The sequence below is a fragment of the Gavia stellata genome, chromosome 2 (genome assembly GCF_030936135.1).
Source record: "Gavia stellata isolate bGavSte3 chromosome 2, bGavSte3.hap2, whole genome shotgun sequence".
Taxonomy (NCBI): Eukaryota; Metazoa; Chordata; class Aves; order Gaviiformes; family Gaviidae; genus Gavia; species Gavia stellata.
The window spans coordinates 62,610,716-62,737,150 of record NC_082595.1 but is presented as its reverse complement, the minus strand read 5'-3'; the positions used below and the strand labels follow the sequence as shown (position 1 = coordinate 62,737,150).

General features: G+C 42.1%; 3 protein-coding genes across 5 annotated transcripts in view; 1 reads left to right on the top strand and 2 right to left on the bottom strand.

Moving 5' to 3' along the window:
* Window positions 1-11,643: 11,643 nt before the first annotated feature.
* On the bottom strand, window positions 11,644-76,228 carry SEC63 (SEC63 homolog, protein translocation regulator). Of its 3 annotated transcripts, XM_059832510.1 has the most exons (22): window positions 76,091-76,228; window positions 56,612-56,711; window positions 55,639-55,753; window positions 51,810-51,922; window positions 49,144-49,205; window positions 45,487-45,545; window positions 44,687-44,737; window positions 42,075-42,183; window positions 39,448-39,542; window positions 36,664-36,796; window positions 35,406-35,498; window positions 26,730-26,884; window positions 24,768-24,915; window positions 22,950-23,032; window positions 21,195-21,254; window positions 20,805-20,966; window positions 20,154-20,162; window positions 19,915-20,073; window positions 18,865-18,966; window positions 13,589-13,687; window positions 12,636-12,740; window positions 11,644-12,074 (listed from the first exon to the last, which is right to left on the bottom strand). In XM_059832510.1, the coding sequence occupies exons 1-22, from the start codon at window positions 76,212-76,214 to the stop codon at window positions 11,931-11,933; spliced, it is 2,280 nt and encodes a 759-aa protein (XP_059688493.1). In that variant the 5' UTR covers window positions 76,215-76,228; the 3' UTR covers window positions 11,644-11,930. The 3 variants fall into 3 exon arrangements, with proteins under 3 accessions (XP_059688493.1, XP_059688486.1, XP_059688479.1); XM_059832503.1 differs by lacking the exon at window positions 20,154-20,162 and having other exon boundaries at window positions 19,915-20,058; window positions 20,781-20,966; XM_059832496.1 differs by lacking the exon at window positions 20,154-20,162 and having other exon boundaries at window positions 20,808-20,966.
* Window positions 76,229-105,477: 29,249 nt separating this feature from the next.
* On the bottom strand, window positions 105,478-115,096 carry OSTM1 (osteoclastogenesis associated transmembrane protein 1). Its single transcript, XM_059835622.1, has 6 exons — window positions 114,767-115,096; window positions 110,241-110,355; window positions 108,653-108,750; window positions 107,193-107,357; window positions 106,220-106,385; window positions 105,478-105,912 (listed from the first exon to the last, which is right to left on the bottom strand). Exons 1-6 carry the CDS (start codon window positions 115,094-115,096, stop codon window positions 105,857-105,859), a joined length of 930 nt encoding a protein of 309 aa, XP_059691605.1. The 3' UTR covers window positions 105,478-105,856.
* Window positions 115,095-126,435, top strand: part of NR2E1 (nuclear receptor subfamily 2 group E member 1) — a 24,073-nt gene continuing 12,732 nt past the window's right edge. Inside the window, exon 1 of the mRNA XM_059831641.1 lies at window positions 115,095-115,227. Within this exon, the coding sequence (XP_059687624.1) occupies window positions 115,095-115,227 (133 nt within the window). The remainder of the gene's footprint in view (window positions 115,228-126,435) is intronic.

Genomic DNA, 126,435 nt, shown 5'->3' with positions numbered 1-126,435 from the left:
AGCCACCCTGCAACCCCTTTTGCCCCCAGGATGGGCTCCAGACCGGCTCTGCCTCCTCCGTCCCCCCGCGCAGCAGCCCCTGCGAAGTCACCCAGATGCCTCCCCGCCCCGACTCACTGCTCGCTTGAGGACACGATTATTTCCCAAATCACTAAACATGAGGAGCGGCTTTGTAATTTGCTTGGTTCTTTATTACATTTATTGATTTTAAAATATTTTAACGGCTCGTTTATTGCTGCGTTAAAGAGCTCAGAAAGGCAATAAAGTCACATGGCATCCTTAGTGATAAAAGAAATAATCCTTTGAGCTGCAGAAATCATGCCTTCTCCCTTCCCCTCTGAGCTTCTTTCAAGCAAAAAACCAAGAGCGACTGCACCCAAAAGGCCAAGTGCCTGGCCAAAATCCCCGCACCCAAAGCGGGCAGGTAGAATAAGGTGTAATAAGCCGTAGCCAAAACTCTGCAGCACCAAAGCAACCTGCTGCAGCAAAGAAACAAAGACACATTATTCATCCTCCTAGGTTAAGGTGCTTGATACACATGGTAATTTTTCGTATGTTTGTTTATAAGACTGAGGTGACTGGCCATGGACCATCTCTGTCTGTCCACTGTCAGCAGTGATGCTAAAAAAGTGATGCGCCTCCAAGTCAAGCACAAGGAGGTCGCATGGATGCCAGCTGGGGTGTATCACACTAACTTGCTTATCTGCAAATATTTTCTAATGAGACTCCTTTGAGACCCAGCGTACGGCAATCTGCTGGGGCAGAGCCAAAGTGGCCGGGCTGCCGGGCTCCTGCCCTCCGCATGCACCCGGTGCCTGCTGCAGACGCGTGGTGCTGCCCCATCCGCATCCCTCGGAGAGGCGGCTCTGCTGCTGGCATAGGGAAAAGCTGCGGGGTACAGGGGAAGGAGCCCCACTCTCCCCTCTGGCCCCTGGTCCCACTTCCAGCCTTGTGCATGTCACCCTGTGGGGTCACAGCCTCACTGGTCAGCACCCGGGTGCAGCTGAAAACTTCACCCGTGGTGTCAGCAACCCGGCAAACCCTCCCATGAAGGGGGAGAAGCGGCAGAGAGACAGCCCCGCAGGGATGCCGTGCCAGCCTTAGGACTCTGCATTGGCAAACATTGCTGTACGGCTGACGGAGGTCCCGCTGGCTCCCAAATCGGCGTCTCTGGAGGCTGTTCCCAGAGCAGACACACCGCCACAGCATGGCACAGCCCAGAATCTTCATTCAGCACTACCTCAGCAGATGCTGGGCGGAGGGACTTGGTACAGGAACGCTGAGACGGATGGCAATTGCCACATCTCACTCCATGGAAAGAAGAAGGAAGAGTCAGGATTAGTTTTTTGCATGACTTTCTGCTGCTACTTACACGAGAAGCTCCTGACAAGGATAAGGCATTGAAAGGCTGAATTCGCAGCTCTTCACTTAGTATGCACCAGAACTGTTATTTGGGAGGCAATGCACTGAAACATTAGCTTTTTCTTGTAAGAACCGCAATAATACATAGACAGAGGGTTTTCATGCAGCCAATATATTTTCCCCCCCCCGCAGATACTGTAACTGCCACCAGGCATAACCAGCACCATGCTCCCCTTGGGCCGGCCGGGGCAGACCCAGGAGTGACCTTGCAGCGGATGCAGCCCTTTTCCCTCCCATGCCCGGAGCACAGGGCATGGCACAAAAGGTGCTTGTCCTCGCAGCGATGCTCGTGGGACGGAGCAGGGAGCTTGTGTGTAACTTGTGTGAGGGCCTTAGAGCAGCTGGTATCGTGTACCTTGCAGAGTCCCAGAGGCTTGCACGCTGCTTTTACAGGGAAAATTCAATCATCCTTTTACCATTGTGGAAACCAAAATGGTTTAAACAGCATCAGGGTTTATCCTAAAAGAGCATCTTTCCTAAATGGGTTTTTCCAGGAGTTCATTAACCAGCATCTTAGCTCTAAGTCTTGGCTTTTGTATAGTGAAGGATTGTGAGCTGGGAAGTGTTATCATCTGACAAATAAAAGCAATCTATTTTAACAAATATAATATCATAGTACAATAATAAATCCAACTAATAGCTCAATGAAATGAAAACAGAAGCAGCGATCTAAACATTTCCTATTTTGAGCATCTTTCTCAAATAACTTGGCTCAAATAGCCTAACTTTCTGCAGAACAGATAACTGGGTCTGAGCAGTAATTTTAAAAAAAAAAAAAAAATCCTCCAGATGAGGATTTTTGTTCCTTGGATTACTCTGCTGGTTTTACAGTCATTTCCATCCCAGGGCCCCTCCAGGCACTTAACCAATTGAACACCTACAGCCTAGCACAGCCGGCAGCTCCCCTCTGGGCAGCGAGGGACCCCGGCCAGCAAACCCCGTTCCTGCATGAGGTACCACCGGGTTTTGTTAATCGGCTCCCATTCAGCACACGGGCGGCGCAGATGCCAACACTCTGCTTCTCTGTGTGCCTGGCCCTGCCTTACAGGCGCAAAGCCTGAGCTGCTGGACTTGCTGCGTGGATGCGATTAAAAGAGAAGCAACAGCGAACCATTTTTTGGCAGAGAGGGGTATCAAACAGGGTATCATCCGCCACAGTGCATGCCATGCCCTTTTGTGGGCCCTTCCCCCCTGGACCAGGGCAGGATCACACCCTCCCTGGCTTCCCCCTCTCCTCCCTTGGGCTTGGAAAACTGCTTTGGCACTAGGAAAACAGATGCTATTCCCATCCTGAAAAATACGGCACTCCTGAGAGCACGTTAGTACAGAAATCATGGGGGAAATAGCGCTGAAGATGGCAGGCAGGGTGGTGACAACCGCTGATGCATGTCACACCTGAGGGGGGTGAAGGCCAACAAAGCCATTCCCAGCCAAGGGTTCAGTCCCAAAATTTTGGTCTCCAAACATTAATGACTGCAGCAGGGAGAAAACTACACTCCCACCGCAGGTCCTCCCCAGCAGCCACTGCACGGCCATGTCACACAGAAAGCCTCTCTTCCCCGGACTGAACGCTTGCTCACACACCAGAAAGAGAGGGAAGAGGAGGTGCGATGGTGCCATCTCCTGACTCCTGCTTGGAGGAGCGCTGCCTCTCACCAGCCTGGGGCAGGCTCAGTTGCCACCCTCAAGAAAAACTTGTCAGACAGAAAGCCATTAACAGCAATTTCATAAAATAAATTTTTATACAAATGTCCAAGTCCAGTAGATTTGATTTTTCTCCATAGCTAAAAGAGCAGTAGAGATATATGTCTCTATATAAGTTATGTTTGCATACTTCTTTTCCTTAATTCAATAGAAAAAATAAAATCAGTTGCTATCCAAATTCACTGTAATTATCTCTTTTTCCTCTTGGCAAGTGCATGCATAGTCATACTATAGCATAGCTATTTTTTAAATTACATATGCCAGCATAATTTATAGATTTTAATTAGCCAGGGAGTTGGATAGCCATCAGCAGTCAGGAGCTGTATGTTGTTTGCATACAAACTCAGTCGAGAAACTTCCACACACAGCATCTGCTTGTACGACCAAGGAGAGGCAGACCCTCTCTGGCAGCCAAACCCCAGCACGCTCGGGTTAGAGCCTGTTGAATGGTAATCATGATCCAAGAGCTGAAATGCCATGGCTCTTCACTTGGAGGAGAGACGGGGGGCCTGGGTGGAAGGGGGTGCTTCAGTGATGAGCATGGGTTCAGGAACATAAATGCAGTATACTCCACTTCCCAAAAACCTGATGGACGGGCACATGGGACAGGCGTCCCTCCTCTGTCAGTATATCAAAATGCCACGTCCAACGCTGGTCGTAGAGGCCAGTTTCTGCCCAGAGCACGCCATGCATACCTCCAAGCTGGAGCCAATACACAGATGCCTCTCCATAAACACATCAGAGATCGGGGATGGCTGTGAGAGACACAGTGAGCCCCCGGCACGCTGCCGACGGGTGCGATACCTGTCAGTAGAGCCCTGGAGCAGTGCTGTCCTGCCACTGGAGTGAAATGCAGCTGTGCAGCTACCCAGGCAGCTGTGGCACCTATGCACACATTTGCCTTGCTAACAGACACCAGCTACATCTCTTGGCCATACACCACTTTTCTTTAAAAAAAATACTGTCAGAGATCAGAAATACATCAAAGTGTTATCATTTGTTTAGCTTCTGAGGATGAACTGTATCTGGATTTTATTTTACGGGGGGCGGGGGGGGGCAAGTACTTTACTGTAGTTTAGCCCCAAAGTACCCCAAAGTCGTGTGAAATTCAGAATCCCAGGACAGGCTCTGTTGTCCTTCATCCACACGTAATTCTGCAATGACTTGTTGGATCCTGTCACAGGCGAGCAATTAGTTGACCTAGCAAAGGAGGTTTAAACTTCAGAAGTGGCCTCTGCTCTATGCCAGAGATAGGACAAATTTTCTTTTCTGTGGAATAGCTGCCAACAGAAAAAAGGAAAAAAAAAAATCTCAGAACCAAAACATACTTCCCAGTCATTATCTGAGCTAGCTGATTAATTGCTCACATGCTAAACTTCAGACATCATATTGTGGTTATAATAAAACTAACCTAATCTTAGTGGTGATTTATTTTAAATAAAAGGCTTGATTTTAGGGTTTTCCTTATGTTTTCCCTCTTCTTCTATTTTGACACTTCCATCATTTTTGAGGCTGGCATGATGTGCATACCAAAAAGCCTTGCCTGTGTCTAACAAGCTGAATTATTTTATTATTGCCTAGCCTGCAACCTCGCATCTACAGAGACCTGGATTACAAAGGCTGGTGTCAGGCTCCGCGTTGGTGCCGTTGTAATATTTAACACTGAGTACTTACATAAAGATTCAAAGCAGCGTGGCGATTAATTGCTGTCATTCCCGTGAGCCTCCAGGCTCACATTTGACCCAGAGGGCCACGTTTCCCTTTTAAGAGACACCAGGGTTTGAACAATAACGCTCTATTTTTTGTTTTAATTGGCTTTTAGCGGTGAGCGCGGAAGATGCGGTGCTGGGCAGGGCTGGCCGGGCAGCGGGCGGGCAGCTCGCGCTGACCTGCGGCTGCTGCCTGGCACTGACACCCCAGCGACATCTCACAGGCACCGCTCAAGGCATTTCCATCAGCGGCCTTTTGGAGGAAAAGGTTAGAGACACACCAGGCAGGGCGGGCTTCGGCGCTGATGCTGCAAGGAGGCAATGGACTGGACAAACTAAGTTGCTTTTGTCCTGACTAATTCTCTTTTAAGCCCTCTGCTTCTGTTGAGCTTATAATGCAGGTGGTCTCCCTGGCCTCGCGACCCCCTCTCTTGCTTTTAATGCTTGGCTCGTCTCATTGCTTCCGAAGTGCTCAATGCAGTGCCCTGCCTGGTGCTGTCTGCCCGGCAGAGCCAGCTCTGGTGTCACTGCAGGGGGACGTCGTCGTCAGGCGAGGAGCAGCAGCACCCAGACATCCCCCACGGACACCCTCTTTCCGAAAGCCCTTTAGGTGGTGGGGGCCCATCGTCCTGACATCCACAGCTACCAGGCAAAAACCCCGACGGGAGAAGAGGTTCTTCATTCATCTGAAACAGCCCGACCCCCCGTGCTGGGACCCAGGGGCAGAGGGTCTCTGGGGGGGACAGGGCGGGGGACAAGCGGGTGACATGGGCCACTTGCACCCCACTGCGAGGTCCGGCCCCAGCTGTCCTGCCTGATCTTATAAGCTTGCTGAGAGGTGGGCCAGGCATTTTAAAGGCAGTTTTTGCCAAGAAGTGAAGAGCCTGTGTATAGAAGTGTCCATATTTTAAAACCCCAGTAACTTAGCATACGTACTATATATTAAATGTGAATTTGAATGTAAAATATAATGGGGCAGCTTTTCATCATCTGAATGAACTATTCAGCCCTGACTGCAATGAAGGAGGGGAAAAAAAAAAGGAATCAAATACACCTAACAAATCTACATCAGGAAGGAACGATAAAAAGATACAACCAAGATAAAAACTTATGTGAGGAAGGTAACTGTGCAGAGTAAATCCTCATAGCTTAAGGAAGAAGTACCTGTAGGTAGCAGTGCCTTCTGCCACATGACATTTCAAGAGAAGCTAATGATGTAAATGAGGTTGCTCAAATTGTCTCACGATGGGAAGCTGCCAGCCGTATGCTGTACACGGGACCAAAAGAGCAACAGGCTCTCCTGCATCTGAATTGGAGGGACTTGCACAGCTGGGCGGCTTGGGCAGACCAAATGCCCAGTGCAAAATGAAGCAAGAACTATCACGTTTCATCTGTTCATTTCAAGCAACCGAAGTGACTGTCACCTGGGCCTCCGAATCTCACCACCCTGTCATGGACAGTGTATATTTTACAGCCATTATAACCTAATCTCAGCTAATGTGATTTACACATAGTAATTAATGGAGCTTCAGCTGTAAGGAAATTGGTCATTCAATTTGAGTTTAATTTACTGCACACGCATACATTAGAAAGCACAAATTCCATAGCTATGATCTGGGCACAGAGAAAGGGTTGTGTGCCAGGAAGGAAAAAATAAAACACCCAATAAACAATACACCACTGGCCTCCCACAGCTCCTGCTCTCCTGAAGGGTCTCCTTGAGGGGAGGATGGCAAGCAAATAAGTTCAGGCATCTCAGTACGGATGCTTGAAGGTATGAAGGCAAAGTCCCCACTGTCACTACTATCCCATTTCCCAGCTGTGGGAAACATCAGCCTGGTGTATTGGTGAGTATGGCCTCATTCTGATCCCTGCATATGTTTGGGCTGTGTATCCATGGGAGAGAGCAGGGTGGGTTGATAGGGTAAAATGGTTCGGGGTATAATGGTACAGGATATAAAGGCTACAAAAGATGCTGTATCTGTGGCATACACGTGAACAACCCCAGTGATGGAAAACCATGTCTAAAAGCCAGGAGAACCTTTCACAGCAAGAACAGCATTTCATTTTCAGCCACCTTAAGTTAAAGGTGGCCTCATACCAGCCTGGTCTTCGGAGCATCTAATAACTGTGCCCAAGCAAAGCCAAAAGCAATGCCTGGGCAATCCTCACTGGCCTGTGTGGGACCAGGAATGCCCCGGCGGCATCAGGGCTCTCCCGGCTCAGGGACCGCCCTGCAGGAGATACCCGCAAGATGTCCAGCTTTTCTAGGGTTTCTCCCCAGAATGCCTCCAGCTTTGTGCCATGAAGCATCTAACTGTGTTGCTTGCAGAAAAAGGAAAGCGCTCACACCTTATTTTAAAGTAAAGGTGGACAAATTAAAAACAATTGCTTGAGGTGGTCCATGCAGGCTCCTTTGTGCTATTGAATTCCACACTTGCAATGTAACTGTAACATCTTCCCTGTTTGATTATTACAGCATATACATGGAAGGCTTATACACAGTGAAAGGTTGACAATGCTTCCCAATTCAACACGCATTTGAAATTAAATTCTAGGTAGAGTATATGCAATTTGGCTTAAAAATACTATCATTAGCTTTACAATCTATTGTGCTAATTAGATTTATTAATATGTTTCATTGCCAGTAACAATTCTGTTATTTAACTGAATGATAAATATAAACCATTTTGGCAGAAAATTATTTCTACCAACTAAATAGTGTCTGTGTGGGCTCAAACTGCATCTTAAAACGAAATATTGACATGAAAGAAATGAAGTGCAAGCTATGAACATCACCCAGATGTAGAGTGTGTACAAAACTGGTATCCCATCTAGAGTTCAATACTGAACATGAGTCACCCAAAGTTATCTCTTCTATTTGTTCCCCAACTTGCAAAGGCCCCAGTACAGCACAGCCAACAAAGCATTTGCTTACCTTACTAAAGAGAAATGAGTTTAAGCACACACTCAACCTCTAATCCAGCACTCAGGTGCTCTGCCAAGTCTTCAACAAACCCTAAGAAAAAAGAGTGCCATTGCCCTGCACAGATTTCAAAGACAATACTGCCAGGGGCATTTTTAAATGTGTCTCTGCACGGTCTGTAAAACTCAAGTGACCACAGCACGCTGCGGACGCCCACAAGACACCCCAGGTACCCCGTAAATCAGCTCTTTGGGGTACGGGCATCCTCACGGTAGAGCCACCTAACGTATCTCACTTTGCAGAGCTTAAAATACAGCTGAATTGGAGATACCTTCACCACATCCACCTTGCATGAATACTTTTCCAAAAACTAATGCAAAGCAACGTTTAAGGCTCAAAATGGGCACATTAATACCCCAATTCCTGCTACAAAAGGAAGCTCTGCCTTTCTTTCTCTGCCAGATTTTTATTTTTCAATAATAAAATAATTCAAATAATTGCAATCTTAAAATGGGTTTCCTTCAGCAGTTTTTAAATGGTCAGCAAGGAGTTTGGGGGAAAAAAACCCACAGATAAACAAAAATAGGGAGAATGCATAGGTAACAATAGAGTTTCTTTAAAAGAAATGAAATAGATAAAAGAAACCTCCACCTACGCCTTCCCCCTCCAGAAAGGGGGAAAACAAAACCAAACCTAAAGCTCAAAATACGCTAGGTATCCCCTGGAAGAATCCCAGGGTTTCCTGAAGAAATCCGTGCCCCTGCCTCCCTCTGCTGGAGCACGGCCTGGAACTGCACCCGCTCATTTGGAAAAGCACCTTCTCTTCCTCTGTAGCTTAAGGGTTTTCCTACTCACAAGACATTTGCGATTTAGAGAGGGTTTATCAGTTTTGTGCTCAAGTGTAACTTTCTAGTTATCCAGCATCAGACCAGAAAAAAGTGAAGCTTCCTTTAGTATTAATCAACCAGTCAACGTTTTGGGGGGCAGAAGGGTTAAATAGTTTTACACAAACAAACACAAAAATCCCACTTTTCTAACTTGTTCCTTTTTCCTTTTACATGTATCTACTTCAAATTTATCCTGTATTTCAACAAGCAGCGTTAACCTGTCCCAAATCTAATTCGTGGTACTTACATCTGGCAACTGGAAGTCACGACACCCCATATCCACACACAAGTGGGGCCAGAAGGAACAGAGCCAGTTGCACTGCGTCACTCTCCTGCCTATTCTAGCCAAGTCCAATTTTTAACCCTTGGAAGTGGCTTCTGCAAGCCCTGAAGGTATTTGCAGCGTCTCTGCTTGGGTGGACAGTCCAGCTGTGCACATGCCTACTGTGATCTAGAAGAGTTGTCTACGAAAATGAACGTGACAGCAGAAGGGCAGAAATAAATCTATTCACACTGAAACAATACTAGATGCTCCCAAATTGTGCTTGGGCCACTATTGCACAGGGGGTGCAGCAGCAAAGCAGATTTTATTTCTAGAACTTTTTTACTCTTCAGTTACTAGTCCAGAGTTTCAGAAGAGTCAGGTGTAAAACTGGTTGAATTCATTCCTAAACCGTATCAAAAAGCAAGACATACACAACAGCGAGCGCAAAACGCTGCTTCTTCCTGTGAAGTTTTACCCATCCTGGTAACCGTCAATCAAGTATTCAAGAGAGAACTAGTCAATCTTTGAATGACAACTTGAATTGTTATTAAAAAATGCTTATTAATGGACACACCACACAACAGACCAACCAACAATTCAATGATGTAGTAACACTTGTAAGAGTTGTGCATCTGCATTTGGTGGTTATAATTGTGTGAAGTTCTTAAAATACTTCCTCAGCCCTATTTTTGCATCTGTCTCAGCAGGTGTTGTAAAATGATGCACAACTATATAGCTGATATTTTTAGGAGAGAAAGTATCAGCATGTCTTCTTCACATTACAAAGAATTTCAATACCACTGCAATTCTTTTCCTCACACCTTCTATTAAGTTACCTTGACTACACAGACAACCCACATTTGAAGAAGTATTAGATTTAGCCTTTGTTAGCTCAATAGAATTATCCTTGGTTTGCAGACTTTCAGTGTAATCCCAGCTGTCAGCTTCAATCTTTAAGAAAATACTTCAGTGTTTAGACCAGGGACATGATTCTTTTCTTTTTTTTAAATCACTTCAATGCATTCACATCTTGCAAGTATGTACCTTGAGTTTTAATAGTAAAATTTAGGGATCAGTAGTCAGAGCACTCCCTGCCCCACGCTCGTATTATCAATTATATCTCCTAACTATAATCACTTCCGAACTTTTAACAACCGCAGAAGTTCACTATGAGCTGTTCTGGAACAACAATATAAGTTTAGCATTCATTTTGCCTATTTGATAATAAGGAGTCCGGTGACTCTTCCTCAAGCATTTCTCTCATCAGTGCAGTATTTGGCTTGAAAGCCTCTGCCATGCTTTTTTATTGTTATATACAATATTGTATATTATTGTTATTTCTCTACTGTGTTTTGCAAATAGAAACTGGAGTTAAAGGGCATGAAGAGTACAAGCCATTTAATTCAAACCTAGTCTTCATTCTTGAGTTTGAACATCTGACACTGCTTATGCTTAAGAAGAGTTTCTCCTGCACCATATGCAATTCAGAGGTACTTTGAAAGATACCATAATCTCATTTAGAACAAATTCAAATTTTATTTGCAACTATTGCAATTACAAAGAATATAACAATGTAAATTTGCATTTAAAGTGACAACCCTTTCTAATAAACAAGGTCACAAATTACTGTGCACCTATTCTGGCTTTGGGCAATTTTGATAGGATGGAAGTTTTCCTGCATGACAATTAGTCATGTTTTACAGCATTGCATTTTCATAGTTCAATACTCAGGAACAGAAATACATCTGTTCCTACCTGCAGAACACTCATATGTATTTCTGAAATATAGAAATACAACTTTTAATTAAAAACTTCCATTTGTTTTATTGAGAGGAAGAAAAGGAAGAATCCATCCGTGGCTTTTGTCAAGTCATGCAATACACTAACAGCCCTGAGTCTCTCCTCCCTGAATTTATCCTCTAATTAGACTTGTTTGGTTTTTTTAAAACAGGGATAGAATCACTGTCTTGTCTACAGCTCTGCAGGAGACTGAAGTAAAAAAAAACCTCAGAGATGCACACTATTATAACTGCAAACAGCCATCAAATTGTCCAATTTATTGATGGGAATTCAAAATTGATACAAAACATGCCCTCTTTGCATGCTGTATTTTACCCTCAAAATGTTTCTGACAGTGTCAGGTAGATTCCCAGTTAAGAATATACTTCAGCTTTCAGCATGTACCTTTCATAAAGGTATTACACAAAAGCCACCAACTTACATAGCATGTGGTCCCAAAATTGCTTTCAGACATTTTGTTTATCAAAAGACTCAGATGTTCTGCTGATCTGGTGAAATAAAGGCTTAAAAATGTTTTAAGCCATTAATAAGTATCCTATGGCAAGGTCAAGGAAGTTTATGATTGCCATTATCATCTTGGGCATAAAAAGGCAACAGTCCTAGAAAAGCAGCCCTCCAGAATACATGGAATGTGGCAACGGGTATGATGCCAATTTATAATGATCTAGTTAAGTAAAACAGATTTTTAAAGCTATGAATGACGGGAGCAGTATTACAGCAAAGTATTTAATGAATACCACAGAACCAATCAAGTTTGAAAGTTGAGCAGATGTTGTTTCAATCAACAGAGATTTGTAATGTCAAATATACCAAAATGTTTTCTAAAATAAATTCCTAATGCAGAAAAAATGATTTAAAGTTTTCTCCTAGCTAATAGTACCTTTTATTTAAATTAGACCCTAAACTGATCAGACAATACATAGCCCACACTTTTGGACATTTATAATAAAAAAGCTTTTATTTTCAGTTGAAACAAATGCACCATCCTGCACTTGAAGGCTATAATGAGCCATAAGCATATTCCAAGGTCTATCAATGGCAACAGATTTGTTTCACCTCCACTGAGAAGTTACATAATGCACTCTTAATTGGTAAAGAAAAATTAAACTCAGCCTTCTCAAAGCTTCTGTACTGTGTTTCTTGGTTATTGTACAGTTCCACAGTCAGACCAAGAGTTTGCAGTGTGTGCAGATATTGTAGTCAATCAATAGTATTGTTTAATCATCATCTTCCTCCTCTTCCTCTTCCTCGTCAAAACTGTCTTCAAAGCCCTCGCTGTCTTCCTGGTCCTCATCACCTTCTATTGCTGTATCCCATTGTGGATGATTTTCTGGCACTGGTTTTGCTTCATGAACTTCCAGCTGTAATTGGATAAAGAAAAAAAAAAAAAGAGGGGGGAAAAGGGTTACAGAAAATACTCACCAATTTGGGTAAACAAAAAAAACAACCAAAACAAATGACACATCACACCACAGAAAATTGACAGTTTTAAAAAAAACCCAAAACAAAACAAAAAACCACACATAAAAAACCAAAACAAAACCAACAACTGCTTCCAGAAATAAAGCATGCCAGATTTTTCTCATTAACTGGATGTATCTAGGACTAAGGGCAGGGAAATGGCATGGCAGACCTCAAGGTATAAAGCCAGAGCCAACCATATGCAGAAATTGAATAAATATGAGAAAACGTGTATTAAAATATGCAGGCACTGGAAAGCATCGCAAACTTTAGTCCCATTTAATCAATCATAAAATTGCCGCTACTGGCATCAGGCAGAAACCACTTCTAAGTCCCTCCTTGCCGCTGTTTTAAAATTAGGACAGCTTGAATTCTTAAAGATAACAGGACTTCTGGGGTTTTAATAGCCATATGAAGTAGCTTTCAATATAATACAAATATGTAACACAATTAAACATCACCTTCAATGGCTTAATCTGGTCCAATCCCATATATGAATCCGATCTTAAATAAACTGTGTACTGATAGTTTCCAGGCTTGCCTGGTGCTGGGAACTTCAGCTCTACCTACAAAACAGAATTCACACCGTAAGTTCTTACTGCTGTCAAGTGACACATTAGAACAAGTACCTGAGTACTCTAATCAGAAATAAATACTACTACAGAACAATACTTTATCTTAAAAAGTTTTCATTTCTTACAACTGACACTTCTTTGAAAATCTCCACATAATAAAATACCAGCAGAAGAGACAGAATACTCAAGCACAATACCTTACATGAAAACTGAATAATCAGAGTCACATTTTTTTCTGAATTAGACCAAGTAACTGCACATTAAATACACAATTTCACTCTGTTGTATGCTTCCTAAATCTCAAAACTCCAAGCAGGTTAAAATATTTAGACTGCTGAAAGTATTAGCTTAACTCTACTGTTATTTGAAATTGAACATAAAATCTAGTTTGAAAGAATAAAATATGTCAAATCTCCATTTTTCAGAAAAGCAAGGAACACAGCCAAAGGTTACAGTCTCAGAAAGGTTCCTATGAGCCGATGGTAATTAATTTGTCACAGCCCCTGCTTTACAGAGAAAGAACATATAGTATTTCTCACATATCTGAATAACTTTAAGAATTATCATTGTGTACAAATACTGGTTCTCATCAGCTTTTGATATGAGGGAAAAAAAAACATTCTGCAAAGAAACTTGAAAGTCGTCTTAAATTATTTTTTCTTTCTCCATTATCAATTTTCACAGTTAAAAGGCTCTTCTCTACTTTTACCAGGAGAGTAACATTTGTTTTCCATCTTAAGAGATAAGTATGAAACAATTAAAATCTAAATGTATTTGCATACCATAAGACACTTCAGTACAGTTTTGTAATACCCCAAAAGAAAATTCAAGTATTTTACCTCTTCTTTATCTTTTAGTGTACAAACGTGATATGGCATACATATTAGCATCTGCTCCTTCCGATCTGCAATATATAGCCACCACCATTCTTGTTTTTCCTTTCATAAAAGAATAAAAACAACAGGATTATTGAAGCCATGTAAAATGATGCCCCTACACTTTATAACGGGTAATTATGATTCACTGGTCCTTATAATACAGATAGAAAGGAGGTGGTTTGTATTTGGTGGGTTGGTTTTTTTAAACTCTTGGATGTGTATGAATAAAATAAATAGCATATACTGCACATTGAAAGCAAACAGGTTATCGCAAGGAACTGTTGGTCTCCAAAGGCTTCATTCCATATATTCAGCCTAAGCTACCATGTGAGACATGGAACCGTTCTGAAGAATTGTGTCCACTGAAGATTAACAAGCAACTTCATGCAATATAATACTACCTTAGGTCTTTCAACAGAAATCCAGCATGGATAAAAAGGTCAGCACATAAAGGAAAGCATGCCAAGACAGATAAAGTACTTTTCCCAGTAAACGATCTTTTTCAGGAAAGTATGTTTTGCCTTGCTTCTCCTCTCCCCCTCCAAAAAGTGGGAATCTGCTGAAAGTTGGAATTTGGACATACTGAGATTTTACTTCAAGGAAGCATGAACCGCAGACAATATTGACACTTGTAAAGGATACCCAACAACTGCTGCCTATCAGACAGAGCTTTCCAAATAGCTATAGGTCTTCAAAGATCTTGGCACTGCAGGCACTAAAGCAGTGTTCCTAAACTAACTGAAATTAAATGAGTGCAGTCCTTCATAGAAGACAGCAACACTGTACAAAAATAATAGTTTATCCTCCAATTGGAATCAGATTTTTAAGACTGTGATGCAGTTCAGCAGCATAGACACAACCATTCTCAAATGGGAAAGACTATAGCTCTTCAACATCCAACTGTTCTTCATTTAACCACTACTCCTTTTTGGCTAACCCTCTGGCACACATTTTGGGCAAAATCCACTTTGTTTTAATAGAAGCTGAAGCCTTTCTGTTACAAATAAGTTAGTTTAGTGCTGCAAAGCAAGTTTCCATTCCTTCACCTCTTTAGGTCTTTTCTTAAAAAAAAAAAAAGTGAGAATAGTGGGGGACAAGGGGGGAAGACTTCTTCGTATTTATGAAGTATTTTAGTAGACAGGTAATACAGTCATAACAGCATACTCTTGCCCTTAGGGAAAAAAGGGGAAAACCCCACACCTTTTAGAAAACCCAAATGTTAGACCACTGAACTGTGTTCCCAAACAATTTTTACACATACACACACCCCCCCCCCGATGGTCTGGTCACATTTATAATGGACTGGAGCCCTAAAGAGTGCATCTTAAAACATTTACAAGTCAAGCTCCAAACCAGGAGGCCAATTTTTATGTATTTACACCAACAACAATCAGGTAGCTGCTTCGGTGCCACATGAAAGTGGTTGTTTTGTTGTGTTTCAGTTTTAATCTAACAGCTTTAGAAGGACTGAATGAAAAGATACAGTGGACTTAAACACCACCACTGAGCCCCTTTCCAAATTCCACAGGTGGGAAGCAAATGCTGTTAATAGGTAGAATTTGAAGAATTTTTGTCTCTACTGAAAGAGTCAAAAGTTCAGTAGTTTTAGTGTGTTGTTTTGTTTGGTTGGTTGTGTTGTTTTTTGGTTTGTTTTTTTTTTTTAACACTTCAGAAGCCAATGATTGGTGATCTGAAATTTAAATAATGCAGGCTGAAAAATTACAATAGCTACATTAACTCCTTTCTCTTTTGAAGTGACTAATTGTTATGCTAGTAATAATTATCACCATCTCACTGAAATATTCAACTAGCAAACTAGATATTTACAATGGCAAGACACTCACACCAGCAACCAAAACAGCCTAATTAGCACTGTTGAGTCCCAGAGTAGAGGACTGTAAAATTAACTCAATATGTTAATGCCCATTTTACAGTGTATAAAAGTAAAAGCAACTGCATCACAGTAAAGCAACTGCATTCCTTCACATGTTTAGAACAACAGGCACTGAGAACAGGACAAAAACCTATTCATGTACTATTTAAGACCAGAATCTGTAGAATTATAAGTCTTTTTTACAACTATTCCAAGTGATTTTCTTTATGAAAAAACATCCCATGTGATTACAAAGCATAAGTTATTTTCTCTGTAAGTTTCAACAATAAATATATTGTCAATCTGCTTGACAGCTGTAGCAAAGAAGAATCTTATGCAGTCGAAGTGTTTATTTCCTAGCCAAGGAGCCTCTAGGAATAGAAGGATAAATAGTACAGTATAAATAGTACAGATGAACAAGAACTACAGAAGCTAGATCCATTAAAGAAATGGCTACTCGCCATTTTGGGCCTATAAGGACTCTGACAATAGAAGAAAGGATCTGCATTTGTATCAATGTTATTTTTTATGTTACCAAAACACTGTGCTGACTTACTACACATCGTGTATGCTAACATCACTCTCAGTGTCAAGGAATAATTTTTTTTAGAACAAAGATCAAAACTGTCAACTGGATTTTCACAAAAACTGATAAAAATAACCACCAAGGGGGGAAAGAAATACCAAAACAAACAACATTCATTGATCTAATGCTCAAAGGAATCTATAGAGTAAACTCTTTGGAAGTAAAGCTCCTGACCCCAAAATACTACTGCTTTTTTATAGAAAGGACAACTGTGCAGGAGTGTCATTTCCCTCTCTCTTATTGGGTGGAATTTAAAGTTTATGCCTGCGAGAATCTGGCAAGCTAACAGGCAAGCAGGCAAAATGCCCTTTAACAGATGGGTGCGAGGTTCGGCATGCCAGGGAACCAGTATGTTCATGAAATTGGAACACCAGGACCAGTTTCTACCTAAAAATGTCAAAACTACAATCTGTGCAGTTTCTGGATCCATGGATGCAGGAGCAGAAGATAATTATTTAGGAACCTGCATAGATTAAACGATGCATCTCTGGCAGAGTAATCAACTGCCCCAAAACTTAGATGAAACAGTGTTAAGGCTACCTCCCGAGGACAAGTATGTTAGGCTCGGCTACACTCCAACATCCATAAATTCTGGAAATACAGAGATTCACACAACTACAGCATTTCATCCTTTACTCTACATCTCTGAACTGGCCGTGACCACAATACACATAATACTCTAAATCACAGATGAAAAAACCACCCAGAGAGTACGATGGATTTTGTTCTTCAGACTTTGCAAATCAACTCTACCTGAACATGCTCCAACTGCAGCTACAGCACTAAGTACAGCTGCATTCAACTTTCAGGAAATCAGTGAAGAGTGGTTGGAAAATTTACAACTGCATACCATGAGATAATACGTGTGTATCTTTCAAGTATTCAGTTCAGACCTAAAGGGTTTTTTTTAGCATAGTACTGTATTTAAGTTTTATCATAAAACCCATCAGCAGCTTGGTTACACACAGCTGAAGCTTAAGCAGCTTTGTACAGAGTAAGTATAAACAAAGTCTCTGAAGGAACCCTCAGTGCAGTAAAAAAGAAATAGGAATAGTTAGCGCCCCTGTGGCACTGGGCATAGCACATACTCAAGTGAGCTTAGACTGATGACCAAAACCAGCTGCCTTCACAGCAAGGAGGTATTAAGACTCTGCTGCATATTTGACATGATTTAAGGCAGCCAGAAGAGCAGAATGCCAGTACACCTTTTCCTGTTATGCTGGTGTACTGCCGGAATCTGTATTGAGAAATGGGAGGGTACCTAACAGTGTCAGGAAAATACAGCATTAAGATCAGCCATTACAAAACTAGATGTCATGAGGCTACACAACTGTCAGCTAAGGCCTGCAGGAAAACAATTACTTTGGTTTATTTGTATATCTTGTCTGGCTCCTCAGCAACCGGTCTTGCTTCCCACACTTTGCTTTTAATGATGGCAGAACTAGGTAAAAACAGCAGGAACAGTATGATCACAAGCATGGGGACAACAGAGTATGTTTTGCACACGCAACAAGCTGTACAGGGTATAGACATAAAGAGCCTTGGGGACTGAAAAGAGGAAGCAAATATACACAGTGTCTTCCTTTTTACTCATGTTTTCCTGTTCTTCCCCGTATCAGTTGTCTCCTTTAAAACACAAGAGGAAGCAAAAGCTTTGCATCCCGCCTCCCTTTTATTGGAGACAGCACAATAAGAGAGAATAGATCCTAAATTAGTTCCCTAGTCAGACAACAGGGAAGCAAAGGAAACCCTCTGAACCACTGACCTGGAAAGAAAGTGTGGCCAAATACTCCTTCCTCCTGGTTCCAATCTGGTCACCTCCCAAAGACCTAACTTATTTGCTCAGAACACAAAACTCATGCTTTGAAAAATCCTATCCTTGTCAAGGTTTCATTGCTGTAATGGGTTTTCAGACCCATTTTGAGTGGTTAGCTGTTTGTGTAAGTAACAACTGATACATACTTTCAACACCAAAGGCTGCTGTAGAAACACCTCAGCCTATCTACTACACTGAGTCATCACTCTCAAATACATCCCTTTCTCTGATACCCATCCACACCTGATCTTGTATTTTTGAGCTCTATGAAGAGAGGTTGTTCCACAATTGGCTTCCGTCACTTCCAGACTATGCTGCGGTGGAAAGACACAGCTTTGCCGACCCTCTCCGTCTTCCACAGCTGCACGCTGTGTTGCCACCACACTGTTGCGTTGAGACTTGAAGTCAAGCAAAAAGCCAAAACAATCTGCTGATCCAAATGACCCCCAAACTCTCCTGTCATTACTGTTAACACAGGAGGGGTCAGGACCTCCCCCACTCACAGATGCTTGCAGTTAGATGAAGAGAAAGTAATACTCTACCCTTAACTCTAATATAGAGCCACTGCTGTGCTTTCACATTCCATAGCAAAAAAAGAGAAAGAAAGGACTATAAATTAGATTCAGAATGAAACCTTTCAGATATAAAGGGATCTATATGTAGCAGATCAGCAGAAAAAAACCTTTAGTACTATTGCCCTCAAAAAGGAAGCTTAAATTCTATACAAGTTTGCAAGTCTCTGGGAAGTGTTTAGAAAGAATAATACATTAAAAGTTTTTAGGAAAGTATCTGAAGGAGTTTAAGAGGATTTTATAAATTAAGACTTTTTTAAAATTAAGATTAGCAATTTTTTCAAGTATTAGACTTTAAAAGCCCAATATTTACAGAAAATATAAAAAAACAATTAATTTGTATTACATTAATTCTCATGTTTCACAACTGTAACGTTTTCTACTACTGACCTCAGGAAAAAAAAGACTGTAAACGGGATGCGTTATCTTTGACTTCGTTTCAAGAAGGGCTCTTTCCTTTCTCTGTATACTTTGCTGTAATTCTTGCCACTCCTGTCAAAGACAAGTTTAAAGAGTTACTCTGCACTAGCCATCTTTTGCATTAAAAAGAGAAAGAAATTTTAGCCCATGGAAATGATACATATGACAAGTTCTTGTGCTACACTACACATTGTAAAAGGGAAAGGCACGTAGAGATTAAGTTATACAGTATGATTAAAAGCAAAAAACAAAAAAAACCCCAGTAAAACTAAAGAGACTATTCACATGAATATTAAAAAAAAGCACCAAAAACCCCAAAACACAGATCTGCAGGGCTTGCACACATTTTTCAAAACTCAATTCTACAGCACTGCCTATAAACACTCGCTACCTGAGCTGTAAGAGTCCTGATTACAAGCTTGATCATTCTTTTCCCATCAGAAGCTTATTCTCACCCTGTATGGGACTTCCAGCTGTCTCTCAAGTCTTCCACTGTAAGACCTGTGGTGCAGAAATCATCTACCACCACAATGCCTCATTCTTAATTACAATTACAGTTTCGAACAACTAACTTAATTATTAACAGTTACTAGAGTTTAGTAAGTACATGTACAAGTTCAATCAACTACTTCATGCTTACAGTATGCATTATACAGTATGCAACAGCCACTCATGTAAAGAGCAAAGTTCAAAGGAGAGACTTTATCTCACAGGATCTGCTGCAGCTAGTAATCAAATTAAGCCAAAAGAAACATCACAATCTTTCCCTGAACTTAGGCTATTCTTCTCATGTCATTTTTAAGTTTTCTGTCTATGCTGCAAAGACCCTTCACTACTCTCTCTGAAACAGACTTGCAATGACAAAGCTCTTATGCTGGAATGAGGTCCGAAAACCTCTGGAGAACTGATATTATTCCTTCATCCTAGCATTGCCTAGCCTGAGGGGATGCTAGAGGATTAAAATGCATTTTCTCTCAACCCCAGAGGCAACATTACCCTTCAAGAAAAAGTAAGGCTTACAGCTTCATCATCTTTGCTTTGCTTCTCATCTTGTTCTCTGTCAGAGTCTCTGTCACTTCCATCATCTTTTTCACTTTGAGAGTCCCTGTTTGTTTCTTCTTCTTCAGATTCGCTTCCTTTATCAGAGATGTCCTCTTCTTCTTCCTTCGCAACTACTTCCTAGTGGGAAAGAAAAAAAAAAAACACAACAAAAACATCTAACTTAATTAGTCTGCATTATTGTAGTATGCAGCATTCACAGCACCTGTCTTAATGTCATAGCCCTTATTTCCCATTTTAATCTACATGCTTTTGTGTCACAGAGTACGTCTACAGTGAAGATTAATCCTTTTCGTCTCATGTGCTAAGAGGAGCAGGGAAGCAATCTTGCTTCTCAATATAGCACCCACAACACAAATAGGAGAAAACTGTATTTGCTTCCGGGGTTGCATTTCAGAAAGTCGTAAGAAAATTAGAGAGAATATAAGAAAGTACCTACAACATAGCCCATGAGGTGGAGAAAACACCATGCAGTGGGAGCATAAAGGTACTAAAGCCACTTAATGAGACTTTCTTCTGGTAAATTCAGTTTTTTTCCTTTAAAGGAAAAGTAGAAGGTACAGAACAATTCAGCTCCCAGAAGGTAGCATAACAAGAACTAATAAGAAGGGACTATGAAACGAGACTTCTGAAGTAGCTGGGCACAACTTTCAGCAGGCCACGGAAAACACTACTGTGGAGGTTCCTCCATTATTTTACCAGTAATTTTTAGATGTAAAGAAAAAATTGCGATTTTAGGAGATATACTTTACAAAAGCATAGAATGAAATGTAACAGACAGATACAAAACCCCCATCAGATTAGGAGTGATAAGCTGAACAAAATACTAAAATATCAATGAATCTATGAGCTACCCCATTAGCTTGTTTTTGCTTCTGCTGTTTCGGTGGCTGCAATGAAGGTGGCACAGGTTTCTTTTTCAATGGCTTCTTTTTCTTTGATTTTGAAGCTTTCTTGGTTCCTTTATTCTTTTGCTGCCATCCTTTGCTCTTAACTTTGTTGACATCTCCTTGCTGTAGGAAAGCAGTATTTAAAATATTTATTCTGTTCATTAAATTTCAGGCATTCACTGTACTTTAAGCATTTTAAGCTGAGAACCAAAGTTAGAAAGCATAGCTCAAGAGACACTTCAGTAGGCATTTCTAAAAAAAAAAAATGCTTGAGAAGTGCACAATTAGGAACTCAAAATCTGAAAGAAAGTTCTCTTTAGCTAGCAAGAGGAACACGCATTCTTCACTTACCCCATCTTCTGCTGGTTGCTCTTCCGCTGCACATATAGACTGTTCCTTTTCAAACACCTCCTGGTTAGATAAAGATGTGAAAACTATTAATGCTTCTCTGTACCACAAGAGAAAATTATTGTTTTATATTTGAACTTAAACTAAATCACCTTAATCAGGTCTGAAGGTTTTACTCATTATGGCAAATTCTTTTATCAGTGACAAACACAACAGGGGATTAACAGATCAAAATTAAACAACATTTCAAACATTTGGTCTAGGATTTTTCCATCACTAGCATTATAAAGAAATTTAGTAACAACACGTCATCTTGTTCCAAAGAATATTCTTGTTTTATAAAGCATAGAAATCCTGTATCACAAAAGCAAGCAGTAGCAAAATGCAAATTCTGCTCCAGTTGCCAGAGCATTAAAAACTTCAACAGCTGCACTGCTACTCAGGGACACAGGACAACAAATCAAACCAGAAATATGAAACATTAAGACAAAACACAATGTTAGTATTACATAGACTAGAATATCTCTCTACAAACTGAATTTTTCCATGCATTTCTTTCCTCAAAATATACTATATGCTATTTAAAAAAAAAAAAAAAAAAAAAATCAGTCAAAGAGCTGTTTTATATAAAGATGGCAAATATGAGATACCACCACAAAAAAAGCATCATATAATAGGCTAGCTCTAGTTTTTAGGTCATGTATCTTAATGCCAGACTGCCTAGTGGAGTTCACACAGACAACATCTTAAATGAGTTTTCTATATGCTATCAGACATTTTAATGAATTTTAAGTACAGTTCAATATGCTCACTATTTTCAGTTTCCTTCACTTTTAAGATCCAGCATAGTTATACAGTGCTTTTACTTTCTACCTACTGCATCCTCAGTTATCATTGAGATGATGCATTCTGAAATTCCATAGCATGAACACATGGTACTTATATATACAGACTGCTTTCTGCTGAACTGGCTTCAACAGCTAGTCTGATCTTCAACTGTAATACTCATGTTTGTATGCCTTACCTCAGAGGCATAACTCAGACTTTGTGTTTACGTAGGCAATTATGTGAACAGTACAGAGGCAAAAATTCACACTGTAGGCTTTGTTAGGTAAAAGTCCATTTAGTTTCTGTGCATTAAGTTTTTTGTTCAAAGAAAATCATTACTGCATTTTAAGCTTACAAAATAAGCGCATGTTAGAAGTTTAACTACTAGGGTGTAGTATTATTTTGGTTATGCCACACCGCTACCCATTGAGCAGTCCACTTTCTTCATGTGGCACTGGTGTACCTCCTTTATACTAAGTTATGTATATTCTGCATTCTGCTGGACTGAATTTCTTTCTTAAAAGTATCTAAAACACCCATGAAATTTGTAGCATTATGAACCCACACAAAGTGAAATCAAACACTGTCCTAAGGGCTTGAGTGAATACTTTATTCTAGTTCAAGAACTAAGTTTCTGAATGTCCCTTTTCCTGTTATTTACGAACCTCAGGGCAGTATCACTTGCCATATTCTTTTACTGTTCCCTAGACAACTGCAACAGGTCAGACTGAACTTTGGTTTGATTCCAGGAAAACTTTCTCATTCAGAAACAAAAACATAAGGGAGGATTAAGAGGACAAGTTCTCAATTTCAAGTCTTAATTTTACAGTTATATTTACAAAACATTATGTTAGCTTTCAAAGAAGAAATGCCTGTTTATTAGCGTATACTTGCAGTTACCCTGAAAGAATAAGTATTCTTAATACTTACTGCCATGGTCTGTCTTGTTAGTGTGACCAGAACAGTGACAAGAGAACCTACTGTAATATTGTTGCTGTCTTCATCATCCAAAACTAGTATAAAAAGAAAAGCAACACCTCTATTAAACTTCTTTAAAGCCTTTTTTTTCCATTAAGCATTGTTTCTGCTATGTCTAAATATAAGCATACAAATTCCAGAACTTTTAAAAAAAATTTCAAAATACAATTAAATAAGTCTCTTGCAACCTCAAATATACTATCAGGATGAGGGCTGGTAATTCAGCAAACTACAGAACAGCAACATTAAGTTTGAAATTTTACTTGCATGGAAGTTAGAAAATTCAAAGTTATAGCTGCTGTGGGAACCATAACTCTGTAATATTATGCATTATATATTAAAGCATAAAACTTCAGAAACATGAAATACCACACATGACCAAAGGGACCCTGTTATATTTGTTCTGGGAATCATAACTTTGATTTTCCTGACTTTCATATGATTAACAACTCAATTTCAATGCCACATTAACAATCATGCATTTAATTCCTTTTTTAAAGTAGAAGGCAAAGGAAAATAAAAGAACAGCAAAGATTATTGTAACTAAAACATCAAACATAAAACCCATGGGAAAGCCATTGAGGAGTTCATCTCTCCAATCTACAAACTGGAGAATGTCCCAGGTTGGGAAGGAATAGACTTACATCCCAGTGTAGAATTTATTTTTTTACCCGCGAGAAAGCAGTTTTATTATTCACTAGTTTTACATATATATATATATTATATATAATGGTACTACTGAGCTAAACAGAAAAGCATACGCATTTTTTAATCCTCCATTCCACACCTGAGTACAGTTGTGTGACAAATGAAGACCACAGGCCGAAAAAAGTTGCTTGCCAAAATATGGGAAGGTACTCCAAGACTGAATTTTAAGCAGATTAACAGGACTGTGTACAATCCTGTGCTACAATAAGTCCTTTGTTTGTTTTTTTTAAAAAACACACATAAACAACATTTAGAAATACCAAGATTAACAGACATTTGCTTCTCACAGAGGAATATGCATAAACCAAATTACAAATCAGGCTACCCAAACAAAATGTACCGCATTTTGAATTTGATCATCGCAACTACGGTAACAATATAAATTAGAAACAACTATTGGAACAACCTTTCAAATATCTCACATTTACTAGCACTGATCTTCTACAAATGAAATGAGATTACAGAACCAATTCACTTTCCACTGAAAGGCTGTCTAACAAGAACTGCTTAACAATATACCTAATCTTCAGAGAGGAAGACCATTATACATTCATTGAAACAGTGTGCACAGAAAAGGTAGCTAAAGCTAGCATGGACAAATTCTGCCAGATATAAAAACTACACAAGAATTATCACAAAGGAACCCGTGAATATTTAGTCATCAGGGTCTCCAACTCAAAAATCTCAAAGGACTCGCCATGATGGAGTAAGCTGAGCAAAAATTCTGGAATAAGCACAACTTTAAGATAACTAATAAAAGCAATATTTCAAACAGAATTCCACATTGCTCATGAAAAATTAAATCAACAGATGAAATATCAGATAAGCTCCTGTAGGAGAAACTACTGCTAGCTTGGGAATCTGTGAAATGTTTTAATGTACTTTATCTCCTCAGACTATAAATCTCATGTACAAGAGGCCACCACTCAAAGTAGTATGTCACTTCCAGGCCACATAAGTAACAGTGAGTTCTGTTTCAGCATCCTCCAAAAGCTTACTGCCAACAGACTATCAAGATGTCAGAAGAGCGACATATACAGAACACAAGGACCTCCCACTCACCCTGTGGTTTTATATCCATAGTGACATACGGAAAGCTGCCAAGGACAGCCATAACTTCATCATATTTCTTATCTTCCAGGAAGTGCAGTAAATTGCGACGATCAGAACCTTTCAAACTCACCAAATCCTGAATACTTTTGATTTTATACTGAATTAAAAAAAAAGAAAGGAAGTCATATGGTAGCAGAAAACAGAGTCCACACATAAACTCTTTATAATGCATCACTTGTGTCCCCCACGTTACTAATATATACACACCATTTGATTTGTTCTTATTAAAAAATGCATACTTTAGGAAACTAGCAAGCATATGTTTTCAGAAATAATAAAACAAAAGAGGTTGCATTCAAACCTACTCAATAGCACTGCTTTGAACTCTGGTGCATTCTTTAGTATGTCACCCCTTAGAAACTGGATACATTTCTCATAAAACTATTCTTTCAGCCAGCTTTTTCAGAAAGCTGAGCCAAGAAACCTTACTAATCAGGTTCTTTATTTAGATAGAGTACTTCTGTGCTTTGAGATTTTTATTAGCAGGAACAACTAAGTACAAGTTACTTTTTTTTTCATATTGAACTGCAAACAAATCTCACATTTACTAGCACTGATCTTCTAAAACCATTCCTTTTAAGATTTGCGAAGCAGAGCAAAAAGGATAAAACAAACACAAATTTGTCTGAACACTTGATTACCTCACCATTATAAATGTACATATTTTAATAAAAACAACTTCATGCATCCAGGTAGACTGATCACACCTCCAATCTAGGGGACTGAATTTTTTAAAAGCTCAATGCATGGGAATCCTGTACAAACAAGCCTAATAAATTGGTTTCTTCCCTCTTTCAGAGGAAGGACAGGTGGGATTATGAGATAACCAAATTCTTGATTTTTTTTTTATTTTTTTTTTTTACTTAGCTACACTGCACATGTCAAAAAATATATCTAAAACTGCATACTTTTTTGTATGCTCCCTTTAGTTTAGGGCTGAATTAAGAAAAGTAAGTGTTTGATGATACCTGTAGGAGAATCATTCTTTTACTTCATCCAAAGGAAAAGACTACTTGACTATTTGATGAACAAGCATCTTAAAAGGTGATTAAAAAAATGCAGTACTTAAGAATTCTTTATCTTCACACTAATACAGAATCATTTAAACACCACCTAAGACTGTAGTTAAAGCTAAACAAAACTTCCATTAGATAAAAATACTATTTTCAAGATTGATCCAAATTAACCATCATAATAAGACTATCCAAAAAGTCAACAGCTTCTACTAGAAGGTAACTGCTTGTTTCTAACCAGGCATTCCTAGAATGCTACTACAGTCAAACAAACAAGCAGGTTTGAATACAGAGGCAGTCAGTGAAACAGAGTGAAGAAATATATGCACGTAGTCAGACAAGGCTATTCTTTTGTCCCTAAATTCTACAAATACCAACACTTATTCAACTACAACTACATAGCAAGAGCTTTAAAGCATCCTCTTTCATACATAAAGGATCACAAAACCTGAAATACCTCCCACAGTAACTGGTAATTTTTTTTCCTTTTATGAACTCCTCTGTGCTACCTTCCAAATGTATCCTCTATCAAACTAGACTAAGAATGATGTAAAGTCGAGCAAGCCAAAAAAAACCCAGAAAGTCCCAGTAGGATATTCCAGCCACGTTCTGGAAAAAATACTAAATACAAAATAATCCTCTGTTTGTGAAGTCAACGTAGACTGATCTTTTACACTTCTCAGATCTCGGATCTTAATTCCCATCTCCTGAGATAGACTTTAAAGAAACAAAAAGCACGCAGAACATCTAGGAAGTATTGTACTGAATTCCTAAAAAAAAGAAATATATTTTTATTCTCCTAGTTAATTCATGGCCTTGCTCCCTTACAGGCAAATAGGTAAAAAAAGTAACAGAAAGTGTTTTAAGAAGTTACCAAGTATCATTTTTAGTTTTATACCTTTTTATGATTGGAGACTCGCCTAAGATTGTCCTCTTCAATGTGAGGCAGCTGCAAAAGGGGAGATTTGAACTGTTGAAGTCCCTGGACAGTCATCTGGGAAAGCTTCATGCAATTTTCCAAAGATCCCAAAGATGGAGCACGGAACTCCCTTTCTTGGGGACAATGAAACAGACGACATCAATTTTAGGGTTTTTTTCCTTCTTACACTTTTACAATGTATACTTGTATTAGAGACTACAAAAACCTTGTTTTCAGTCAGCCAAGCAGAAGAAAGAGGCATCTTAAAATGTTCAGCATAATTAACCAGGCAGCCTTTTTTCTCTCACCGCAGTCACATAGCTCAGCAGACATTTTCTTCCCTCTATTTAGGCTATCACAGCTGAACACTAAGAAAGGGAAAGACTTCCATCTAACATTGTCTCAGGGAACGACAGCACAATGTATCTATGCGATTATTATAGAGAAGAACTTCACCACTTAAGTTTAAAAAAAGAAAAGCAGCAGCAAAACCAACTTGTTTAATTTGTATATTTTTTATATATGTGTGTATAATATGTTTAGCTCTACTTTGTAAGCGTATCATTAAATATAGTTTATCATTTAACATTAATCTTTTACAATACAATACATTAAGATTTTCATCTTGCGATATGAACGTAAAGGTAGCAGCCTATTACATACAAGAAAAAATTGTGGGCATAACTGAAGCTAAGCAGAGCATATTATATTATGTTAGAATGCAGTTAGAATAGCTGTAAAAATATCAAAGGCATAGCTTTTGTAGGTACACCTAAAGGTTAAAAGGAGTGTCTGAGCAAACATCTATTTGACTTTTCTTTTAGGAATTACCTATTACCTTTAATATTTTAACATACAAAAAGGTATACACTCTACATAATTAAAATGATTGAAGGTAGATAAGGAGAAAGTCTTAATCAGAACAGAGCAAAGGAAAAAAATAGTCATTTAATACTTTTCATCACATCTGCAAAGAAATGAAAAAGCAAAGCAGACAAGATGTCCACATACTGCTATTTAACTTTGTTAGACAACTATCCGTTCATAAGTAAGACTTCTCAAAACCCTGTTTAGAAAACTCATTTCAGAATTCTCCCACAGCTCAAGAGCTGCTGCAAGTCCAGAATTGGCAATGTTCAGGTTGCTCTATGTATATATTTCACCATGAAACAGAAAAATAAGTTAGATCCTCTTCAGAGAGCCAAGAGGAATTTCAGCTATTTAAATCTTTTTCTGAACTCGTATGTGGCATATGAAAGAACTGAAGGCAATTTTAAATATGTATTATAGAAAGCACCTGTAATTTATGATGGCTGTCATTCTATTTAAGAATTGGTGTATGTATTTTTCTATACTTTAAAACCTTTTCTGAGAAACAATCAAGCTTTGATTACCTTGACTGTTACAGGTGTATTCTGCATATAAACATATAAAAATAAGTATGAATAAAAATATCTGTGTACGGACATACACAAATATACTCATAAGTATACAAATACGTATGTTTGGTATGGACATATTTGGCTGGAATATTTGGGACACTACAAAAGGGGCATAGAGGCGTCTTTCAATAGATTGATTAGACAGAGGGTCAGAAGGAATATACCCACTCTGCTAGGGATGTGTGATCGAGCTGACACTATCAAGGCGATTAGAGATGTGGACAAAACCAGGTTTACTTACACCTGGGTGAGAAGGCAGACCAGCTATAACATGCACCTAACCAAAAGGGTACCAAAGCCAAAATTGCTAAATGTTTATTTTAAGTGCCAATAGCCATTGGCACTTGATAAAAAGCAAGTTTAAATTAATTTTAAAACATTTTACAGAGGAAGTATGAAACGGTAATAAATCTGACCAAGAAAACCCAAATTTGGTGTCTTCAGTATGTTTTCTCCTTCCATTACACCACTACCTTGCCGCAAATTTATAAGTGGCTACTAGGGCATATTAAATGCACATGAAAGACCCCTCCATCACCTCTGCTCCATCTGCCCCTCTCCCTTCAAATGGCCTGTTTCTTCATTAACTACACCAAGCTATAATCAGCTATCAAATCAAATTACATGGCAGGACTTTTTCTTTTTAACCCAGTATATTAATAAATACTATGAAGATTATACACAATGCAAAGAGAAAAATAACACATGAATGGAACTATGTGGCTTGACATACTGGTAAGTAACAAAGATATAACTTCTCCCTTAAAAAAAAAACAGCAATGGGAAGACTAAGCTCCCAACTAAATAGCACAAAACTTACTTTCCATCTTACCTATCTTCCACCTCCCCTGTAATTTTTTTGGCTGCTGCTAAGAAAAGTCACAGGATTTTTTTAAATTTAAAAAAACCCCACACTGCAAACCAAGTTAATAAAAGAATCCTAAATATTCTCTGACAAACTGCAGGGAATTCACACAGAGCTTTGAGACCACAGAGCACTAGTCAGAGTAGAAATTCTTCTCTTTCTTAAAGCTTTGACTCATCATCCATATGACAGCAGAAAAATATTTTAAACAAGTTGGACATTATTATTTCTGTTTTCTGAAAATAACACAGGACTTATATTCCCTAAAAGTGGATTCGAGGACAGCATAGATTTTAACATCCAACTGCCCCACCATAAAATGAATGCCATTACTGCACGTATTTTGACGGCTTCCACTTGTCAAAGTGCACAAGACATGATGACTTTTAATCTAAGGTCATAAAGTCATCCAAAACATATGACATAAAAGTAGTCAATCACAAATTTAAATGCAAATCATAGTTGCTTGTGAAAGAATGGTATACACCTGGGTCAAACCACAACCTCTACATTACACTGCAGCTTCCAACCCAAATTAAGAAATGCACTTTGACTGGACAGCTGAACTAACGCCTAACCTTTCTGCAGACAGTTACTAGAGCACATTCCATGTTTTTGGCAGCAAACACCTCACTTGGCAGGGCAGCTCTCTATTTATGATACTTAAGGATGATCTCAAAGAAGCCATCAAGATAATTTAGACCCGCTGATTATCAACTACCAGTTAATCATCACAAAACAATGGATGCAAGCAAGGGATGCCACAGAGCAAAGCATATTTTCAGAGAGCTGCATATAAAAAGAAAGTCCCACAGACTACATGGAAATCAGGCAAGAAAGTAAAAGGTATTTTATCAAAGGTAACTCACAAAGGTAGCTCACAATCGCCACATTTTCCACCAAGCTGGAAAAAGCTTAGCAGTAGCTAAAAACTGACTGGACTGAAATGAAAATACTATCAATGTTGCTTTTATGAAAGCAAATTAAAACTGTTCCTTGGAAATAACAAATCCAAATAATAACAAATCCAAACTCATCTGCAAAGAATGATAGCTCTGTTAAAAATTAAGACGTAACCATGATTAAACAATTTCTATGCCAAGCCTTTCTTTCAGGACAGAGTGTTTCTAATGGGGTCTGATAAGAAAGGCAGTGTCCATGGCTTTTATGGGGATGCAAAAGCAGCCTGAAGTACCGCTTTTTGCTATCTGCGGAGGCAGGATGCTTGTCCCTGTGAAGGGCTCAGAGAGCAGAACTTCATAAATCTCATTCTGTGACGTGCTGTCCTTAGTGTTTCTCAGTCTTTCGTGCACCTCCTTCAAGAACAGCTGATACTGGACCAACAGTTGAATGCTACATGGACATTTTTAAAATTAACTAGGAAAACGAAGTGCCAATATTCTGAAGATTCACCCAAGATGCTTTTCCTCAAAAGACCCGATTACAAAGTATGCATAAATGGTTACAGGTATTTAAGCCAGTAATAAGAATTCAGGATATTTGAAAGACATTAATGAATGAAGCGCAAAATGAGACTCCTCATCCCACCATCAATTTAGGTTTCACAAAATAAGATTTGTCCCCAAAATACTACTTTAGATAATATTAACACATGCCATCACCTCTGTATTTTCCACAGATCAGGACTGCTGAACATCTATGGCTAATTATAGCATGTGATAATTTTATGTACCGTGTAAAGGCTGATTTAAGTGAAAATTAGAACTAAACCCAGAAACATCTGTAGTTAAGTTTTAAGCTACTTAAAATTATGTTAATATGACAAATACACAAACTTAAACAAAACAGTCTCTCAAAAAACTTCAATATCTAACTTTCACTCATACCTTAAAAAACAAAAAAAGACGACACCTTTTCAATTTCTAGTTGTTTCCCAACAATAGTCAGCAGGGGGGCAAAATTGTCTCTACATGTACCGTCATCAAAAGTAGGGTCAACATTTTAAATTTGCTAAGTAATAAGCAGCAAAAATGGTGATTTTCCCTTAGATCAAAGACCAAAATTCTGAAATGGTTTCCTTTCAAGTCCTCAGATTCATTACTGTTGGCCTGATGGGCAACTGTTCAGTACCACCTTCCCTTTAATGCTTTGTGCTGACAGCACTGGCACTGAAGTCAGAGGGAATCATAGAATGGTTTGGGTTGGAAGGGACCTTAAAGATCACCTAGTTCCAGCCCCCCTGTCGTGGGCAGGGACACCTTCCACTAGGCCAGGTTGCTCAAAGCCCCGTCCAACCTGGCCTTGAACACTTCCAGGGATGGGGCATCCACAGCTTCTCTGGGCAACCTGTTCCAGTGCCTCACCACCCTCATGGTGAAGAATTTCTTCCTTACAGCTAATCTAAACCCACCCTCTTTCAGTTCAAAGCCACTACCCCTTGTTGTATCACTACATGCCCTTGTAAAAAGTCCCTCTCCAGCTTTCCTGTAGGCCCCCTTCAGGTACTGGAAGGCTGCTAGAAGGTCTCCCTGGAGCCTGCTCTTCTCCAGGCTGAACAGCCCCAACTCTCTCAGCCTGTCCTCATAGGAGAGGTGCTCCAGCCCTCTGATCATCTTCATGGCCCTCCTCTGGACTCGGTCCAACAGGTCCATGACCTTCTTATGTTGGGGGCCCCAGAGCTGGACGCAGTACTCCAGGTGGGGTCTCACGAGAGCAGAGCAGAGGGGGAGAATCACCTCCCTCGACCTGCTGGTCACGCTTCTTTTGATGCGGCCCAGGATACAGTTGGCTTTCCAGGCTGCAAGCGCACACTGACGGCTCATGTTGAGCTTCTCATCAACTAACAACCCAACCAACACCCAATTTGGTACAAATTTCTGAATACTGCCATTTTAAAACTTTGGAAATAATTTTGAGAAAACCTGCTAAAGAAATACCAAACAAATCCTCAACTACACCTATGATACACTTCTACTTTCAGTTTTTCCAAATATATGGAAGTAACTTCTACCATACATAATGACAACTACAACTTCTCACGCACTTTCGCAGACTCATTGAGGTTGGCAGGGATCATGAAAATATCTAGAAATTGTTAATAGTAGAGGTTGTTTAGGTTTGGTTTTTTTAATAACCATCACTTCCATTTCACATGCAAATGGAAAATTAGTTTACACTACTGTCTTCCAAAATACTGTTGGATTTTTTTAATTTTTATTTAAGCTAAATCCTAAATTTTCTGGAACTTCAAAGCTGTTTATTAAATGCACTGCATGTATAAGTAATCATTTTACTGTCAAATTAGAAAGGTATCTCCATGTACATACAGAACTAGAGGAGAAGAATACAGCTACTTGGAGGTCATTCAAGTTGAAAAGTGTATCATGTACTCTGTTAAGTATCTTATTTCAGCTTCTACAAGAAGAGATATAGGTATTTTTCATTTTCCAAAGACTTCCAGTTCTGTTGCATAAAAAAAGGTTCTGGCTGTACTATTTTGGTTTCATTTTGCACAAGCAAAAACAAGTTATTTGCTAGCTGACTAATATATACACAGGCCATCTTAAAAGACATCTTCTAGAGGTCTGAAGTATTTTTATAAAAAAAACTATCGAGATCAAAAAAACCCATACCTATATTTGGCATATGCAAGGGCTTATAAACAAGTAAAAAGATGTCTTCACTCAAGCGCTTTTCATAATTAGCTATAATACGTGGACTTGGTCCTGCTGAGCTAGCAAAACTTAAAAAAACAAAAAAAACCCAGCGCTTTCAAAACAGCTACTTAGCTTTTTATGTTATAAATGATTAAGCTCATAAAGCTTCACAGCATTAGTTTCCTCATCTTAAATCTGTACTGGCGATATCTTTGCAATTTAGTTACAGCGCTAGTTTGGAGAATATTCACAAAAACATATCCAATATCTATCCACAGCTGAGCTCTTAATATGATACTCATTGATAAATATAATCTAATGTTAGGTGAAGATTACTTCTACAATGAAAAATATGGCTACTGTTTCCTTCTAGGTTTCAAGTTTTCTCCCCAGCAGACTCACAGACTAGTAAAGATAGGGTTTAAAAGAGAAATAGAAATACACTTAATCAATACTTCTTTCTAAAATAGGACACAGAATCAGAATCACAGAATCACTAAGGTTGGAAAAGACATGTAAGATCATCAAGTCAAACAAAAAAAAAAAACCCACAACAAAAAAAAAAAACACACCACACAACAACAACAAACCACAACACACAAAAAACCAACCCACCCAACACCACACAGCTCCATGCCCATCAAGCTACATCCCACAATGCCACATCCACACGCTCCTTGAATACCTCCAGGGAGGGTGACTCTACCACCTCCCTGGGCAGCCTATTCCAATGTTTCACCACTCTCTCAGTAAAGAACTTTTTCCTAATATCTAGCCTGAACCTCCCCTGGCACAACTTGAGGCCATTTCCTCTAGTCCTGTCACTTGTCACTTGGGAGAAGAGACCAACACCCACCTCTCTGCAACCCCCTTTCAGGTAGTTGTAGAGAGCGATAAGGTCACCCCTCAGCCTCCTCTTCTCCAGGCTGAACAACCCCAGTTCCCTCAGCCGCTCCTCATAAGACTTGTGCTCCAGACCCCTCACCAGCTTCGTCGCCCTTCTCTGGACACGCTCCAGCACCTCAATGTCCTTCTTGTAGTGAGGGGCCCAAAACTGAACACAGGATTCGAGGTGCGGCCTTACCAGAGCCGAGTACAGGGGCACGATCACCTCCCTGCTCCTGCTGGCCACACCATTTCTGATACAAGCCAGGATGCCATTGGCCTTCTTGGCCACCTGGGCACACTGCTGGCTCATCTTCAGCCGGCTGTCGATCAACACCCCCAGGTCCTTTTCTGCAGGGCAGCTTTCCAGCCACTCGTCCCCAAGCCTGTAGCGTTGCATGGGGTTGTTGTGACCCAAGTGCAGGACCCGGCATTTGGCCTTGTTGAACCTCATACAATTGGCCTCAGCCCATCGATCCAGCCTGTCCAGATCCCTCTGCAGAGCCTTCCTACCCTCAAGCAGATCAACACTCCCTCCCAACTTGGTGTCGTCTGCAAACTTGCTGAGGGTGCACTCTATCCCCTCATCCAGATCATCAATAAAGACATTAAACAAGACCGGTCCCAAAACTGAGCCCTGGGGGACTCCGCTTGTGACCGGCCGCCAGCTGGATTTCACCCCATTCACCACAACCCTCTGGGCTCGGCCATCCAGCCAGTTTTTCACCCAGCGAAGAGTGTACTTGTCTAAACCACGGGCCGCCAGCTTCTCTAGGAGAATACTGTGGGGAACAGTGTCAAAGGCTTTGCTGAAGTCCAGGTAGACAACATCAACAGCCTTTCCCTCATCCACTAGGCGGGTCACCTGGTCATAGAAGGAGATCAGGTTGGTCAAGCAGGACCTGCCTTTCATGAACCCGTGCTGGCTTGGCCTGATCCCTTGGTTATCCTGCATGCGAACAGCCTTATCCGCTCATGTCCCCTCTCTTGTACTTTATTTGGTTATGGAGCACAATTTCCAGCACCACTTGCAATAGTGCTGGGAACGATCTTCCCCAAAACCATTCTTGTTAGGAGGCTATCAATGCTTGTTAAAGGAGTTTTGGTCTAGTAAAGATCAACCAATGAGTATTATTTGATGGCAAGCAAAACGGACCCCAGTTTGGCATAAAAAAAATGCCTTGCTTATGTTGCAATAACAGAATGAGATCAAAGTCTTTGTTTCTTTACACTGCAAGCAGCCATCTTCAGCATAATTGCCTCTTTACAATAAAATTTTAAAAGCTTAAATATTACATTTCAATTAAATTGTAATTTCTATGGCAAAGCACCTGCCACTACAAGTTCAGAAAAACAAACAACTATGTAGCAGGCTCAACAGCATAGGAACCAGAATTGGAGAAATACGAGCAACATAAAGAAATTATGGCAAAGAAATGAGCCAAAACACAAGTGACACTCATAACAGAAGAGGAAGAACTGTGAAAGTGCAAATTAAAACACGGATGAACGCAAGGTTCAACATGTCTTATACTAAGTGCTTTGCTACCAAAAATGGACCAGATCTTTAAGAAAATATTTTCAATTGCATTTAAGGAGAAACTTTTAATTGCAAAAATTACAAGGTGAACGCAGATACTCAAGATTTCAGAGTAGGACCTGGCAGCAGCAGAAGCATTTAAATCTTCAAAACGGAGAGCTCTCTCATTACAGTGAAAAAAGCAAAAGCACATTTAGGCATTTCTAAATACCACAGGTTAAGTTTCCCACAAGAACCAAACACTTATGAAATACTGCAATAAAGTATCATATTTACTAGTTTTAATTATACAGTTTCCTTTCTTACCTTCCCGGCTTCGAGCCATTATTATTAGTTGGCAGATCACATTAATCATTTCTTGAAGTAGTGCAGGACTCTTTTTCAGGATAAACTGCTGATCTGCAAGACATAACTGGCTGCAATTACACTGCACTTCTATTAGGAGAAAAGGGGACAGTTTACATGAACTGGACATTTAATGGTGCATTCTTCATTTCTATTCATTCCTGTATTATTGAAAATACCACCTTATTCACATTGACACATCCATCCGTAACATTCCCTAACAAAACAGGAAAGAACAAGTGCTAAGAGGGAACACAAACTATGTGTACCAGACAAGCAGCTTCCACACCAAATGAAGTAGTTATTAGACCAATCTAAAAAAGCAACAGGATGACACAAACAATTTACTAGTCGTATTAAAATAGCATTAATTCTTCAGGTAATCACAGGTTAAAAAAAGGATTTCTAATTTTAAGTGAAACACCAATTCTGTGAAAAACATTATTTGTAAAGTACTAACTACTTTTGAATACAGATCTGTGAAGTTCTAAGTACAAACAGTAATTAAGTGGCAAGGAAGAGGAGGTATTTTTAGTGGCTATTTAAAACTGATCATTTTTCTTTTGAAAGAAACTGAAAAATTTGAACCAAAGTATTTTCATTGTTTGTTTGGTTTGAGTTTTTCTTTATTTGCATTAAAACAGAGAACATCAAGTTTGCTGGTCAGCCTAAGAAACCATGAGTTTCATGGTTGAAAGTTAAGAACTGCATTTAGAAACATTTCAGTTTGTGTATTTACAAGTATGAAAAATTGCAAAACGCAAAACTGAATTCATATGTAACTGATATTTTCAAGTTCTAATCTTGTCACCCTTGCTTTACATAGTCAGGGGAAAAAACTCCAAAAATAACCATGAATGGAAATGTTAGAGAGCAATATTATACTTCTCTTGTATTTGCTTTTCAGAGTAAAGAATCAACTTCCCATGTTTAACTTTTTCTTCTATTACAAAGAAGAAAAATTTAAAGTCACATTTACAGCCAAAAAGCATTAGAAACCTAGGATATTAGTATTACAGGGCTGTCAAGAGAATGAGAAAATGCTACGTAAATGTTTTAGAGAGTCATTAAAGTTGAAAAATTAAGTACACTGAATAGAGATTATTGAGCAGAGATCCATATAACTCCTTAATGGACAAAAAGTACGTTTATAAATACTGGAGCATGCAATGTGTTGCTCTGTTTCCAACAATATCCAATTAGGGGAAAAAACCATTACCTTCTTCAAGGACTTCAGGAACTTTCATCCTAGCAAGATGAGTCAACAGCAGAACTCTGGCTTTCAGGCTGTAAGGGCAGGTGAGTGGAGGTTCGTTCTTCTTTAAATTTATGCCACCAATTTCTCTGATTAGCTAAAAAAAAAATAGTTAAATACAAATAGCTGTTTTGGTGCTAAAGAGAAACCAATACAGGAGGAGAACAGTTTACAAGGAAAAAAGTTGCAGTCACAAAAGCAAGCCTTCAAGTAACTTTTCCCTGGTAAGTTCTGTAGAGATGAACATCAGTCATTTATTTATAACCCAGCTCCAAAAAGTATCTTTAAATGCCTTGTTTCAATGTGGGGTGAGGGGGGGAAGTAAAGATTTGCACAAGAAACTTGCCTTGAATAGTATTGAGTAAATTTGTAGTAATGGATAAATATTTTTAAAATCTGATTTTATTGCCAAGGTTTACTAGATTCAACCATATTTCTATGGTATTTATATTAAACTCAATATGCACAAGCAACAGTATCATCTTGAGACCTTTCACCCATCTAAGACCTAGCCAACTTCCTCAGAAATAGTCTCACGTATCACAGGAAGGAGGGTTATAAGCCTGAACTCCCTGGTAGGCTGAAGATCAAGTATTTTACCTTATTTATAAACAGCACCAACTTGAAAAAAGTGTGGTATTCTTTATTCAAGATGACCTATCTTGATCCTGACTAGACCAAGTTGCATAGTTCAAACAGGTGTCTCACCTGAATTTCTTGAAGATCCTGAAGGGAGAGGCTACAAAGCTGAGTAACAGAAGCTCATGGTTTATAAGAATCAATACATAGCCCAGAAGCTTCACTTTTTAGGTCAACAAGTCACCCGGTGAGAGACTGAGGTTCCAAAATCTCCAGCCACAAAAGGAAATTAGGACATCAACAGCCAGGCTACAGTGACCTTTGACCAGTCTTTCCCTACACTAACAAGAAGTTCCTTATAAGCACATCCTGGTGTAACACCAGACCAAGACAACTAAAACTTTGATAAGAAAACTTTTTATAAGAAGTATTGATACTGGTTTTATGATAAAACAGTGAAATAAAAATGGGAACAGTGATCATGGCCCAAAAAGCAGGATACACTAACAAAAATGATTAGCAATACCCTTCTGTATTGATGCTTTGGAGACTTGTACTGCCATACACCAAGGAAAAAAAGAACACTGATGACTGCAGCTTTAGAAATGGAACAAAATCCAATAATATATAAAATGCAAGGTCATGAACTTGTATACTAACAAGAACTGCAGCTTGAAGATGGGAGCTTGTTAGCTGGAAAACAGGGGTCAAGACAAGAGAAATCTGGAAAACAGCAATCCCACACTAGTTGTATTAAACTACCATGTGAAACAGCTGTGGAAAACAGTATGCTGAAAGTTATTCCCTGCAGAAATACAGGAATAGCAGTGCTACCAACTAAGGCACTGCTAAGACTTAACATGGAATACTGCGGACAATTCTGAGCAGACAAAATAAAAATAATGTAAAATTTAGAAATACATCAACTGGGGACAGTACCCTATTCAGCATGTAGGAGGATGAGGAAATTAAGAGCCTTTTGGGAAAGAGGATATTAAAAGACAGCAGCTTTTCTAGTTTAGCAAAATGAAGACCAACAAACAGGCTATTGCTTCTGTCTATAAATGCATTAAGGATACACACAGCAAGAATCATTTAGACTCAAGAATAATGATGACAAAAAACATGGATATAAATTGGTCACAAGACTCCTAACCACCAGAACAGCAAGTTCTGGAATAGCTTCTCAGTAGGATATGGTTACAGGAGGCTTGACTGCCTTTTAAATAAAGGATGATTAAATGTAAAGGGCTTGCACAATGCCAATGCTTGCAACAGCACAGGAGAAGAACTGACAATCAAGGTGATCTTTCCCAGTCATGTGCTCCCAAGCACAATGCCTGCTGAAAAACCTCACCTAACCACAATTCCAGGTCCTTCTCTTAAAGTCCACAAAATGATAAAGAATTTGTAAAAGAGACAAGGACAAGTAAAGAGGTATCTCAGTCTATTTTCTTTATGTTTAGGACATGAAAGTATGTTTACGACTTGAAAATTCAATTGTGTACATGCAAAGGTTAAATCTGTGAGACTATGCCCCCTCATTTTGCAAACTCAAGACATTTTAATTGGAGCATTTTGTATACTGTACTTTAAACTTCTTAAAGCCAAAGTGTTAGTTTCTCATAAATAAGACTTCCTAAAACTCTGCTAGCAATCATTACTTGCCACAGTATGCATTATGGCATCTCTGTTGGGAAGACTGAGTGGAAATTAAAATAAAAGGCAACCAGAAGGGAACTGACATTCATGGAGGAATCTTTATAATATTTAAAGAGATTATTAATTCAGACGTCAGATAATAATTTTATTTCACTATTAACATATTTAACCAGATCTGTGTTAATGATTTAAAAGAACTTTATCAAATGGCAATCACCTCCTTATTATCAATAATCAAAATTTATAAGGACTGACACCCAACCCAGCAGTCTATATACTAAATTGACTCCATTAAAGCTAAGCATTATCACCAATTAATGTTATCTTTAATTTTTTAAAAATGAAATCAAGTCTAGCTTCTAATTTCTATTTCCGAAGAGCTACAGTTGCATCTCAACAAAATTAATGCTTTGAGAACTTGAATTCTGTCATATGGTCAGCTAGAAGCGCCATCTCCCTCCCTCAAAGGGGTCAGTTATTCATAAAACATCTCTTGATATAACTAACCTGTGGTATCTGAATGTTGTCTGCTGGTCTGCTCGTAGCATCTTTATTGTACTGAGGATCAAATTCAGATGCCCCTGCTAAAACCATGATAAGCCCTGCAAAGATAATTGGAGGCAGACAGATAAAACGTCAGCAATATCCTATGCCACTGAGCGATTTCTTCAGAACCCTCAGCAATAAAACTTAGTCCCGCTCTTCGCCCAACAACCATGAATATCCATGTTCTCCATTTAGTGGATCAGTTACTACTGCCACAGGGCAAAAGGGGCAAGAACCAATACCTGGCACAAGACAAAAAGAGATCCCTCAAGGCTCCATTTTGCATGGCATGAAGTCCAGCATTTGATTCTAAAGAAGTTAGACTTCTTTAGGACTGGCAGATATCATTGCGCAGCAGTTTGACTACTTCTGCTCACAGAACCATTCCTCTCAGCAATTCACATGTCTGCAGCTGCACCACAATGTATGTACTGGAGGGGGAGGCGGGAAGGATAAAATTTCAACTCAATTTTCTCTTCTGTCAGCATCAGAAATCCACCAAAATTTCATCATTTAATTATTCGAAAAGCAGTTCAATAAACACCCCTGTAAACAAATCCCACGAAGATGACGGACTGCTCTTCTCCTAATGTGGTTAGGGAAATCCATACTACCTCAAAATATTCTGTTGTGTAATTAAGATGAAAGACCTACAAAATGGAGTATTTTCACCCCATTATGAGCTTTCTATGCATGAACATATTAGACACCTCAGCCATAGACAATGAGAGAAAGCTCACCCTATCATTTGCTCCAGTTAAAATAACTTTTTCAGCAATAGAATCACAGAATCGCAAAGGTTGGAAAAGACCTGTAAGATCATCAAGTCCAACCATCAACCAACAAAAACCACCATACCCATTAAACCGTGTCCCACAATGCTTCGTCCACATGTTCCTTGAACACCTCCAGGGATGGTGACTCCACCTCTTCCCTGGGCAGTTTATTCCAGTGTTTCACCATTCTCTCAGTAAAGAAATTTTTCCTAATATCGAGTCTAAACCTCCCCTGGCACAACTTGAGGCCATTTCCTCTTGTCCTGTCACTAGTCACTTGGGACAAGAGACCAACACCCACCTCTCTGCAACCCCCTTTCAGGTAGTTGTAGAGAGCGATGAGGTCTCCCCTCAGCCTCCTCTTCTCCACACTGAACAACCCCAGCTCCCTCAGCCGCTCCTCCTAAGACTTGTGCTCCAGACCCCTCACCAGCTTCATCGCCCTTCTCTGGACACGCTCCAGCACCTCTAAGTCCTTCTTGTAGTGAGGGGCCCAAAACTGAACACAGTATTCGAGGTGCGGCCTCACCAGCGCCGAGTACAGGAACTTAAATACAGTCCTTAAATAAGGCCACTTAAACTTATGGTTAACTTTTTAACCAATCTGTAGGAGAGACAAGGCAAGCCTCAAAGCTATGGTTCTTAGCAAGGTTCAACATGAAATAATCTACTGCTGCCAACAAGTTTGGAGAAAGAACAGGTTTGCAGTGATGTCCCTAAACTTCAAGGTGTCTCACCTGCTCTCCTGTTCCTCCTTTTACACCTAGCTGTTTGCAGAGGGAAAAAGCAGAGTATGACAAGGTGGAGCGCATAAACTCGTCTAAAATAACCCCACACACAAATCCATTTGTGCTGTGACTAGAAAGCTAATGTATTTCCGTACTCTTATCTCATAGACCTCTCAGATTATCTGTGAAGCATTTCTGATCAGCAGGAAAGGCATGCATCAAGAGTGGATGCTTCCAGCAATCTTCCAGCAAATCTAAAGCCAAACAATAGTGTAATTCAAAGGAGTACAAGAATGTACTTATGACCCCTTTTTTTCTTCTCAGTTGTTTTATTCTGCTTTTCAATTGCTCTGAGCATGCAATCTGGTAAAATCCAATCTAGAACTTATTAGTACCATGCTAATTCCTCAGGCCATGCCAGCCTCTAAACTGAAAGATCCAATTCTGCACCTGAGGATACTGTAGACCAAGATAAGTCCAACATAATGCATCTACAGATGTCCCCAGAATTTTATTTTTTTATTTCTTAGAAAGCAAGCAGACAAGAAAAAGAAGTGTATCAAAAACTATAAACAAGTAACATAATAACATGAAATTGATAGGGAGCATAATTTTTAAACAGGAATTTAGCTATAACTTATCAAGTAAGAATAGAGTATCAGTAACACTATTTCAATTTTTGGTGATATAAAAAAAATATGACAGCCCTTCCCTAAAAAATTCCCGAAGCCCATTTTATTACACTAACAGAAGAAAAACACACAGATACAGGCTGCGCTCCTAGGTGCCACGTAGTAACTCAGGACTACAGGCAGGTCAGCATCTGTTTTTCCCAACATACAATATCCTTCTTTTTTGTACAGACAGATGTAGATATAGTTCTATATGACTCCCTTCCCCAAATAGTTAAGTCTTCTTACAGAGTACTCTTCACCTGCAACAAAATGAAGTTTTAAAGAAAATTCTCAAAGAACCAGAAACATTATTTTAACTTAACAAAGGCTTATAAGACAGGAATATTTTAACATCAGCAGATTGACCTTTCAGATGAACATATCAACATTTCAAGATGCCTTTTACTTACGTTTCATGTCCATGTTCCGTGTTTTATAGACAAAATACGTATATATTTGAGTTGTCCGAATGAGAATCTGATCTCCACTATATCGTATTGATCGGTACCACCAGGAACCCTGAGATATTTAACAAGAACAAAATTATGTCAGCTACAATGAAGCATCTTAACAGCTATGCTGGATTGCCTTATATCTGTTCACAACCTGTTAACTCAGCCCAACTGATTTTACCTATGTTAAGGTAATTTTAAAAGCACACCAACATATTCATCTGAGAGAATCTAACGCCAAAATTTTTTAGATTATCTCTAGCTTAGAGAATCCCCACCAACACACGCACACATGCATATACACTGCTGTGTTTATTTTTGGTGTTGTTTTCTTGAATCCACTAAACAGTAAATCCACTTGATTTACCACTTTCTATATACGTGGTAACTCCTTACTGTGCAACACAGCATTCAAGTCAAATGCAGTTTAGGCAGACCAAGGTCAAAACAAGAACAAAATAAGAGATTTCCTTCATTGCAAAAAAATAATTTAAGTCACCTAATCAGAAAATGCTTTTCAGAAGGGGAATTTGGATGTGACCCAGTGTCCTTGCTGCAAATTTTCAGAATTAAGCCACACACCTTCAGGCTGAGAGAAAAAGTTTTCTAAACCTTCAGAAACACTCCAATAATTCCCTCATTAGCATTACACCAGTTACTTCAAATTATGGAACTCACTGTACGGTGATTATACTCTATAATACATTTTAAGAAAAAAGTGGTGTGGTGGGTTATAAACTGCAGTCTGCTCATTAAACTCCTCCATGTAAGCAAAGCTCACTAGCATGAGAAAAAACATCCAAGATAAACTTTACAATAGATTGAGATGTATCACAGGTGAAAAGTAACAAGCAGTAAAGTCGTAAGTGATGCTTACTACTATTAATTTAAAAGGCAATAGTGTAAATTCCTCTACCACAGCAAGAAGTCTGCAATTTACTTAATTATTTGTGAAATGCTATAGGACTGGCTTCTTAAAAAACCTTTTTTTTAAATTAGGTTTGATTCTTCCATGAATAGATGAACCCTGACACAAAATAGTACACAACTTTTTTTTTTTAAAGTTTTTCTGCAGAAATAGTTAAGATTGTAATCCCATAGCTATCAAATTTTTGTCTAAGTATAGGTACTGGAAGAAAAATATAGCTATAGCCAGTCCAAATACACATGAAAGAGGCTGCCCTAACTGCTTTTGCAGATACAGCTCGTCTCTCTTGCCTCATGTACAGAACATTATTTAGGTCAGGGGAGGTCTAGGAAGAACTACATATCAGTATTTTCCTTTTTTGTTGGTCTGTATTCAAAGGGTGCAAATAGGTATTTAAAATAAAGTAAGGCTATCTCAGATACAGGATGACTACACTGTAGTTAACTTTGGCTTCTTCATTGATTCATAAAAGAGAAACAGGCCCATTAAAGGCATGAATCATCTTGTATGTCTACTTTAGAATGAAATGATAAAATAACTTGCTCCATAAAAATGACTATTCCTCTTCACTGACTGTAAAAGAAATTTACAGTGACAAGTCTGAATGCAGAAGTCCACATCTGGTACAGGGGCAAGAAGAGGCAGATTATTTTTTGCTCAGCTTGGGACATTTCTTCATAACAACAGAAAGGATGTTTACTTTCACTTGAGCTATGATAAACCTGGAATAAATCACTAGAAGGAGATGTGTACAAAAAAGCACCAACAGACACTAACTGAAACCTAAAAGGAAAGACGGGAAAAATAGGTAGACATTGTACCCTGGCTTTTAGACTTCTTATTCAATGACTTGTTGAAATTGCCACATCTAATTTTCTCCACTGAATCTTCAATTATTCAGGAAGACTCTCTAAGAGAAGGGATAATGCCTGGCTGAGTCCCTGCACACAGAGATGTGAGCAGTTGCCAAGACCCCAGGACACCTTCTCAAATGAAAATCTTCCCAAGAGCATGAAGGTTTCTGGTTGTCTTTCTTCATGCCATACCACAAATGCACAATCACTGGATAAGGGACATTGTTCAAAAGCAATACTGTAGGGCACACCCAAGCCCTGAAATACCACTCGCCTAGCAACTGACTCCTCACACAAAGAAATGTCAAGGGCAGAGATCTCATGGTGTACGGAAGATCAATAAAAATTGAAGTTATGAAAACAAAGGAAGCCAGGAAAAACCAAAGCAACAAACTGTTCAACATGCAGTAATCATTCTAGTACCACCAGACAGACAACTCAGTAACACCACTGAATATACTTTTGAGTTCATCACATCATATTAATTTTCATGTGATGAATGACAGAAGGTACAAGACAAATTACATAACTCAGCCTCTAACTCTTGTGATATATAGTATTTTCCCTACAGCCCTCTCTCCATCATGGCACTGCTTTTTTTTTTTTTTTTTTTTTTTGGAAACTCTACAGCAGCTACACTTTTTCCATAATAAAAGGAAACACCCACATTAAAAAAGCTCACTCCCGGTCTCTCTCCATGAAAGGCAAGAATAAGCAATGCCATGTCTAAGACAGCTTTGTTTACAGCTTGGTTACAGACGGTAGAATATTAATCAAATAATACTTACCACAACAACTGGAAGAATAACCATAAATGCTAATCCATATACAAGCAAAACCTAAAGAAACATTATGAAACACAGCGCATTAGACACTGCAGTTACTTAATACCACTCTTGTTCAATCTTTATGCTAAAATACAGTCAAGTAGTATTACCACAAGCCTACTACAAATTAATGCAAGCTTACTGCATAATACCTGTCATTATTTCTGAAGAACAACTTACAAGCAATATAATCAGTTGGGTAGGGTTTAAATAAGGAGTATCAGTTTAGTTTAAGTAATCTTTTAAATCATCCACACATTGTCTCAGGTGGGTTTCTTTAATTAAAGAGTTGGCAGCTGCACTGTGATGTAGCGGACAGAGATGATTACTGCATTAAAAGAAATCAAGTGGGTAAGCCAAATACCTTGCAGGAACAAGTGCAACAGAAAGAACATTTAGACACTGTATGATTACAGCATCACTAGCAAACCAAAAATGGAACTACAGAAATCCAGCAAACAGTTCTGTATGTGTTTCCTTCCAACAGCAAACACACACTTTGTAGCAGCGGTGACCACAGTACCACCTCATTATCATTGCAATGAAATCCTTCCAAGTTTATTAATACTTTACTCTCAAAGGTTAGATTTAAGCTACTCTAACACTTTTGACTCCTGAAATTTGCTTCAAAAGATGCGCATTTGGACCAAAGTATTATTAACTACGTGTTTTAACTAAAATGCACAGTATTAAGCACAAACATTTTAAGGTGAACACTTGAAAGTTCATCTTAAAATCTTTAGCTAAGTAAGCTGACTCACCAAAATCGAATTTTTCTGATCCACAATCCAAGCTGGCAAAGCTATACCAAAGCTTGTAGCTGTAGGATGAAAGAAAAGAAATTCACTATAAAATATTAAAGAATTGTTTTAAAGTCACATTAAATCTAACAAACAAAACAACAAAACAACCAACCCACAAAAAATCCTCATGTTTATCACTTTAATAAGCAAAATTCTAACAAATTTAGCAAAATCAAAAAACAAATTAGAAATATATTCAAGGGTACAATAAAATAACAAGACTTACATGCAACATCTGAAATACCAAAGATTTTAGCTCAACATATTGCAGTGAAATAGATATGCAAGATTTATTAATATATAAAAACAGAGAAAGATTACACAGATGGAAAGACTTATGAGCTTTGCCTTGCAGAGTTTTCAGCAGTTTAAATACATATAGATCAGTAAATACATGAACTGCAAAAAAACTGTTTGAGCAAATGAATTCTATGGAAAAAGTTTTATTAGTTTGTAACTTTAGTAAAGTGTTCTAAGCTGTAAATCGTAAAAACAAAACCCTCTGCTAGATCAAATTTCTGTGTGATTGGCAAGAAAGAGAAAGAACACTTTTCAATTCAAAAGAAGTTAGGCTGCAGAAAACAGAAGACATGATTCTCTAACAGTAACATCTACAGTACACAGATCTGAATACAGAATAGCATAAAATAGCTTGTCTTCGGACACTTTAGCGGTAATAAATTGAACAGTGCAAATGCGACCTATCCCAACACTAGAAGTTCTAGGAAACCAAGAAAAGAAAAAAAATACTTTACAAATTTCTAGGGCCTGCTTAAAAAATACTAAACCAAAAACCATGCCTTCCTCAGTACTAGCAGGTATCCATAAGGAGTACCGCCTTACATAAGGACAGACTAGGATCCCCTATGTACTTAGATACTATTCTGATACTGTCTCCAACAGACTGTGATGGCCATCAATTCAGACAACCAGTTGTTATGCACAAGCCAAATGTGACTTCTATGTAATTAAGTTGGAAGCTACTACTTGTTGAGACTCAAATTAAACAACCGACCAGCTTGACCATATCTCAGGCTTAGGTGTTCAACAGAACACCCCAGTGAATTTACCACATTAAGTTATAGGAAATGCCCTGCTCTGGAGAAGAATCTGGAGGCACTTCCCTACATGTTAATGGTTATGGATTTTTAGAAGAATCTACTAAAAATGTAATGTATCTTTTACTGAGGGTATCAATTTCAGTTTCCCACAATATTTTTGACCTTTAGGATAGCAGCTTCAAACTGTTCCAGGAACAGAAGTAGCTCAGTACAAAGCTCTTTCTCTTCTGGTCTGAGAGTCTCCTTGCTCCCATCCATGCTCGCTGAGCTGAAGCACTAGCAAATGCCAAGGGGAAATAGTCTACTAAAACTGCCTTACATTATTAAAAGCATATCTTTTTACTCTCCAGGTCCCCTCAACAGCTTTTAAACACTCTCCAAATGATTTTGTACATTCAGCATTTTACTTTCAGTGAAGGAGCAAGTCATGCCGAAGACAAGAAAATCTTGTTTGCCTGCCTCTAACCTCCATGCTGCTTCAGTTGGGCAGAGAGGAATACTGCTTTTGCTGTTCCTTTGTGCTGGGCACAAAGGGTGGGATGAACCTTATCTAACTTGGTTAGACATGTCTAACACCAGATGTGCTTCACCTCATGCCAAAATACACCTCTATAAGGGACTGTCTCCATTCTTTGACTACACAGAACGAAAAAACTAGAGTACATGGCTTGGATACTGATTTTTACACTACAGGTGTATAAAAGAAGAGAAGATGAATTTCACTAAGTTAGAAAGCTCCTCACACTTCAGTGTAGACAAGGTTATAGAACAGATTATAGGTGATAGGAGAGAGAAAATTTCAGGCTTCTTCCCACACTTCAGGTGAAGCAATGATGAGAGACCTAGAAGCAAAGCAGAGAACTCCAATTCCCCCGTAGTCTGAGTTAGGTTTTCAGAAGAGGAGGAGACTTCACACTCACAGTACAAACTGCTGCCCTAGCAAAGAATCATTTCATTACACCCTTTGGGAATCCGGAGTCCCTTAAGTTTGTGAAAGCGATCTCTGAGCCAACCACACAAGGACTTCCATGCCTTTAAATTCTCAACTTTTGGCTGAGTTTTCTTTTGGAGTCGCAGCTTCAGGTCCATTCAAGGACAGTGACATACTGCCTAACTTGAAATCCTATGCCATGGCAACACTAAGTTAGTAGCTTGTGGATGCAAAAAAAACAGTTTAGCATCAGGAAAGGTCCTAGGTAAGCTATCTGTGCATGTGCCAGACTAAAATTTACAGTACCATTTTGCTGATATTGTGACAGCATTTCTGAAGCAAGATCTTACTTGTATTTTGCAGCAAGAGGGACAGAGTCCTCCTACTTGCCTTTCTAGGAAACCTGGAGAAGCCAGGAGCTGAAAGAAATTTGCTACGCAATAAAACACAGTGGTTAGAGAAACTGAACCACCGCCTTAGGCCATCAGAAATGCCTTTGTCAGACTATGATTTAGTTGGCACAGTTGTTTTTTTGAAGGGGGAGGGAAGACTATTTCTTTGAAACACTGGTTCAGGAGCTAAGGGGTGTCTTCCCTTTTAAAATTAATTTCCCATGTTGGACGGATATAATTCAGAAGAATTTCCACCACGCAGTTCCCTCATGTCATCCTGTAACTTCACAACTAAGCTACAAATTCCACTTACTACTGCCAAGCTGGCCTTAACTCATTCCATGTAGATATGTAGTATAATTCAGTCCTGCAAACTGCAGGGCATCAACAAGCAGATATCTACGGAGGCCTGTCCTAACAGATGGCAGGTTTCCTTTTTGCTTGTAATGAGTATCAAAAGCAGCTAGAAATACACAATATTCTTCTTCACAACTAGTCCACTTAAACAACAGTCACAAAGATGTTTTACAAGTGACTCATGCAACTGTAAATAGGAAGGGGGGGGCACGGGGGGCAGGATTTTGTTGACTTTCAGTCTTAAATTGTTTTAGTTTGGATCATCTACTGTAAAACTTTAATACACCACCATCAGGATAATTTTCATGTAGCTACCCGCCCAGGAACAATCTACCAGGCATAGGGATAATCACCAGTACTCCTCAAGATGAAGATGGCATAGAGGTACACTCAAACAGTACTGCTTCCAGCAAATGGAAAGTAGATGTGTATACAGTTATTTAAATACATACATATCCTCACGTACACCCCTTCAGAGTGTGTTTATTGCATTACGGCTAGTTGTTAATTTTTCAATACACATTTATAGTATCTGATCATAAATACTAAGCAATGTTTAAAATTGACAAATTTTCACTTTTATCTTTTAATATTGGCAAGTTTCTCTAGATACTTACTGAAGCTACTAAAAAATAGCCTTCTCTTTTTCCCCCCTTAAGAAGAAGTTTGAGAAACATGAAAGCAAACTCTTTCCTGCCTTTCCCTCCTACCACCACCCCAGAGACAGTTTCACAAGCAAAGAATTGATTGGATGCATTGATTCAAATCATAGGAAAAAAGTTATTCTAGATACATTAAGATCTGAGTGCTTCTCAAATGATCAGATATTACACAGCTCAATGCACAGAAATTAGAGGACTTCCGTCACTCATACCTTGTGGTCCATCTGGATTACCAAATTCTTCCCAATTTTTTCGTGATTCTTCATCAGTTAAGCTAGTTGCAAGAAGAGATATTAAGTTAATACAGAAGTAAAGAAATTTCTCTAGATCATTAACATAAGAAGCTTTAAAATGTTGCATTTATACTATCCTTCAAAGAAGGTTTGGCAAGCTAAACAGCTTCTGCTACTGTTTGTATGAAATCTCATATGAAACAATACTGCTGTATTCCTTCATGATATACAGGCAAATTCTTTTAGCACTCTGACAGTAAAAGGTATCAGACACAGAAGGTGCACCCTTGTACAAGAGATGGAACAATCACATCTCCCTTTCAGAGGAACCCATCAGCGAAGAGCACTTTCCAATGCCAGGTTTCAGCACAGCAAATTTTGAAACACAAAAGTTGAAAACATTATTTTTATGGAAGGAAGGTGAATATGCAAGATGAGTTGATATAGCAGAAGTTGTCCATATGGGCTTTTAACTCTCTTATTCTAGACTTTTAGCCTTTGATGGCATGTGTTTCTATGGTTTTTTTTTCCTGGAACTCCCTAGCTTCACATTTAAGAGAGAAATAAATTAAGACACCACCTCCTAAACCTTACAGTTTCTATGCCTGTTCTGTAATGACAGTTTCTTGGCAATAATATACCACCTCAAACAGAAACCCTGTTACTAGAAGGAAGAATACTGCTTTAGGAAACAGAACACCATGCATTCACTATGTGGAAGATTTTGTCTCACGAAGAAACCCAGTGAACAAGTCAGACATCTTCCGGTCATTTCTAAGTCTCACATTTGTTAACAAGCAGACTCATTGAATGGGTAGCTTTTGTAGTCTTCTAAGACAACATGGCTAAGGAACTTCACTGTCATTTACTTCATGATATGCTTCTGCCACAGCCTTTGCACTAGCATTTGAAGTATCAAACCATATCACCCAGCATTTGAGTCCTAGTTTGCAAAGCAAAGCAGCGAGATGTTTCAGGAGTTCAGAAAGCAGTATCAGAATATCCTATTGAGGAGACTTTCATAGTGATGCAGATGTGTTTAAGCAGAAGTATTATTTCAAAACTGCTTAAGTGAGCATGGTGTTGGTTCTCCTTCTCACCTCTCCCCAGCAGGACTCTCAAACAGTCAGTAAGGTGAACCACACAGACAACTGACTTAAAAGCAGAAATCACCGACTCGCTAGGTTCTCTGATGACGTGACTGACCCAATAAACCCCTACAATGGAAGAAGGCTCAGAGGGGATGGGCAAGGGTGATGTGCCATGAAGCTCAGACTGACCACAGTGACTTACCACAGCTATTGCAAAGAAGCTGACTCTGTCTCAACACAAAGGGGACCGGAGGGTGACCTTTGTTTTGGATAAATACCTACCAACAGCTGAGCAGATCAACTGGTAGTGTAAACATTTCTCCTTGAGTTCATTAAAAAAGTATGAATGTCTCCTCAAGTTTGCAAGACCAGCATGGGCAGAGTGCTCAGCCCAACATAAAGTATAAAAACTAGATGACTAGCAATAGAATTTTGAAGAGCTGGCTTCAACCCACACATGCCTTCTCAGCACCTGGGGATGCCCAGCATCATGACAGTGAGCTTATTAGAGAGACCAGTAATGCGAATCACATTGGTATTGTGATTGAACTGTGTATTAAAACTGCTATATTTGCCTAAGTCTAACTTACAAAATATACTAAAAACATAATACAAATGTATCACTCTGGTAAATCAGAAATCCCATGTAACATCAACTGTCTTCAGATACGCAAATTTGATATTAAACATTACATGCTCCACACATGGAATATCTAAAAAAACCTGGTCAGAGAGTATCGCCATCTGACAGATGATCATTTAGAGTGGAAAAAGAATATAAAGCTGTATTAACATTCCGTGTAAGAACAGCATTACAAAACCCAAACCCATATCTTGATTATGGCAAAAAAAAAGTCAATAAAAAGGAATTTCCCTTATACTGAATTCTAATATTACACATGATCTCTCAGATTAAAAAAGCTATAAGCAGAGTTAAGGCCAAAAAATACTCTGGAGGAAAAGGGTATTCAAGGATTCAGCTTTTAAGAACTACATAGGTAATATGAAACAGTCACCAGCTGAAAAATCAGGACTGCAAGGCTAGTGCAAGTGAGAAAGGACATGGGGGAGCTGAGAGAAAACTGAGTCAGAACCAGATAAAACATCTTTGTCACTAGATGGGAACAGAGCTAATATACTGTCTCTTACTCTTTGGCTTTATCACCAGGTGAAATGAACTGTATATTTATTTTCTAAGCAACACTTCAGAATTGCTGCGACAGGGCTGGTTGGTTAAAAACTGGAAAACCCATTTTGTTCTTTGTCATCTTTAAGATTTAATAGGTATCGCACTGGAAACACTTTTCATAGTTGTCATTGAAGTTTAATACAAAGATTTAACACCTTATAGTATTCTGACAGTCGCTAAACAGTTAAGTTATCCTTCCTAACTTGTACAGAGCAAGTATGCACTCAACTGAGACATGTTTTGACTTTCGTTACATATCTGAACACATTTTCCCTGGCTGCTTAGGTGATCCCTGCTATTACCTTAGAGGTTTCCCTCCCCATAATACCAAGTTCCCGTTTTTTGTAGGTAAAAAAGAAACTTACGCTGCATAAGCCTTAGCAATCCTCATGAACATAACTTCATCTCCTCCTTTATCTGGATGGTATTTTAACGATAGTGCACGGTACTGTTTCTTAATTTCCGATATACTTGCTCCCTTAAAAAGAAAAGTTTTGAGTTTATTAATAAATTCCTTAAATCAAATCCATTCTTCTATATCTGTATTCTAAAGCACACTGTGCAATATTTCTCTGAACCATTCATTGAACTAAATTCTTATGTTCTAATATGCTATGATCACGAAACTACGTATGTATTTCATGAAAACATGATTATTTTTCTAGTAACATTTTTATAACCATTACATTTTTAAAACAAGTTAGAAGTCATAGCCTAACAAAAAGATACTCAGATGGCTGGGTGTTTTTTTCTGGATTACCTTATTCATCCATCCATAGAAAAACAAAAAGTAAGGCTGCCTTATCTATTTGACAAATCTTATCTTTTCCTAAACATATTCATGAATATGAAGAATTCTCACTTGCAATATTCTTCTATTTAAGCAAAGAGTTCATAAATCAAGTATCATGGTTCACTTTCAGCTTCTAGGCAGAAATAAATCTGTCAGTCACCAAGAACAGTAGATTGCCCTGCAGCTTAAGAGTGCCTTTGACTAGAATCATCCTACCCATAAATTATTTCAAGCTTCTTGAACAAAGGAAATACATTACCTATACCTGACAAAGAGATCGATTTTTTATTCTACTACAGCACGCTGTTAAATGCCACTGACAAAACTCCCTGTGCATTAACTTTCAGGTTGGACTGTGAACTTCACTATTCAAGAAAACCCGCAAAATTTTATAGTAGCTTACTAGAAAACCTTTATCTGCAGTTTTCTGCTAAGTTTCACAGAACCACTACCATACAACTCTTCAACATTTTGTGGTGGAGAGGCCCAGCATGCTGAGCTTAACTGCATAATAAACACGCAAGAAGTTATTTAAAAATGATGGTACTGTTTCAATAAATTTAAACCAGAAATCAAACTACCCTGAGGCTTCAGTTGCTGTTAATTTATCTCTCTATATACAATGTGTCTATCATTTTCCACACTATTTTTCAACAGCATGCCTGCCTCCTTTAATGCACACGACAAAATTACACCATATTAAGTTAGACTTCAAGTAAAAACAGCCATTTCAAGACTAGATGAAGAATGCCAGATGAGTAGCAGAAGCTGGAAAGTGGAGAAAAAAAAAAATCAGGTTGCTGGAGAAGAGAAGGGTTTTCACAGCTCACGTGAATGTTGCCCGTAAAAAAAATTTCCAATTTTTTCCTCTCTCTGCCACAGAGGTTGCATGTGATCCCTGATAAGCTGATGACAAACTTTCCATCTACCATTAATTGCTTACTCCTCGTTTTCAAAAGCTAGGCTACAGAGGTTAGGCCTGACTTACAGAAACGTTTAGCAGTCTAGGACAGTTGGTGTCAGTCAGCACCCTGGCTTGGAACAGAGAACTTCCCTGTATTAACTACTTACAAAACAAAATTGAGGCCCCTAATTGTCTTACTTAAAGAATCCAAAATCATAATCACTTTTGAGCTTCATCTTTCTGCCGTGGATCCCACCTGTAAAATGGCAGTAAGGATACTTATTGAATAAATCAGTAATACTATTTGAGTGCCTTATGTATTAGTGATTTGAAGTGATGCACTCCAAAACCAGCTATTTTATGATCAAAACAAAGTGCTGATATTTTATATAAAATAAGGCGCATGTGTGTTATCTGACTGCATCCATGCTGTGGTTCTCCTCTGGAGAAAAAAAGCCTCTTGTTATAAGCTGATAGGCTAACATAAGATTAAAATAAAATAAAATTTAAAAAAAATCTTGGCCACAGGGTGAATGTAAAGAATTGTGTACCAAAACTTTCAAGTGCTTGCCTGCAACTCTTTATTTTGTTGATTGGGTTTTTTGTGTTTTTTGTTTTGTTTTTTAAAGCAACATTTCCATTACCTAACAACACTTCAACATCTGTATCAACATCTGTATCACTTCAATATTAGCAGGGCTGGCAAAAACTCTAAAGGTTCCTTCCACTTGAATGGTAACAGAAGCAAGCTGTTAACTTTTATGTAGTCCAAACTAAAAGTTTTTCAAGGGGATTTAACAGACATCGTCTGATAGCACTACAAAAAAATGCCACTCTGGAATCTTGGGACTCTATCTTGAAGCCTACTTCAATTGCTCTATCTTCACAGCAATCTCTTCATCCCCCTTGTAACATCTCTGGCTTTAATTCCACTTGTCCTTATGACAATATGCTCCATCCCTCTAACAGTTCTCAGAGCATTCCAGTATTGGTTTCTTTGCCTGGATAAGTTGCATGTGTCTTGAGCATGCATACAAGTTTTCATTAATAAACATTAACTTACAATTCACTACATACATACATTTTTCCCCTCAGGGTTGTTACTTGTAGAAAATTGCCAAAGATGACAGAAGAAAATCCTCTGTGACCTAATCCCTAGCCTGATTTGTTTAACCAAAGTTAACCAAGACATAGGAACATTTAAACTGCATGGTTCCGACAGATACCATTCAATGGTAAAAACGTATCTTGTTCCTGTGCATCAGTGAGAGAAGGCAAGTCAGCAATCAGTCATTCACAAAGGAACTGAGCAGAGGTTGAATTTAAATAACTTGCCTCCGCACATCACAGGCAGGTCTTGTTCTACCTGTCTAGCTAGAACCTGGCTAGAGTCTACTTATCTGCTATAATGGCCTTCATAGCATAGAAAAGTGATGCCTATCCTTACGCTGACAAGCCACATGACTAATGGCAAGAGATGTGTTTGTTAATGTTCATATACATATTAAGCTCTCCCACACTAACAATACACATCAAGTTTAATCAAAACAGGTACATTCAAAGTTCTTTCATATTCTTGTCCTGAGCTGTATCCACAGTGTATTAGACTGGAGAGTAAAACATACCTCAGACTTCAGAACTGAAAAGATGACTCTACTGTTATTCAGAAGAGGAGCTTTGTATCAGGAAATAATTGCCATAAGCAGAGAATTTGCTCAAGGTATTATGATTAAAATGAAGAAAAGAGTTTGACAAGACTAATTAAGTGTTTAAGAGATGCCCAGAAGGTCTATTTGCCTCCTCGGAATATATAACTTATGTCCATTTTGAATCAAACCTTCAATATAAAGGAAGCACTGCATCTGTTTTCCAGACAAACACTATGTCTTTTTTTTTTTTTCCAGTTTAATAAAGCAATTGGCGGGTATCACTATTTAGAATTTGTTGTTTGCATTCACAGATGCAGCTGAGATGCAAGGTAACCATTACTACATTAAAACATGCATCACCAACACCCTTTAGTGAAACCTTTCATTTACAAGAGAATTATTGCTGTACAACAACTGTAAATCAAATGAATCTATAGACTTGCTTATACAGTTTATTCAGCAGCATCCCTAAAAATGACTATTGAGAGGATTTTCACAGGGCATACAAAGCAGAAAGATTTTTTGTTTTCCTGTACCAAGCAAGGAAAACAACATCAGAGCAAGATTCTAAATAGATAAAAAATCCACCTCACTATATTAAGAAAGTGATGAGAATTTCGAACCAGTTAGATACGAAGTTATAAATTAGTACAGATAAAGGCAAAGAATACCTAACGACTAACTTTACAATATGCAGCAGCAACTTTCAGATGCCAAAAAAGAACAAAACCACTAGTTACATTCACTAAAGTTAACTTACTACATTTAAAAGAAGTCTTAAATTTGACATATAGACATAGAATACACAGTTATAGTAGTACAGACTAGTGAAAGATGCTATTACTTACAGGATCCAAATGTAAAACCTCATAAGGGTTGTATTCTTGATACTCTCGGTCCGTTTTGGAAACTTTATATGCAAGAAACAAAAATAATGCCCAGCCAGCAAGGAGGACTATTTTCCTGTTTGGAAGAAAGAATTTTTTAAATATACAAGTCCACTAGCTCTAGCATAATTCTACAAACAACATAAGAAGCCATTTGATATCAGTCTTCAAAAAACAATATTAAAATAGCGAGAAACACTAAAGCCATTTAAAGCAGGTATGAGTATTCCAGTTATAACACCACCTTTGACACAGATGAGACAGCTGCTCTGACTTCTAATTAATTTCTTTTCTCCTTTTTTTTTTTAAAAAAGAGGCAAGCCACTATCAGCAAAGACTCTTTCCCATCTTTAACTGTCCTCAGCAGGTATACAATAGTATTTCCTATTTTTAAAGGATGACTTTAACCTGATCCTAGACAAAGTCGATGTTAAAAAAACAAAAAGATGAAACAGATGCATAACAGACAGCAAAATATTTTGAGGGTGGGACTAATAAACAATGACCTGAAGGATATAAAGCCATCAACTTCGAATTACAAATTATTACTGTTGTATATTTGAATATATGTTTACATATTAAATATTTAAATCAAAAAACATAGCTAGCACCACTAAATTCAGTGAGGAAGGATTCTTTTTTTGGAACAAATAAATGCATCATTTACTTATTTATAGTGCTGAGGTTCACTGGTTTCATTCAGTAGATATTTTATAAAGGACAAGCAGCATCCATCTTGATTTCAAGCCCTACTGGTAATAACGATTAACTATTAATTATTTAAATATAGCAAACTGCAAATGTCTCTGTGACACGAGAGCCATTATTATATAACGAATTCCAGCTACTTTAATTACCAAAAAAATGTATTTTTATAAAAATAAAAATGTAGGAATTGCTTTAATGGGAAGCCATGCAAATGAAATATACTTACTTTACTGTAGGAATTATGTTTTGTTGTGGTTTTAACAGTCGCAAACGATACCACAAGCATCTTCCATAGACATTTCTTATATTCTTTAATCGAATTTGCTCTATAAAAATAAAGAGAAAGATTGTGATTAACCAATCTGACAAAAAGCAGAACAAACATGCTCACTTCATCCTGGAGTAGGCAGTACAAAGTCAGTTGGAGGTCTAACAAAAGGTCCAGAAATATTGGAAGAAAGCATGGGGTTTTTTATCCATTTAAGCAACACTGCGCATCCATAAACATAAGTCAGTCAGATTATTCTCCGCTACCTAAAAGGAATCCATTCTATTTTCAACAAGCCACATAGCAACCATCACTTGTGAACCCAGCCTTTACCTGGCCAATGTGCACCTGTAAGTTTTACTTCTGCCATTTTATACTCAACACCACCGAGTCTTCTATTTCAGTATGTCAGTTACTGTATGCAGGAAAAACAAACAAACAAACCCCCAAAAAAACCTAAGTCACATGCAAAACGGTGTTTGTGTACAACTAAAAGGTGCAGCTAGAGCAACAGCTACTTCCTCAATCCAAAATATGATGCATTTTCATCCTCTCTGCAACATCTGCTTTTTATAAGCTGCCTTCATTTAGGTTTTTCCTGTTTAAGGAGAAAAGGAAGGGAGAGTAAGATAACAGCTATTTGTAAGCCGTGTAGCTCAGTAATATGGGCCCTTGGCAAGAGAATATATGCATTAATGACAAACTAGCCAACAAAATTTCCTCCCGTGTCCTTTCAGGACAGGATGGGGCTGGAAGAAAATTGTATTTATACTGTCAACATCACCGTGACGAGGCACGGAAGCTCTCTCTGTCAAGAGAGTTTTAGTTGTATTTCAGAAAGACCAACTTAGTCTTGGTCGAAGTCTTTTATGCTAAGAAAAGTATGGTGGAAAGCAAACAAACAGCTTGTACAGAATTTCTGTAAGCACTGAAATTATGTTATAAACAGGACTGAAGTGACTTTAAGTAACTTGCCTATCCATAGACGATGCAGTCTGACCTGCAACACTCCTGAAGTGAGGAGGTCACTGTAATTAAGAGAAGAAAATTCATCCTGTCTCAATACATTTAGATATTGCTGGTGAATGAAGTGACTAAATTTGCCAATTTAGAAGTTCGTGAATTATCTAAATGCAGGAATTATATTAATGACTTTGATCCAAAGCACACGTCAATCACATCCTAAAAAGTCTTAAAAGTGCAAAGTTGAGATATAACAAGATGATGCCTTCATCTTAACTAAAAGAGCAGTTATGATACATGGAAACATTTTTCTTTGGCAAATTTCTAAAAGGTGATTGGGGAAGACAGTGATGACCTCTGTTTAGTTATTCTGAAGATACTGGGAGGTGGGATATGGTGCTCAGTGTTCTACTTGAATTTCTAAGCAAACATGCAATTCAGACGAAACATCTAAAACTTCAATTTGCAGTCACCAAACTATCTGAGGCCAGAGAAACATAACCATAAATGCCAATATTGTGCACCAGATCAACCACGAGTTCAGATTTAATCCAGATCAGATGTGAGCATGGGATAGTATTTCAAACTCCGGCTGATTTGGCAGAAATGGAGTGTAGGAACACACATGATACCTGGCCACCCACAAACTAGTAAAGCAGACAAATATTGAAGCTTGCAGAGACAAGGTAGCAGAACAAGAAAAAGCGTATCCGCTTATTCTGAACTACTGTAAAGTATATCTTCCCCAAAACTCATTATGACATTAAAAAGCTTGACTGGATTCCTTGAGAAGATTAGATTAGTAGTCCCATCACCCCCAAAGAGGGAGAGATGGAGATAAGGGAGGATAATTCAATCCCTTGCATCTGATTTAACTCTTGCAAGGCTTCAAAATAAGCTTCAAAACTTGTCTCACAATTTTGTGCAACATATAAAGCACACAAGTATTCTGTGGTTCTCCTGATCTGCAAAGATTGTTCACATACTTAAAACAGGTACTAAACATGAAACTTTCTAAACAAAAAGGCTATGACTAATATTTGGTTAAGCAATTGCCCACAGTTTCAGTTGTATAAGGCTTTAGAAAGCACTGTGAAGAAAAAAATCCAGAAGACAATGAAAACAGGGTTAAAATGCAACACTGACTCCCTACTGGTAGAATGCAATTTAATTTGGCATTTTCTCTTTGCAATTTTTTTTTCTTTTAAGACAAAAGTTGCGGGAGATCTCTGTTGTTTCAGAACTGGATCCACCACAACTATAAGTAAGCTAATTGTTACTTAAACTACGTTTTTAATGCAAAACTGAGACACATTACCAGCACATAGAACGGGCATTTCAAAAACGCTGATGGCATTAAAAACTAGACAGATGATTAAGTTATGAGGACTAAAGAGCTCTGCTACAGAAACAAGGAGGAAAATGTTCTGAGGGTTTTAAATGGTCACTGGACAACTATGAGCCATAGTGTGATGCTCTTATGAAAAAGTCACCAATGATACTTGAACAAATTACAGAATTGCAGAATCACTAAGATTAGAAAAGACCTGTAAGATCATCAAGTCCAACCATTAACTAACAAAAAAAAAACTCCACAGAAAACAAAAAAAAAACCCCAAAAAACAACACCACAAACAAAAAAACACACCACCATGCCCATCAAGCCACATCCCACAATGCTCCAGGGAGGGTGACTCCACCACCTCCCTGGGCAGTCTATTCCAGTGTGTTACCACTCTCTCAGTAAAGAACGTTTTCCTAATATCCAGTCTGAATCTCCCCTGGTGCAACTTGAGGCCATTTCCTCTAGTCCTGTCACTTGTCACTTGGGAGACGAGACCAACACCCACCTCTCTGCAACCCCCTTTCAGGTAATTGTAGAGAGCGATGAGGTCTCCCCTCAGCCTCCTCTTCTCCAGACTGAACAACCCCAGTTCCCTCAGCCGCTCCTCATAAGACTTGTGTTCCAGACCCCTCACCAGCTTCATCGCCCTTCTCTGGACACGCTCCAGCACCTCAATGTCCTTCTTGTAGTGAGGGGCCCAAAACTAAACACAGGATTCGAGGTGCGGCCTCACCAGAGCCGAGTACAGGGGCGCGATCACCTCCCTGCTCCTGCTGGCCACACTATTTCTGATACAGGCCAGGATGCCGTTGGCCTTCTTGGCCACCTGGGCACACTGCTGGCTCATCTTCAGCCGGCTGTTGACAAACACCCTCAGGTCCTTTTCTGCAGGGCAGCTTTCCAGCCACTTGTCCCCAAACCTGTAGCGTTGCATGGGGTTGTTGTGACCCAAGTGCAGGACCCGGCACTTGGCCTTGTTGAACCTCATACAATTGGCCTCAGCCCATCGATCCAGCCTGTCCAGATCCCTCTGCAGAGCCTTCTGACCCTCCAGCAGACCAACACTCCCGCCCAACTTGGTGTCATCTGCAAACTTGCTGAGGGTGCACTCAATCCCCTCATCCAGATCATCAATAAAGACATTAAACAAGACCGGCCCCAAAACTGAGCCCTGGGGGACTCCGCTTGTGACCGGCTGCCAACTGGATTTCACCCCATTCACCACAACTCTCTGGGCTCGGCCGTCCAGACAGTTTTTTACCCAGAGAAGAGTACACCTGTCTAAGCCACGAGTCGCCAGCTTCTCCAGGAGAATACTGTGGGAGACAGTTGTCGAAGGCTTTACTAAAGTCCAGGTAGACAACATCCACAGCCTTTCCCTCATCCACTACGTAGGTCACCTGGTCATAGAAGGAGATCAGGTTGGTCAAGCAGGACCTGCCTTTCATGAACCCGTGCTGGCTGGGCCTGATCCCTTGGTTGTCCTGCACGTGCCCCGTGAGCGCCCTCAAGATGAACCTCTCCATAATCTTCCCCAGCACCGAGGTCAAATCAGGCACCACAAGCCTCACAGAAGACGTGCTTATGTTAAGCATAAATCGCTCATTTCAAGTATTGTCAATAGATTCAGTTGCACAGTGCTGAAGCAAGATGAAGCCAACTGTTCAGTTCAGCCACACTGACCCAGATCAGCTACCTGATCCAATCTGTATCACAGCTCCACAGACGTTTCTGCAGCACAGCCAAGGGGCAATGCTATTTGGTAACGGTCGTAACTGACTATGCTGCTTGCGGAAATACCTAAAACTAATGTGAAAACGGATTACCAGTGGGCTTGGACAAGCAGAAGGTGACTAAGAGCACTTTGTTTACTTAATCCTGTAAAACTAAGCCTAACAGGATATGACTCCTTTTAGGTTTTTTGCTAGGATGCTTTTAACAAGCTGCTGTGCCTCATCTTTAAAAATCTGTGCCACCCAATGCCACAGTTCTCAAACCTCCCTACTGTCCAGCCCCACAAGTGCCAGATGACCCTCTCCTTTCCCCCGCTCTGCATCCTCCCTACAAAAACAGCCAGTACCCTTCACCTTACCATGCCAAAAAGCTTCCAGAAGGCCCTTAGAGGAAGGCACTGTGGAGAGTAGAAAATAGTTGTGCAAGGTAAACCGAAGAATTGGCATAAGGTCAAATAAAATCTGACCACGGGGGAAAATGAGGCTAGAAACTAAAGATGTTTTATAGTTACCAGAGAACTGAGGTTTTGGAACACCCTTCCAATAACAGCTGCAGGAGACACATTTTGTGAACAGTCTGACAATAGCACCAAGAAAAAAAAACCACCAAGGCAAGTGGTGTAAGCAAAAATTAAGTGCTTTGGATAGGTAAACAGCACACACTTAAGTCAGTTAAAAGAATCCCTGGCAATGATGTCCTGCAACAGCTATGCTGCACAGGGGCACCTCTTCAGACAAATACCAAATTAAGACCCGATGCTAAGCAGCCATCACTTTTTTTTTTTTAAACACGTGCATCTGAACAACGCTGGATCAAATCTAATTAGTTGATTAAAGCATATCAACGCAAAAGCACCTCATTAACTTCTTTGGGATGGCAATGGTCTCATTTGATTAACAACCCCAAAAGGAAACAGGGCACTAAAAATATGAAAGAAGGAGGAGTACAGACAGCATCATTCCCAGCTTAGGCAGAAAGCCACTGGCAAAACATCACCCTAAGAAAGCTATATTCCTGCTGTATCCAGGAAAAACAGGCCTCTTGTTTATTTACAGACAACATATGTGATTGCACCAAAGAAAATACTTATCTTGTTAGGAAGAAATTGGTTGCAGGAAAAAAGAAAAAAAAAAGAAAAAAAAAGGCTAGCAGGAGCCGGAGTACCAGATAATTACTGTGCTTAACAAAAGCAGCAATGTATTCCTAATGAGCAAGTTGCAGATAAACTAGGTCCTTTTTTGATTTGCCTTCCTCTCCCCCAAGGAGATTTCTTTCACACAAGTGGATTCGCCATGCCACAGAACTGGCACAGTGTCCCTGCAATATCCTGCAGACCCCAAGCATGCAGGAGTAAATACATTACATGCTACTCAGGGTAAAGCTCTGCAGGGAAAGAGGAATTGCAGCCTCTTCGGATTTTAGCTCTGGAATCCTTGGTCTGTCAGGGACAGAGGTTCAGAGTCTGAAAAGCAGGTAAGAGTTCTCTGTTTCTTCTCGCTCCAGATCATGGCTCCTCTTTGAAGCATAACAGCACTTCAGACACCGTCCTTTGATATGGGATTACAGGGAGACAAGTGGGGGGCGAAAAATGCTTTTCCTCTAGTCAAAACGACTTCTCATTTGATAGGTAAACCCCTTAACAATAGTGAATCTCTCCTACAGTTTTTAAGATGGGTATTAAACAGCCTTGAAGAACAAAGGCATAATGCATCCGTGGGCTTCTGAATTAATCCCACTAACAATAATCCATGCATCAAGGTATTGTTAAAGCATCCCTATCAGATGAGGATGTAGAATGCCAGTTCATTTCTGTAAATAATCTGGAGAAGCATCCCATGCTTCCTCCGTTTCTCCCCAAATTGTTATGGATGCATCCAAAGTTCCTGAGATTCACAAGCAATTTTTCATCAATACAACTCTCTTACTTTCAGAGGGTTCTCACAAGGGCCTATTATAACATCTTAACAGATATACGTGAAGATCCAGCCAAAACTATATCTTAATAGACGCTTCAAGTTCAAGAAATAAAACAATTACTGGTACGAAAGAAAACCTGAGTGCCATCTCTTTCAGTTATTCAGAAAGAGCTAGTCAGGTCCTCCAGTGATACTAGTAGGTATTTTAATCCAACATTGTCTAAAGGTTTTAGACAAATGAAAATAAAATCAAGACCCTAGCACAGCTAGGCTATTAATAACTAAACCGGAAAAAAGTTCATTTGTACACTAATTTGCTTACTACTTTTGGATGAAAATAAAGTAATTAACAAGTATTTTAGACTTTTGCTTCCTTAAAGGTGGCTGTCCATTTGGCTACATACCTTAACTAGAGAATAACTAAAGATCACTGATCTGTAAATTTGAAATATAGTCAACTTTATGTTGAATCCAAAGAGGCATGCAAAATCTGAATTACTAGCTCAATTAAAAAAGGAAAAATAAAAAGACTGTCTTTGATCTTTATTTCTTTTATTTGGTGACTAAAAGTTTTCTTCCTTTGTATTCCAGGCAACAATAACGGGTATCAGTAGAGAATGCTTAAGTAAACAATTGACTCCTCTTTGTCAGAACTTACCTATGCCTCTTGATTATTCAGGTCTTTAGAGGGAGTGATTTTAGGATGAATAAGCCAGAGGTGTCTGCTTTTTCTAGGTAAGTAACTCAGACCACACAGTTCTTGGGTATCCCAGAACAGCTGAACATTTGTGGTTGGAAGAGACCTCTGGAGATCATCTGATCCAACCCTGCTGCTCAGAGGAGGGTCAACAAAGCAGGTTGCTCAGGGCTCTGGCTGTAGGCCTTTGAATATCTTCAAGGACAGAGACCCTATAATCTCTCTGAGCAACCTGTTCTAGTGTTTGATCACCCTCACACAGCAAAAAATTTTTCTTATGTCTGTCTCAACATCAACATCACTCTCCCATCACAGGATGGGTGAGAAACACAGGGCACACAAAGACATAAGAAGGCTGATCACAGGCTGGATTCGCTGTTTCCATAGATTACATACAACCTGTGGCCTACAACTCAGCTATGCCCAACTTAAGTTTGGTTTTGATGTTCACCCATACCCATACCTTCCTTACAGGCACACACACTGCCTTTCTGCACTTCTCCCCTGCCCCCTCATCATAAGAATGCAAAAGCCTTTGGCTTCTCATATAAATATTATTGTCTTCAAAAACCAAGGCCTTTAAAAAATGCAGCAACCAGATATTGTTTTATCACACTCCGATCACCACTCCGGCAGTACTACTGATGACTAGCGAAGCAGACATGCTTCTGTCGGCACATGAGGAACACAAAGGATGCTGGCAACGTGGGACCTGCCAGGCAGCTCAGGAACACAAGCACTTCTGTTGCCAGAAAAATCTGTGACACGCATGTTGGCACGACTTCACAAAATATGTTAAAAGCAGTACCACAGAAAGAATGAACCACTTCTGTGGGCAATGACAAGGGCACCAGGTAACTGGACTATGCCAAGACATCAAAAGAAAGATCTGGGATACAAGTCATTCTGGGGTGAACACCACAAAGCAATACAAATACAACAGCACCGCACGACTTCTGTTTCATTTTTAGTAACGCGCGTAGGATAACCTAACCTAGCCATTACTTCAGAAATTACTTCTGACATACTCCTTTCTGACAGCAAAGCAGAAGTGGTCTTCACTGTTCTACTACTGAAAGTGCTTGAGAAGTCTTATGTGTTTGTTTTACATCCTCCTGAGGAAAGAGACAAGATTACACATTTATTGGAGATGGGCAACTCTGGAAGAGAGGGAAGGGAAAGAGGTACACCTGCAATTATATAGAAGTTTTCATCACCAGAATCTTGTTTAAGCTGCAACAAACACAGGTCAGTTTTAGGAAAAAATACCACAAAATAAGACTATCGGCTTCAGTACTCATATCTAAAGCACATAAAAGTTTAAAGAGATCATACAGTCACGTTTTCGTTGTCCTAGAAGCTAACAAAAAACTAATATCCAGAATAAATGGAAGCCACCGGTTTCCCATCATTCTACCTCAAACAGTAGGAAAGAACAGAAGTACATACTAGCCTCCTGCATCCTTTCTGCCTTCAGGCTACTAAGAAAAGCAAAGGCAGCAAGTCTAAAATACAGCTCCAGTGGACTCTGTCAGAAAAAGAAATATGAGGAAGTGCACATGAAACATCCTGCGGACCATTCACCCAATGGAGAATGCTGCTTAGTTTTGAAAGGAAAGGACTTCTTTCAGCAAGGAACACAGAGTGACAGAGTTCCGCAGCGTAGGAAATGCCAAGATCACTTTAAAGACAGACCTTCAGAAAACTTACTTGCAGCATGTCATTCTCTCTTTACCCCTGTCTTGGAAACTTGTACCTGTGGAATGCATCAAGAAATGCAAGTAATACACATAGCATGCAAGTCCTGAGGAAAGGTTATGACCCAAGTGTACTGCAGCTCTAAGCATTAAAGCTGTTCTGTTAAAACTGAGGGTAACAGGCTCAGCTGAAATACTACTCTTAAGAGTTTCTGATTTTGCTGTTTTTTATTCAGAGTTCTACAGTTTTAATCCTCTAAACTATGCACTAAATAGGTTCCCCTTTCTTTTCAACAGCTAGGTATATGTGTACATATACGCAATGTATACACGTACATATGCAAAAGCTGAAGTCTTGGACTTTTTCCTACTTCAACAAGCACAGAAATTAACAATGGTATGGACAATTTATTTACTGAGGTCTTGAACTGGGCCTCTCTGAACAAATTTATTTTTAATCACAGAACCATTTCTCAGATAACAGGTGATGAATACAAGTATGAAAATGCTACCCTACTGCCTTACTAGACCATTTTCGCTTAACTCTATTGACATTTTCCTTGATAATTATCGTAAAATAGACTCCACATGGATATAGCATGGTATCTGGGAACAAATTAAAAGTCACAGGAAAAAGCCCTACTCTTACTTTCAAAAGAAGCCAGTGACAAACACTGATAATGATGTCTTAAAGCAGTAACCCATCTTCCCCAGCAACTAAGAGGCAGTATTCAAACTCGCAGTAACTCACAAAGTCAGCAATTCCTCTGAGGTACTAAATAATTTCAAACCTTATAATAGGATTGACTTCTAGTGTAAAACCCCAAATCATGAGGCACGAAGCAAATTAAATTGATTTAGAAGTGTTCTAAAATGCAGTTGCTTAAATCCAAAAGCCTTCAAATGACCACTAGTGTTTCAGTTGAGATTACTTTTTTTTTTAAACTGGAAAGCATGTTTCAGGACTTTGAACTGACCATATTAGTGAAGAATTAAATTATCTGAATAGATGCTTTCTAATTTTAATGCCTATTATTGTAAGAATTGTCCTTATTACCCCGAGTTATCTATGAAGAGGTCATGCCCAAGTTAACCTCTTCACTAAAATGTTTATAGCTGAATAATCTGACCCTAGTTGTTTTCAAAGAGATTTTTTTTGTCTAGTAAATATTTATAGAAATAATTTTTTTTAAAAAATCACATTTTGAGTAACATGTTTTTGTTAACTCCAAGCAGTTCATAAACTACAGAAAGTCCTGTGAAAGACCTTAATAGCAAGGCTTCTTTTTTTCTAGATGATGTTTTGCAGCAACTAGATTTTGCTTAAAAGGGACAAAAAGTAACCTAACTTTTCATTCACACACTGTTCCACACCTATTTGCTCACGAAAACATAGCATTTGTTACTAACAACTTTAATAGTAACATAAGATGATTCAACATCTTGAAAGGTAACTTCTTTTCAGAGTTTACTTAGTTGGACTTTCTGTTGAGGCAGACTCACTGGTCTCAGGGTGCAGTTCCACATTACATTACTCCTAATCAAGCCATTTCCAAACCTTCTCCTTCCTATTAGTATACCGTCTCATTTGTGCTGACAAAACTGTCAGTAGGACTAACTATACTAACTTTTAAGCTATATCACCAAAATTATCAAATTTGTAGTAGGGCTGGACCTACAGGTGCATCAGCAAAACTTTAATGGAATCTGAGAGGAATCAGAAAACTGACCATTTTAATATGGAGGGACACCCACATGAGTCAAGGTTAACCATTTTAGATTAAATCAGCAATGCTGGGCTCCTAGACTTACACATTCTTAATTATTAGCTTTATTTTATCAGTTTGGTGTGGGGAGGAAACAAGAACACATTTAATCCAAAACAAACATAGACAAAAGTCACTTAGCATACCACCAATTACTAAACCCACCTGTATTCAGTATTGTTCTGATGCACACCTTGAAGAAATGGTAATAAAGGACAGAATTAGTGGACACAGGGATAAGTACCATATATCCATTTATCATCAATGGGGCTTTTGTAAAGAGCTTTACCAACTTGAATCCTCTAAAGGAAGTAAATGTATGGAAAAAGAGATACTACTGATACAGTCTGTCATTTCCAAAAGGCTTTTGAAAGGTTACTCTTAAGTGTCTCTCAGAACAACCATCTAATAACTGTTGCAAACGTAAGTATGCAACTAGAAGACAGATTGAACAGTCAGTTCTTAGAGCAGAAGGAAATCGCCAGGAGTTCTGCAGGAATCTGCGTTGGAACTACGATACTCACATTTCATTAATAAGTAACCTGGGTAAAGGGGTGAGCAATGAAATAAAGCTTCTGGACATACTAACTTATTCTGGTTAACAAGGGCAAGGATATCTTGAAGAACTGTAAAGACAAAGCTAGTGGACTACAGAATGGCACATGGAATTCAGGGTATGAAAATGTAAAGAGCAATGGGGACTATCCTAATTTTATATACATAAGGATGAGCTTGGGGCTGACCACTACCTTTCCAGAATGTGATCTTGGTATTGTGAGAAACTGTTCTATGAAAACCTCAGCTGCATGCTTATTAGTTATAATAAGCAAAGCAAGTGTTTAGAGCATTCATGTGAGGAAAGGAAGAGAGCATTATTCCACCACATAAGCTTAAGGTATGTACAACCCTGAGTATGATGCAGAGTCCTAGTCTGCACCTCTCAAAGATGGGTAACTAGAAAACACTCAATTAAGGTGAACAAGGGCCAAACATATGAGATTTATGTCCAAAACATAAGCTACAAATCTTTTGGCTGGGAAAGGGAAAAGTGCAAGGAGAGGTAATGGAAGGCTGTAAAAAAACCTAAGTGACAGCCAGGACAGACAGGATTGAATGTTTACTGCCTCTTCCAGTACAGCAAATAAGGATTGTCAAATAAAATCAGAAGCAGATGCAAAACAAAGGAGATTATTTGCAGTGTGGGCAGCAGAGCTGGTAAACCCCTTGCCATAGATGTTATGCTAAAAGAGTCACTGAACTGAAAAACATTGGAAACTTGGAAAACATGCAAAGGAAGCATCATTTATGCTTGTCCTGTTATTCCCTCCTTAAGGCATACACTTTGTAATATCATATAAAAACGACATCTGACCTGACCCAGTATATCCACTCTTTTGTTTCAAAAAAAAAAAAAATTGATATTTCAAACTTTATTGGTAAGCCTTTGTAGAAGTCACAATGCTAGCAAATACCGTAGTTTCAAATAGTTCAAGCAGCCAATCAAGATAAAAGCATCTTTTGAATCTAAAAAGCATCCTCTCCAACAGATACATATTTAAAATGTTTGTAACTGATTTTCTGTACAAAGGAAATATTAAGTGAAAATCTGAAACCACCTTTTCAATCTTCTCAATTGTACACTTATTTAAAAACCTGGTGCAGACACAATTTTTTTTTGTTCAGGAAAGAAATTAAGTACCTGTTTTGGGCTTCTCCCTACTCTTGATATGGTCCAGCCAGCATGACCTCCCTCACCATGAAATGGAGGCACACGTGTGTCAGGTCCTGACTAACAACTGAGGGAAAGAACTACAAAGCCCTCAGTGGGAGAATGCAGCACCACAGGGTGAAAGGACACAGCAGCAGCCCCAGTCTAGACTTGTTCAAATTGCTGCAGATCTGCACCTTTCCTCACAGGCATGAACTTAAAGAACAACAAAAAAAGCCACCCCAAAGTCCTCACTTTGGAATTGCTGTTGATCCCATTCCTCATCATTTACCTTGCTCCTCTCTCTCTCAAATTCCTGCTCCTCCTGCAAGAACAGTTTAGGTGCTCATGAAACCATAACTGAACCATCACACTTTACCCTTCAATATATCAGGTTAAATAGCACTAACTTGAATTCTCCAATACGCAGCCTGTACATCCTGGTAGTTCAGCATCATCTGCATGAGTAGTCAAGATATTCTTGCAGCAATTAGAAAATTAACAACAAGGTATATAATAAAACTTTTACAATGCTGTTTTCATAAGCTTCCATAACAAACGTTGAATTAAAAAAAAGAAACAGTTTTATTTTCATGTACATGTAATGAGAGATAAAGTTTGTTTTTAATAGCTTGATCTTTATCTCACAACAAAAAGCTTTCCAGAATTAAGTGTTCTGGACAAGCTGGAAGCTATTCAACTGATCTCAAATACAGGGTTATTAATTTTATTTTACTGCTGGGGCGCTACAATGCTTATAATAAGATTATAATACTTAAAAAAAAAATTCCATGAAAAGACATGCCTTTTTTCCAAATAACAGAGCAGTTTAGATAACTCTGTCCAAATGCTTTGTTTTGAAAAGCATTTTTAGAGATAATTGCTAGGCATTATTAATGACATCTCATGATGTTTGCCCTTTCTTCAAATGTTTCTGCAAAAAAACCTACTGCTTCAAAATAGCAATATAGTAAAAAATTAACAAAATAGTATTAAGTATCACCATTGTATTCTATTCTCCCTTTTAATAGTCACCTAATACACCATTTCAAGTTCAGAAAAATACAGCTTAAGTTAACCATATTACACAATCTCTCAATACCTAAAAAAAAAATTCAATTTATATGTATTAATAGTTCATAAATGCAAAACAGTTTCACTGACTCTCCTCCCACTTCCTGACACAATGCTCAAAGGTTATATTAACAGGAAAGGATAAGCACATGCATATATGGGCACAAAATGCTTATATTCACAGATAGCAAGTTTTCACACCCATGCTCATCCACCACATAAGCATTAGCAACAAGCATGGCATCCTGTGTCTTTATCCTGTCCTCTACCAGCATCCTGTACTTTTATCCTGTACTACTGAATACCACAACGCTGTGAAATACTTTTGGGGTAAGGTTAATGAAACTTCAGTGAGCTGTGAGCAAGGACAAGGGTCACAGTCAACTCACTCCAACCAATCTTATCTCACCAGAGGATTAGAAGCAGCACAGAAGAATTTTACCCCAGAGTGGGAGCAGCACTGTTAGGTAGTACCGAGATGCCCTTCCTCTCCCCCAGCTGCTGTAAGGTACAAGTGCGCATTACTCCATTACAAATAAAACAGAAGAAATGCTGCCTGCATCCTCTATATCAGCTTGAGCCACATCCAAGTTGCAGACTCACTGTCCTTAAAAAGCCAAATAAACTTTATAGCCTCAGTTCCTCTACTTCCCTCTTAAAAGCAGGGGATTAATATGGATCTCTGAAGACAGCCTCGAGATCTACAGATGAAAAATGTACCCAAAAAAATACAGAGAAACCTTCATATTTACACTACTACATAGGGATATCCAGTATAGTGGGCAGATAGATACACAGAGAAGTATGGTCCCTAATACAGTAAACTTTTACAGAAGTACTTTCTCAGGACTTCTATTCAAGGTTTTGAACATGGCTGCCAAGTACTACCTATCTATAGTAGCAGGTAAAAAACCCTACTGCTTAAAATAGCAATATAGGAAAGAATTAACACAATAGTATTTAATACCATTATATTCTATGCACCCTTCTAATAGTCACCTAATAAGCTATATTTTTAAAGTATTTCTGTACTTTGCCCAGCCTCAACACAAAAAGGCTGGACTAGAACGGGGGTTCTCAATCTGCCCATGCCACTTCCTGGAGGCATGGCATCTTCAAAGGTTAGCAGGGAATAGCCTTCTTTAATCAGATTTTTTTTTTTAAGCTTTTCTTTGCATTAGCCCAGTGTTCTTCAAGAAAACTTTAGCTACATCTCAGAAACATTTGAGAGGGGAGAGTGCAGGGGAAAAAGGTTAGTGAGCAACAGGACAACATACAGCTGGGATGGACAGGACTAACAAAAAACCCCACACACTATATATAGATTTCTATCACAATGAAAGTGAACTGAACAGCTTTTGTCCATTGCATATCAATATTTTTCCCCAGATATGAAAATGCAGCAGCTCATTATTTTTTTCCCCCATTCCTACGGTAGGTTTTTCTGTTCTTAGACTTCAAGAAGGAAGATCTATGTTCCAAGCAGAATAGCTCCTACAGCCTCTTTCCTCTCATACAAGAGACAGAGAGAAAACTTTCATTAACATTATCCTGCATTCACAGCTATTATTCTTTGGGGTTTTTGAACCGTTTTCAACATCTTGTTTTGCTCAAGTTACTGTAAAAGACTCAGGATAGAGGCTTTTATTCTTTCCAGATTCTTTCTTTTGTAATACATTATGAATACCCAGTGCCCTAAAACAGGATAATTTATTTAACGTAGACCTAAATCAATTCAAAAATTGGATAGAATGACAAGCTTTCACAGATACATGTGCTTAACTACAAAGCACGTCACAATCTATGACCACCTATTTCAGCACGGCTTTATAATTATGTGTCTCAATTCAGCAGCACAGGTATAAGTCAAAAAGTACACAGAGTTCAGCAAACACATCAGCATTGTGCAACAACTGTCACATTATCCAACTAAATTCATTCACCTCTTGCTCTCCATTTCCCTTCTAGATGCTGATGTTTAATCCACGCAAGCCTACAGTGAAACTGGTTCAATGCAAGTCCAACAGCACAGAGGTACTTTGATAGGTACTTATCCATCCCTAATTGCTGAGAAAAAACATCTTTTCTTCAACTCTTATGATTAACTATTTGAAAAACAACCTAAAAAATTCCCATTTCAGAAAATACTTTTTAGTTAAGAAGTGAATCTGCACTAGAATAACTTTTTAGCAACCGTATTTTTTCTTCCAAATCAAGAACGGTCCTTGCAATAGTTTTTCTCACAGTAATTATGCTAAAGTTATACCAATATTTACCCAAAACAGAGGTCATCCACAAAAAGTATGAACCCTTTTGTTTGTTTGTTTGTTTTTTAATAATAAAACACACATACATGTTTCAAAGATACAAGTCAAGGATAAACAACGTGGCAGTTTCACCATCACCTGAAGCCATCACCACCACTGAAAGAATCAGTCTTCTCCCCTCTCAGCTCACAGTCACATCCTGCACCAGCCCAGACATCCACAAAGTGAGTCTTACCCAGAAACTAATACACATTAGAAGTAACACAGAAATAAAAAAGACCCAACAATTCGTTTTAGCTCAAATGAGTTTCTTCCAGTCCCCCACACTGCCCAGGTGCTCTATTTGGCACAAGGGAGGGGAAGAAATACAAGACTCTCTCTGTTAGAGCGCTGCTACCTTGAAGCAGTTATGAAACTGCAGCCCAAGACACAAAGCTGAACAATTAACCTTTTACAAGAGTCTTATTAGCTCTACAATGAACACCAAGGAGATAAAAGTCTTTGGGACAAATTCATTTTACAAAGTCAATTACCTTCTTGTTTGGTTTATCAAGGCTGAGGTAATGAAATTACAGGACAGTTCACAGGGTGACTACCACAACTACAGCAAAACCCTCCCAAATATAAATATTGATCCCTACTACAGGCTGCAGCAACACCTCACATGGACTCTCTCAGAATGCCCTGAGAAAGCTGGTTTAGACACCCAGGAAATAAGAGTAGCTGAAATTTTACTCAGAACTTGAGAGAGACAAGTTAAATCATGCTGTTCTTCAAGACAGTATTGAAAAGGCCTTTCAAAGTTTAGTTTAAAAATAACTAAGAGCAAAATCTTAATGGTTTGCCAAAAAACTATCCTACTAAAAAACCTGACATTAAAGAAAATTCAAAATGTATTGCCCAAGTATTAAAGCAATATAGATACATTCTTAATTTCCAATCTTCACTATAGCAAAAACAAACACTGACTTTTTTTTTTTTTAATTTACTCTGTGGGTATTTACAACAAAACCACAGCATAGAACAAATCCTATGAGTTTGTTACTGAACATCAGCAATTCCCAGATTTTTGGTGCTAAACCTCACTTGGAGATACGTGAATGTTTTGCACTCTCATTCCTCCCCCTCTGCTGGCTCTCTCTACGGTGTCAAGTACCAGCAACCTCTGGTAATGCATTTGTAGAAGGAAACACAGGGCACCAAAGGATTGACATCCATACTATGAGCATTTCACTCTTGCTTCAAACTAGCTCTAGTCCGCTCTCACAAATCAATGTGGCTGAAGCACATCTTCCAACCTACTTTTTACTAAAAACAGAATCTGCTCCCTGTCTTTTGGGTACTCTGGTTCCCATAGCAAAGTGTCTTGAAATGAGGAGGACAGACATGTGATCTGCTTCATCAAAGTTCACTCCGATCCAGTCTTCTCACTCCCGGTAGGCTCTACTGCAGCCGGAGCTGAAACAGCTAACTAGTCCCCCTGGACCTCACCAACTCCACCCAGGGATCTGGGATTCACACTGGATTCTCTAGCACAGGTAGCACAAAACACAATTCCAGAACAAAAACGTTAGCTAATCCTACACGGGGAGAGCAAAGGTCTTGGCAGAGCTTATTCAGTTTGGCCCGGTACTGTGCCTCACTGGTCGGAAAACCTACCCTAAATTAGTATCAAAATAAACATATCTTATCAGAGACTAGATATTTGTGCTTATTACAGGAATCAGAAGCTAGCAGTGCTGGAAAATTTCTCTTTTGAAGACATAGGTCTTCTCTTAGCTTCTGAAATTACACGTGTTTTGGTTTGGTGGGTTTTTTAAGTTTTAACTCATGGCTAAACAATCGGTACTTTGCATCATCACAAGGTTTTAATTTATTCCTGAAATCCAGTTCAAATGCTGGAACAGGTACAGTTGAATACATACAAAGTTGTGTGAAAACTATTCAGAGGATTTTGCTGGAAACGAGTAGCACAAGAGCTGTATGCTTAAACAACTAGAACACCACAATGAAGCATGGGAGCACTCCAAGACTCCTGAATGTGATCTGCACAACACCTCAACTCTTTATTCAAAAAAGAGCCTGCAGAACAGAACTCAACCATAAGACTGTAGGCACACTATTAAACTGTATGCTAAAAATTGGACTATACACACATTTTAAAATCCATTAAGACAATTATGAGGCAGACATCATTCTTTCCTTTCCATTCATTGCCATGCCTGGTGATTTTCACTTAGTTGACTCATTTCTGTACCAACAGCGTAATAAAATTTATCTTGCGTTTTGTAAAGTATGGTTTAATACAGCTTTGTAAGAATCTAGCACTAATTGCAGAAGGATATGCAGCAGGCCCTACACACACACACACGACAACGCTGGCTAGAGGGTAGGAAATGAGTAATGTTTAATGGCAGGCCTATTTGAAAACTGGGAACAATCCATATAGCCATATTCCAAAGTTAGGTTTTCATTTTCTGCCATTCTGTAAGGACGTCTGAATATCAAACATACGGCTAGCAGTGTTTCCAAGTTTGACAGCATTTCTACAGCTTTTCCTGCTTCTGTCAGCCCCCTGAAACGGAAGTTAACAGCACCAAGTGTCACTGTTGGCCATACCATTCTGCACAGCCTCTCAACTAAGTCACATCAGCTTTCCCAAGAAGCAGCTGCTAAAAACTACGGAGGAGGTAAAACATTATTCAAGAGAAAGAGCAATTTTCTCCCCTACTGCCTCCCACCCTTCACCACAACAAAAATAAAACAAAAAACTTGAATTTTGGAGAAATGTTACAGAAGTAGAGTTATCTTTTCTCTCTGATCCCCCGCTCCTTAAAAACAACCCAAAGATTACAAAATGTCTTCAACAGTAACGCCTCCCTCTTGCAACAGTCAGGACTCAGCAAGACAAGGCAGAGAAACCTTTCTTTCGAACAGAAAGAACTAACTCCTCACCACACAACAGGTAGTATCTGGAGGGCAGAGATCGTTCCTCCAAAGAGGTTCTCTAGCCAGTGCCCTGTCAGAAGCCCCAGGCACGCTTGTCAGCAACCAAGATTGTAAACAGCTATGATTTAGCACCAAAACAGCATTTGTTCTATCTTTTTTTTGCTACTTACTCCTTACTAGAAGGTACAGGAGTAAGATTTCCTTGTTGAGTATTTATTTTACGTATAAAACTAAGTTAAACAGATCCACACAAGCCATTTAAAATTGCATACAAAACTACTAAATGACCACCAGATACTGAATGTGAAAAGACGCAGTGAACGGAAGGGGTTTTTCTCAGACTGTAAAACAGAAGTGTTCTTAGAAGGTCAGTAGTTTCAGCCATGGGGATCAGCATCAAGTATCCCTGTTCTACGGAGCGTTTACTATCCTGCCTTTAAACACAATTTCTACAGCCTTTTTAATCTCAAAACTGCAGTTAAAAATGTGTTCCTGGCAGCCTATATACCAAAATGCCTTCTCCCTCCAAGAAGAGAGGGATGCAGGAAAGACAAAGAGAGAAATGACTGTGGAAATGAAATGCAGAAGTATTCAGAGAAACTTTCTAACATTGTTTGGGTGACAAAACATCATCCCAAGAGGCAGAACAGAAATCTAGCACTTCGGACATTTAACTGTGACTATCAATGGGAAAAAATTAAAGCCCCATTTTCACGCTTGCTGTGACCTTACAGCATATAAAAGCGAGCCTGGCAACTCCTCTTTGGCCTCAACTGCAAAACGACGTTCAATAGTTTATTCTTTTCCCACGATGAAAATTTAGGTCATCCGCCCTGAAACACCCCGGGAAGACTAGAGGAAAAAAAAAAAAAAACAAAGAACCCAAAACAAAGCGTTAGACCCCCGCGCAGCAATGACTCTGCAGGAGCAGAGGCGCGGAGCACAGCGCGTTTTCGGGGGGCGGGCTCGGACCCTCCCGTTTGCCGTCTGCCCCCGGGTACCGCTAAATGGCTGACAGCGGCCACAGCGCGAGCCCGGCGCCCCCCAGAAGCGGCAGCCCCCGGGGCCGCGCTCCGCCGGGCTCCCCGCAGAGCCGGCCGGGCGCCCCAGGCGGGGCGGAACGGAGCGGCGACGGTGCGGGCCCGGCCCGGCCCGGCGGGAGGCACAGCACGGCCCGGCCCGGCTCTGCCGCGGCGCGGGGGCGGGGGGCGCGGGGCGCGCGCCGCCGGCGGGGGGGAGGACGGGGGGAGCAGGGGGAGGGGAGGTAGCGCCCGCGGCGGCAGGCGGAGGCGCAGGCCGGGCGCGGGGCAGGGCCGCTCACCGGCGTGCTGGTCCCGCGGCCACAGGTAGTAGGTGGCGGGGATAACGATGAGCCCCACGAAGCTAGTGAGGAAGTAGAAGAACGTGTTGCCGCTGTCGTCGTACTGGAACTGCTGCCCCGCCATGGCCGCTCAGCGCCGCGCCGACCGCCTACCCCCGCCGCTGGCGTCCCCGCCGGCGGCCCGGTCTCGCCGTCCCGGCTCGCGCGGGGCCGAGCCAGCCGCTCCGGGATCCCGCGAGAACGGGCGCTCCCCCGCCCCCTCCCGGGCGCCGCCACGGAAGGAGACGTGTCACTCTGCAGCCACCATAGGCACTGTGGCGTCACGGGCGGCGCGCGCGCACCCACGCCCCCGCCCGGCCACTGGTTGGCTTGCCGAAAGCCCCGCCCCTCGTCTTCCGCCGCGCCGCGAGAGGCGCCTGAGGAGAGGAGGGGGGAGGCGGGCCCGTCCCGTCCCTTCCCTTCACGTCCTCTCGCGTCCCTGTCCCTGACCCCGTCCCCGTCCCTGTCCCCATCCCGAGGGGCGCCGTGACCCCGCCCGGCTCCCGCGGGCGGGTGGCCGAAAGCGATGGTCTGCAGGGAGCGGGGTGCTGACCTCCCCCCCGCCTTGCCCCCGGGCCGCCGCCTCCTCCCGCAAGATGGCGCCCCTGCCCCGCCACAGCGCCGCGGCCGCCTCCTGTTGTCCCCTCGTCCCCGCGGAAAATAGGTTTCCCCGGGAGTTGCTGGGGCCTTGAGGGCGGGGAGGGGCGCGACGGGCGCCTTGCGGTGTGCAGAGGAGCTTGGGGGGGCAGTGCTGGTTTTACCCCAAGTGGGACTGAAGGCGGGCAGCTCTGCGGGAGCGGCTGGCGTTTGTGCTGGGCATGGGGCAGTGGGGTCAGCAGGGGGGACGGGAGCGGGGAACGCTGCAGGAATAGGGCTAGGGAAGAGAGGAAGGCGGTGAGGGTAGAAGCCAGGAAGCAGCATTCGGGGTAAATAAGGGACCAAAAGGCACAGCATTCCTAAGATGTGTAAGAAGTTGGATAAGGAAAGTAGTTCAGACATACGAAGTCCTCAGGATTTGGAGGGTGGACCCTGAGCAGCCATGTGAGGACAAACATTTAAAATGTGTCTAATTCTGAATTTAGTTGCAGGAATGGTCATACTCTACAAGAGGATGTGACCCTAAAGGTGTGAAATCAAAAGGCAGACACCGTGTTGGCATTCATCACACCATTAACGGCAAGTTACCTCTCTGAAGTAGAAAAGGCTGCTAATCATGCCCCTTCATGAGAGTATGCCCATGTCTACAGCTTCATGGTCCAGTATACAGACTGTCATAAATGTGATCTCATAAATATATCACGGTTTCAGTACTTGTAAGTTCAGAGTATGTGAAAACATGGCACAGAAGTTGTGATGGTGTCACATGCAAGGGAAGCGTTAGGCATACCTTGGTGGGAGAAAAGGGCTGTCCCAACTTTAAAGAAGACTGATGTGGGAAGTGGAGAGAAAGATAATAACGCCACAAGGAATGATTGGCACCAAATGTCCTGTTGCCATGATATAGTAATCCATAGATGGAAGAAGTCTCTTAAATGTTTCTGGGAAAGGATTTTGTGTTAATTAAAATGTTAAAAAAAAAAAAAAACACTTCATTTTTTTCAGTGATAGTCTCTGTAATTGTTCCCAGTTAGATCCTTGTACAGTTCATAGGCAAAGTTTAAGATATTTCCGTCTATGTCTTTTGCTAGTACACTGCCTTTGACAGTTTTACACCCTCTGCAGTAATGACAACTTTTGCAGTAGCTGTTTTGGAAGATAACCGAATGCATGAAAGTCACCTCCCTCTGTGGGTTTCTAGTCCTTAATGTTTCACAGTGAGGCAGTGAAAAGCTTCTGTACAGTAAAAAAGATGCAAGACAGGTAAAAACCTGCACATGTACTTAGCTCAGTTTTGTAAGGAGAGGAAATGCACTTTCTGCAACTGTGTTCAGTTGTTGACTCTGTTACTTCAGTCAGATAAAGGGGCAGAGCGCTCAAAGATGAAGTTCCTACAGGTTTTGTGAAAGCAACCAGTTAGATGAGGAAGGCTCGTGGGTGCACCAGCTTGAAGGCCCAGCCGTGGGTGAGCAAAGATCTTACTAGACACTGTAAAATCCACACGGGAGACAGTGTGGGTAAGTGCCCTGTAGAAAATCTCTGGTTAATGCATTCAGCTGATCACCAGAGCCATATCAGGAGGAAAGCAGGCATCGCTCATGTTGCAGATCATGAGGCTGCTTCTAAATGCTATCGTGTTGGAGCCCAGCTATGGATTTTCTATCAGTTGTTGGCAACACCGCTCCTTTGCTTTGTTGGCCTGTGAGGGGGTTGCCTGTGGCATTAACTGACCTGGTGAGGGAATCCTAGGGGGCTGCTGTCAGCCTCATCTTGTCTCTGCTTTCCCTCTGCCAGCCTGTTCCAGCTGTTAGCCAGGAGCCATTGGGAAGGAGGGCCTGAGAAAAATAATTCCTGCTGTCCAGCTCTGGTAGTGCAGGGCTCCCCTGGCAGGAGGTGGGTTGCCCAGTAATGGAATAGCAGTGAGCAGAGGCCATTCTAGCATAAACCTCAATGGTTTATTTGAGTGCCATTCCTTATGTACACGATTTCCCCAAAAACAGTGTTGGTGATGCCTTGCTTCCCAGGGGAAAGGGAGAAGCGATGTTGCTTTTTCCACTCACAGCCTGTCTGGAAGGTCATCCAGGTAAAAACAACCCCACCTGCTTGGATTTCAGGGGCAGCTGGGTCCACTGGAGGTGAAAATAGCATTACAGGAACTCCCCGGTAGATAACTATTTCTAAACTAGAGGAATTTGATCTTCCCAAAATGCTCTCAGAATGCTTTAATCACCCGTTGTGTCAACTCAGAAAAGCACTCTTTGTCGCGACACAGCACTGTCATGCTACTAGCAGTCGTAGTGGGCCCCTCCACATGGGCAGGGTCTGCGGCCATGGGGGCTGCCCCTGGCATCTCACAGCATACTCTTGCGGTCCGCCTGGCTTCCCTTCAGCACCCTGCACCAGGTTCAAATTGCTCAGTGTTACACGCATGGTCATTCACACAGTGGTTTCACAGTCACCAGCATCTCTTGCACATCCACTGGTGATGTTTCCAATCTCATGGGAGATTGTCAGCTGCTGAGCGCCTCCACCAAGCGTGCACCTTCAGACCTTTATCAAGGGAGTATTACAAAAATGCAGCCTACTGAGTTCAATCCCACCTTAATTCCTAACCACACAAGCCAGAGACCCAAATTACTGGCAGGAGGAAGAGTGCTTTGACAAGTTCCCATAATCTCTGTGGAAGAAAAGCAACGACAAGCCTGGTAAGGTACCAAAGATGACAGTCAGACTGGTTTAGTGGGTAGGAATGGTGAAATTTAGAACATTTCAGCTGTAACGGATATGTAGTTTCCAAACAGAATGGAAGATTTTATGATTGTGAAATGGAAATTACAATCTAGCAGACAGGCCTATAGCTGTGGGAAATTCTGTCCCAGGTGTCACAACCTTCCTGATCTCCTGTGAGGTGGTGGGCTGCCTTCCCACAGCTGATGGACTCTGGAGAGCAGGCATTTCCAGAGGTAGGGACTGGCGGGCAGATGGCGTTACGGGAATCACGCATGCCAGCCACTGTAACAGGGCTCGACTCTAGGTTTCTGTTGAATCAATAAGCCAAAAAGAGATTCTTCTATAAAGTCCTTTTTATCAATAGCGCTACAGCTCGAGCTGGGTGCCTCCGGAGAGGGACCGCAACAAAGAAATCTCTGGGCAATTATACCCTTATAATCCAAATGCCCACCCCTTACACGACAGTTCGGACCAATAGTAATAAATAGTAAGGTCTGGGGTCTTCTTGCTTTTTATTGGTTTGTTTTGCTTGCTGTTTCATTCCTAAGCAGTTGCTAAGTGGTCATCTTCTTATACAATATACAGTGGTTCTGTATCCTGTTTCACGTCTTTTTAGGTTGGTTTTGTGTGGTTCTGTATTTAGCTGTTGGGCATGATGTAATATGGTTGTTACAGTTCATATACCACGATTTATAGGCTTTGTCTACTCTAGCTATTAACATTTAGGCTGTTAGCGCTAAGTTTCAACTAACTTTTTTTAGAACAGTCGTCCATTTGTTATTACTAACATTCCTGTTACCATTTGGGAGCAGAATATTTGTAGCCTCTAAGGTGTGAGCACAGTTGAGTACGGCAAGTGTTACAACACTGAATACAAACAAACAGTATTACAAAGATCATTATAAAAATTAATAACCTATAAAGAATTCGTTTTGCCCAAGCTCCTAAATCTGCTACCCAGGACCATACTTCTTGGAATCCTGCTGAAGTATTGTCCAGTTGTACTTTATGCATTAATTTTACTTGTTCCCACAACTTCCGGACATTGGCTGAAATCCTTCCACTCTGGTCAACGTACATGCAACAACTGGTATTAATAATTGTACGTACTCCCCCTTGTGAAGCTAACAAAGTATCTAATGTCATTCTATTTTGCAGTGTAATTTTGGAGAGTTGCAAAACCTCTTCTTGTAATGCCGTAATTGCATCAGCAGTAGTATTGCCCAGAATTTCTACTGCCGCTGAAATGTCAACTAAGGCCTTTTCTAATTCGCTCACTCCCAACCAGGGAAGAAACCATCTAGCGAAGGAGTGGAATGCGGTCAGCCTTTCTACTAGTGGATTACTATGTTTGGTCCTATGAACAAATGTTTGATACCATGATCCTGATTCCATAGTCAAATTTGAGAACACAGAACTATTGGGAGTAACAGGTCCTAAGGTACAAGTTCCCACGCAATCTCCTGGTAATGTTTTGCAAGCTCTCTTACCACATATCCAGAATCACACTTTTCCCTCAGGTACAGGCCAAGGCGTATTGGAAAAGTCCCCAAGTATTCCCGCTATTCCTATTTTCATTGTTTGGTTACAGTTGTTAAAGTAGCCTGCAAGGGTAGTACCATTGTATAGGAGCTTAAGCTGACTGGGGAGGACCTGTTGTTTTACACGTGTTGCATATTTGCTCTTTGCTCCTGGGATTCCCACCTCCCAGTGTTATGAATCAATATGGTCTTGATGGAAAGTAGTTATTTGGTATAGGGATCCCTAACAGGGGAGTGCTTGAAGGTCAGTGACTTGGGAGGTGAGTACATATCCAACAGTTAGTTTTCGTAGTAATTTGGACTATGGTTTGTGACAAGTTAAAATAGAGGTTTTCTCTCCACTCCTGATGGGGCTGTACAGACTTAGATGTTCCCTTTACCTGTGTAATAAGCTCAGCGAATGTTAGTATCTTTACCCATAAAATCTCCATAATCTCTCCTATAAGGGCGGTATATATATCAAGAGGAGTAAAACGCCTCAGTCTCAGATGTCCACTTAACCAGGCATCTGGGGAGTCCCGCATCCAAGTAGCTCTGGAAAAGAAACAAAAATGGCACAAATTCGGAACTCCTTCATCCTTCGGAAATTCAAAAGGTTTCAGTCACCACAGTAGCGGTTGTGATTAAGTCCTCCATCGCTGGACGTTGTTCATCTACTGAATGTTCCCCAGGTAGCCATTTAACGTGTGAGTAGTGGATCCCGGCTTCCTTCCCTGTAACTTTTACAGCAAAGTAAGAACTTAGTAAGACAGTATACGGCCCCTCCCACCTGGGTTCCAGTTTAGATTTACAGGAAAATACTTTTATTAAAACTTTATCCCCAGGCTGCCAATAGTGTACCTGTATCTCCAGAGGGGTGGGTTGGTACCACTGAGAAAGCTCCCTTTTAATTTTGAAACTTTCTTGTAAATTTAGAACATAGTATGTTAAATGCTCATCTCCATTCAAGAGGCTGGTTTTGGCCAGGATTTAAGTTCCCCGGTATAGCTAAGTATCTCCCAAAAAGAACTTCGGCAGGCGATAGTCCTAAGGGTTGCCTTAGGGCATTCTGAATGTCCCATAAGGCTAAATGTAATGCTTGTGGCCATTTTAACCCTGTATGTGTGCAAATCCTTGCTATTCTCTCCTTAATAGTTTGATTCATTCTTGCTACTTGCCCAGGTGCTTGAGGGTGATAAGGAGTATGCAATCTTTTTTCTATCCCTAAACTCTTACAAAGTTGGTCAATTATTTCTGCAGTGAAATGTGACCCTCTGTCTGATTCAATAGAGTCTCATACTCCATACCTGGGAATAATTTCTTTAAGGAGAGCTTTTATTACTCCTCCAGTGTCTTCTTTTCTTCTTGGGAAAGCCTCTACTCATCCTGATAATTGGTCTACTATCACTAGCAAATTGTTTATATTCACAGACTGCAGGCATATCAGCATAATCTATTTGCAATCTTTGGAATGGGGAAAACGCCCGTGGTCAATTTCCCAATTCACGCACAGGTTTTATATTTGAGAATTTTTGACAGGCAGGACAGGTATTAATAATTCTTTTAGCAGCTTCATAGACACACGGGGCTGCCCGTACTTGCTGTACTTGATTAGCCACTCCTTCTATTCCTCCATGAGCTTCATCATGGAACCATCTAGTTACAGTCATCAGGTATTTCTACTAGCTATTAGTAAATCATCTATATATTGTGCTAAAACTGATCCGCCAGGTAACTCAATATCCTTTAAATCTTCATTTAATATGCAAGAAAATATGGTGGAGGCCCAGTGAACCCCTGTGGAAGATAAGGCCACGTCAATTGTTGTCCCTTCAAAGTGAAAGCAAACAACGGTCGGCTTTCTTTGTCTATGGGAATACTGAAGAATGCTTCAGTCAAATCAATGACAGTGAAACACTTAGCCCAGTGCAGTATTTGCAAGAATACAGCAGAGGGATCTGGCGGTACGGGGTGTGGGACAATAACATACTGCTTAATTGCTCTTGAATCTTGAGCAAATTGAAACTCAGGATCCCCATCTTTATCCAATGTTTTTTCTTACTGGCGGCATTGGGCTATTCTATACGGATTCACACACTGTCAAGGTTCCTTGGGCAAGGTACTGATCTACTTGCTGTTGAAGACTTTCCTCCGCGTCCCAGGGCAAGGGTCCCGCTTTACAGCCAGGGGCACACCTCTGCCTGCTGTCACGCACCTCGGTCCTGCCAATTTCAGCAGTCCTGCTCCTGGTTTACCCCATGATTCCCTGGGCACTGGTTCCAGGGTTTTTGGTATCTTTAGGTCAGGGTCCTGGGCTTTGGATATTATACATACCCTTGCGATTATCAAATCAGTACCCCTGGGTGACAGATGTAATTGTACATCCAGGGTTTGGAGGAGAACTCTTCCTAATAAGGGAATGGGGACTTCCTAATAGGGACTCTTCTGCTATTGCAGGTCTTCCCCACACCCCTTTATTTCCTATTGTTATTAGTAATGGTTTACTTAAAACATGTTCTCCTTTTCCCGTTACCCCTTGAATTAAGACCTTGTCCTGTGATATGGATCCCTTTGGTACAAAATTTAAAAGTGATAGTGTTGCTCCTGTGTCAACTAAAAATTCAACTTTCTTTCCTTCTATTTTCCCAATTTTATGTCCCTTGTGATTCAGCTGAGCTTTCCACATCCCATAGACTCCAACTTCCACAGAATCTTCTGAGTCCCCTGCCTCCAATCATTGCAGATTACTTCTTGATTCCTGTCTTACACCTCCCAGGTCCAGTTCCCTTCAAGGCCCCCTTGGATGAAGCGGGCATTCTCTTTGCCAGTGACCAAGTTTCCCACAGTAATGACACCTTTCCTCCCAGTTAATTCCAAGTTTTCTCATTCCTCTTTCAAATCTCTGGTCCGACCTACTTCTTCACCTGTTCTGTTCTCTTGGAGAAATCTCCTCCCTCGCCCTCTTAGTTGTAGACTCTGTGCCAGTGCTGCAGCTAAAAGACTAGCTTCTTGTTGCTTTTCCTGTTTCTTTTCCTTTGCAAGTTCAGCTCTGTGTTTTTCCTCCCGTCCATCAAACATAAACACCGCCACACTTAGGATCTTTTGTAATGTCTCCCCTTGCCACCCAGGCATATGTTCTTTAAAATATTTCTGTATATCTGGAGCATCTTGATCAACAAATACACTTTGCCGCTAGCTCATTGTTAAAGTTCTACGTGGTCATTCCTCCATATTTTAATAAAGTTCGCTGTAATCATCCCCAATAGTCACTAGGGTGTTCATCTAGCCTCTGCCTACATTCCTGCACTTTTGTCCAGTTCACTCCCAATTCTCCACAAGCTCTAATAGCTTCCACTGAATTCTGAATCGCTATCTGACAGTTCGCTATGTCTCCTGCATTATTATAATCCCAATCTGGATCATTTGCCAGCCAAGGATTCCTATTTCCCCCAGCCTGTCGCATCAATTCTGCATACTTTTCAATTATTTTATCCCTTTCATCAGATCAAAATAACTTCTTCAATAATATTTGAGTATCCCCCCCATGATGGATTATATCCAGTACAAATGTTTGAAACTAATTGGGCACACTGACCCATATCTTCCCTGAATCTAGGCGTTTTACTCCCCCACACAGCTAAACCTCGTGGATTCCAGGGTTAATTAGTAAATACATGCAATACTGGATAAGGAGCGTTAGCTTCCCCCCCACACACCCCGCCGCTACAGGCTGCATCGCAGCTGGATTTGGAAGAACATTAGCAGAAGCAGTAGCTGGAGGAATGACAGAATCAGTAACAAAAGATGGGTTAGAAGAAAGCAGAGACGGCGGTGCATAGGGTGGAGCAGATTCCACAAGTCAGTCTATTGGATCACTTACGACTGCTGAAGCTAGAGTTGTAACCTGGGTTCTCTGTCAACTTTTCCGACCACCTTCTTTATGGTGGTCATATGCCCAATTGTCCCATACATACCAAAAATCCATTTGGTAAGGCCTTTCATCTTCCAGAATATGTCGTAGTAAAGTTAATTTCTTTTGGTCAGAGGATGCTTCATGGGGCCACCCCCCACCCACCCCCCACAGTCATCGCCAGCCATTCCTCCTGGCACAATGCTATTGCTTGTATTTTTGATAGACTTGCAGTGCCATCTATTTTCCTCCAATTTTCTAGTACCTCAGCTAAGAGCATTCCCTTCTCCAAGCTGGGTACCTTCCCCATATCTGTATGACAAATTTGTGCACCTTACACTGATCAGGCCACGCACATCTGTCCTAGGGTGCTTCCGAGCTGGGACTTGAACCCACTTGAAGCCAGAATACCCAGAATTCAGTAGCGGAATTTTAGCACTCACTTGTCAGTGCCTCCCACCCCCAAGGTTCCCAGGTGAACTCACCTGATGCCCGCAGCTGGACATTTGGAGATGAGAGGGTCTGACGTCCAACAGTGGTTGCCTAGAGTGCCACCTAGGTCGCCAAACTGTTAGGGAAATTACACGTGCCAGTTACTGTAACAGGGCTTGACTCTAGGTTTCCACTGAATCAGTAAGCCGAAAAGAGATTCTTCTATAAAGTCCTTTTTATTAATAGCGCTACAGCTCGAGCTGGGTGCCTCCAGAGAGGGACCCTGACAAAGAAATCCCTGGGCAATTATACCCTTATAATCCAAATGCCCACCCCTCACTTGACAGTTCAGACCAATAGTAATAGTAAGGTCTGGGGTCTTCTTGCTTTTTATTGGTTTGACTTGCTTGCTGTTTCATTCCTAAGTGGTTGCTAAGTGGTCATCTTATACAATCTATAGTGGTTCTATATCCTGTTTCACATCCTTTTAGGTTGGTTTCATCCGGTTCTGTATTTGGCTGTTCGGCATGATGTAATACGGTTGTTACAGTTCATATACCACAATCTATAGGCTTTGTCTACTCTGGCTATTAACGTTTAAGCTGCTAGCGCTAAGTTTCGACTAATTTTTTCTACAACAATGGCTATCCAACACAGCGCTGGGAAGTTCTCCAGCTCACGCTGTTGCCAAACAAGTCTGATAAGAAGGGGATGGTTTTCCAACGATTTGCCAGTTTTATAGGTATACTCGTTTCCAGCAAAACGCAATGTGACTTTATGTAAGTCTAGCATATCTGGGTCATTAAACCAACAAAAGAAGGCGGCTCTTAGTGTCTGTAGGTGAGAAAGAGAGAAGATAACAGGTTTGCATGGCATATTTCATTGAAATGGGCATTGCTAACAAAATAGCTCTTTGTTAGAGCTTCGGAAGCACCTGTGGCCATGGAAAAGCCACAGGCATGAGAAAGGCAGCAGGATCTGCCCTGCGCGTGTAGCTGGGATCCACCTCAGGCTGCCCGGGCAGGCAGATCCCTGCCTTTGTTCCGCTCCTGGTCCACTCTGCAGACAGTGTCACACAGGAGCCTTTGTGTTTGGCCCAGCTATTTTAGAAATGTTCTTCCTCTGTGTGTGTCTTGTGACACAAGATGGTCCATTCAGTTAGTTCCAGTCAGCAAAAGTTGAGTGTGACCAACCTGAAAAGCCATGAACCAAAAAAAGTCTCTCATGAAGAGAAACACACTATGGGAGGGAAGGTGCCTGCAGCTAGTTCCACTAGGGCAGGTGGGTGCCTGCACCCACTTCCCTGCAAACACCACTGCCCTTCTCGCTGGCACTTTTTATTGCTCTTATTTTATTTATTCCTGGCAGAGAAGCCAGATTCAAGTTGATGTCCCAGTGATCCACCTCGGGACCACAGTGGACCTGTCTTCTTTGGATTTGCATGTTGGTTTTGATGGGAATAAAACTAGCAGTTGCCCAGAACCATAGAGGAGTTGAGCTGTACAACACATCTAACGTGACCATACAAGGAAGAAAGGTCCCATGTTTTAACCTCTTGAGGTGCCCACAAGAGTGTAACTCCCTCTGGTTGGGATTACCACGTTCTTGCATCCCCCAAGTTGCTTCCAAAGGGGTGAGAAAAGATATGTATCATATTCTCCTTGGCATGCTTCCTAACATTTTGATGCAATTTCCATAAAAACTTCCATAGAATCACTCCTGACTAGGCACAAGGATTGGGCCAGACCGATAGCAATGGGAGGGGGGAGGCAGGGGAGAAGCGCTGAAGGGCCATGGTGTGGAAATCTGTAGGATGGGGAAACAGAGCTTTCCTGGGCAGTGCACTGAGTACTGCAGAACTTCATGCGGTGGATAGTTACAAATGACAGGAAAGCAGGGGGTCTTCCTGCCAGGAGGTGACAAATTCAGGAAAAAGGGACTAGAGCAAGTTGCTGGCAGCTTGTGTCTCAGTTGTGTAGAGGTTAATGGCAGCCCAAAACCCCACAATGCTCCTGAACAAGTGCGGTGCCCGAAGAGCCAGGAGCCTGGGAAGATAAGAGCTTATGCACCTCATAAGCTCATCTGTGACGTTTGGGCTGTGAGTCCCTGGAGTCTCCCCCTTAGCAGAAAATCCAATGGCTGAGTTACATCAGGAGTGAATTTGGTTGGCATTTTGGCCTACTTTCTTCTTTCCTGTGGGGTGTGAGGGAGTAGTTGCGGAGATGCAATACTGAAGCGGAACAGTGCTTTAGGGGTTGAGGGTTTCCACTGACCTAGGTCCAAAGTGCTGAGCTTTCTCCTCTTTCTTCTTTCGCTTTTCTCATCTTTCTCTCTTCCTCTCTTTCTTTCTCTCTCTTCTTTCTCTCTCTCCTTTTCTCTACCTTTCCCCCAGCCGCACACAAGGAGCAGCCGTGAGGGTTTTGCCCTTGAGGAGGTGCAGGCTTTGCCACAGAGCTTCGCAGGCATCAGAGCAGGGCACTAATGTTGAGAATACTAACAATGAAAGCTAGAGCGCGGCTGGTGCTTCTCTGGAACTTAGTAAGTGTTGCGGTTAAATCCAGCAACTGGGACTCAGGGGTATTATGAGGATAGGCACAACAAAGATGCAGTAAGTGGATTATGTGAAAAGTCCTCCCCCCACCTTTTTCCTCTGAGTTTCCCATTTTTGTTTAAATTGACTATTTTATGTCATATTTTTAAACATGGCCTAAAAATTATGCAATAGCACTGCCTTTAGAAATGGAAAATAATTTGTAAATTATGCTTACTACTTGGCATTCAGAGCTCTTCAAACAATATCTGTTTTGATAGTTGACCTTGCAAATTGGGGAAGACAGAAGTAAGTCACAAAGATTCCTGCGGGTTAAACTATTTTCCAAGCTGATTATGAAGATTAGCGCTCAAATGGTCTTTGCACAGAAACTCACAAAATACCTTTTCTTTTTAAAGGGTTATCACCACCTAATTCACTTTACCTCTGATTTCGCATTAGAGGTATTGTTTACTACTCTGCTGCTCAGAAAATGCTCAGGAAGTGTGATATTATGGTCCACCCCACAAGCCTGCTCCAAGATACAGCAGCTTAACACAGCATAACGCTGTCGTCTGTTCACCATGGCTGGGCTTCGTTAATGAATATTGTTTGAATGTTTGAGAAGGGCTTTCCCTGACGCTTTATTTATTCCTCAATAATCTCAATCATGCTGCCAGTGATCAGGCAAAATTTGCATTGACACCATTGCCTGGCTGCTACCGGTGCAAGATTTGCCCAAGAAATAGTTGGCAAAACCATGAATGCAATGTTATGCACAGGGGCTTGTGCTGGCTACCAGAGAGTTTTTATCCGCTTTCATCAACAATTTATAATTAACTACAGTTCTCTGGTTTACTTTGTCTTCTGCTTATTTTTAAGGGGCAAGAGTGTCTGGGTTTAGATTAAAGTGTCAGAAGGCAAAGGATAAAAATTGTTTTTCATTAAGATTAAAAAGCAATTAATATCAAAGAGAAGCCATGGCAAAAATAAAAGGGACTTTAAAAATAGTACCTACTGGCTGAACTGATCTACACCTCACGTTTGTGGCTAAAGGAGACGCTCGTTGATATATACCCTTGATACAAAAAGCGGAGCTAGAGGAGACACAGGGAAGGGCAACTGAAATGATCACGGAGATCATCTTCAGGTCATCTTACAGGCAGCAAGGAGGCAGGCTGGGACTCTGCAGAGGAGGTGGCCAAGAAAGGATGGTTTACAAAGCTTCGGTAACAACAGCCAAGCGGAAGAGCTGCTCGCAAGTATTGCAACACCAGCATGGGGGAAACTGGAGGAAACTAGTAGGAGACTGGTTTAAAACGTTCTTTATACAGATGGCAGTGAACTTTTGTTGCTGGCAGCTACACAAGGCTGGGGGAGTCAGACGGTATCGGCAAGTTGATAAAGGGGTTAGATGGACAATAGCTCCATGGATGGATACTGAAGGGACTAGGCCAGGACATACCCCTGCACATCCCTAGCACAGCAGCGCTAGATACAGCAGAGAAAGGGGGTGGTGGGCTACAGGAGGTGGCTAGGCTCGTGTGCTCTCTCCTATTAGCCTCTCCTATTGCCTCTGCCCAGTGAAAGCAGCAACACGTGTGCTTATATTCACGCACACCCACTGACTTCAGCCCACTTCTTCTGTTAGAGAGGTTTCTTTGCTTCAAAAAAATACTTTTTTTCACGAACAGCCTTCTTGTCTGCAGTGTAATCAACAATCTCTTGAAGACACTTTGACTTTTCTGCTTCTGCATCAGAAACGTCCAGCCCAAATTCATCTTCCTCAGCCAAGGTGATTTCCACTTGGTCCCAACCATCCCAGACAAGATCTTTCTTGAAATGGGAACTGGCTGCAGGATCAGTCTGGCCACACAGCGCCATGACATGTACTTCAATGCTGCCCATGGTAAGAGATGGGAAGCCTGCAATAAATGAAGATGGGGGTGAAGCCTCTTTTGTAAGCGGTGGAGCCAGGGAGTGCTCTGAAACTGTCCCAGTGCACCACAGCAGCCCAGCCCGTGACACTCCCAGTATGGGACAGCTGCAGCAGTGAGATTTACTGGGGAGGAGCTGGGACAGCTCATGACAGAACAGAACATCAACAACTTACAGCTGTGCACTTCTGGGTACTCTGAGTGCCTGCCTGAATTGTGTACTCGGGGCATCAGGAGGAAGATGGCTTTTGGTGCCAGACTGATCTTCTGCTCGGTGAGCTAAAATAATGATCATGGGAGATGCAGGCACAGAAGGCAGGGAGTGCAGGTAAATGTTAGAATTAGGGGGATTTAGCCTAACCTAGGGGGGACGGGGAGATGCACATCTTTGCTATGGATAGGGACACTATCCATAGCAAGAGGTCCTGATGAACGAGTGATTCACAGCAGGCCAGCAAATACACAATAGCTTCAGCCCAGCTAAACGCAGCTCTCACAGATGCAATGAGGATGGCATGCCCAGACAACGAGCAGCTTTGCTGCTCAGCGGAGGTGTATTTTAAAGCTTTTTTTTTACCTTGATATCTGCCAATCTGTACAAAGTAAAGATCTGTGAGAACACCATTATGTGTTTTCATGTTTATTTTTCCTTCACTGATTTCCAGTTTGCCTTTTTATTTTCCTCTTTAACTATCAGGCTGACAAACCCAAAGCTGTATTGTATTCTCCATCTTATATGTCACGCACCAGGTGATAAAGATCTGTAAACCAAATGCAGAGGCTGTGCAAGCATAATGAGGGAAATAATGTAATTCTGTAGAGCTTTTATTATCATTCCTCATGAAAGCACTGTACTTCGTGACATAAATCTGCAACCACAACCTTTTCAAACATGGGCTACTATAGAGAGTTATTACTTAGGTGTGGTGAGGATGTAAGATTGATTTGTACAATGTCATCATACCGTAATGATATTTATTCCATTACCAGTATTTAGTTTCTAAGCTTTTCCATATACAGGTCATTTACCATTTTAAACTACTGTAGCAAATGGAAGGGCCGTGTTCAGTGCCACATCCGCAGCTGTACTTGGGCTCCCCCTTCTCCCTGGCATAGCATACACCCCCTGCCCGAACTCCACTGAGCATTTCACATTATCCTTTCAGATGTGTAATACCCTGCATTTTGCTACAATGAGATAATTTTCTGAATTAGTAAGGGAAAAGGAAAATGTACCAACATATGTTTTTGTGTGCTCCTAAAACCTACTTAAAATTGATTGAGCAGATTTTTAAAGACCAATGCAAGGACCTTTAGCGCTCTCCTCCAACTCCGTCAAAGGATTTACAGAGACCGCCACTAGGCTGGACTTTGTATGACGTTATATTGGGTTTTTTTCACAGCTGAGCTATGTATTTCCAAACACCGGGGTTTCTAATGCAAATGCTACAGCCTTTCACTGTAACAACTTAAGACGAGCAATGCTATGATTTTAATAAAGCTGTCAGATTAAGTGACTGCATGGTTACACCATGATATTAATACACGTTCTTAACTGTCAATTAGTTAACTGGCTAATAAAAAGAGCCTAGCTTATAGGATTTTGCTAATGAATATAATGCTTTGTTTCTGGGCAAAACATATGCTTTGGATATATAATTAGAAAAAGCCCCCCTCTCTCTCCCCCATCGAGAGAGCATGTGCAGCTGAATAAAGGAGCTCATTATACCTGCGAGGGGTCAAAGTCTGTGGATCTGTAGCTTATGGTATTATGACAGATTACAAAATCACTCTATTATGTTAGTTGATCTGTTTCCAAGCACAAACTAGCAGGGAGCAGGGCACTAGAACTGCCTGAGCAGGGCGCCCGTTGGCTTTCCCCAGAGGTCCCATGATGGGTCAGCTGGCAGTGACACCACCTCTGACAACTCCTATGTCAGACCTTCCCTGCCTGACTTCTGCCTTTGTTATCGCAGAGCCAGAGCCTCTTCACCGACAATCAATCCCTGCTTCAGGTTGCAAAGAGCTCCCAGTAAGAGCTGAAACAAATTTGAAATCTGTGGGTAGCCATCACTTGTGCTAATGAAAGGGAAAAGCAGAGCACTTAGGCTCCAGCTGACCTCTCTCAGGCTCTCGCCTTAAAAAAAAAGATTTCAAAGTTTTTAAGTAGAGAGGGGAGCAGCTAAACAGCAACAGCTGGGAGGGAAAGCATTGGGTTCCGCTTTAGTGCATTTGTCGGTTTAAAAGGAGAAAAGTAATTCATATGCAGGATAAAGAGATTTCAGACATGATACAGATGCTAAGAAATATTTGACTTTCCTAATCTTCCAGGGAAATTATTCTGCAGGAGAGTCTTATTCAGTCAACTGAGCATAAAACTCCTTGGTATCAAGGGGAAAGAAAATCTCCTTGTATTCGAGAAACACAGCGGTAGTCAGCACTGTGGGCACATACGTGTCTGATGGACCGCACCTTTCCAAGATCCTACTGAATACAGGTGGTTCCACCACTGCCTTGGGCTGCTTATTTCACCCTCACACCAGTCTGGCAGCTGCACCAGGGCCAGGAGGGCCCCAGTGCTGCCAGCATGGCACAGAAAGACCAGGGGGTAAACCAGAACCGGCAGGCTGACTTAGGTAGCCCCCAAGGGCTGGACCAAACGAAGCCACATTTGTGCACCGTGGTCAATTGATTGTGGTACCCAGGAAGATGCAAAGACTGACCGAAGGTTTCCCTGCAGCTGGGACTTGCACAAGCTCCATTGTGGGATTTTGTCATGCCTAACAGACAGCGAGGTCAGGCTGCAGCCTTTCTCTGAGGGGTAATTTCTAGGTAATTTCTTTCCTCTTCTCAGCTGCCCTTATCATGAAACTTGTAGGAACTCATTTCTCTTTGCATCTTCTCCTCCAAGTCCAGTTTGATTGAGATTTGCCAAAAGATTCAAAAGCTAGGAGGGTGTAATCTGCATTCACACCCCGTGAGCAGGCAAGCTGGCTTTCCCCAGGAAGCAAAGCTCAGAAATGTCCTTGCCCTATTATCCATTGAGGGCTTTTTTTGTTGAAATACCACGATGAGAACACACTTTTAACCCTTTGACGTTTACAACAGGCACTGAGTGTTACACAGCAGCAGCAATAGCAGCGGCAGCTTCTCTCGTGGTTAAACGATCTGCAAATACCTGGGCAGAGAGGATGGCAGGAGTGGGGAAAGAAATGCATATTTAGCTCTCACGGTCCAAGATCATGGAGAGGCAAGAGCTGAGCTGTGGCAGAGAGGGGGTACAGGCGAGCAGGGAATGGCTTGCTGCATCTCTTTTTTATTAGTTGATGATAAATCAGACACTGCTGGAATGAAAATCATTTAAAACAGCAAGCTGAGGCAAGACCCTGGGGCTAGGGCTGGCCCCAAAAAGGAAGAGTGCTGCCATGGAGCTGCCCCCATGTTCACCCTGGATTGGGGTCAGCAAAGATTTAAGGAGCTCTTCGGCTCACCCTGATGCAGACGCAGGGTTCCCAGCCGCTGCACTGCAGACCACCCTGACCTCCAGGTACCACAGCAGGAGCTTAGACACCAAATCCATACAACATCCCTCCTGGAGACACCTGCATTGGGGGCCAGGTGCCACCAAAAACACACCGTGGGACAGCCACGGCATCAGGAGAAGGAGCCACAGCCCCCGGAAGATGCAGGGTGGCTGAGGAGAGATTTTGTAGGATGGTGTTTGATGCCATCCTGCCCCTGCAAGGAGCTGGAGCCACCGGGTTCACTTTCAGAGGCAATCCCGCAAAAGCAGGTTACTGGGAAGTTCGGTGTAGACTCACCTTGGGGCAACTGTCTCTAGGTGGCCCTGCTTGAGCAGGGGGGTTGGACCAGATGACCTCCAGAGGTCCCTGCCCTGCTAGTAAACCTCCCTGCAACTGCAAGGCACCCTCGTAATTTTAACTTTGCCTTTTTCAGTACCCCTCCAAATTAGCTGGAAAATCTCTGAATTAAAATACAGGGTGAAAAAATAAAGTAAGGAACCTCTTCCTTTCTCTTTGGACCATCGGCTCAGGTGAGGAGAGGGAGAATTTCCCATAGTCAAGCTTTGCTGTTATAACGAGAGCTGAAGAGAACGTCTCCTTTACCAGGGAGCAACCTTCCCTGGCAAAAACCAGGAAGTCAAAATCAGAGTATTCAGAGCAAAGTGAGGTTTTGAATAGAATTTCCCAGGTTTTTAGAAAAGATGTGGGGTTTGTTTTCCTATCAATCATCTCAAAGATAAACAGTCTGTCAGACTCTTTTTCTTGGAGATAGTATCTGTTGTATTTCAGGAACTAGCTTTTCTTCTCAAATACATTCAGAGCTTTTCAAACACATTTATCCCATTTCTTTGCAGAACATACAGCCTTACTGGTCGTACCTTGTTAATCCCCAGAGGCTGAATCCAGGCATGGTGAAAGTCAGTTCATGTCCCTGGAGATCAGCAGAGGGACATTAGCTTACACTGGCCAACAATTTGGCCCATATGCTCTGATGTATTTGGCTAGCAGCCGAGGAATAGTTCATGACTTTTGTATGTTTCAACAAAAAGCTTTGAAAAGAGCTTTTGATATGGTTATTTGGTGAAAGAGATCAAACGTTTCCCCTTTGCATTAAATTCTTTTCATGTTTTCAGTATATAAACTAAATTTAAAAAAAATCATCCTGCAGGTGTTCAGGCACATGGTTTGAGAAACAGATCCTTGGGGCATACGTGCTACCAGGGCAACTGCAGAAGAGAAATGGCAAAGGTTTATGAAATGAAGGAGTACATGAACCAAAAATGATGAGTCTGACCCATTGTGCCCAAATTGGCAGGCACAGCGGAGATGGGCTCCTGGACTGGAGATAACCCACACAGCAGCTCTTACGTTCTTCTGCCGGCATTGCTCTTACGCAGTTGCCACCCTAAAGCTCATCCCTGTAAAGCTACAGCAGCCCAGGATGTGCATTTCAACAACACAAGAAACGTATCAAAGCGTCCCCGTTCCGCTAGCGCATTAGTGGTGCTGCACCGGGACCCTGCCTGCCTGCTCCCAGGCTCACCACCGGCTCGGGCGTGCGTGGGTTTGCTGCTGTGTGCAGGGAGCTGGCAGCTTTCCTCCTCCCAGAGCATCCCTCCTGGTAGGGGCGAGGGCAGAAAGGCTCCTGCTTCCACAGGGGCAAATATTGGGTGGGTCCCTCTGAAACTGGTGGGCGCAGGAGGGTTTGCCCGAGGGTCGGGAGAGACTGAATTCATTCACCCACTACTCAGCACTTGTTCTCTGACCTCTGCGGCCCCTTTGTGAGCCTGGGACGGGGCTTGTTCGTATGCGCACAGCTATTGCCAGGCGCTTCTGCTATTCTCAAAAGCTGCCCCCAAAATGATATTTACTTCCTAGAAATAACAAAACCCAGGCAGGCAATCATACCCTCTTCATCTTTCCTGTTTTTTTGATTTCTTTTTAAATGACCTCTAAAATATTTTCCCATTAAAGCAAGGTCCATTTTTAAGCTACCAATGTCATTTAATTAGTCATTTTTCACGAGGGGCACATCTGACTGGAATTTATGCTCTTTTTATCCTCTTTTAGAAGCATATACATTTTTTTCTACCAATGAGTAAGACAGGATCTCTTAGTCTTAGGTCTAACAGTCGCTACTTTTTTTTCCCCTTTTCCCTCATCTTCCCCCTCAGATCCTGGAAGCGAGTACATTAGATAGTCTGTGCACCCCCATTTCACAGATCATCTGACTCACGGCACATGAGCTAAGAAGTAATGCACTCTGGAATCAAGAAGATGCACTTAGCAGAAAAAGAAATACGTGGGGTTTTTTTTTAAATCTATTTTAGACATTTTTATCTGTCACTTCTATACCTGTCTGTGTTGTCTTATGCTTGTTGTCTCCTTAGAATGAGTTTCCAATGTAAAAATATGGAAGTTTCGTAGTGTCAGACCATTAAGATAACATACAGCTTAATTTCTGCCCGATCACATAAAGAATGGTGCTGTTCCTTTACTCAGCACTCACAGCTGGGTCAACATACATTTGGGGGAAAAAAAGCACAGATCCTGAATCAAAATGTTCATAAATACAAACCATAGCAGAGAAGAAAACATGGGTTTATGCTTGAAAGCATGGGTTTATACCCACCCTGCTTGAATCAGGATTGTGAATATTGAAGACAGAGTAACAATCACAGGGTACAGAAACCATTCTGAGATGGCAAATGTTACTCCACCACGTTGCAGTGGTACAGAGCCAGAAGAATCAGCAAATGTCATGGACTTTAAAGCTGGGAGATGTGACACCAAGGCTTGGGAGAACAGAAGAACTCCTGAAATGTGTTGACTGTAGATTTTAAAGCCAGAAGAAACAATCAAAGAAGCTGAGGATGGTCTGATACAGAGCGTAAGTCAGGGATGTCCTGATGCTCACCCTTGCATTGACCCAAACAGCCTGTGGTTGAGTTGGAGCTGTGGTTTTCAACCTCAGGGGTGCCACACGTTGCACGGAAGCACTCCATGAGAGGTGACCAGGAAAAGCAAGTTCACATACCCTGTACAGCAACCCTTGGATAAAGCAAGTTCAAAGCCCCACTAGTGAAAAAACAGGAGACTATCAATTGGAATAAGGTTGACAAACATGAACTAAAGACCATTTGAATGCTGAACTTGATCAAGTATTTTCAAAAATACCTTAGAGCTGAAAAAGAAGGGATATTATTCAGAAATAATAAGTCTCATAGGAGCCCAAGTCCTGCTTTCAGAGTAGCTTGGCTATTGGGATGCCACACTGTACTGTGGGTCAGTGGGTTTGACCACACTTGTGAAGGCTAGATTTGGACTCCCAAGTCACTAATGGGGAAAAGAGTTATCGTTTTTCCCCTCAGAAGTCCTACCTGTTCCCCCGTGGATACCATAGACGTGGGGACAGTTGTCACAGGGAAAGATGCTTCAAAGCTGCAAGCGTAAAACCAGACTGCTGGTCTCTGGCACAGTCCGTCAACGAGTCAGACTCCAGCAACTGACCAGTGCGCAAAGATGCAGCAGCACTGCTGATAGCAGGCTGAGGCCAGAAGCTCCAGTCCCTCATATCTCCCAGGGCTCAGTACCGGGGCCAGTTTTGTTTAATATCTTTATCAATGATCCAGATGAGGGGATCAAGTGCACCCTCAGCAAGTTTGCAGACGACACCATGTTGGGCAGGAGTGTTGATCTGCTGGATGGTCGGAAGGCTCTGCAGAGGGATCTGGACAGGCTGGATCGATGGGCCCAGGCCAATTGGATGAGGTTCAACAAGGCCAAGTGCCGGGTCCTGCACTTGGGTCACAACAACCCCAGACAACGCTACAGGCTTGGGGACGAGTGGCTGGAAAGCTGCCCTGTGGAAAAGGACCTGGGGGTGTTGGTCGACAGCCGGCTGAATGTGAGCCAGCAGTGTGCCCAGGTGGCCAAGAAGGCCAACAGCATCCTGGCCTGTATCAGAAATGGTGTGGCCAGCAGGAGCAGGGAGGTGATCGTGCCCCTGTACTCGGCGCTGGTGAGGCCGCACCTCGAATCCTGTGTTCAGTTTTGGGCCCCTCACTACAAGAAGGACATTGAGGTGCTGGAGCGTGTCCAGAGAAGGGTGACGAAGCTGGTGAGGGGTCTGGAGCACAAGTCTTATGAGGAGCAGCTGAGGGAAGTGGGGTTGTTCAGTCAGGAGAAGAGGAGGCTGAGGGGAGATCTCATCGCTCTCTACAACTACCTGAAAGGGGGTTGCAGAGAGGTGGGTGTTGGTCTCTTCTCCCAAGTGACAAGTGATGGGACAAGAGGAAATGGCCTCAAGTTGCACCAGGGGAGGTTTAGATTGGATATTAGGAAAAACTTCATCACTGAAGGGTTGTCAGACACTAGAACGGGCTGCCCAGGGAGGTCATTGAGTCACCAGCCCTGGAGGTATTTAAAAGACATATGGATGAGGTGCTTAGGGACATGGTTTAGCGGTGGACTTAGCAGGGTTTCGTTTATGATTGGCCTTGATGATCTTAAAGATCAATCTAAACAATTCTATGATTCTATGTTACCATGAATAAAAATCCAAAAGGCAGAAAGCCCTGAGCTTCCTGTAGAAACTGAGTTCTGACAAGGTCCTGTAGCCTTCCAAGCAGTGAGAGACCCTTTTTATTTAGGGACCTTACAGTTGCTTTGCTAAACTGAAGAGCGTTGTTTTATTTACCACATTTTTCTTTCCTTCCCCAACAGTGCTGTTACCAGCAGAGAACAGACACCATTTCTGGTGGGTGGTGAACCTCCTGTCAGTGGCCTTCACTGGTGAGATGCTGCTGTGGGACTCCATGGGAGAATCTGGGTGCACGCTGGGCTGCCTTTTGCAGAGTGCAGCTGGCTAAATATCATAGAAATAAACAGGCGAGGTTGCCTTGGCCATGCCAGCCAGCCAACAGGCAAGCTAGAAGCCAAGGAAATTGTTCCAGGAAAAAGAAAGAAATTAAAAGCTTAATCTTAGTAAAAATATAGTCCTTGAGCACTGGCAGGGTCAGGGTCAGATTGGGTTACATGTTGTATAAGCCCCCGTTATACAAGCCAAGGCAGGGCAGAGGCTTTCCCAGGACTATTCAGTCCTGCTTTCTCTTGCTCAGTTTTGCTGTTGCTCCCTCATTCCTTCTTTCTCACTGCCCCTCTCCTGATGCTTGCTTGGACATCAAACAGGTCAGTCCAAGTGCTTCCATCGCCATGATTTAGGAGATCGCACAAACCACTTGGTCTTTAAATAAAATATGAGTGTGGAAGCTTATGAGTGGACCTAAAGTAACTCACGTGAGTGGCTGCAATAAAGGCAGCTCCTTATATGCTGCTTATCTGTGTAACAGACAAAAAAGCTGGTTAGATACTAGGGACACAGCCTGCTGTAATGCAGAGCAATCATCACTTAGACCTGTGGAGTCTGGACAACACCAGCAAACAGTGCTAAGGTGGCTCCTGATAATTGAGAAAAAAGGCAACGCATGGATGTTTCATAGAAATAACATGACTGTTATTATTCATCCCCTGACCAACTTTAAACCAGCTGTTGAGGACATTATTTTCCCTTTGAAGCATGCAACTCCTCTCAGGGCACTCCATCCCGTTCACCTTGTGAGTCTGTTTTTCCATTAAAAAATGTCCTAACTGGCAAATTCATACCTTTGCCAACACTCACTAGCCCTCTCTTTGGACCCCAGCACTCACCCTTCAAGCAGATGTTCTGAAAGCATCTTCAGACTATGGAGAACATACAGATGCCCTAACAAATACAACTTTCTTCCTAATCAACAAGAAGCGAAGGTAATTATCTAAAGCAATGTTTTCATAACAGAGGGAAAGAACAGAACAGTAACTGAAACCCACCAACTTTAGAGACTCCCAGCTGAGGCTTGCCCCTGTAGGAAGAAGAGAAGAACACAGAGTTTTACCTGGAAACTGGAGAGCTTAAACTTCTCAGACCTGCCCAGTATTATACAACAGAACAGACTTTCTATTATACATTACACAATACTGGAGAGGTATAAAATACCTGTATCACTCTCATTTCCCTGCCCCCTTCTATAGACCGCTTTGAAAAATCTTCAGTCTTTACCACATCTATCTTGGGACTCTTCCTTGCAAAACCAAGACGCTTGCTCCTTGCAGTCTGTTTTTCTGGCAGCACAGTAAATTGCTACTGATTCAAATGCTTGGGAAAAAAATTTTGAATGAAGTCCAAAGGAATATTCTGATTGCCAGCGGCTGTTCTCACTGTCTTAACCTAGATCAGTTTGACATAAGCCATTTATTTCATGGTTAACCCTGGAAAAATCCTGCAGGGAATATAAATTCATGCATTAATCCTGCTCACCAGTTTGGTTTCACTTAGGTTTGGATGAAGAAGGAGGCACATTGCAACCCCAACTCAAATTTACTGCCTCAAATGCTTTAACAAAACACCACTCTGGAGCCCTTTGTGATCCTCACACAAACTCTTTATTGCAGAGGAGAGAAAGAGACACCACTGTAAGTGCTGAGCATTACAATGAAACATAAAACAGCATTAAAGTTTCTCTGTGCTTAATGCTGCAGTTTAAGCAACTAATCTTGTTTCAGTTGAATGGCATGTTCATTACAGCAAATAAATCAGTAACATGTAGGATTATTGAAGAGGAAAGACATATTAAACCAGTTTAGGGCATCATATCGATTTTTTTTTTTTTTTTAGAGTCTGATTTAGCTTGGCGTTTTTCAACAGTCAGTTCTAATAAACGCTTGCATAGCACAGATTAAGCAGGCGGGAATGCTGCCCAGAAAGAGTATTAGGAATAACTTAAGGCACTGGTTTAATTGCAGCAATCCATGATACTTACTGTGCTGGCACCAGAGGGGAATTGTCAGTATTAAAAGTTAAAACTTCAACCGAACTACCAGCGAGTGTCTCTCTTTTATTAAATATTTAAAGAGCTTTCCAATATTTTCACCTCAGATGGGAATATGGGAAGATTTCAGAGTTCATGTAAGTATTTAACTTATTCCCACCGCAACTCATTTAAGTTATTTTTAAAAAATAATTAGCAGTCTACTCCATGCAAGTTTGCGTCTCTGACTCTGCAAAACATCGCAACAGCATCCCTGCCGTCCTGCCAGCCGGTTGGCCCTATTCTGCCTATTCCTGTTTGCAAAGAAGATGCACAGAAGCAAAAAAGCCCAAACCCAGCTCACACTTCAAGCAGCAGGCTCCTTTCAAAGCTATACTATACTATCTTGAGTATTTCTCATATTCCTTCCCTACAGTGCCAGTTCCCCAGCACTAGCCTTGCCACAGCTCAGAGCAATGAGTACGAGCAACTTGATTCAACTTTGCAGATGGCCCTGCTTGAGCAAGGACTTGGAGTAGGTGACCTCCAAGGGTCTCAAAGCAGGGTTGACAGGAGAAGAAACACAGTTAGGGTTCAGGTGAAAGCAAAGTGTTCCCCAATGCCAAATAGCCTTCCCTCAGCAATTCCTCGATGTCCATGTAAAGTGGAGATCCCCTGCAAAACACCAATGATGTCTGCAGTAAGCAAGCTCCTGTCACACGCACCATACACAAACACATCAAAGCAAGGATTCAGCAGAAAACGGGGGTGGGGAAGTTGTTTTATCTGCGGGGAAAAAAATGCAGCTTTTTCTTCTCTGTGTAAGGCTGAAAGTAACAAAAACTCCCTGCAAAATGAAAACCTCCCTCTTCCTTCATCCCTAATCTGTGCAAGCTATGAAGGTCTGTCTTAGCCCACTGCACCCCCAGAGAAGCGTGCATGCTCATGGGTGCTCCCACATGCTCACGTCAGCCAGCACAAATCAGAAATGCCCCAGGCAGCTCCTCAGGCCCCGAAGCAGATGCGGGGGGAAACCAGTTTGGACCAGCACCATCTTTCAAGCAGAGCAGATGCAAAGTGTTGAAGCTGTGTGCCATAGCAGAAGATGCTGGTCAGATAGCTTCTTAAGCTCACACCCAGTCCTGGGTACAGACCATGCCAGAAACCCTCCTGATGGCCAGCAGAGATGCTGGTATCTCTGTATTAAACACCTGCACTTGGAAAAGTTTATCACACAATTGACTCTGGTCATCAATTGTGTCACCTCCTGTTTTCTTCCTTTACATGTTATTTTTGCCTTGGATTAGACCAGGGTCTCCAAGATAGCAACTGCATTTCAACTCTCAGCACAACATAAGCCTACTAGCTGCACATGAATCATTCTGGCTGACTCCAGCAAGTAGCAACAGATACTGATCGCAATGCTGGGAGAAGCAATGCTTCAGAGAAGTTGCAGAATTTATTGGCTCTGCTCTTCCAATATGTTACTTTTTACATGGGCAAAAATACAGAAGGTACATCCTGCACAAACTTAATGAAGATGAGGCTAAAAATGCTTACACCAGTCCCAGAAAGAAAATTCACACTAAAACATGAACAAAAATTGGTAAGTTACCCATACATTCTGATTAGGAGTACAGTGAACTTTGCTGATCACACAGCTTATCATTCCAGAGAAACTCTATATTCAGGGCATGAAAACTGATGTACAAATTAGCAGAAATGCAAGTGGATTTGATGGTACTTGATTAACTGGACAGTAAGCACCAGAAGCAAAACATTGGGAAACTGAAGCCATTTTGTGATTTGTAGCAGTCATTTAATAAAGATGGAAAAAAAGCAGCCATTACACAAAACCCAAGGGTTTTTTAACAAAAAAACCCCTAAAAATAAGTCCCCTGTTTAGTGCTCAACAGGAACCCTCACTCTGCCTGAAGTAAAACAAGAGCTTTGTAAAGAGCCTTTGAACCAGGATTACTTCAACACCATCTACCACATCACACAATTCAGGTACCCTCCTGGAAGAAAGCAGTTGCTTTTAAGCAGCTCGGAAGCAAGTCCCTCTTGCCTGACCTGTGCAGGCAGCCCACCTGCTTGTCCCACCATAGACCAGTGGGGGACCTGGGCTCAGCTACTCTGTCTCCCTGCTACCAGTCCCCAAACCTCACCTCCACCACCACCGAGCCAGAGCCTCCCTTTTCCAGCTCAGCTGCAATCAGGGCCCCATTCATACACTCTTTTTTCAGGGCCTTTCAACCACCTGTGAACTTTAGCAGCCTCTCCCTTCAAAACATTTTGTTCTGTATGTGCTTACAGACCCCCATTTCCACCCTCAGTTACTGGTGGAATTACCTTCAGCTAGTGGAGCCTCTGCTCCGTTCACTGGATAAATCCCCTGCTTTTCCCACTTGCCCTTCTCCTGTGCTTACTCCCTTTCAAGTCCCTCTCCCAAGCACACAGGCAACCAGAACCATTCCTAGTTTTGCAGCTGAAGCCGCACCTCACACATTGGCATGACAACTTTCCCAGCATTCCTGGGGGTCCCTTGCAAGGGACACACCGAGATTTAAATTTGCCTTTGAGACATCCACATCCTATCGCTAGTGCTCAAGGCTAGTCTCACTTGATGAGACACCCGGCTCTCTCCATAGTGAGGCACTGCACTGCCATTTTTAAGGAAATCTTCCAGCTGAACAGCAATCCAACATCGTGCCTGCTGAAGCTAAAAGAGTTACCGGTGCAGGCAACCAAAACCTCCCCACAAAGACAGCAAGTTATCACCCCTGGCCTTACTCACGCACACCCATCCAAGAAACCTCGCTGCAACTAACAGGAGCCTTTCCATATACCTCAGCAGGCTTTGACTGAGCTGAAACTCCACTCTTTCTCAGCAGTTGCAGTTCATTTGTTCTGTAATTCAGTGCAGCACTGCTTTGAAAAGGTCCTTCTGATGCTGTTTTCCTGCAAAAGGCATAATGAGGAATAAGCAGGTGCTTCTGAACACAAATCCAGAACAGCAGGAGTATAAAACTACTATAAATGAAGCAATTAAGTAACCACACTGTTCATTGTTTATTGACAATCTTTATTAGAGCTGACTTTCCGTGTTTAGAGGTTTCCTAGGAAGTATAAATATGAATGAAAGTGCTACCCCACAGTAAGAAATCTTTATTTGCACAAAAAGATACAAACAACTAGTTTTTCAAAGTTCATCCTATTTAGTACCTATAATACCAAAAAGGCAAAAATAAACCAAAATGAAAGACTAGCAGCAAAAAGAATTCTAGTTCTCCTTCAACACAGTCTGTGTGCTTCCACATTTCTCTAGAAAATAGAGTATAAAGAGAATTCAATCAATTTATATATGAAATATCCTACCAAAACTATAACACTGTGTAAAGAAAGTTAGTAGTATAAAGTTTGGGAAAAAAGAAGGAGAAAGTAGTAAATGTAACATTAAAAATCTCAAGTGTAAACTTTACTGCTGCTTTAAAATAAAAAAGTCACATGAATATTTCCATTTGGCTTAGCAGCCAGGAAAATAAGAAAAGCTGATATTATTTTTTTTTTAAAGTGCTTAACCACCATATCCAAAAGTAATGACTTTCAGACCTACTTAACATGAATGTGCTCAAAAAGCCACTGCTTACAGTATAAAAGCTGTCATTCTGAAATGCTGCACATACAAACTGGCTTTATCTGCACGAATGAAAGATTGCTTTGAACAGCTCTCAATCATATGATGTCCCAAATCAATGTAATGCTATTAGAGCAGGCAGCTGAATAAGTACCAGAAAGTTGAAGTTCAAGAATAATAGATATAAAAAAATAATCTTTTTTTTAAAGGCAGCATGCCTCTCCCAGCCGCAAGAAGGTAACTTTATGTAATAAGCAAAAGAAACAGTTTTCTATTATCATTATAAACTACCTAGAACAAACTGACTATTGACCTAGTAATTGACATGTTTAACATAGGGAGATAAATACTTCTTAGTGATAAAATACAAAAAGGCAATCATGTGGGTGGGACCAATCACTAACACAGTATTTTACTTAATATTAAACATACTGTCAACTTGACTTTAAAACTGACAAATGTCCTGACTCAAAAAAACCACAAAAAAATAACAAGAAAACCAATTACTTGAAGAGTTTTAGGACTGTTTTGTTACATTGTTATATATTTATTTGAGCCTTAGTGCAAAGGAAAAATTTAACATTCTAGGCTCCAAAGCAAGCCAAATACATAAGACTTTCACAGGTTTTTTTGACAGTTGTCAGACACAGTTTCCAAGAGAAATTTAATTTTTCATCTGTAATGGCCACTCATTTTTATCTCACAGTTAGAAAACACATTTAAAAATGGGAGCAAAGACTCTGGCATTCATTAACCTCAAGTACAGCTATAAATCGTTTCAACCCCACCACTCTCCCAAATCAGGGCTATCGTAACCAAACTGAACCGTCTGTACTGCTGCAGCTGTTGAATTGTGCCCACAGCCTGTCAGTAGCACTATTGATCCCCGCAGTTATTGTACTAATTTCTCCATCAGCTTTGGAATCCTGGAAGCTTGAATTTGTTTACATTCATCTATTTCACAGGCCTAATTTTTGAAACTATTTCTCCAGAGCCATCAATTCCCAACACAGTATCTTCATTGTCCTTCAGGACAGTTTTTAAGTTAAAGAACCCCCAGCTCATTTACTGCTAAAATACATATTATCAAGAAAAGGTAACTTTTCCCTACAAAGTTCCTGTAAACACCTCTGTATTAAGCCATAGCAAGCTCTAGACCAGGAAATTCAGCAACTCCAGTGACTTGACTTTACCTCACTTCTGCTTTACAAAAGAAAAAAAACCCCACCCTCGATGATTACAAAGGAAAGGAAATAATACAATAAACAGACAAATAGTGAAGCATTCAGTTACCCAAGCAGACACCTAAAACAAGCCTCTGAAAATTTAACATTTGAAAAGCAATTATTTTAGTGGTTAAAGTGTGCAAGTGACTAAATATGCCACCTGTTTCAGAGATAACTGAATACTACAGTCATCAATAATTGTTATTCATGTCTAGCACTGGCAGTTCTGGACATTATATATTACCAGTTCCTCCACATATTTCATACCTTTTTTTCTTCCCAACAGAGACCAGCAGCATGACTTTAGAGACAGGTATCAGAAAGATGGGAACTTTTCTTTTTAACGGTTTCCTGTCCATCCCAAGTCTGACAAAACCGAATATTACGTGGAATTAAACATAATGTTTCAAGCAGGAACATCAAATATTATTTCAAGTTTTGTCTGTCTATGAAAATCGCCCCAAAGAGATTAAGAATCTCAGGTTTCCATGAAACAAATATGATAAATTAAAGAGGGGAAAAAAAAACCACGCAAGGGAAGTGTAGCTATTCTATTGATGAGAAGTACAAAAGCTTAGAAACAGAAAAACACCAGCTTTATCCTGAGACTGAAAAAACCCACAGATTTTTCAAAACCAGAGTCCATACAGTGTCACACAGCCCTGCCTTGTCATGTTTGTTAATATCCTTGCTTAGAAGTCAGACAGCATTTTGTTTAACTTGTGTTGCTCTGTATCATTACACTAAACCATAATTAACTCCTCTTTTGTGCCAGCCTCATTCCAACACAATTGTACCCACTGTATACCAGCAGCAGTTCTCAGGTTTTGTTTTGCAGCTCAGCTGTATTTTTCTTGGATGTTCACAAGACTGGCATTTGACTGGATGCGCTTGGCTAGAAAGGGAAAAATTATATGAAAATTAAACACAAAGAATTCCACAAAACTCGTCTCTCCACTCCCTCTATTTATCCGACACAGACTTGCAAACAGCTTTCTGTTCACGTCCAGAAACTTCAATGAAAAGATATGGCTGAAGCTCTTTACTACCCTTCTTCAGGGGACAGCAGCAGACTAATAGTCGCTATTATCGCCGTCAGCACAGCTGCAGGCAGATCTGGCCGGGCCCCCTCTCCCACAAGAGCCAAGCAAGTCCCTGGCACCACCCAACTCTAACAGTGAAATGCCAGCACCATCACTTACGCAAAATGAGTATCCGTTTCTTCTGCTTCGAGTGAAGGAAGCTACTAAGATAAAAAACAATAGGTAGGAAGAGAATAAAGGATGAAACTGCAATCACTGGGACTGTATCACTGCAGGGAAGAGAACAGTTGAAAGTCCTGCTCCAAAGCTTCCGAGTGATGTTCATCTAAAAGAAAAACATAAGTGAGCCATGAAAGCAAGCACATGCATTTTTGCTGTGCAGCATGGCAAACACTCAGGCCTCAAGACATTCAAGTGTTCAAATATGATCTCAGAAAACAACACTAATAGATCTCCCCCCAACAGCACGCAAACCCTTGAAAATGTAGAAACAGACAATTTCAGAGCCAAGATTTCACACCAAAACTTTTACAAGCTTCAAAACCATACTACACTCAGATACACTGTAGACACTGCCACATGCCTGTTTCCCAGAGAACTCACTGACAGCCTGCAGGGACAGGGCTAATCCCACACTTTCGACAATGCTCCTTTTGCCCAACCACTTATACTGTGGGGTTTTAACAAAGCTTTTTCCAAACATATGTCGCCAATGCTGAGGACCCCTAGAAACAGCTGCTCCAATAAGGAATCAATTATTACACTGGCTAGAACAATAGCAGTAAAGCTCCAAATTAAAAGCCAGAAGATAAAGAGATTTTTTTTTTTTTTTAAATCCATCCCCTTCACAGTAACAAGACATTGAAGTGCAGCTACTCAAACTGGAATGCACTCGAGTGATCAGGAGCTTCAGTCACACTCCTGCTGCACTGACTGAGGACAGGACTGAGCAAGACAGCCCCACCGGGCTAACTTCTTCCCCAGGGGACATCAGCCTGACAAAGCCACTGCTGCCCGTACTGTCCCACACTGAAAGGGAAAAGGCAATCCCTAGCACAACAAGCACAAATGGCTCGGATTAATAAAGATCTCCATGACAAGCTCGCCCTTTTAATTATTAGTAAATACTTACTGCATCTTCCACGTCGATACACAAGTGCGCGGAGTGCCCAGACTCATCACCTTGCCTGTTCATCCTTTGCAAGTTGTTATACAGGTCATTCAACATTTTGTACGTTTCGTTGCAGTTTTTACATACTTCTGTGTAGTTATTTGGTGATAGATAGATGGTTTGTCCCTAGGGTTATAAACCAGTATTCATACAGAGTTGTAAGGTACTATAAAAAAAACCTTAAAAACTAGAGTCAAGTTTGAACCAAAATCCAGATTTCTAGCATCCTAGATTGAGTAGAGGCCCAGACAGACAACTCAAATGAGAATGCAGCAGGAAAAGGGACCAATTCTAATTCACTAGGGACAGGATCCATTTCCTGCTGATCATGCATCTCAAACTGCTCCCTGAACTAGAAGCTCTTTTTTTTTTTAAACACTTATTTTTAAAGTACCAGTTCCCCAAAGGAGAAAAAAAAATTGCTAGTAATTAAATGTTATTCTGGAGCCAGAGATCAGGTTCCTCAATACTGTGTTTTGTTTTTCGTTTGCCCATACCTAACAAGTAACTGTTGTTACTGCTGAGCTGTACTAACAGGGACAGACTTTGCCACAGTAAGTAATCCTTTTCATTTGTGGCCTTCACCACCCCTGAATGCAATACGACACACCTGAAAACAAAACTACCATCTCTAAAGATATTGCAACCCAGTAATCAGCTACCCACCGACCACTGGGTTAAGTTCTAGTTCAGACACTAGAACTGATCAAAAGGCCAGTCCACACTACTCCTGGCCAAGGCCTATAAAGGCACATTTCCTAGAAATCATTAATAATAAAAAAACAGACAGTGTCCTCAGAGATTGTGTCATACCCATCATTTCCCATTTTTGCCATTGAATGATCCCAGAACTTGGCCAGTTCCTGATTGAAATGGAATACACACAGTTTCTTAGGCTATTTAGGGCATTTTCTCAGTGAAATAAATGTGGTAATTGTCCTCAAAGTGAATTATATTGCCTTTGCAATACGGACAAACTTTGTCTACCCATAATTTTACTAGTCAAAAGAATTGTTACAATGATTTAAGGTACTGGTCCTTCTGAACTAGTCTATATTATCAAAAGGCTATTTAAAGATTGACTTGTTAAGTCAGAAGACAACAGTTCTCCAAAGAGGTAGAAAAAAAGAGACTTGCAGCATGCAGACATTACCAACTATTGTGAATTCAGAAATTATGATGTGAAGTAGCATTGCAATTACATATAAAATGAAGTCAAGGTGAATATCAATTAGAATTAATTTTAGGCTTTCAATCTGTAAATGTCTGCATTTTACAGATCATTGCTTTATCTGCCTAAAATTCACAAAATCACTAGCAGTTTATTTGCCTAATACATATCTGCAGTTTATTCAGCATAAATAAGATTTTGCTAGCAATTAGAGGATTTAGAGTTTCTCTTAAATACACAGCATAAATACCTGAAGGTTATGTTCAAAACATGTCAGAGATTTATTGAATAAATCCAGGAATTCTACAGTAGAATTTGATAATCCCTCACTGCTGTTCTTTAAACAATCTGTCAAAGAGAAAGAAAAACATCAGAATACTCTAATTTCTACCATTTCCATAGCCGACAAGCCCCAGACACTCCACTCCTGCAAAAAGAGCTCTCCACTATAAAAGACAGGTCTAGTCAACACTGCAGTTTCCTTATCTGCCTGCCATCGATGTCTCAGACCTGCTGACCTAACTCTTCATCCAGAACGTATTTCAGAATTAATTGGCCTTGATTAAGTGAAAGATGAAGACTATCATCAAGAGCTTTCTGAAGAGGGGATCTGAATTATCTTTGGACTTTAAGATAAAATAAGACATTACTTTTATTTTCTGCTCTGCAAATCTGGCTTTGCCCAGCAACAGTAACAGCCATTATGTGAAAGCAGAAGCACCAGCAGTGGAGATGAAATGGAGAGCATCCAGGAAACAGCTAGAGCATGAACACAACAGCAGAATCAGAGTGTAGGTTATTATTATTTAAGAAAAGAGCTGACCATTTCACCAGCTTTGAGGGGAGCTCTGGGGTTTTCCTCCCAGTCACAGACTCAACCCTATCATATTACTGCTTCCACCCATCCCACCCCACCTCAAGTGCTCTAACCAGACAGACCCTTGAAAACAACAGTTGTTTGGGGATTTAGATGTTCAGCAACAGCACCGTTGCTGCAAGCCAACATCCTAGAAAAATCTCACGAAATCAGTGTTGAGGGCAAGCATTCAGCCGGACACTGGGCAGGCAGCACACAGGTCACAAGCTAAGCATGGCAGGACAGCACAGACCACAGAGTGGTCTCCTGTACTGCTTTTCCAGTCTTTACATAGCCCAGACTCACAAATGAAAACAAACTCTTCTGGGCTCTCAAGGGACTCTGCAGCAAACCCAGCGTCTTTAACACTCAACTCCACAGTGCTATTCCCTCTGTTTTCTAGTGCACCTATTAGTCTAGGGTCCCACTTCCCACAGCAGGGAATGGCAAAAAAAGCCACTGTTTAGCTGTAAGTGTGGCACAGCACCATCAGCATGGGAACAGTGAGATACAGGGATAGACTTGGACACCCTCCACACATAAAATGAAATAAAAAGCATGGCTGTGGAGGCAAATACTGTTCAATGTGTAAGCATTCCAGAGTTACTGACTTTATTAACAAACAAGGACAAGTTTCTTATGTAAGTTTAAAAAAAACAGGGAGATGAAGAAAAACAGAAGAAACCTCAATGAAGCCAAGGAGAGTCTCCAGCAAGGTCTGTAGATCACAAAGAAAACTAACATGACTACCTTTTGAAAGAAGAGCCTAAAAGACATATTTGTATAACAGCTAACTTTTCCAACAGACTATCCCTTACAGAATAAAAAGCTCTTGTGCCTTTCATTCATGGAGTGGCTCTAGTTTAAGATTTTTGTGTAATCTACTGACAGTATTTAAACAAATACATGCAATTCTGACCTGTGCAAATTTTAGGGACTAAGTCATAACAGTAACATGAAAGCTACAGAACAAGTCACATACTTGCACAGTTGGCTGCCTCCCAGGTTTCATTAAAGAACTCCGAAAGGGTCACAACTATCTGCAGCCTGTCTGAGGTCAAGATGCTTTTGGCACAATTGTGGCTCTCAGAAGAATTCTAGAAGAAAAAGAAAACAACAAGAAAAGCAATCACATGTTAAAAATACAAAGGGAACATTTTGAAACATATTTTAGGCAAGCACAGCTAAACAATCACAATGCATCACATCCATATTTCTAGAACAGGCAGAGCAGAATTGACGGAACAATAAAGATCTTTTGATCCTCCAATTCGCACTATGAGCAACACAGCACACGGTCTTGGAAGACCTACTAGGACTGCATTCAAGTCAAAAATACACGACTGTAAAAAAAAAAGGCAAGCAGAAAGACACACCCTCCCCTGCCAGGTAGCTCATATTCATCCATTCCTGGGCCGCTGTCCCAGGAGCCAGCACAAGGCACATGCAGCCAAAGAGAAGGATAGGGTCGTTCTCATTAAGCTGAAGGAATATTTGAAGAAGCTGAACCAATGGACTGATCTCAAAACAAACTAAGCCCAAACAACAAAAAACGACCTCCAAAACCGCTGTACCAATGTACTGTATCAGCAGCAAACTTCCCCCTGATGCAGCAATACCAGGAACGCAGTCCTCTGCGAAGCAGCACCTGCGGCCGCTCCCCCAACCCTATGACCAGGCCGGGCTCTCGTCCTCCCCACGCGTAGGTACCAAGCTCATCTGTCTTAGCTAGCCACCCAACACGCCCCATCCTCATAGCTGGCACTGGCACAACTCTTACAGCAACTTATTCTCTGGACCAAGTTAATAAAAAATGCAGAGCCACTACAAAAGCAGTTACAGCATAAACAGGAAGCATCCCTATCAGAATTCAGAACAACATTTTTCTCCTTCAAAGCTTTATTTTCTCCCTCAAACCACTGATACAAAACCATGACCTCCAGTCATCTGACTCCTGTGCTCTAGCTCCTGGTTTCTGGCTGCTAAATTGACTTAAGCGCTCGTCAAAATTGCCAAAGCTGCCAAAAGCCTCTTTGATAAGTGACGTGGGAGATATGAGAAAATAATCTCTTTAACGAGAAAGATGTTCCTTACAGAGCTTTATGAGAGAACCAGTTTCCGCCTCTCTTTGTTAAAGCAGGTTTATTTTTTAAATAAGAAGTTTCCCTTGAAGACTCAACTGCAGAATTCAAATATTGCTACATCTGGTAACTCCTACGTTCATCCACTTTCATTTCCACTAAATTACAAACAGATACGCACAAAAGTTTAAGCAGGAAACACTCTGGTTGCTTCATGAAGGCCTTTAACTGTGAAACTTCCTCACCAGCTGCACTCATGAGTGGGAAAAAGCACTTTAAATCCAAAACTGAATCAAGTAGACCTGTATCATTCCTTAAAGATGTCTGCCTAACTTACTCTTTAATAAGCCTAGCGATGAGGATTTTATATTTCAGAGATGTCCAAAACTTAACTTGGCTGCTTCTTTCACATTGCACTATAACTATTGCAGGAAAGAAAAGATAAAAACATTAGATATCTGATTACTTGTGACCATGGATTGAGGTCGCAAGAAGTCACCTCCTTTATTTATTTGCTTAGTTAATCCACACACGGAAGTAAAGCCAAACGCTCTCTAATACAGATGTATCTTCCAGATGACATACTGGACCAGCCCTCCCTGGCTGCCAGTACTCAAGAACAGTGGCTGCAATGAGTTCATACATGTTCTTGTGGAATAATTGCTGGAGATAACTTAGAAATTAAATTTATATTAAAGGTACAGCATTGAAGAAATCTTCAGGGTGGAATGTGACGAATATGCAAGGAATCCATCCCACAGAAGTTCCCTAGGCAACCTTAGATGTTGGCAACACCAGGGGAGCTTGGTGTGCTGACTCTAAGAGAAACTGCACGGAGGGTGGAGCGGAGTGAAGACACCGTGGCCACGCTCTGTGATAAGACAGGAACTGGAAGGTACTATGGAACTGACAAGCTGCATATTTACTACCCTGAGCTGCATATTTACCACCCTGAGCTGCATATTTACCACCCTGAGCCAAGAGTCTGTCATTTTTTGACAAAATGCTATCCTTTGGGTGAACCTTACTTGTTATAATCTCATAATACCAAAAAACACACCTCCATCCCAAAGCTACCCATCTCCAAGGTGCGACCACCCCTCACTGAGCTTGCGCTCTGGATCTTTCTTAGTCTATACCTTTAAAAGCAGAATGAGAAAGTTTTATACCAATTACAATAGAGGTATGTATGACTAGAGTCACTCAAGCTCCACCTGTAAGGACAAATAATATAAAAATGGCTTAAGAGAGGAAGGATGCCAGGGAAGATACCATCACAGACCACCTCTGACACCTGGGATCAGTCGACGGGCTGAGCCTCTCTTCCCCCCCACAGGAACGCCTTTGGATAAGATCGAAGACTTGGTTATACCGAGTGCTTCCCCGGGAAACTTAGAAATCTCTATAGAGTTGCTTTATAACTTAACATGTTTGTAGCCAGGCTATATTACTCACATTCTTGGCATCTGCACATGCTTTGCAAGCAGTAATTTTATCACGGGCAATCCAAAAGAACTTGTGTATCTGTTGCTTCAATAAACTGCACTATTCACTAATCTAGCTGTGAGAGTTCTCACTGAACGCCACCAAATCCCTTAAGTGTGGCCATGCTAGTTCATGGAACGCGACTAGACTGAAAGTGTATGGTGTTACGAGTGTATCTGTAATCATGAGAGTTCAATACATTGAACGCGACCGGACTTAGTAACACAGAGAATTGGGCATCACTCAGAATCTAAGCCTAGCCACCCCCAGCCCCTCTGATACCTGAGGACAAGCTAGAACGCAAGGGGGTTTATTTTCTGCCAAATTGCCTTGCCCTTTAACATGACAATTCTAAGTATTGGGATGTGTTTGGCAACCTAATCCTAGCCAAAACATCATGCTGAAAGTACCCAAGACAATTACATCCTCAATTTCTCACTTTCACATTACCCAGTCACTGGTATGAAACAGCTTCCATATGAGAAACAAATAAACAGACTACAGGTTTGCAGACTAAAACATGACACCACTAGCTAGATATTCACCCTGGAGAGGACAACTATTAAATGAATTCCCATGCGCTTTCCCAATACAAGCACTGAGGTGGGGGGGGGAACAGGCAGACAATGCATCAAAACCAGAAAGTGATCCTTCCTCACATGACACATAACTAAGCTGTGAAATGGTTTGCAGCAAGACACTGCAGCACCGGAAGTTTACCTGGGTTTAAAGAGCAACAGAATTTTCTGGCCAATACAGATTCAGAAATCCCAAGACTGGAAGCACAATCCAGGGGACACACTACTATAAACTTGCTCTCTGCTTATACTCTTACCAGGGCACCCACTTCTAGCCATCATCAGAGAACGGACAAAGGTCCTTTGGTCACTATTGTCATCCTCGCATCATCCCAGGCACCAACTTTTACAAATGGAAAAACTGGATGAGAACATGCAATACTAGTCATGAACCACTTCCAACACTAAGAAATGAAAAACAAAGATGATCATCTGGAGGATGTAAACAGAAGACCCAGCTTCAGTCAAGGTTTCCCACTGGTAGGGTCCACAGACTCCAGCCAGCACTCAAAACTTCTAGTTTGCTGCCACACACTCCCGCCAGCTTTGGAGCTAAGAACACTCCGACATAGCTTCTCACAGATGATGTGCATCAGTCTCCACAGCTTCAGAGACCATCATCAATTTTCCAAGAAGTGCCAGGCAACTAAGCTCTGTCAGTGTTCCTCATTAGTGCTATATGACAACGACCTGCGAGCCAGAGCAGTGCTTTAGGTACTGCTACATCAGCAAGAACAACTCAAGTTTTTCCACTTGCACAGAGGAGCAAAGATTTTTTTCTGCAGGTGGAGCTACTTGCCCCCAACCATGCCAGGAGCCAGCTGCACCGACCATGCCTCAACACCAGGCAGCAGAAAGCAGCCATCGCTGGCAGCGGTGCTTCCCAAACATTCCCAGCCTCCATTAAACCACCTTACGCACCCGGTGGGGCTTACAGCGTGGGAACTGACCTTCGCAGGCTGGAGATCCGCTTACCCAAAACACGGGCGCCCCGCTCACGGCGTTGTGCCACAGGTCGCACCACCAGCCGCACCCAGGCCCGGCCTAACGCACGCCGCCTCTCCCGGCCCTCCACGCAGGAGCAAGGTGCGGAGCTGGGCGAGACACCCGCTGCCACGCCGCGGGAGCCGCAGGGAAGGGCGAAGCAGCAGTGTCTCGGGGTGAGGCCCGCCTGCCTTCCCGCGGACCTAAGCGCCTGCGTAGGGCCCGACCCTACAGGACTCAGACGACCGGAAGCCTTAAGGGAAGCGCGCAGGACCCCGACCCGGCACCGGCGCGGGGAGGGCCGCACGCCGGGCCCCCGCCCCGGGCAGCCTCGCAGCCCCCCTCGCCCGCCCCCCGCCCGCCCGGCCCCGCGGACGCACCCCGACGGCGCGGGCGATGTCGCCGTAGTGTGCGAGGAGGCGGCGGTAGTGGCGGTGGCAGGCCTGGCAGAGCCGCACCGGGCGGGCGCGGCGGCCCAGGCAGCCCGTCAGCGCCGCGCTGCCCTCCGCGAAGGCGGCGAGGAGGCGGCGGCACTCGGGCTCCAGCTCGGGCAGGTCGCCGGGCAGCCCCGCGCCCCACAGCTCCTCCGCCAGCTCCTCCGCCTCGCCCAGCGCCTCCAGCGCCAGGGGCCGCCGCGCCTCCCCGGCGGCGGGGCCGAGGGCGAGCGCCAGGGCGAGCAGCAGCGGCAGCAGGCAGCGCAGCGGCGCCATGGCGGCCGCGCCGAGGAACCGGAAGCGCCTAGCCGGGAGACGGCCCGCCTCCGCCGCGGGGCGCCTCCGCTCATTGGCCGCGATGGGCAGGGGCGGGGCAAGAGGCGGGGCCGAGGCGGGCGGCCCCGAGGGCGGGCGGGGCCGCGGGGGGCGCGGCGGGGCAGGGCGGGGGACGGCGTGGCCTCCGCCCGGGGCTGGGCGCTGGGGCGTCCGCGGGTGCGGGTGTGGGCAGGGGGCTGTAGTGCCCGGGAGGGCGTACCTGACTCAGGATACGTTCTGCTCCGTGGGGAGCGCAGTTTCTGTGCCATGCGTTTCAGCCAGGGAACGCTCTTTTCCGCCGAAAAGGGGGTTGAAAAGTAGCTGTCGTATGGGAAGTGACTTTGAAATATGCGGAAAATACAGCAACAGTTAGAAAAAAATGCGCAAACCAGAGAAAGAGTTGATGAGGGAGGAACAAACCACATCTTTCTGCGGTCAAAGTACTTCCCACGTTTCATCTCAAGCTGGACACCTTTGTTGGTACCTGGCCCCGAACTTTCCCACGGCCGCTTCTCAATAAAATCGCCGTCGCCAAAGGAAAACTCTTCCCGGGGCAGGAGGAGCGGGCAGAGCAGGAGGTGACCCCCTCACCGGGGCTGTAGCGCCAGGCTCCCTAACGACTCCCCTGCCTGGCGGGGCCTTGACCCTGTGCCCGTCCCACTAAAGCCCTTTCCGGCGATCTCGACGGGCCTTCGGCTGAGTCTGGGTTTCTTAGCGCTCTGGTCAGATACACATCAGAGAGGCAGAGCAGAGCCCTGCAACTCCATGCCATGGTGCCATTGGGAGTAACGGAGCCGGGCAGGAATGGCCCCATCCATTTCTTGTGACTGATTCAGGCCTGCACATGCGGCTCTGGTGACGGAAGGCAGTGCTGGCTGGTGGCGGTGTGAGGGTTGTGGCAGCTGCCGGGAGTTCAGCTCCCCGTGCGCCCAGCCGTACCCAGCTGGACCAGCTCCGTGTCAGCTGGCCCGCCTGGCTTTTCCTTGTGCCGGTCGTGCAGTAAGTGTCACAGCATGGAAATGTCCAGGATGGATTTGCGCTGTCAGGTGAAAGCGCGCCAGTAAAGGTGATGATAGGGATGCCATCAGGCAGGCGAAGAGCGCCCAGCAGAGAGCATCTAACTTCTCTGAGTGGGCTGAATACCTCAGATCTGAAGAAACGGCTTTCAAAGCGATGAATGAAAAGAAATGAAAACCATGTTGTGAGTACAACACAGAGAAATGCCAGTGTGTGGCCAAAAATGTACCAGATTGCCTGTACTGGCAAACTGATCAGGGTGAGGGCCCTGGTTTGGGTGCCGCACCTTCCCTGAGCCCTGCTGCCCAACCTCTGAGCAGGCCCCACCAAGGTTTTGGCCAAGGCCAGGCAACACCCTCCCGCACAGCGCCTGCTGGTTTGGGGACTGCGTCTGGCAAGGCCACCACGTTTGGAAGCCTGAAGCTGCTTAGCAGGACGCGTGTGGCCGGGTGGCTCCAGGGCCAGAGGCTGTCCCCCCTTGCTTAGTTCACTAGCAGGGCTGCAGCTCCGGGGCAGCGGCGCTGCCTGCACCAAGCCAGCAGCCGCAGCCCTGAGACGGGGACAGGGGCCGCTTGCCGCCCCTAAGCGACCCTCGGGCCAGCCGGCGGCCATAGAGCCTCGTTTGCTCGTTTTCCGGGGAGGGGGACGGGGACGGGGAGGCCCCGCACTGCACCACCCCGGGCAGCCCGGGGCGGCGGGCAGGGACGGCGGGCAGGCAGGCAGGGGCCGGCCTGGCCGCATCCCCCCAGGAGAGGGCAGCAGCACTCCCGCGCATCGCCCCACCGAGGGGCGCCGGGGGGTGGAAGGGGCCGCCGGCGTGTCCCACACCGCCCTGGCACCGCCTGCATCCCCGGCAGCGACGGAAAGACGCCCCCGAGCAGCCGCTCGCCACCCTCACCGCGGCTCTCGCTCCCGTGGGCCTGCAAGGGCACCGGGGACGACCGGCGGGGGGGGGGGGGGGGGGGCAGAACTGTGTCTTCATCTTCGCGGGTCAAGGGGGATGCGTTTTCCCACGTCTTGAGAGAGTTAAATATTCTCCTGCGAGAGAATGTGTTCTTCCTGCGAGTGGAAAACTGGTCTCGGGGGGGAAGGTGGGGGGTGTGAAGGGAAAAAAAGAGGAAAAAGGGAAAAGAAAAAATAAAAAAGGAAAAGAGAGGAAAAAAGAAAAAAAAAGAAAAAAGAAGAAAAAAGAAAAAGGAAAAAAAAGAAAAAAGAAAAAAGAAAAAAAAAGAAAAAAAAAAAGAAAAAATAAAAAAAGAAAAAGCTTAAGAGTTTCAGGTGAAATCTCTGAGGCATAACTGGAATGTAAACATTTCTGGCATTAATAAATGTGTTGCTGTAGACCTGTAAGGAAGATGTCTGGTCATTAAGTACTTCTCCTTTTTATCAATAATAAACATGACATTACAAAGCAAAATTAGAAAATCACTGACTTTTTCAGCTGTGGTTCAGAAACAGGGCCTGAAGAAGGCATGGGCCTCTTCTCTGATAACAGATGAATTTTGTTACCAGGCAGAAATCGGCATTTACCCTAACTGACAACTCAGCTGTTGAGCAAACTTGGTTAGTTTTCTTGTACAAGTGGTGCCATTACCTTTCTGCTCAACCTCATCAAAGGGGTTGTACTCACAACTAAAGCAAGCAGGGTTTGGCCTTGGCCAGCAAATCTCAGAAATAACTCCAAGAATACCAGAAGTCCTGTGTGGTTATATAGTCCTACTTATTCTTGAAAACACATCCAAGTATTGTAATACCCGCCCTGACTACAGGGGAAAGTGTGTATTATTCAGCAGAACGAAGAGTCTTACCTTAACAGTGCAGAAACAGAACACAGCAAATGAATATTGATTTCCTATGCCATCTTGCTGGATCTGTGGAGATGGCAGCATGAACCAGGGAAAATGATCAATTTGAAGCTGTGAACCTGGTTCTCCCTCCTGTTTGTGTCCCTGTTGCCTTCAGTGCTCTTTCTCCTGATTTATGGCACTGTGAGCTGAGAACCAAACCCTTTTTTCAAGTTTTCCTGTTACCTTCAAAGGATGATGGCTTGCATAAAGCCCTTTAACCAAAGGGCTGGAAAAGGGGGGACAGACCATAAATGTCAAGGCAGTGCCAGAAAATTAAGTGATAACCTGAATGTAAGGAATAAAGAGGGAAAGGAGTCAGGTACGACTGGGAGGCTGGGTGCTTGGGGAATGGGACGGCCTCGGGAAGGCAGACTGGGGCAGGCAGCGGCTCAGAGAGCAGGAGGAAAGGGGAGAAGGGGCTTTGCCTCCTGAGCCAAAACTGCTGCCCAGGAGACAGACTCCTTGCCGTCTGCAATAGGGGCCAGCAAGAGCATAGAGGTGTGAGGGTTGTCCACGGAGAGGTGTCTCTGGGGTTGTGGAAATGGAAATCTTTTTTTAATCTTGACTAATTTCATTGCAAAGACGTCAAAGCTCAACATGAGCAAATGATCAGCGTATCATGTCTTCCTTGCACAGCCATCCCCTGCCTATGTAAAGCTTTTCTTCCCCATCCTCATTACAGTCCTGCGTGTCCCTATTCATTCACAGGGCCAATGTTGGCTCCTTCGTGTGATGGTTGTGGCTGATGTCAAAGCCTAACAGTGGGTCACCCTATTCAGTGACTGTTTTCCAGACTCCACAGAGCATCAGAAAGCGGTCCAGAAGACAGTTGCACATATATATTTAATTAAGGGCACACACACACATCCCCATCACACCCAAAACATGAACTTGTGAGGAAATAAATATGTTAAATAAACTATCAGCATGTTAACGCATTTTTGGTTAGTTGCAAGTGAAAATCATCTCGGCGATACTGTACAGTGGTCTGAGACAATTCTTATTTTCAAAAGATTATGTGAGCTTTGTTTAAAAACAATTGACAAACACTTGTCTAGCTGCACTAGTCTGACCAGCCTGAGCCACCATGCCTGTTAGCGCTGTCCTGTTGGAGCACTATTTTTCTATGTGCGTAGCAAAGAATATGAAAGCCTTTTCACTCCGGGCAAGAAGACAGAGTCACATCTGCACTAAACCACGAAGAATGAGCAAAATAACTAGTCAGAAAAAAAGAAGCAGTTGATTTGCAATCATTTTAGTCTTTAATTCAGAAGAACCCCAAAATTTATCAGTGGCTTTGCAAATCAGATGCCAAATCCTGTCCTTCAGCCTCGAGCACTTGGGAGCAATAACGCTGCATCAGCTACTTAGGAATCAAGGAAGGTCAGACACTTGAAATGTGAAGACACACTCAGGAACATCATTCTCTGGGTGAGTACAAGAAACTGATATCACCAACTAAAACTTCCAGAATTTTAGACTTACAGAAAACGGGTGTCAGTGCCTCATACCGAATGCTTTTTTAGGAACGCTCTGCAAATTGAGGGTTTATTCCCTGAATTACCAAATGAAGGGAGGAAGGACTAATAGCATCAAAGTTTTCCAAAGTGCTGTTGACTAGATTTGCTGTGCCTGACTGGCCAACTCGACCAGGCTCTGCAATGTGTTTGTCTTGGTCAATTATATGGCAAACTGTGAAGCAGACGATTTGCTCATCTAATTCAAACCACCACGTTCTTGTTTTGGAGAATCATGAACCTCCTCCATGTCAGAGTAAGGTTTAATCAGGGTTGGATGCCACCTAGTACATCCAACTCCTCTTTATGGCTAGGCTGGTTAACTTTGGGGGAGGCCAAACCTCCACCCTCCACCCCTTCAAGAGATCAGAGGTTACTTTTCTGACCACCACTGTCCACAGAGACCTGCCCAGGACTCATCTGCATTTTTCCATAACCACACACTCCTGAAGCCTACGGCTGTTGTAGCCTCTGGTGGATACTCAGGCCACCTTCAGCTGGAACAAGCTGGGCGGAGGGGTCCTGGACACTGTCCTGTCCCTGGGGCCAAGGTATCAGAAGGCACTGAAGTGATCTGTGATGGTGAGCCAGAAAGCCAGCAATGATTTTCCCATTTCCAAACAGATACAGAAAGAACACAGAGACAGGCTACCCGACAGCTAACCCTCTTCCCTATTTACCACCATCACACTTCTGAAGAGGGAAAACAACCCCACATCTGCAAATGAAGGCTTTTATTTTCTGTAAGCATATAACAGTGTAATAGCTTGAGAAATCATAGGTAGTGTCATGTGCTCTTTGCTTAGACATTAAGTATTTGCATATAATACTCGCTATGAATCCGATGCACAGAGAAATGTCATTTCCATGCACCTGGCAGAATTTTTGGTGTGGAAAGAAAAAAAAAAAAGTACATTATCTTTTATAGAATCATGACTAGAAAACAATTAATTGTCAGTAGGCAATCATGCCAGTCTGAAAAGATCCAGCTTGAAATAAGTTTATGGGGGGTTTTTTGTTTGTTTTTTTTTCAGGATGCGGCACTTGAGCAATTGAATGATATCACATTTAAGGTCCTGGGTGGCATGCCATTTCCTTACTCATATGCATCTAAATAAGTCTTAATTGTGCCATTCGTTATGAAATGAAAGAAGAGCTGTTAGACTGGCTATCTTTCATGACAGTAAAACAGGATGATACCGATGAAATAGCTAATGTGTAGAAAAGGAACGAAAGTGTGCAGGGGAAAAAAACAGGCTTTTGAAGACAATGATGTTTGAAACACAGCAGAAACATTAGAAGCAGCATAATAGTGAAATTACCAATTCTTGATCAACACGGCTAGTATGAAAGGTACATTCTTTCTATAGCTCACCAAAGCGTGGATGACCAACCACACTCAGAAATACCCAGTGAGCCAAATTCTGCTTTTGGTTACCCTGGTGTCGGTGTGGTATTGTCCCGGTCTCCTCTTCAGAAGGAAGCAACCCAAAACTGTTCTTCTCTTTTGCATAGATTGTTTCTTGCTACTTGTGTTTCTCCATTGAATTTCATCAAGTTCACAAAGCACAGGCCTAAAACATGGCTCATAAGGGAAGAGAATGGCCAGGCTTCAGGAGACATTGGATCTGCTTGTGAACCCGTCAAGTTTCACTTCTTACATTGCAGCCCCCCTGGACGGGTCAGTGGAGGACATCCCCCAGCAGTCCCTCCTGCACATACATGGCTGGGATTGAAGCAATGGTGCAGGAGATGATGTGAACATCTGAACTAATTACCTGAGCTAAGGGAGAACATTTTGATAGGTCTCTCCTCCTCAAATGTATCTGTCCTGGTGAGTTCTTTGCTTTACATGTCTTCTTTGCATTATACCTAGGTACTTTCCTTTTACCCTTAGTAGTAGAAAATTATCTATTTACTAATATAATTCCCTAGTACAAGTTTTTTCCTTTCCTCTCTGGCTAGACGATCACAGCAAGATGAGCCGTAACAGAAGATAACATAAGCATGACAGGTTATTTCAGTAAAGGTATCAAAATTTAAGGACTGATTATCCTACAGAGTTGCAATCTTACCTGAAGTGCTCCTCATCTGTGTTGATTCTTGGGAAAAAAAGAAAAAAAAGAGTCTTCAACACATTTTCATGTTATTATAACAGCAAGGTGCCTGCTGGTGAGGAGTCAGCAGAGACATCGCTGGAGGGGACAGCCTGGGGTGTGGTGGGTGAAGTCCACCACGGCTGCTCCCCACCTGGCCTCGGCCAACCACAGCCACCACACCTCCAAAATGGGCCAGGGGCTCTAAGCCTCAGGCCACAGGAAAGCTGTGGGCTGGCTGGGCTGGGCTGTTGGGAGCTGCAAGGGACTTGGGAAGAGCTAAGTGTTGTTCCCACCTGGGGTATGTCACCAGCATTGGTCCATTGTGGTTTCCACAAAGGACCACACTTTCTCAGCTGTGAATTCGCAAGTCTGCTCAGCGGACTTCACCAAGGTTGCATCCATGCAAGAAAGGGAGCACGCTCTGGTCAAGAGGCTATAAACATAATATTGAATACCAGATGGCTTTTGTTATGCTAGCAAGGGCCAGCAGGCACTTCCAAAAGGCTACGGGCAGTTGAAGACCTGGTGAAATTTGGTAAACAGTCACCGTCACACCTTGCAGCGTTCATTGCCGTGTTTCAGTCCCGGCCCACTGCTGTGACCTGAAAGTCACTTCCCCTCTTCCAAGGGTTCACACAGAATTTATGAAAAAACCCAAAACACAAATAGTATCTCAGATGTAAATATCACATGTAGTGAATGCATCTTATACTTCTGGGATGTTATTTAAGGGTGGTTTATTTTTAATAATAAATAGCTGCTTTTTCAAATTCTTTTTTCCATTTAGAGTGTTTTCATTAAAAAAACCCACATTAGTTCCACCCCCTCTCAAAAAAAAACCCCAAACAACAACAGAAAAAACCTCCACAACCCATTTCCAGTCTTAAAACTGATCTAATACTGTGTACTCGATCTTTCTCTGCTGGGAGGAACTGTACCAGCCTACCTGCAGAGCCAGTGCAGGCAACCTGGCCGTCCTGGCCACAGCTCGCCCCTTGAAATCTCTGGCTGGCAGGATTTAGTCCATATTCAAGGGCACAGTCGCACTAGCTCCTTCTAAGGGTGAGGGACCCCAAGCAAATCATCCTAACAAGAAGGGAAGTTTCAGTAGCAGAGGAGACAGCAGGGTGTGGGAGTCTAGAAAAGAATAATACTTGATTTTCCTACCCTTCCTAGACTGTATTAATTGAAGTGTTTGAAAGAGAGGACTTACTCAACACGAACCTGTAAATTCTTCAGCAACTTGGGCAAGCCTTTCTCAGCAGCAAAGGAATGGGTTTGTGGATGTCTTGGACTGTCTGACGTGAACTGACGTCTCACCAGCTTCCAGCTGTTCAGAGCCTGCGTATCTTTGTCCACAAATGATAAAAAAATAAGTAATGGGTGATCCCAGGAATTTCCCACAGGACACCAGCCCGAAGAACCCTCCCTCCCCAGTGCCTGGTGGCAAGGTGCCAGGTCCCGGGGTCGCGCGTGGAGGCCCCCACCTGTGGGTACACAGGCACTTGCCTCCCGCAGCCCTCCCGTTCACCTGGGGGGTGCCGAGCCAGGGGGCTGGGGGCAGGGAATAGATGACTGCTCAGACGGATGGACAGGACAGGTGGATGGACAGACTTCAGGTGTGGCCTTCCCCTGGCTCATGGCTCTGTCTGGACGAGGACAGTGCTGGGGCAGCCCCCCCCCCCGGGGCTCACTCCCCCGCAGATCTCTGGAGAGCTGCCGTGATTTTTTCCCCTCGGAGCGTGGAAATCTGGAGAGCAGATTTGGGGCTTTTGGGTTTTTTTCCAAGCCAGGTATTCCCCTCGTCGCCACAAGCCCCGAACTTGCCACAGGGGAGGCTTAAACAACTCAGAAGAGGAAAGGACAAGAGCCGATGAAAGCCAGCACACACGCACAGGGGTACAGGCGCACCCCCACGCACGCCCACGAACACTGGTGGGCAGCTCAGAGCGTCCGGCAGCCGGGAGCCGGGCGCTCTGCCGAAGGCACAGGTGAGGCCGGCGCCGAGGGGAGCGGGGCTGAGCGGCCGGCAGCCGGGGAATAGAGGCAGCAGCAACCTGTTGGCACCGGCGGCTGCAGGGGCAACCCGCCCGCGGCTGGGGGCGGCTTCCCACCCCCCCCGAAAAAAACACCCCTTTCTCCTGGGCAGGGCAGGGCCGCAGGCAGGGGCCGGGGAGGGCTCACTGGGTGCCCTGCGGGGGGGCCTGGACGTGCCCAGGCTGTCCTGCGCCCCTTGGGGAGCGGGGCTGGGGGGGGCGGGGGTCTGGGAGCCGGACACAAGCCGTGTCCCCCTGGCCAGCCCCAGAGGGAGGGTGGTGGGTTTTGCTTTTTTTTCTTGCATGGAGAGGGCGTTGTTTTGAGGAGCGGCCGCGCTTGCAGCCCCGGCGGTGGCTTCGGGAGCGATGCCGGGCCTCCCGCCCCGGTCCCCCGGCCCCCCCGCGGCCCCCGGCCCCGCCGCCCCCGGCCCGGCCCGCCGCCGCCGCCGGGGTCGCCTCCCCTGCCCGGGGCCGCGCTGGGACTCGGCTTTTTGTTATTTTCACGGAGCAGATATTAATTAAAAGAAATACATGATTAAAAAGTAATGAGTTGAATAAAAATTATCTCCGCTCATTTTCTGATTATGTTAATTGTTAAAAACCCTTCAATCACGCTGTTGCAGTCAATGGGTTTTAATGTGAAATTAGTGGGCTCTTGATAACTTACAGTCCAGAATAATCCTGGAGGTTTAGTCATCATTCCTAATAACGAGATGTTACTGAGAACGGAGATTTTACATGATTTTGCCACATTCAGCCCTTCCCCCATGAAAGGGTCTGCCTTTGTGGCACACAACTTCAATTTTCATGCCTGCGACTACTTTGCTAGTCTCACCCTGTATACTGCTCCATTATATGCCAATTACATATTTTACACGTCTGTGTGTCGCCTGAATATAAAAAAGCGCGTGCCCGATATAAGGATAGAAAAACAATTTTGTCCCTCATGGATTTCTAATTTTATTTCCCCCGTCCAACTCATCTTGAATCTTGCGGCTGTTTCTCTTCTCTGATTAATTGTCTCCCTAAGAGATAAGCACAGGTTTATACTGACACTATTAAAAGTAATTAAACTGTTAAGGAAAAAAAAAAAAAAACAAAACATTTGCTGCAGGAGTTGGTGTGCTACGGACAAGCTCAAAGAGCACGGGGGAAAATAAACATGGAGAGTTTCTCCGGTGGGTGATCGCAAAGAGCCGGGGGTTTGAAATAACTTCAGCCCCGCGGTTCGGGAATACTGACTGTGAAATTCATCTCTCGTAGAAGGACGAAATGATGGCCCCCAGGCCACTGCTATTTTAGGCAACGTGTTTCTTCCCTAGAAATTCGTTTAAGAAAGGTTTCATTTTCATGCAGATAACTAAATGTATCCTTTTCTCTTCGACAGCCTCGAAAATTTGCATCTAAAAACCGCTCCTCGCACCCACCTCACAATTTAGCCAAAATCTCGAGCGCTGACAACAAATTGACTCCTCGCTAGAAGGAAAGGAGCGGGGCGGAACAGAGGAGCGGCTGCGGGGAAACGATCCGTGCTGCCAGCCCGGGCTGTGCCCGAATTCCTTCGCAGGGGCTGGCCCCGCCGCGGGCGTGGAGCCGCCCGGGCCGCCGAGGAGCGGGCGCTGGGCGCGGGCAGGACCCGGCCCGTTCAGTTCCACTCTTTTAGGTTATAAAGGAAAAAAAAAGGAAAAGCAAAAAAAAGAAAAGGGGGGGGGGGGGGGGGGAAGGCAGCGGCAAAATTGGCGCTCGCTGTTTGTGCGTGTGTGTGTGCGCGCATACCCACGAATTCCTTCCCCCCGAGACAAAGTGCTGGTGCTGTCCATATCTCTGTCACCGCAAAGATATCTAATTGCTGCTGACAGAGAAGAAAAGACGTTTTCGTGCGGACCGAGGGGGCTGGAGCGGGGGCGGCGGAGTGCGGGGCGCATTCCCGGCCAGTCCTGCACGGATGAGGCTGGGGAAAAGTCTCCGCCACGGCGACTTGGGCTGCTGCTGGTTTCATATTGATCCCCTATTACCGGCGGCGGGGAGCAGGTGTTTGCTTGCCTTGCGGGTGGGGGGGGTGGCGGGTCGGGCGGGATCCTGCCACTGGCTCCTTTGGGGTGGGGGGAGGCCAGCCAGGATCGGGCCCTTCGGGTGCTTCCCCCACGGGAAGCGGTGGGCCAGTGGCCCGTGCCTATCCCCCCCCCCGCCCGGGGTAGCTCCCGGGGGCGCCGGGCCTCGGGGAGGAGGGGGAAGGTTATGTCCTAATTTGTTGTGAAGGGTGAGTGCTTGGGGGGTTGTGGTTTGTGGGGTTTTGTTTGTTTTTTTTTTTTTTTTTCTCGTGCTTCTCGTAAAAAAGAGCCACTTGTTTACAAAGCCCCGCTGCCCCCATGTGAGCCCACCCCCGGCAGATCTCCCTAAAGTGTGTGTGGGGGGATCCCTCCGTGCCGGGCCCCCTCGCTGGCTCATTTCCCTATTTGCATCCGCTGTTAGCTGAAGATCATTTTAATAAATAACAATGAAAGGGGAGCGCATCTAGAGGGCTTGTCGGCAACATTCAAAAGCCAATAGAGTTTATAATTCTACTCTATCATTTCTTATTGATTAGAGTAATCAAGATAAAAAGCTAGCCGGGCTCCGAGAAGTTCAGCGGCATATCATTAAAGATAAGAGTCAGTTAATTCTGGCGCAGGGGTAATGGTGCCGGCGATGAAGAGTTCATTTGCATGAGATGCTGAGCCCCGTAACAAGAGGACAAAAATCACTAATTAGGACTGCAGAGTGTCTCGAGTTCTTCAAGCACCA

Coding starts and splice junctions, on each gene's coding strand:
- OSTM1 (XM_059835622.1), bottom strand. CDS start 115,096: ATGGCGCCGCTGCGCTGCCTGCTGCCGCTGCTGCTCGCCCTGGCGCTC. Junction 108,751..110,240: donor GGAGGCAGCCAACTGTGCAA/GTATGTGACTTG, acceptor TCTCTTTGACAG/ATTGTTTAAAGAACAGCAGT. Junction 106,386..107,192: donor GTATCGACGTGGAAGATGCA/GTAAGTATTTAC, acceptor TTTTTCTTTTAG/ATGAACATCACTCGGAAGCT.
- SEC63 (XM_059832503.1), bottom strand. CDS start 76,214: ATGGCGGGGCAGCAGTTCCAGTACGACGACAGCGGCAACACGTTCTTC. Junction 51,923..55,638: donor AGGTTTTACATTTGGATCCT/GTAAGTAATAGC, acceptor TTTCTTTTTAAG/GGAGCAAGTATATCGGAAAT. Junction 36,797..39,447: donor ACAACATTCAGATACCACAG/GTTAGTTATATC, acceptor TTTTTTTTTTAG/CTAATCAGAGAAATTGGTGG.